This window comes from Ascidiella aspersa, chromosome 6 (assembly GCF_963924565.1).
Source record: "Ascidiella aspersa chromosome 6, kaAscAspe10.2, whole genome shotgun sequence".
NCBI lineage: Eukaryota > Metazoa > Chordata > Ascidiacea > Phlebobranchia > Ascidiidae > Ascidiella > Ascidiella aspersa.
The window spans coordinates 19,110,253-19,254,431 of record NC_139452.1 but is presented as its reverse complement, the minus strand read 5'-3'; the positions used below and the strand labels follow the sequence as shown (position 1 = coordinate 19,254,431).

At 35.5% G+C, this 144,179-nt stretch overlaps 3 protein-coding genes, 1 non-coding gene and 1 pseudogene across 5 annotated transcripts in view; 4 read left to right on the top strand and 1 right to left on the bottom strand.

Moving 5' to 3' along the window:
- The window catches only part of LOC146140620 (WD repeat-containing protein 90-like), a 58,395-nt gene extending 15,780 nt beyond the window's left edge, over nt 1-42,615 (top strand). Inside the window, exons 7-38 of the mRNA XM_083391171.1 lie at nt 2,528-2,698; nt 2,792-2,952; nt 5,454-5,635; nt 7,959-8,121; nt 11,166-11,332; nt 11,894-12,059; nt 13,606-13,705; nt 13,782-13,956; nt 14,349-14,519; nt 15,199-15,348; nt 17,799-17,898; nt 18,539-18,698; nt 21,569-21,725; nt 24,149-24,395; nt 25,276-25,416; nt 25,839-25,950; nt 26,029-26,257; nt 26,604-26,795; nt 26,966-27,362; nt 27,542-27,710; nt 29,738-29,877; nt 30,032-30,149; nt 30,523-30,615; nt 32,180-32,291; nt 32,984-33,222; nt 33,491-33,616; nt 33,730-33,837; nt 34,836-34,967; nt 38,998-39,195; nt 39,955-40,158; nt 40,674-40,796; nt 41,079-42,615. Coding sequence (XP_083247297.1) covers nt 2,528-2,698; nt 2,792-2,952; nt 5,454-5,635; nt 7,959-8,121; nt 11,166-11,332; nt 11,894-12,059; nt 13,606-13,705; nt 13,782-13,956; nt 14,349-14,519; nt 15,199-15,348; nt 17,799-17,898; nt 18,539-18,698; nt 21,569-21,725; nt 24,149-24,395; nt 25,276-25,416; nt 25,839-25,950; nt 26,029-26,257; nt 26,604-26,795; nt 26,966-27,362; nt 27,542-27,710; nt 29,738-29,877; nt 30,032-30,149; nt 30,523-30,615; nt 32,180-32,291; nt 32,984-33,222; nt 33,491-33,616; nt 33,730-33,837; nt 34,836-34,967; nt 38,998-39,195; nt 39,955-40,158; nt 40,674-40,796; nt 41,079-41,315 — 5,340 coding nt within the window. The 3' untranslated portion in view covers nt 41,316-42,615. The remainder of the gene's footprint in view (nt 1-2,527; nt 2,699-2,791; nt 2,953-5,453; nt 5,636-7,958; nt 8,122-11,165; nt 11,333-11,893; nt 12,060-13,605; nt 13,706-13,781; nt 13,957-14,348; nt 14,520-15,198; nt 15,349-17,798; nt 17,899-18,538; nt 18,699-21,568; nt 21,726-24,148; nt 24,396-25,275; nt 25,417-25,838; nt 25,951-26,028; nt 26,258-26,603; nt 26,796-26,965; nt 27,363-27,541; nt 27,711-29,737; nt 29,878-30,031; nt 30,150-30,522; nt 30,616-32,179; nt 32,292-32,983; nt 33,223-33,490; nt 33,617-33,729; nt 33,838-34,835; nt 34,968-38,997; nt 39,196-39,954; nt 40,159-40,673; nt 40,797-41,078) is intronic.
- Trnaa-ggc (transfer RNA alanine (anticodon GGC)) lies at nt 14,917-14,991 on the top strand. Its single transcript has one exon. It is a non-coding gene; the product is annotated as a tRNA-Ala (tRNA).
- Nucleotides 42,616-53,516: 10,901 nt separating the features above from the next.
- LOC146140619 (ammonium transporter Rh type A-like) lies at nt 53,517-64,972 on the bottom strand. Its single transcript, XM_083392664.1, has 9 exons — nt 64,836-64,972; nt 64,524-64,713; nt 60,721-60,871; nt 58,533-58,677; nt 58,250-58,413; nt 58,050-58,187; nt 57,487-57,617; nt 55,494-55,653; nt 53,517-53,600 (listed from the first exon to the last, which is right to left on the bottom strand). Exons 1-9 carry the CDS (start codon nt 64,954-64,956, stop codon nt 53,517-53,519), a joined length of 1,284 nt encoding a protein of 427 aa, XP_083248790.1. The 5' UTR covers nt 64,957-64,972.
- Nucleotides 64,973-86,259: 21,287 nt separating this feature from the next.
- On the top strand, nt 86,260-88,921 carry LOC146140618 (uncharacterized; annotated as a pseudogene).
- A 3,591-nt stretch (nt 88,922-92,512) lies between these two features.
- On the top strand, nt 92,513-127,964 carry LOC146140617 (molybdenum cofactor biosynthesis protein 1-like). 2 transcript variants are annotated; one of them, XM_083393149.1, is made up of 10 exons: nt 92,513-92,779; nt 95,547-95,718; nt 105,561-105,728; nt 115,732-115,988; nt 119,847-119,958; nt 121,263-121,375; nt 123,838-123,948; nt 124,357-124,477; nt 126,430-126,499; nt 127,937-127,964. In XM_083393149.1, the coding sequence occupies exons 1-9, from the start codon at nt 92,660-92,662 to the stop codon at nt 126,483-126,485; spliced, it is 1,230 nt and encodes a 409-aa protein (XP_083249275.1). In that variant the 5' UTR covers nt 92,513-92,659; the 3' UTR covers nt 126,486-126,499; nt 127,937-127,964. The 2 variants fall into 2 exon arrangements, with proteins under 2 accessions (XP_083249275.1, XP_083249274.1); XM_083393148.1 differs by lacking the exon at nt 127,937-127,964 and adding an exon at nt 127,789-127,928 and having other exon boundaries at nt 92,514-92,779.
- Nucleotides 127,965-144,179: the final 16,215 nt, after the last annotated feature.

Here is a 144,179-nt window from a genome sequence, read left to right as displayed (position 1 = left end):
TACTTGGATCTCAAAATTCGGTGTATCAGTAAGATGCAAAAATCTGTTGACAGTAACCAGTAATGCTGCTAACCGGTTCGCTGATCTCATAAAATTTCGTGGGACGGTTCTACAGAACCGGTGCGAACCGGCTGAATCCCACTACTGGAACTAGTGTTTTCTTTTATGACAAACGCGATTCATGATATATGTGTACTTATTCTAAACAAAATAAATCTACTTTGCTATTACAAACACTTTGTGATTACCACAGAACCTGTGTTTTGCATCAGGTAAACCCTACAATTTTATATTTGAATTCTTTAAAAAAGTTACAATCAAGATTATTTAAAACTCAAATCACAAAACAACTCTTAAAAAATTTACAACATTTAAATCCAATATAAGTATTTGACCGGTTAAATAAAGCGAATTTGACCGGTCAATTGACAGGCTTGCCAACCCTACAACAAATACTGTATAATGCATTTCGCAAAATTACAGATACAGTAATCTCCCGGTTAAGTCCGCAAACTGAATCTTATAGGCTTGTGTGGACTTACCCGGTAGGTGCGGACTTTTTTTTAGTAAGTTATTTTGTCGGGTGCACACAGTACAGTGGATAGTGCAAATAAACTATAGGCTACTTCTCAGCACAATAAACTCTTGTTAGTCATAATAATCATTAGTGCGTGTTTATACGTCTTTGAAAATTATAATTTAGGTTGTTCTAATGGTCATTTTAACACTTCATAGCTATTTATGTCAAACTTGACATTAATTAACTATTTAACAGTGTTATACGTAACGCTGCTTTAAGATGCATCCTAAAAAGGCGAGGAGAAGATTAATTACCAAACGCCAGATCACAAAAGCATAGCTTACAAGAAAGACTAATTTTGTTATGTGTTAGATCGCTATGAAAGTCGCAGTACGTCCTATAATATAACTTTTTAAAATGACTGTTTTGCGAAATTTTAAGTTATATTTGCGTTTTGTTTTCCGTGTTTTTATATAAACATAACCTGAAAAGTACAAACCTTTCAACTTGAAAGTGAATAAATCATAAAATATATTGCGCTTCTGGAAAGTACTGTTTTTACAGGATTTCACTGTGACTAAAGACTAACGCTCTTTCTCTGATGCAATTTGAGCAAAATTGATCTAGTTGAAAAACATTCCACGCTTATAAACACCTGAGTTTATTTGCGCACAAGGACGACAGGAGCAAGTTAATGGAGCTTATATCTTATTCACTGATGTGATGTCATCTTTAAACATTTTATGCCCTGACCAAATGTAAATCAATTATCCGCCCCTGGAACGCATGTAGCACTTTTTGTGGCCCACAAAGAATATGCAAGAAATATTGTGGCCTGCGATGCTGTTAACCTTGTACCACCCTGGTGTAAAATAAGCAACATATAAAACTGTAATTATTGCTTTAGGTTATTTGAAACTTTTCAAGCGAACATGCGCCAAATTGTAATAAATTAAGATCAGAGTTCCCCATTAAATCGTATAACGCATGACGTTAAGGTCCTACACGTTAGTAAGTTGAGTGACCCTGGTCATCCTATAGTTAGCGAAGTCTCGCAAATTACGATGTAGTTGAAAAATCTATTCAGGAGGTTGGGAAAATAGAGAAGCTATTTAAAAACGATCTGCGAAAATGATCGGATGTCAGAATAAAGTAAAAGAAAACAACTTAGAGCATCTGTTGGTCGATTTTCTGAGCTAACACATATGCTGTATCATTGAGTTAATAACATGCTCCAGCCCAGTCTATCGGTTCCATCTTTATTGGCGATTTTAAAAGCAAAATAAATTGCTAAACAGCTCTCAATATTCGATAATTACTGTGCAAAGATTGAAAAAAAACTTTTTAAAAACTTGAATCCCGATTTTTGGAGAATTTTTTGCGGACTTTACTGGGATGCGGACATAAATGGGTGCGGGAGATTACTTTACACAACTATCTGAAGCAATAATGAAGTTTGATCTGAATCTAAAGCTATAAGCCAGGCCTACATGGTTAAGTGATTAAGTCTGCTGGCCAGCGTATGCCGAATATCGCTCTAATGAAGATAAATACACTTCAAATGTTGTTGGACATAATTTAAAACTAAATTTTGATAAAATTTTAAACTCAAAGACGATATCAAAAAGCTAACTACAGTTTTTGTTAAATTTTAAAAGTTTTTGTGCATTTTGTAGACAAATTTTACTTAGAAACAAGTAAATTTTGACTTTTTTTGTCAGGTCAAAATATAATTCAAACTTAACTCGACATATATTTGGATACACTAAGACTAAAAAAGAAAACCAAATAATATATTTATAACAAGGGATTTAGACTGTCTAAAGCTTTTTATCTGGTCCCTGTTGGTTATTTACGTATTTTTTTGGTGCGATTAGGTGTCTTCTGTTGCTCTTACCACATATGCCTTACATGTAAAATTGGGAATGCCACCACATTGAATTCATGTTACTAATATATATCATATGAAATTGTATTTTTTTTATCATATGAATTGTATTTTTTCAGGATTGGGATGATTTTTATGACATTGTCTCTTTTCCTCTTGCTAAAAGTTCGCCAACATCTATTGCTCCTGTCCTTCCATTTGACTCATTCCAAAAATATGGAAATGAAAACCCATATGTTTCTATTGTGCAAGAAAAGCCTGGAGTTATAAGCAGTCCAATAAGGAAAACGGTAAGAAAAAGATTTACGTTGTTCAAACGTAACTGCATATTTTCAACTGGTGATTATAGCAATTAGTTTTAAATCAAACTTAAATTTATGCAGAAGCATGATGTACATTGTACCAGAAAGAGTGAACTCTTTTCATCAGATACCAATAGTTTGAGTGTTATAACATCTTTTGCTGAGAAACAAAGGAAGCCAAAATTGTTAGTTGCTAATGAATTACCTTCTGTAGCAGTTTCCTTAGACCAATCGACTCAAAGGTAAGCTATCTTTTTTAAGAATATCATCAAAACTTTGAATTATCCTTAATTATGCAATGTAGATGTAAAATTCATTCGAAATTTTCATTCATTCCAATTAAGAGACTGATGATGCCGTGATTGGCGAAATATATTTCTCTTTTATAAACTAGAACCTATAGTGACTGATTTTGACTGAGACAAGAAAGTCTATACTGTTTTGTAGATGTAAAAATTGATGATATTCATAAATTAACACCTAGCTTCTCATATGGCTCCTTTAAACATCAGTTTAGAATCCTGTTCACATGTCAACTAAATTGTGGCTTTAAAGGTTACCTAAACTGACCCGGGCTTCTGAGAAAAAAGCCTTATATGTGGAATTTGGTAAAGCATGTCAGTTTAACAGACAAGTCTGTGTATGTATACTAACCCAACCATTCTCAGAATTTACCTTATAAGTTAACAATCAGTATATTTCTGTTTCACTAAGCTTGAGCTTTGGCAAGCTGGTTCAGGATTTAAAAGTGCTTAAATCAGTTTTATTGTATCTACTTAAGGACAAAAAAGTGCCCATATTAGTTTTATTGGAGCTATGTAAGAATAAAAAAGTGTAAAAATTAGTTTTATCTGAGCTACATACAAACAAAGAAGTGACCGTATTATTTTTGTTTGAGGTACATACACCCCCCAAAAATGCCCTACTTAGTTTGCTTTGAGCTACGTGCGAAAAAATGTACTCAACTTATTGTTACATGAGCATGTTTCTTTTCGTGTATGTGTTTTTAGTTCATATTTTATCAAATAAAATATCAGCGTTACCCAGGTGACATAGTATTCACCAGTTTAATTAACTGGTAAAGGTTCGAGGACTCTTTTATATATTTTTTTTTATAAATAAATGAATGTGGTGATTACCATGTAACCTAAATGTGAAGGGCTAAATATTGCGGAATTATTTTAAACGTTTTTCCCCTTGCCTAAACAGTGTACTACACCGAGTGTTGCTCATCCAACAGTATTATTTAATCAATTGGCGTTTCAATGTCATATACAGAACATCTTCATCAAGATACTGACATATCATGTAAAACAGATTCCTTGTAAAGCGACAAATACAAACCGTGCGATAACAAACTCGCACCAACGCTCAGTGGTGTAAGAGCGTTCGATAACTTATCGGCATTAGAACATCTGTTTTTATGTTCATTGTGGCGGTGCGTGAATGTTGCGCTACATGGAAAGTAACACCTTATAACAGTGGTTCTAAACCGGGGAGGTGCTTCCCCAAAATAGAGTGCCAGCCAATTTTCAGGGGGCCTGAGTACTGCTACATCATATATATATTTGCAGTAATTTTGATGGTCATATGTTACGCTTGGTGTTTATTCTGCCATAACTCAGTGTCGTGTGCTTAGTTTAGTAACTGCGAAGTTGGTTCGTGAATTTGTGCTTGGCAAGTGTTTAAGTTACATATTTTGAATAGTTCTTGGTGTCTAGGCTCGTTTAACTCATATTTGCATCTTTTATGGCCGATTTGGGCTTAGTTTGTTGGAATAAGGTGGTACAGTTGACAGGGATCTAAGTTGTGCATAGTGGTTAGACACCAGGCCATGGTTCTCAGGAACTGGAATTTTTTTGCGTTTTGCCAAATCTTTTATTTTACAACTTTCTTTTGTCTTAATTTGTAGAAATATTTTAGCTCAAAGTCTTTGCATAGCATTGTATGTTATGTTTTTTATTATAGGAAAATACTTGCTTTATATGAAAAACCTTGCAAAATTATTTCAATTATCTGCGATAAACTTTTATTTTTGAAAATAACTATTTACTCTGTTTTTAAAGCTTAAAAAGTTAGGACTTTTCGAAGATAATGCGTTTAATCTTTGTTTTGTTAAAACAGTGTACAATGCAAAATTGTAGTATACCCAAAGAAAAGCAATGTTGTGTGTTGTGTCCTTTATGGGTAATGAGCAGCCTAAATTTTTGTCATTATAAACAGGAAATACAGGAGGACAACATCTCATACTAACGACACAAAATATTTTGAATAAAGAGACTCATTTTTAAGTCTGGGAGACAATTGTTTGCCTTAGGCATATAGAATTTACATGTTAGGTTAATTCCAAAGACGTTAAAGAAAAGACAAGATGCTCTGTTGCAGCCAAGTAGACAGTGATTAGGTGCCGCGATGCCTTGAGTGTAGCGTGAATATTCCCCGACTAAAAAAGTAAAGCTTTGAAAATAAAATAGGTCTTTACCGGCAGCTACTTTAGCACTTTGCGCACTAATTTTCTGCCTTGCTTAAAATTTTGGGCACCTGCACACTTAGTAAACAAATTAAAGGGAACACTGTTCCCAGTTATAGTGCAAGTTTCAATATTAAAACTTATCTCCATTCTCCACAATATAGCATGCAAGAAAAATTTTGATCTTAAATAATGTTATCCGTAAACAACCCATCATTAGTCTTTTTTTAATTGAAATATTTCATTGTAGCCAACGTTTTTAATTGTTTGCAGCAGTTGTGATCCATCAGCTTCAATAGTCCAGGCATCTAAAGGTGAAGTTCATGTATTTGCTGGCTCATCCAAACCCAATCAGAACATTGTAGTGCATCGCCACTTCAAAGGATCTGTCAAAAACAAGCTAAATGTTGCTTCTACCAATTTGATGACAAAGCAGACATTCATCAACAAAATGGGTGGATAATATTTTAATTAGTTAGCTCTGAACAGATGATTGCATTACTATTTTTTCTACTAGATTTAATTTAGACACCTTAAGTAGTATCTACACCTGAACATCCTTTCTTTTTTCTCTCCTTTCTTTATTCTCTTCCCCAGGTCTGAATTTTGGTGAACTAATTAATATGGCAGAAGGCCTTTCGTAACATGCATGGAATTAGGATAAATCAGATCAAATTACAAATTAAGTTAAAATAAATAAAACTGACATCCTCGCCCTACAGAAAACATACCATATTAACCAAGATCTTTTTCCAATTGGACTAAAACTATCCTATTTCAGTGACATTCAAACCCATGCTCAAATTATGGACATGGGCACCATTTTCGTAATAAACTCCAAAATAAAACAAATTTTAACATAAAACATGATATTGTAGAGCGTAGAATTTGTCTAAAATAGAGGCAGAGATTAAACAAGGTGACTCAAAAAGATAAACCTACAAAACAAAATTACATCAGACTAATTAGAAAAAAAAGAATATGCTACATTAAAAATGTAGGATAGTGGATCATATGTATTACGATTAGACATTATATCAATTTGGATTTCAAATATGAAGAGTAATTAAAAAATGATTTCGTCGTAACTGTCTAAAATAATTGGAACCCAACCAATGAAAACACTTAATTTGCATAAAATATAACGAAAGGTGCATATTGTTTTCATTTCTTCTTTGACCTGATGAAAACGGTTGTGCGAAACTTGTCAAAAATTAATACAATTTGTCTTTATATAGTGTTATTACCCTATTTGAATTAGACAAGTACGGCAATATCCAAAATTAAATTGTCCTGGGAGCAAAATAAATGTACATAACTAATAAAACACAAACTGAACTCGGTGGCTATAAAACAACTAGCCTGCAGTGCTGAAAAAAATAGCCTGCAGTGGGGTTCAAACTCATGACCTCCAGCCATACCGGGACCGTTGCTGTGTTAACTAAGCTACACGGCTTGGGGGAGTGAATTTTGAAATAACCAGGCGCCAATGATTGATACATTCTGTTATTAAAAGCAACTTCATTTTCAAGAGGTTCTATAGTACCATATTATTCAATGAAAGATACACACACATATGTATTCAGCAACTGTGATCCGGCGCTTCTCAAGCTGCTTGTTGCTTTTGGATTATTTCTTATTTATTTTCTTTTTGCATGCATTTTTCATTTTTATGATTTCCTTAACTATTTTTTCTTCTATGCTAACTACCATAGTTGGTCCAGCTTCTATTAGTTTTTTTGCACAATGTTTTCTATTTTCGTGATATAATTTGGTTTCTTTCCTACTTCATGGTGGTGGCTTTCTAAAAAAAAACATGATTTTAATACACTGGCCTGGCCAGAGAGCTTAAATGATGATACAGAAAATAAACAATAGAACTAAGGATATTGGTCCCTAGGACTTTTAGAATAATATCTAGGGATGTTAAAAGTAGAATATTGAATCCTTGGATTCAAATTCAAATGGGATTTGTATCCAATTATGCCGTTAAATTCGGGTAATTGGAACCCATATAATTTAATGTTTTACAGCCGATTGTTGCGCCTAATTGTACATACAAGTATTGGTTATGGCAATTTAGTAGCGTTGTATTCTTGGCAGTAGATTATTTGACTGCATAACCGATCACGTTAGTTAAAAAAACTAGAACTGACACAAAACAATGATTTGAAAAACAGGACCAAATTGCTAAAGAGCTGAACAGTGAACAGAGTTGGTTGTGTATGTTGCATCGTATTAACTAAATTGGCACAAAATCAAGTTTTGCCAACAACCTGAACATGTACTATAGTTTTTACAACTGTTTCAAATGACAGTTGTTTGGAATGTTAAACATTTAGGAGTTTATTTTTTTATTATAATTTACACATTTTAGGAAATTGTTTTGCTATTTATTGCTTTAAATGTGGGCCCTGTAGGATATATTAATACTAATCCCTCTCCCAAACAAAATCGCGGTTAAATAATTTAATAAAAATATACTAAGATTCTAAGCCTAGAGTTCTAGAATCCCTGGTATTCTACATTTAACATCCCTAGTAATGTCTGATAACTTTGCCTCTAAACATAGTTTAACTCTGGCCCTCCGTCTGTGGTGGCACTTGCTACCTAGTGGAACTGACTGCCAAGAGATTAGGCAATAAAGAAAAAATGAATATTGAAAAGAAAATTCAATCATTTTTATGTCTTCTAAAATATAAAATTTGTCAGGGGTTTCCAATTTTGTTATGCATGTTCAGCATTTTGTCAGAGTTGTTAATACTATGTTTTTTACAGACAAACCTCTAGCCTATGATCAGTCGGTTCTAGTTGGCGAGAAGATTAATCTCAGCAACAAGAAGGACTATACATCATTAGAACCTGATCCGATACTTAAACTAAAAAAAATCATTGGATTTGGAGGAGGCCTAAATCCTCATTCAGAAACTAAAGCCTACAGGTAAAATAACCATGTTAAATTGTTTTTTTTAGTTTGTTTCACAAGTGGTTGTGTTGAAAAGTTGTTTCCAGTGAGTGACGCCATTAAAATAGCACAATGACTTCTAAAAAACTTAATTTTGAACGAATTTGCATTCTAAAAATATTGCTTTTAAAATTTCTAAAATAAATGGTCATATATTTCGTGATATACATTCCTTATTATGAATAGCAAGAATAATAGAAAATATACACAGAAAAAACTAGACAGGGTGTGCGTTTTTTGTTTATTTTGACAGGGGGCTATAGGGCGGTTCTACTATATTATACCAGGGTATATAGTGTGGTTTAACTATATTATACCTTATAATGGGTATAAAACCACAATATTTTACCAGGCGGTTATTCTATAATATATTCTTTCAACGGGTCTTATTTGTCAGTGTCCGTATACTCCAAATGTTGTGGTATCCGTTTTGGTGCTTTTACAGGCAAAAGCGGATGTGGCCCGAAGTTGCGTGTTATAATTTGGACATGGTGCACTTTACAAGATAGGTTGCCAGTGGTCTTTGTCCAAATTTTGCTGCGAAGCAAACCTATAATTTGTTGTTATTATTAAAAAATATTCTACAATTTTTTCTTGTACCCCTATGCGCCTCTAGTTAGGGGACAAAAGTCGATAGAGTGACATAATTGTTTTAGTTCTTTACAGCTATCTACTCCTTTCTAGCAGGAAAAAAATTCAATACATAATACGTTCATATCACTTGTGTCCGGCTCATGAAGCGACTGGCAACCTGCTGTGCTTTAATCGCGGCGCACGTGCAACATTCATTGTGTGAAGTGGCATGCGACTTGCCATTTAGAAATAGGCTTCTCTTAGTAAAATAACTTATTGCTCTTACAAAATAACATATTTTACTGCCGCAAATTTAAATGCAAAATCTAGGTTAAGTGTACACCTCTCTGTTTGCAATTTTTATTCTATCAATAAAAGCACTTGAATTTCTATAATATTTTTTGTTAATTATTTTCCCCCATAGGTTAAATATTTTGAGTTGAAAGTAAAAAAATTGCTTTGCAAGCAAACCAATAATTTGCCTTTATAATTGAAATATATTTTTTAAAAATGTCTTTAATTTATTAGACACCTTAAAACACAAAAACGGCCGAATTTTAATTTTCGCCCCCTTAAAATATGCCCCTTTTGCCCAGAGGTAAAATTTTCAGATTTATATTGCCTTTGTTTGTATTGGTAATATATCATTGAAATTTTAGTGTTGAGTATTTCACCCCTCCCCCGGGATAAGTTAAAATTTTGTTATTTAGCTTTGTATATGACATGCATCCATCATTCATAAATATATCAGATATTTTTCACGATTTTTATCTTTGAAAAATGCTTAAAGCCGAAGCTACCAAAAAAACAACAGTTTTGCCCCCCTGAAAATCACCCCTTAGTTCTTGGGCACAAAAATTTTATATTAGAAACAACTTTGGAAGGGTATCTAACAGTTGTGAAAATTTCATGTTCCGACTATGTTGTTTTTCTTGTCAAAAGTGAGCCACAAAAAATTGACTGTAAAAAAAAATAATTTGGACAAAAACGACATGTGTCAAAAAAATGAAAAATTGTTTTTTTTCGGGCCACATAAATATAACACTTTATTCATAAAACATATTAAGAAGTAGTTTTTATCCCTTAATTGTAATTGACATGCATTAGAATAGGGTTGGGCATTTGACAGTCAAATAAAATACTTCAAAAATTTGTCAAAATACTATACATACTTAAATACAAAAATATACCTTGATTTTTACTTTAAATAAATATGTGAACGTTTTGGCACCAGTACAATGGTTTGTAAAACAAAAACAATTATTTTTTAAATATCAATAAGAATAGTTATGCAATATGGCCATATTTTCACCTTTTTATTTTGATCATGGATGATGCCCTGTAAACTCAAATTTGAAAAAATAACAAAAGCAATTTTTCAATGCTTTCTTGCTCCTAAATGGAATTGAACCAATTTTTAGTTACAAAAAAAGTCTTCCCTAGATTAACAGTTTTCATAATAAAATGGTTAACAAAGTTTTAACCAAACAATTGTCACATTCAGGGGGGTCCAAACCCCCTCTGTTTGTAAGTGAGAATATATTTTTTGTTCACTGTTGTCAAAGTTTAACTCACTGACCGAAGCGGCAATGTTTTATTGTAATTGGGTCATGCGTCTTAAGTGAATGCGAAACTAAAATCAAAAGCAAAACACCGAAGTTTGTCTGTCGGCATTTTTATTCACACTGCTCCCTCTCAAGCGAGAAGCGGGGGCGATGGGGTAAATAGAAAGAAAGTTATGTGCTCCCAGAAAGAAAAAAAAAAAACTAACCCTGCAGCGCATTTTGTTCAAGGCATGCACGTTTTATGAGGAAATGCTATTTTTGCAACTTCACGCAGTTAAGGAAATTGCAAACTCTGCACCTGGCATTACACAGTAGTCGTCGCCTAATAGCGCTTGATTGACACTTTTAGGCGAAGGTTATCGCAAGACGTGAAGTAATTGTTTGAGAAAAAAACGCTGACACTACATTATCATGTTACATTTAAAGCAAGCACTGTAAATGCGTCACCACAGCGGCAGACCCTATCTTAACTTGCTACTCGTGTATGTACAATTAGGCACACCTATGGTCGTAAAACTTTAAATTATACCAGTTCCAATTACCTGAAATAAGTGGAAGAATTAAATACAAATCCCATTTGGATTCGCTTGACCAGCTTAATGCTAATGAACGTACAACCTTCTTACTGATCCCCATTTGGGAACCACTGCTTTATTGTGTTTAAAGGGAAGCAATTTAAACATTTACCACAATTACGAAGAAAGATAACGCCAAAAACAATAGTCTAATGAATTTTTTTTGTATCCTATATTGCTAGGCAATATTAGAATGCTACCTTGCAAATTTTATCAATTTATTTAGTGAAAAAAAATCGTTCGCCTGAATCCTTATACAAACCAAATGTTGTCAAAGTATGCTGATTTTCGATTTATTGACAATTAGACACCTTGCTTACTGGCATCCATCATCATCGTTGAATGATGGCAATGACATCATAGTGTACGCTGTCCATGCAGTTGTGGTGGCAATGGAGACAGCAGATGGACATCAACGCTTTTTTGTTGGTCATACAGAAAATGTGACGTCAATAGCCCTTAATCACAACCCAGGTATGGTAAAGCATACAATTTTTGAGACTTTTGATAGCAAATGGCTGTTCATTGGCCATTTTCTTAACTGTTTAGTTTTAGTCTCTGGAACAATTTGTCATTTTTAAGTCAAGCGGTTAGGTGTTGCCTCATACAATCCAACACAATGGCGGCTGTTTCTCGATAGCTCCAAGCAGAGCCTCAAATTTGTTCTACACAATTACAACCTTTAAAGAGGAGTTCCCATTGGTCACTCTTTAGATATGAGAGAAATGTATAATGGCATAAAAGAGATCGGTCCCGGCTTGACCGGAGGTCGTGAGTTCAAACCTCACTGCAGGCTAGTTGTTTTTCTAGTCTGCTCTGCTTGCATCATAGATCAACAGATTCAGTGAGTCTGCGATGGCTTTCGGTGTACAGACATAAAAGAGGTTATTACCTTAGTTAACTATCACAAGCACAACTAGATCGTTTGTGTAAACCTCAAAATGGTCAGCTTTCCCAGGCCAATAGAGAGGTTTCACAAAGTATGCCTGCTATCTTTGTATTTTCGTAAAGATTAGTGCTGATCATTTCTCGCAGGTTCACCAGCTATTCTTGCCTCAGCACAAGGAGGCCCTGGTGGAATTGTTCGCTTGTGGCGTTTTCATTCACAAAAATGTGCCACGATCATAAGAAGCCAACACTCAAGTGGAATGAATGTGCTTGCTTTTTCCCAAACTGGTGCCATACTTTTCGGGGCAGGAAGGTCCGTTCCAATAGTATTATTTTTCTCTACTTTTGTTGCGGACTACATCATTCTAAAAGCTCTCGATTTTCCAATATCAACATTTAAAAAAATTTTTTTAAAAATGCTTTCAAAATGTAGGCCAATAGAGGTAAAAGAGACCACTCCTCTAACTAATTGCAACAATTTTTCTATTAATTAAAACAAGGTTGACATTTTATAATAGTCCTAAATAATTAGGATAGTCCAATTGTACATGTATGGTCGAATGCGCGGGGACCCACGATGATAGTGTTTGATTGAGGTTAGCATAAATTTATTATGGTGGGTAAATGTTGTTTCATCGGGGTACTTTGCAAGCTGTAAGGAATATTTGGCACTTGGCAGCACTATTACAATAGAAAAAATGTTTTGATGCTGAAACACAATGATTCATCAAATTGTTTAAGGTTCAAAACAAAGGCATGTTTGTCATTGTGTGATTACCAAGAATTTTGTACTGATTAGAAAAAAAATACTTGAAATTTTAAAATTTATTGATTATAATGTTAATATAATCACTTATTCTGTAAATCGAAGCCATAGAAAAACTTCTTTCTATAGGAACAGATAAGGCTGGCAGTGTTGGGGTAATTTACAAAATATCTGTCTTTCTGTATTAATCATTCAGGAAATATCAATCTTTTGCAGACTTTTATTGTGTTCTCTTTTATTGGTAAGTTTGCAATTTATTTCCCACCAGATTATCTTTTGTATTAGTCTTAATCAATGGTGTTTAACCTGCGGCAGTATGGCCGCATGCAGCCGTCGATGAATAGGCATACAGCATTAACACATATGTTAATAAGCATGTGTTGGCGGCCGTGCCCCTGCTGGCATGTTTTATTGTTTGATATGCTAAAGGCAGATTATATTTTTTGACGACTTATGCAAAAAGAAATCAGTGTACAAGATTAGTAAGATGTGTAGCAATCTGAATGGTTATGTCACAAAAAGATACAATAAGAATTGATGATACATAATTAACGGTTAAGCAGGTATGTGTTATGCAAGTTTTGAGTGGAATTATAGCAAAACTGTGGGACAGGTTGAGTGATAGTTGTAGAAAGTCTTTGTTTAAACGAATAAGTTTTTGGGGTATTTACAAAAAATCGTTGTTTCGTAAATAGGCAAATAAACAAAAAAGAATAAAGCATAAACCACAGACAGTAGGCCCGGGGTCCCAGGTCAAAAAATTTGGTACCACCGTGGAACTGCATGCGTGCCGTTTCGACAATTAGCCGCTCAGGTGCATCACATGTCACATTGAAAACCTCAAAATTAAACCCAAGGTTTGGTTGTCCCCAACGTTCTTTATCACATGCTTAGATTCAATAATAAACTGGCATTTGTAAACAAGTTATGTATTGTTATGTTGTAACATCACATCCTTAGGTGCAATAATGAATTAGTGTGTTTATCAAGTTTTGTGTTGTTAAATTGTAAAATATGTTTTGCCATAATGCCTTGTTAATAATATGTACAATTTTACAATGCTGTGTTAAAGAAGCATTTTGCACATTCCCAGGGATAACCATGGAAAAACATTGGTAATGGTCTGGAACACTAGTTCTACACTTCGCCATGGGTCAGTAAACATCATCGCTAAAGCTCATACTGAAGTTGAGGTACAACAAAAAAAGTGCTACTGACACTACATTTTCTCTTTGATTCAAAATAAAAAATGTAGTTGTATTATGCTAGATTTCTCGAATCCGTGTGTCTCCAGTGGAAGATACTCGTATGGTGACATGTGGAAAGGATAACTTACGCTTTTGGAGAGTGATATCCAATCAGCTACGTTCTTGTCCTGTAGCTTTACCAAACAAACACAAGGTTGAAGATATCACTGATGTCTCATTTGCCACAATGGGTTTGGGTTGGTTAACTGCAAATATTTTTTTATGGTTTCTTTATTATTATTATTATTATTTTTTATCATATACAAACTATGTATACTATGTGTTTTAATATTGTTGTGTGTTTTTGTCTGCATGTAAAAGGAGTTCAACAAATTGGTTTATATACTTATTTTCATTGCATGTTAAGAGAAACTGTAAAAACTCCTAGTTTGTTTAATTTAGGGAATATTATGGACCAGTGCTTTTTAAACACTTTAAGCCATGTCTTATTTTGACGAACTTTGTTACCTCAAAATTTACTAAATATCAATTTTACCTTTAACTTTTCATACAATGTATTACGTAAAGCAGTGCGATTATATTTTAAGTCTGTTTAATGGAACTGTTCTACCTTTTTGTTGATTTCTAGTGTCATCAAAGATCCCGCCGAAACAAAGTGAGAGTGGAGTGTTGTCGGTTTATGTGTGCACCAAAGCTGGTTATGTTATAGAAGTTGATTTTCAAAGGGTTGTGGTTCTTGGTGTGCACCGTCTTTATCACTCCAACAGTACAAATGCTAAAGATCATAGTCAAAACAATGGTGAATTTGAAACTATATGTTTTGTGATTTTCCGATTATTAGAATTATAATGCCGTAAAATTATAAGCTGTTATACTTCCAAGAGTAACTTTCTGGGAAACATGCGACTTTAAAAAAACATTGTTAGTCTGTATATTGTTTGGTGCGCTACCCCATGTACAAAGAGATTCATGGGTCAGTTAATACTTAATATATTCCAACTCGATATGTAAGCCGTAATCGTTGGTCAAAATGCAGCTTCAGAAGGGCTAGATTTCAGTTGTAACACAACATATGTTTGTTCATGTTTCATTGGATAACGATATGGTACTGTCAATCCCCTTCAATTGAAGTTGCTTATACTAACAGATTGAGCAAACATTGGCGTATGGTTGTTTCTCGACTCGTTCCCTTCTGAGCCTGCATAGCTCAGTTGGTAGAGCAACGGTCCCGGCTTGACCGGAGGTCGTGAGTTCGAACCTCACTGCAGGCTAGTTGTTTTTCTAGCCTGCCCTGCTTGCATCATTGATCAACAGATTCGGTGAAGAGTCTGCAATGACTTTCGGTATATACTAATGATATGTAAGCCGTAATCGTTGGTCAAAAAGCAGCTTCAGAAGGGCTAGATTTCAGTTGTAAACACACACACATATGTGCATTCATGTTTTATTGGATATATTCCAACTCTTTCTTTTAACAGTAATCTCACTAAACTGCATCAAGTTTTATTCATCATATGTTGCAACGGGTTCTGATGATGGTATGCTCAGACTTTGGCCTCTTGACCTATCATCTGCATTTCTAGAGGCTGAACATGAAAGTTCGGTCACAGATGTTGACATTACTCCAGGTAATATTTAAATTATCAATTAAAGATTGTTTGGGGAACAAAGACTTACATACACAGTAACATTGATAGATTTCTATTTTGTCATACCAGATTAAACATTTCCTTCATTCACTGTGTTTTGAAATATTTTTAGCGATGGCCAATAACCTTTACGACTTGCCATACATTTATACAATTTACCAGTATAAGCCGTAATCGTTGGACAAAAAGCAGCTTCAGAAGGGCTAGATCTCAGTTGTTAACACACATATGTGTGTGTATGTTTCATTGAAGAATTTACTGTTCTCTTTAGCAATCTCATAAAACATTCTGTACCAGAGGATAGAAAACAATAGTTAAATCCTGTAGCATGCTATGCAGAACTTGGAATCTCTGGCAATGTGAAATACCCTTGCCATTGGCTGCACGATCCATTGAGGCGTAGGGATTGGCCAACCAGTCGGAGATCTTTTCTTTACAACACGCAGCGGAAGGCTGCCAAGTGCGCAGTGGAAAAACTGAAAACGTATTCAAAATAATGGACATATATTTTTTAACATTTCTTTTATTTTCGGCAATATAATAAAAACTTGCAAGAAATTTAAAAGAAATGCTGGTATACCAAAAACAATCGTGCTCGCTTCACTCGCCACGTGTGCCTTGACTTAGAAAGGTTAACAAACACTGAGCTAGATTAACTTTAAATGTTATTGCGTTTCCTTAAAGTAGTTTTATTACACTTTTCATTAGTAGTATGGATGAAAAAGTGTGAGCTCGAATTCTCATAGTTATTCTAACATTTTAATAACACAAGTCTTGGTTATTATTTTGTGCGGGGATCTTTCTGAGTTTGGTTTTGGCCCGCGACTAGATAAAGGTTGCCGACCCCTGCTCTAAACTGCTCAAATACGTCAGGATTGCCTTACTGAGAAAACAAAAAAGTACCTGAAGAATTTCTTTTTAGAAAACTGTTGTTAGTTGACGGAAATTAGCCTTGCTAAAAAATACATTATTTAAAAAGTGCATATAATCACACAACTGTGAAGGGTTACATGCAGCTAGATTTAACATCACCAATTTTTTCCCCATAAAAAAATGCTTTTACTTAAGCTTCAACAGCTGACCTTGTATGATGGCTATATTTGTGTTAAAGGGTGCCGATCCTTTTAAACGAAATTAAGAACCCACAGACTGAAAATTCTGAGGTCCCTGGTTAAACCATGCTGAAAAGCTTTCTGTTAAACTCCTGTAATCCCATAAAAAACGCCAAGGCTTAACTATTTAGGTTCTTAATATTTGTGGGAACCCAAATTTGGAAACTGTCCAAACACCCTGAATTACCAACCCAGACAAAATGCCACTTAAACGACACAACAACAAAGTGTCGCATAAAATTAGCAGAGAATTAAATATATGACCCACTTGTGCATTTTGTAGGGATTAAGGTCATGTTTGTGACCGCGCAATAAAAGAAACTTAGCACCTCCAAAATACCTTTATTAAAAATTGTAAGCTTTTGATTTGCTATATTAGTACCAAGTTATTAGTGCTAAACTTAGATGAATGATATTTAAATGAAAACAATAAAGCTGTGGACGAAAATAACAGAGTGTGCACAACACATTTTGAAGTAATAATAAGGGACTGTACACTTTAGTCATAGGTGTTTTCTCACTTGTGTAAAATACCTGTACTGTTTATTAATTATATATGATGAACTAGTTATGCTTATCACTCAGTGCTTTTAACATTAATTTTGCTATCTCTGAAAAACACAAGCAAAAGAAGTATTTTCCGGTTATATTGTATAGATTCTTTTTTGTAACTGAATTTTGAGGCTAAATGACATATTGGGCAAAAATGATTAGCCTGTTACCCAATTTAGTGGAAAATTTAGGCTAACTTAAAATATTTTTTCAATAATTTGTAGGAGCATTGTGCCCACAGCTGGACGGAATTTTTGTTTAGTTAAAAGTCACAGGTCAAGTGAAACAGCATGTGCATGTCATGGAAAAGATACCACTTGTTCTAGTAAAAAACATAACAAAAGAATAGTTTATGCATCATTAATGCAAACCCTGACAATAAAAAATCACAAATATATGATTTACAAATTCCCCCCTTGAAACTTCAAAATTCCCCCTCTGGGTGAATTAACCTCTGGCATAGGGTATAACATCAGCAGCAACTTCCTGTTTTTAAATGTCAATGTTAGTGCTGTAATTGTTGACATGCACGATTTATTTCCAAAATGGTAACACAATTTACCCTAAATAAAATATCTAATTAAAAATGTTTTAAAATATTTTTTTTTTACGTTTTTAGATAAATGCAAACATTTTCTTGTAAAAACTTTTTTCTATAGGATAAATTATACTGTTTACATTAAAAACTGTTTTGATTTTCAACAGAAAAAAAAACAGCAAACAAAGTTTCATTTTAATAATTTTATTTGTTTTACCCGCCTTCAGATGGCAGGAAAGTATTAGCTGTGACTTCTGGTGCTACACTTGGCATTCTTGATGTGTACACAAGAAATTATACTACACTCATGAGATCACATACAGATGTGTAAGTAGAGGCTAAATTGAATCTAAAAAATGCTTTAAGTATTAAATATATTAAGTATTATGTTAAGCATGTTTAATAGTTTTGTTGCCAAACAAGATAGTAAAAACTATAAAATTGTTGTTAATAATATTTAAGTAAAGTTGTAACATGTACAGTTTGACAAGATCCTAAATTGCTTTCATGTACATTAATAATATTTTATGTCTACAACTTTTAAAAGCCACATACATAGAACTCATTGTTATTTTTTATAATGACAAAAAAATGCTGCAATAAACCTTTTAACACATTTTAGTCAAATTAATTTTCTTAACTCTGATTCACATTTTCATTATAAAAGTGGTCAATCTATATTATTCTATTTTTGTAGTTTTACGGTATAAGTGGCTATTATTATAAATTTTTTGGCCACCAACAATATTTAAATTTTTCCCTGAACCTAAAAGGTAGGGTTTATGTTATTTCTTCCCTGTCTGTTTTGTTATTTAAATTACCCAAAATGTAAAAAGTTCCTATCGAAAAAATTGGTTCGCTTTGGTTTTCAAATATTTGTACAAACCTAAATCATATTATAGTTGCCCCTGATAAAATAGATGACACTAATTCTTTTTTTGTTCATATTTAATAAAAAAACAACCAGGATTCATGATTCATGTATGGATGGGCTTCGTCGGATGATATGTACTTGTTCAGATGACAGGTCCATTAGATTATGGGATATTGATGGACTCCAACAGTTGTATGATTTTGCTACACCCAACGACACACCTGTTTCAGTCTCATGTCACCCTCTGCTTGAGGTACCTTTAGCTTGGATATAGTCATTTAATATTTATGCTAAAAATATGTACATTAAAAACAGTAACTAATATATATTTTTATTGTATTTAATGCTGGTTGGAATTTCTGTTGTACAGCTTAGCTTTTTGCTTATAATTCTTTATCAGGCAATATTGCAGGGCAGTATGAGGGCTAATCCAGTACCTGGTATTTTATTCCAACACCTATAATTTTGGCAAAAAATTCAGGGATACTAATTGACGTTATTACGCAATTTCTAGAATTCCACCATTTAAAATAGAAAACTCTGTTTAATTGCAAAAGGTAATCTACAAATAAATTAGGTACTGGATTAGCCCTCATACACCAAACTGCAGTGATTCTCAACCTGTTATGCTTCATGGCCCCTTTTGATAGGCTTTCATCCTCATGGCCCCCTGCGTATAAAAAATGCCTAGCATTGTATTTATGTGTTTTCACTTGTTTTACTTCTCCATGTTATTAACAAATACAGCCATTAACTTAAGTCCAACGAATAAATGAATTTACTTTCTACCAAGTCAACCAATCATTCATTTTACTTTTAAATTAACTTAATTAGTAGTCATTACAAAGCTTGTTTTTGTACTTAGTCAAGCTATTTTATAAATTTGGCTCAGTTGTGTATTGAGCCAAACGAATGTCATTACATACATCAAAACAGTTTCTGGATTTCGTTTTATTTAGGCCTATCATATGTCCTCTTTTCCCAAGAAAAGTGAATGGTCCTCCGAGGACACTCAAAAATGCCCAAATATCCTCTTTTTTGTAATACTTGTTAGTTGCTTATACTTTCAGAAAGACTTTTAGGCGAGACATTGTATTTATTTCAAAAAAAGTAAAACATGCTGAATTGCTGGTTTAAAAAAGGTTTTCCAACAATTGCCCTACCAGCCCTACCTTCTTGATTGTTATTGCAACCATTGCACCAGAAAAATTGCAACCGAACCTCACATGTAAAAAGGTCCAATAATAAAGCAAATGTGTGTGATTATTCACTTTGAAACGTTGGATTTAAAATTACCACACTTATAACTCTCTTAATCTTAGCCACTACCAGCAAAACCATCATTCTCAACATAAATGGATCAGTATTTCTGTCATCTACACCAAATTTCTTATCAAAAATGAATCCGAGAATCCCCAAACAACCAATAATCCAGAAAATCAGCATAAAACATCATTCAACTTTCCACTTTCGTTTTACTTGCCTGCAAAAAATGTCCCCTTTTTGTGTGCTGAAAATATGGTAGGCCCAGTTTTATTGCACAACACATGGGAAAATCTAGATTCAAAAAGATACGTAGTTGCGAATTAAACCAGCATTACGACAGCCTTCTAGCTGAGTAGTAAATATGAATCATGAATAGACCCAAAAAATTGGAGCCATCACTTTTGTTACCAAATGGCTGCTTCATTGCAGTCCTAAAATTGAAATTTTGTGTTTTATAATGCCTGCCTTTTCTGCCAAACGACGGTTTGTACTTTGCTGTGATATTCTACCCATAATACTACTAGCAATATTTTTCGAAAGTTGATGAGTAGAGTTCAGCAAAATAGAATCAAGTTGTATTCTAGAATATTACGTTTTAAATCTAGCGGTACAAATCCATAATATCAAATCCCAATAAGTTTTCAAATAATTGTTCAATTTTTATTAATCAGAAAATTAAATTACAAATGATAAACATTCTAATTAACTGCCACTTGAAGAAGTTGCTGAAATTAGAGTACATAACTGCAACAGAAACTAAACATGAATTAAAACATGATAGAAACAACATGTTGTTGCCAAAACATATATTTTTCCTATAATAGTGAGTGCAATGAAATCAATGTTGTGTTTTAATTATAATTCAATACAAATGTGATATTTTAATTAGACAGTTAAATAATATGCGGCAAAAAATATAAAGTTATTTTTGTCATTAATGCATTACAATTACTTGACTATTACGCTGTGTGTAGCCTTGCTAAATATTAGCATAAAGAAATTTATGTTTTGCAACTTAATGTCCTTCAGGAAAATTGTGAAATTTCTGCACTTAGCATTACATGTTAACTGCTCGCCCAAATATTATTCAAAGAACACTTAATTGTTAGGCAAAGGGTATCAACAGGTAATTGGTTGCCTGAAGAAATGCTAACGCCTCATATATGTGTACGTATGAAGCAGCACAGAAATTGTTTCACCACAGTAATAGGCAGTGTTAATCCAAACTTTCTAATAAACAAATAAATTATATCAGCCCTGACATAAAAAGGATTTTACTTTAATCCATAGGTTTCTTGAAAGCATGAAACTGGTCTATATAAAGTGTAAAAGAATGACAGGCAACAATCTTTTATTTTAGTTTTTTCAAATTGTCATTGTTGCAAAATTATTTAGTCATAAAGAATCTCGCACTGATCTTTTAAAGATAAATGCTTGGTGTATGTAGAGTAGGTATCGTCCACAGCTTCTGTCTTAAATGTCGCTTCACTTTTTTACCACAAGCTACCCAGCACACAAAACTTCAAAAAAAAATTATAATGGTAAAATATACATATAATTTGTGTTTTACCCCAACAATAAGAATGGTCTATATTTTCACAATTAAAAGTATTAATTTAATATGGATATTCTACCTGAAGATACTTTGTAGTGTTTATTTAATTAATAAGTCAAAGTTGTTTTGTAGTTCTATGTTTTAATTTTTCAGCTGTAAACCATTTTTGAGAATGGTTTATACATTTTTTTTATTGTTTTTTTTTTTTTGAAAGCAAAAAATATATTAGCCAATTTTGTTGGTTCTCTTTGCTGTGCTTTATTCTTATGTCCATTTACTTTTGTTATGTACTGTTTTCATAGATATTTGCTGGTGGTTTTGAGAGTGGGGCAATTCGTATATTTCATGTGGCAACGACAAGTGTTTTAAGTGAACATACCACGGTACACAAAGGGTCTACTGTCACCAGTCTTATATTCACACCTTCGGGTGAAAGACTCATCAGTTTATGTGAGAAAGGTAAAGTTTTTATTTCTGTAGCATTTGGCTGTTTTAATTTAATTTGAATGTACACTTTTAGTTTGGATTATTGATTGAATTTATTCACGATCATTTGCTTTTGACTTTTTTTCGAGGTTCCTTAAATCAGTGGTATCAGTAAGCTACTACCCTTTTACTTTTTACCTTCAATATTATCCCTGTTTCGCCTGGAGAAGATATTCTGCATGTTTAACATGCCTTTCTAAAAAGAATATATTATATTAGTTTTTTTTTCATTTGGTAGGCTTGTGCCATTTAAAGCCAAAATCATATGTATTTGAACGGGTGGTGACCAATTTTTTGTGAGCCTAAGCCGTTTTTATAAGATTTTGATGAGTCAAACAAAAAATAAACTGAATATTTTAAGTAATTGAAATGAAGCGGACCTTAACGAAACCTGAAAATGTCAAAACAAGTTTACTCCACATAAACCTAAATTTAGTTACATTTGCCACTCTAAACTGTTTAGTAGTTTTTATTTGAGCAATTTAAAAATTTTGAACTAGAGCGGATAACAATTTTATAGCTTCAGCTCTCAAAATAATAGAAATGGCTCCAGCTCCTACTCCACAAAAATAATAAAAATGGCACTCCAGCCCTGAACTCAACTACCATGTATGAATTTGGCCCGTTCAATTTTTATGACACAATTGTAAGGCAAAATGCACAGAATAACTTCATCAGTTATCTAGTTATTTAACATGCGATAAAGGTCTTTCAAGGTGTGAAGTCAACAGTACCTTTGATAACTGACAAAAACATGGTATATTGAGCAATATTTAATAGGGAAAACAATGCAACAAAGCTATACCTGTTCTTAAATAACATGGTTCATTTTTATTGTTCTGTGGTTTCAGTTAAAGGTTTATTTTCAGTTACCCATATCGAAACAGAACTGGAACTTTATTAACCACTTTTGAAACAAATTTAGTCATAGCAGCTAAAAAATATAGACTTCAATTTTATTATTTTCTTGTGTAAAATGTTTATAAAGAGTATAGGGACAGCACTTTAAATGAGCTGTGTAAACATAAAAAAAAATGCATTTTGGTCTGAATTACATAATTTTTTCAACAAAAGGTTTGAATTACATCAATTTATCAACATACAAAACTATGACCTTGGTTTTTAAATGAATTACTTTTCTTTATATATATATTTTTTATTTAAGGTGTAATGCATGGGTGTCCAACTCCATACAGGCGTGCAAATTTTTATTATCCAATTTTTTTATTTAAGTTCCTCCTTTGCCTAAGTTTCACAACCAATTCTTTCTACCCTTAAAAGCGTTTTTTTGAAAAAAAATGTTTATTTACACATGAAAAACATTCGTTTATTTATTCAAGCATTTACAATAAACCAAAATGCTTCTTTGCAAACGTTTGTTTTTAACAAAACTCTGAAGATAGATTGGCCTTAAGCTGTGTAGTAAAAATGCCCCTTACTTTATCTAAGTGTTCATCGGTGAGCTGACTTTGCTTCTTCACACCAAGCTATTTAATTATTTGAATGCTACCCTCCATGACAATATAATGTTCTAATATCAGAAGTACTGTAAATGTTAGTTGTGTTGATTGCCGCAATTGTTTTATATTGTGAATAAACAATGGCAATTAGCTGTATAACAAATTTAGTATTTTTTGTTAATTGGCTAAATAACAAATTTAATATTTTTGGGGGGCTTGCATCCCATTTTTCATTAGGTTGCATGCCACATTTTGCACTCATGCCGCATGTTGGACACCCCTGTGTTAATGGAAAGTTTATTCCAAATATTTTTTTTAAAAAGCACGGTGAATGAGGTTCATTATGTCATATAATATTTCAATAATTTATATTTATCATCAATTTATGGCTTCTGTAGGTGTTGTATTTTTTTATATGTTTAAATGAAAAGGTACTCTAAACTTCATTATCCAGTGATTGAAAAGTTTAGTGCTTGCAGTGTGGGATTGTTCACAAAGGGGGATTCAGTATGCCATAAACTAATAATTGTAAATAATGTTGGCATATTCTATTTGCTTAACTATCTAATGAAGATAAATTGTTGCTATTACAAAGAACAAACTTAATAGAAAGACAAAGATTATTTACTTCATAGCGTCATACAAAATAATAACAGTGGCCGTACGCATTATCTACTTAAATTGTATTTATCAAATATATTTTTTAACCAAAATGAAATTAATAATATTTAAAAGCAACCCTGGTAAGTAACGCAATTTATAACGGCCCACAAACCCAAAATCAAATAAATATTAAGCCCTGAAAATATACCCCCCCAGAAAAATATACAAGAACCCCCTAGTTTTATTTAGTGTTGTGCAAGCCACCACACATGTATACACTTTAAAATCTATAATCTAATGGGAATGTAAAACATTTCATATTTTTCATACCAGGAACTATGGCAGTTTTTGATACATCTGATATTGACCACGTGGGGGCGCCCTTACTTCGTTCCTTGCCAAATATTGCGGCTATGGGTAAATGGAATGTACCAAGTGTTAGTCCAGATGGTCGTAAGGTGGCTGTAGTTGGGCCAAACGAATTTGCTGTTACTGTGTTTCAAACATCAAGTCTTGATGAAATTCTCACAATTGATTTTTCTACTGGATTCAAGCTGGATCCTGATATATTGGGACAACGGTAACTTGATATATCAATTACTGAATATGATTTTTGGAACAGTCCTGAACAACCTTTTACTTTCAGGCTACGTTAAATATTGATTAATTAGAGTCATCTAAATTTTTGTGATAAATTTATTTAATGTCAATATTTTAAAACTGTAGTTCATCAGTAACACACGAACAAAATTTATTTATTTTGTTATTAATTGCATCCAATTTTTTTTTTTTTTTCTAAGTCTATATTGCAAGTGGAAAACAGAATTGCTGTTTTTGCACTTATCATTTTTGTAAAAAAATCTTCATAAGGATAAAGTTGAAACCCATAATAGCGGGAACATACACAACAGAACCTTGTCATCTGAAAGAAATCCTTGAAATTGCCTGTTTCTCCTTGACGTAAAAAATAGTATCATCGAAAAATACCGCTGATAAAATATAGTAGGACCATGCTGTGCTATACCCCCTGGCAAAGCATTACAGCAACCACACATCCTATCTAGTTTTTTATGTTTTTTCTCCATTTCAGTGTTTTTTGATGGAAATCTTTTGACAAGCGAGAAACTGGAGTTGGTACATAATATTAACACATATAGATCCTAAAGTGCTTTTACAAACTTTATTTTGTCCCCTATATTTGAGGGGTGATTCTTACAACAGAAGTTGTAAAAAAAATTGAAGAAAAATGAACAATCTTTTTGACAAATAAAGAATATCATAGGCTTGCTTAGAAACAAGATTTTGACCTTTGCTCCAAAAGTATTAATCTGATGAGAAATACCCAGAAAAGCTAAAACTCAACTAATGATATGTAACCTATGGCCACATCTGCTTTTGTCTGCTAAAGCACCAAAACCAAAGACAGAATCCCGTATTGATTTAACCTTGTCTCATCTTAGACCAAAGTTAGACCCACCATACCGCGCATGCTTCTCTTCCGGAGCTGTCAACCAACTAATGGTAGTAACTCGAGGCAACCGACTGATAAAGTTCGACTCCCGTTCAGGAAACTTGGTCAACATAACAGAAAATCTCCATAGGTATTTAATAACATTTGTTAATGAAACAATTGTAAATTTCCTTTGTCCTTCTTCACAAAATTATTGTGAGGATTGTTTTTTTTTTCTCCAGAAACATAATATATGTTTATTATTAAATGTGTAGTTTCCGCGTTTCAGTAAAATAAAAGACGAAAACCGTTATTTAAGTCATGCTATATAAAAAGTATTATGTGACAGAACAAAATTTATTTGGTTGCATTTTGTTTAGCTATATTTGCTGTAGTAGCGTAGACACAAATGTAACAACACATTTAACCTTTTCCATGACTTTTTACACTTTTGCAACCTCGGTTAGTTTCCCTTTTTTGTTTACCATTTTTTTGCAATTTCGACTAAAACAAGATAAGGCAAATGGCAAAGAACATATATGTATAGAGTACTTTACTTTACTCTAATTTAAGAGGGTCGACAACGTCAATATGTTCAAGTGATGATGGGCACCATCTAGTCACAGCAGGTGACAAACTGCTTAAGGTTTGGAATTACAACATGACAAAAGATGTTAACTTCCAAGTGAGATAAGTTTTATTTTTTCTTATTTTTTTCGTACCGCTTATATGTGTTTTTAACTGACCGAAATGTTTTATTTAGACCTTTATTGGTCACAGCTCTACCATTGCCCGTTTAATGTTTACTCCTGACCGTCTTACTCTCATATCTTGTGGTGAGGATGCAATTTTTTTCTGGGACTTTCTTGGACGTACGACTCGCAAGTTGGCCATTGGTGACCAGGACAATACAGATAAGAAGGAGACTTTACAAAAGGGTGAAAAGTTGGATTTTCTCCCGTCGTTAAACAAGGATGAATGTGAACAAAAAGGTAAATACCATAATTATCTTACTCTTGTAACTGAACTATAATAAGCTATGAGTTGCTTTGAGTGTTTTTGACGTTTTTTTAAAATAAGGTGTTACCTGTCAAAAAGTATATTTTCTAAGTTTATCACTTTACCTGGGATAACAATTTATTATGAGCAAATACAGAGTTAAGTCTCGGAATACTACATATCAGTTATGGCAATATATATGTTATCGTCTCTATACCTTTTACCAAGAGATAGCAATAAACGAGTATACATGGCCCAACCGACTGGTAAGTCACCCACTTCGGGTTTTAATTGTTTGTAAAATGTTAAACTGAACCATTTTATTTTTACATTGACAAGATTCAAGTGAAGATGGTGACTCACAGGAGGAATCTACCTGGGCCCCCCCTGAGATCCTTCGAACATCCGACCTCGATGCAAGCCCAGTGCCGGAGTTCACCGTGGATGAACAAATGATGTGTAACCTTGTAAAACATAACTACACAAAAGAAAACAATAAACAGCATCAGAAAGCAACTTTCCCGACCAAAGGTTGTTTGCCTAAATTTTAAGAAGTAAATCTACCATTTAAGAGTTGTAGGCGCCTTAGTCTTCGGTAACTATAGCTTTGGAATTCCAGTTAATTCAATTTAATGTTGTACTAAATAAGAAATAACAAGCAAAAGACTTGTTTAAATAAGCTTGTTAATATCTTTCTTTAGAATGCACAAATTTAAAAAATACACCTGATGAGCTCAACCTTGATCTTGACGATGACGAAAAAGAAATTAAACACACCTTAACCTCCAATTTAAAGACTTTAGGTCTACAATCTAAATCTTTGACTGCAAGCATTAATGGTTCAGTGCCTATCAAGGTAGCCTGGGAAACAAAAAATAACAAAGTGTTGGGAAGTACTGAATTGTTGTCAGACAATAACCAAAGTTTGGTTAAGTCGATTGCCCCCACACTTGAGTCAGTCGAACCAGACATGACATTTCAGGAGCGACCAAATGTGCTATCTCATTTCTCTAGTCACTTGAATACAAGTAAAGCGGCGCCAAGATACTACGCCGCTCCGCAAGGACATGAAGGATTGCAACTTCAAGCTGTTATTGGGTATTTGTTGTGATGCTTTTTCAAAGTTATTGTTTATAGCTTTAGTATTTTGTCGTAAACCCTGTTTCGTTTAAAGTTCGATATTATCGGTGGTGCAAAAAATGCGATCAATGTGCGACCCTCTTTATGTGCAAATGGCTTGTTTTGTCTATTTTATTTCTATTCACTTGTTGCTTTAGCTACAATGGAAACGGTCGACACAACCTTGCATGGAACGCTAACACAGGTCGTCTCGCTTTTAGCTGTGGATGTTTGATAAGGTTGGAGAACCTTGCGACTAACAACAAAATAATTTTAAAGGAACATACTGAGGAGGTGTCTTGTCTTACTATGCAACATGATGGACAGGTTAGCACATATTTCATATCAAAATGAATTAGTAACTGGCGCTGAAGTGAATAAACTAACTTTTATTATGTAAACTAAACCTGTCTCGCAAGCGTTTTGTCAATATTATACGTTTGTGTCTATCAGTATATCGGGTTTCATCCTTATTGCCTCCGAGGTTTTTCAAAAGCTTATTAGTAGCTATTGTATTTGCTAAGGCCAAATAACATACCTAATACTTGTTTACATGTGGTGAGCTAGACATTAGGGGCAGTTAATAAAGTTTTATGAACCCTTAGGTTTTTGGACTTCTCGCAGGAAAAATGGCATGGCTAAATCGAGCTCGGTATGTTGTTTTTAAATAGTTTATTCTTGTAAACGAGATTTTGTAGCCAGTTCTCGCAAATTTAGATAGTAAACTTCCTCTTCCAACAGGCCCATCATAGTTGTCCCTTTTCAAGCCGGTCATTGTTGTTTTTTTACTACGAGATAGATAAATTTGGAGACCTAAGATATTAATAGAATTCATCTGTGATCTGCCTTGTTATCCAAACCAAGTCTTCAAATATTGATAAACTCTTTACAGTGTCACGAGACATTATGTTATGCACTGTGCTGTAAAGCTTTACGCATTAGTTCACCCCACTGATCTTAGCCAATCTAAAGACCAACAACTGGAGGCTGATATCCTGGCCTATAACATAAAGAATCTGTGTACTTTTTGGCCAGTTTCAGAAGTCAAATTTACACCTAAAGTGGACAAAAAAGTTTCAATTCAAAACCCCCTGTCAACAATTGTTTTTTTTCAAGCATGTGCTTGACCGCACAATTTATTATCAACGGCCTCGTGTCCAAACGGCCTCCGGTTGTTCACCGCTGTCCTAAGGAAAATTAAAATAGCCCGTTAAAAAGTCAAAAAAAGCTTCACGGACGAACGGTTTACAAACCCGTTTTAGATAACTATAATATTTAACGTCACAAATACGGTTGTTCTATCCTGATGGCGGTTAACCAATTAACCGAGTTTTTAGATCCGGGTATAGTTTTGCTGGTCAACCAAATACCGTGAAAGTAACGTTGTCGGTGAATTGGAAAACCGTTTTAGTCCCGTTTGAACCAGGGAGTCTAACTGAATGAGTTTTGCAGTTCTCTAAACCAGTGGACCCCAACCTGTATATCGCCTGAAAATTTTGTGGGGTCGCCACAACTCATCATATTCCTGCTGTTTTAGAACGAATTGTGTATTTTGTTTTCTTAATGACGTCTCACTTTTAAACATGACTGAGTGCATCTTCTATATTAAATTGCTGTTTTAAGCTCGTAAGAGCCTCTAAAAGAACTAATTACGAAATAAATTATAGTGGAGGTCATACCACGAGGGTCAGTGGTATCTATTCTATCTACTCGCAAGTCAAGTGTAAACCTTAAAAAAGGGTCGTGTAAAATAAATCCTGAGTTTTAAAAACTTCAAAATTCAGGGTCGCTGAAACTCCGATACTATATTCAGTTTCAGTGTAGGTGTTAGACTCTTTGGTACAGAGCTTGACTGGGTTCAAGAATTGATGTGTTATGCATTATAATAAATGCCTTGCCGAAGCACAAAGTCCTATGTGTAAGCATTTATTGTAAACTGCGCCTTAGTTGGAAGATTTTGCCATTTTCTTTTTATAAAAATTAGAAAAGATTGATTGTTGAATAGTTATCGTTTGTTATCCGGTAAACCGGTTAATTTAAAATGTAAATATCCGGATGGTAAAAAATATAAATATTTGAACAAACCCTAGCCACAAATACATGGTTTACTTTACACGTAACGTTTGCCAAACAACAAGCAATATTACACACAACATGCCAAACAATACAAAATGTCATGTTCTATGCTTTTACTGGCAAACGTAAAGTCTCTTCAAATTTATAGTATTTTGCTGAAAGCAAATATATAAGATGTTGTGTGCATTGTAGTATAACGAGAGGTGTGCATTGTAGTATAACGAGAGTGAAAATGAATCATACAATAGCACTAAGGTATGGCCGCCATGTTTTTTTAGATCCTTGCTTCAGCCTCTGGTGCATGTGGAGCCAATTTCGGTGTTATATGTTTGTGGGATGTTCAAACTCATAAGTGCAAAGCAACGTTGAGAAAACATGAATATGATATTGTTGCCTTGGCTTATTCGAGAGACGATAGGTAATACTAAATTATGATTCAAAATAAATTTCTTCCATTGCTTTTACTTGGGTATTAGTAATGTTATACATTGCAATGTTTTACATTAAAATTCAAAAAATTATCATGCTACGTTTAAGAATGTGTAATAATCATATCTTATTGTTCATCTTAGGTTTCTAGTTTCAGTGGGTGACTACCGCGAGAATTTGGTAATTGTGTGGAGTGCCTTTGACGGGTTATGCGCTCCTGTTATGCTCACTTCAACGAAATCCATATCACCAATTAATCACGTAAACAATTTGCGATTATATTTTATTGATTGTTTTAAGGGGTTAGTAAGGGTAGTTCTTTTTATATATTTTATATAATTAAATTGTCTTTTGGAGATTAGTAGATTGAAAAATATTTGTACTAGTTTTGAGAAAAAACGTTTAATTTTTGTGTCAGTCTGATTCATGTCAATATGGAAAGTTGTCTGTTGCGGATTATGGCATAATTCATAATTTTTTTCTTGTAATGTACCTACGATGTACTGGATGAAAAATATGTATTTTAGTGACCAATTAAACTATTCTAGGTTGGGAAAAAAGTACATCACTGATATGTCGTTTGCGCGTTTTTTCAAATTTTGGAATTTGTTATTTATAAAATTCCCGTCAATAGGTGACATGGGATCCATTTACTGCGAACGAGTTTGTTACTGTTGGATCAGATGCGAGTATCTTGTTCTGGATGTTGGATGAAGAAGGGAAGGAGGTATAAATAAAACCAAAATAGAAAGAAAGCATTTACGTTTTGTCGCGTTGTTATTTGACACAACTGTTGCTACTACTATTAAACAAACCTATTTCTCCCCATTAACGCGATAATCGCAAACTGTAGACTGCTGTATGATATTGGTTTTTATTATGACGACATTTAACCCATGTATCTTTGCCAAATTCGTGGCGGTCTGTTTGTTATGCTTTCCAGTGAATTTGATGTATGTGGAATCTATTCATATTTTCAACACTTCTATTATATTATTAAACTTAGTCCTATTTTCCAGTGTGATGTCTTGGTTAAGACGTTCCCTGGCTACTTCTATAGCTAGGTTTGCAGGGACCGAGTATTCCGTTAGTTCTAGAAAAAAGATAAGGTTAAAGAGATGTTTGGCTTGGTTATAGGTGGGGTTCTAATAAATGGAACAATAGGCCTAAGTGGGGTTTAGGTTTGTGTATATAGGCCATAGAGGGATGGCGATATATTGTATACAGTGGCGATAATTTTTTACTACTGTTGTCTCCCAAAGCTTAAATATTTTCTCGCAGTTAATATATATTAGGGTTGTTCAAAAAAACACTTTTTTATCAAATTTCAGTGGGGACCCCCTGGAATTGTTAGGTTGCGTCTAAAAAACACACAAACCAAATCTGAGCACGTTTGGTTCAGTATTGACCGTGCTACGTAAATTTGAAAATTCAGATTTGGGCTAAAATTTTGAAAATAATTAATTGTCTTCCCCCTAAAAACATTTTTTTTCTTCTTTTTTTGCATTGCTTTGCAATTGAATAGCCATAAATAAACCTGTTTTGCAGTAAAAAGTGAGTAGTCATGGTACAAATGTCACATTTCAACAATATTTGTTAGGCTGTTATATATGAAAAATGGCTTAAAATTTTAAAATAAAGTAGATGCAGCAAACATGACATCAAATTAATATAATAGTGCATTTAGTAATTCACACAATTATATCAATTACTTATCTAAAGTTCAAAAAATGTGCTAAAAAGCCATTTTTCGTACAAAACTAGCGAAATGATTTTTTTCAAAATAATCTCCACACTGGTAAGGCGTTAAATAAAAACATTTGTAATTACGTACATGTTTTGTGCTCCCCCTCTTGCTCGACATGCTGGATAATGTTAATTGTGCTTATCAAATACTTTACAATAATTAGCAAATAGAAAGTTAAGATTGTATTATATCTTTGTTTTGTCACGATAAGCTAATGCGGAAGAAGTAAGTTCAGTTTAGCCAGGATCGCCCTTTTTGCCTCCTAAAGCGGATATACTGAATTACTAAGGGTTTTGTTCATGTTCTATTATAACAGTAAAGTGATTTAAATAAGTTATAATAATAACATAAACTTAAGAGAAAAGCTAAACACCGTGTTGTTTTAACAATTAAATCGTATAATAAATGCAATCAAAACTTTTAAAACCACTGCGTTCTCTAGTAAGTATTAAAAGGGTAAATTAAAACAAATCGTACACCTCCGACTTCTCGCTAATGGCAAATACAGTTGGGTGCATATATATATATATTACTTCGTCTACAGATTTCGTTGTGCGAGGCTGATGTACCCACAAACCTACGCATAGATGAGCTGCGTGAAAAAGTAGCCGATTTTACATGTTGTTGCTATGGCGAACAGCACGTCCTCTATATAGGTAAGTGCTAGCGAACTAAAACTTTTGAATAGTTTAACTTATAACATGTTCAACTCAAAATATGTTTGTTTTTCTAAACCAAATAAATTGTAAACAGGAAACATTACATTTTTGTTTGCCTCAGCAAACATTTGGTACAACTAATTATTAAAATATTGCTATAAATTTTGTTAGTGACTAAACAAAAATTACTAGACTTGGTTTAAACTGGTATTATTGCAGACGATGTAGTTATGGCAATACTTTGTTGTTCTTAGCACTAATTTTACTACCCACGGGAAAAAACAAGCAAGAAAAGTTTTTTACTGTTACTTTATATGGTTTCGGCTCATTTTTGTATTTGTAAAGTTGCATGACCAATTGAGAAAAAAAAAAGATTAGCCCGGTGCTCGATATAATGGATAATTTGGCCAAACATCAAAATTATTTTAAACAAGTTCAGCTGTGTAAAATTTAGTTTAGTTAAAATTCCCATCTAAAGTGAAACGGCACGTGAAATATTTTTAAGGATGAAAAAAAACTAGTTTTTACAAACATTGAAAAAAAAACATAAAAAAAAACGATTTCTCAGACAACTACCAAATTCGCTCTTTGAAGCTTCAACCCCCTCCACCTGAGGGGCATATAACTTTATAAGCTTAAAACATAAGGCGATAATAGAATTTGCGTAATTTGGTGAAACTTATGTACAGGTTCTAGTACAGGAGTTGTATCAGCTTGGGACACCACTAATAACTGCTGTTTCTTGCACTGGAAGGCTGACTCCGCTGAAATATGCGTAATGCAGTCAAGTGGCAACCGCTTAGTGGTCTGTGGCGTATCACGTGTGTCGCGCCTTTGGTCTTTGGCTGGAGTGAAAGAGTTAATGTACAAAGATGGAGGGAAACCTGCAAATTTTTATATGGAAGACGAACTGTCGCTGCATGCTGAGGTTGATGTTTGCTTTGACACTTATTGATTTTACTAATCGGATAACGTAAATTACACAAACTCGATTTACGGTAACCTTTCATCAATCTATATAAAGTGTTGTTGCCACTATTTGAAATTACGTAGAAGCAAGTGTAATAAAGCCAAACCGTCCGTAGACGTATAATCACCGTTTTTTTAGCATCCAATTCCCCCTTAGCCTGTTAATGTTGTATTGTACAAAAATGTGGTTGCAGCTTGACGTTTTTTTAAAGACTAGACCATTGCAGATAATTGCTGGTGTATTTGACGATGCATTGGAGATGGGAATAGTAGGGACTACTTGTGGAACGATTTGGTATCTTAATTGGAACGAACGTTCAACAATAATGATGGTTTCAGGCCATAAAGGACAGGTAGCTGAATTTTTCCAAAGTCGAATTTATAAAACAAACTTATCACGTATCTTTAATATGTTGCATGTTTTACAAATATACAATTTCTATTTCTATGCCCGTTTATGTACCAGATTAACGGGATTGCATTTGACGAATGCAATTACGCGGCCACTTGTAGTGAGGAGGGAACTGTTCGCTTGTGGTCTTTACGGACCATGGACATGGCCGTCCAGTTTCAGGTATATGCTTAGTTTTCTGGATCAAAGCTTATTCTATAGTACCCAATATTTTTTGTTCTTAATATTATCATGCTTAATTATGCATCTAGGGAAGGGGTTCCCAACCTGTGGTACGCGTACCACTAGTGGTACGCAAAGGTTTTTCAGGTGGTACGCGAGAAGCATCCGTTTTTTCACATAACCCTGGATTCACAACTTTATATTTTGTTTTCTGGTTTTATTTCAATAAAACAAAATTCCCCGAAGCCCATTCTTATTGTTACGTAACTATTCCTGTTGTTTCGAAACAACGCAATCTTCAAAATACAGGCCATGTCAATTGTTGACAAGGAGCACAGTTGCTTTGTAAAGTGTACAACGCTGTGAGACTGTGGGCGTTAATTATGCCAAATGATTGCTCTTGATAGATATAATCCACTGTTTTATAGCTTAAGCCTTAAGCTACAAATACCGTTGAATAATGCTAGTTGTAAGCTAAAAATAGCTAAAAATAGATAAAAATATGATTCAATTAAATTTTTTTTCTGCTGAAGTGGTACGCGTAACACTACAGAGCGTCCAAGTGGTACGAGATCGTAAAAAGGTTGGGAACCCCTGAATTCTAGGCTAACAATTGTCTTATGTCATGGACGAATTGTTTCTTGGAAAAAAAGTTTTATGTCGCTAAACAAGCCAAAACTTCTTATATTTTATTTTAAAAATGTCGCTCGATATCATATGATGTGTTTGCGTAGTTGCGAATAAATAAAACAGAACTTGTTTAATATCAATTAAAAAAATTTTCAGATGTATCAGCGCCCGAAGGGCACTCTAATTTGAAAATGTATTATAACCTTGTAATCTTAGTGTTATTGTTTGCCACTTAGAAATGAGTTCTACATATCAGCTTTTGTTAGCGCAATATGTTTCTTCATATGGCTTTTTAACCTTTCCTACATTCTATTATCGAAAAAATACTTGATTTCGTACAACGCAGCTTAAAAATGTTATTTTTCTAGGTAATAAACCAGTCTAGCAAATGTGTCGCCTTCAGTCATTATGCTGAAACTACTGACAGTAGTCTTGTCAAACCGAAGATGTTAGCTGCCGGATACACAGATGGGACGTCACGTGTATTTGATATTGACAAGGTATACTTAATATTTAAGTGAGAAATGGCAAATTAATTGCGTTTTTTTGTATTTTTGGGGGTGAGACACTTTCGTTGTGTATGTTTGTCAGTGGTTTTATGGGTGTGTTTACGGAGAATCCAATTATTTACAGACCTAAAAAAGAAGTACGTCATATAACTTTTTAAACAAGTGGATTACTGTACAAAATAATTGATTAGAATTAGCATTGTGATTTATTTTTATCACTGATCCATTTTTAAGTAAAACAATTTAATTTAGGGCCCGCAGAGCAAAAATATGTGGCCCACAACATTCTTTAGTGTTATAGGCCCGCGACATTAATACTAACTACGAGTAGTTTTGTGGTCATTTAAAAAATGTGTTTTTCCTAAATTTTATTTCTCAATATCGAGTCTAGAGAATTACCGGCATTAATAGAAGTAATTCTCGTTACTCGCTTACTTTTATGACCTCGCAAGTCTCGTGGCTGTTAAATGTACAATGTACATAGGTGAGAATTTTTATTCAAATTGGGATTCATACGTTCCCCAGTTATTATGAAAGATTTCAACCCCCTGGTGTATATCATTGCGCTATCACGTAATCTTTATTTAGAATAAGTTAATAGAAACCCAAGAAGCGCTTTTCGCTGTCTAGCTATGCCTATATTTAGTAGAATTGGCGACACACGTCAGTGGAGGATCCTAGTGGTGACCATGCCACCCCCTCAAAACGGTCATTTTTTTTATATATTACCTACATTAATGCAAAAAATAGCTCTTTGATCTCTGTTATATATTGTGAATGTCTTTACTTATTTTGTTTAAACCGTTTTCGCCCGAAGGCGTATTGACACTTGTTCAAAGTAAAACTTAAGCAAAATAAACGAACTGTTTGGTGCTGTAAGGTTATCTCTTTATGACGTCACGTTAAGATGTAACTTTTCGATTTCATCTCCTAAAACTCTTATGGACACCCCTGAACAAAACCTTAATCAGCGCCTGCACACGTACCATTCCAATGACTATCAAATAACATCAACTATGTGGAAAAAAACGTTGCCACTTTTTAAAAAATAAACCGTGACGAATAGCATTTGAGACGGAAAACGTCCTCACGATTTTACAATGATTGTTCATTCCCTTAAATAACCGCGAAATGGAAAAAGCGTAAACACGGTATTAATTTATTTCACTTTTCATTTACAGCAGTTAGAGGCTTCTTACTATAATTGTATCTTTTTGACGACAAAGAAGAAGCGGGAGCTACACACACTATAGATCAGTGGTTCCCAACCCGGGGTCCACGGAAAATATGTGAACTAAATGGCAAAAAAAGGCGAGAACAGTACAGCAGTCGAGTAGCATAATAGTCAATATTATGTTAATTGAGTTTCAGGCAAAATTTAGGTAGGGGTCAGCAGAACTAATAATTTGTCTAAAGGGGTCTGTGACAACAAAAAGGTTGGGAACCACTGCTATAGATTATAGAAACATATGAAACCGTATTTTCTACAGTTAAATTAATTATCTTACTGGACCAAATTTCGTACTCCACCGGTTTCGAAACGTTTTTTAAAACATGTGTTCGGACCCTTTTCAAGCAAACTGGCAAGTAATTGCATTGTTTGGGCAATGTGGTAAGGTTGCGTTTCAAAATTGCTTACTACGCCGAGCATTTCATTCAACTCTGTTCATGCAATTCGTAATTGTGACATCACAAACATAGTTGATAGCATTATAAATGCTGAATGAAATAGTTACATACGGTACCATGACATTTGACCTCTATTGATTTTACTACACCAACATAAGTTTATCTTAATATTTACCTAAAGTTTTATCTACATTGTGTAAAAATTAGTAAACGGTGTGCTCTGAGCAGTAAATATAGAGTATTACCCGCATAATTTAAAATAGTAAAGTACTAATGTAGTTGTAACGGCAATGTAAAATACTTGCACCTGCAATATTGCAATAATCACATTCATTTACGAATACCTGAATTTTGCGTGGCTAAACAAAATGAAGCAATCCATCATGCTATGCCTCGTTTTATGGCCCATTATTATAAAAAAATAAATGTGGCAATCAACATGTAAAAACTGCTTTCCCAATTGTTGTACTAGATGGCGCTACACGTTCCATGAATAGAAATTTCGAAATATGTGATTTGTTACTATGCGTTTCGCGGTGATTGGAAGGCCACTTGTAGAAAAAGAAAAATGCACTGGTAATCCCTATTTGGTTTGCCACTGATTGTGTTTGGTATCGATTAACTAAATTCTTCCCCACAATTAGAGTATCACCTTACGGCAGTGGCTCTTAACCTTTTTCTTTGCACCCCGTTCAAATCACCAACCGATTTTCGCACCCCTTCTAAAATTGCTTAAATAACAAAACCATTATAATTATATTTTTGTACAAGTAACTGATAAAACAGTAACACAATAGCAAAATGAGAGTTAGTTATACATTTAACTAAGCAAAGAAATAAATTCCAGTAATACATTTTCTGTGTCTGACTTAGCTTCCCCCCACCCCCTTAGAACCCCTTTTGGTAAGAAACCCTGCCTTACAACATGTGTGGAAGGGGCATTTATTTGAATAGGAGTTATAAATTATCGCATTTATCAGTTTTCCTGTAAGTGTCCGGCTGCCTAATGAAAGTGTGTTAAGTATACGGTCCGTGTGATAGCAGTATTTGTTCGACTTGGTAATACGTATTCTCGGTGCCAAATTGTCCTCAGGTATAGGTTCAATAAAGAGGCGCTAACGCAAAGAGCCTCACGTATGTTGTCCTACGGTAAATTTAAATTTACTATAATACCAGAGTAAGTTTGGGTTCGGACCCCACCCCCCCCCCCCCCCCCCTTTTCGTAAGTGACAATATCGTTTTTTGTTCGTTTTTGTCAGCGTTTAAACTCACCGTCCGAAGCTGCGTGTTTTTTAATGTAATTGGGTCACGCGTCTTAACCTAATGCGAAACCAAAATCAAACGCAAAACGCCGTTTTTCGTTTCTTGTTTGGTCGACCGTAAACGAAGGATATTTTTTCTCTCGCATTTCCTAATTCGTTTAGGTTGGCTGATTAGCAAGTGTGTGTTCGACAATTAACAACAATAAATCAAGCGGTCTCCGCCTTTTTCTCTCTTATAACGTCGAGTTAGGCAGTGCTGATGTTTCTCGCAGTTTTCCATTTCATATACTTTTCGACTATTTTAACTACGTAAGTGCGAAAATGTTTGCGCAGTGACTTTTATACGTCCGTTTTGTTTATATTTTAATGCTCTTTTTGAACAGCGTTGCTTTACCGTTTTGAACAGCGTTGCTTTACCGTTTCGCCGTGGAGGGCTGCTAAGTGCGTCGCGGACCAATGAAAAACGTATTCAAAAATATTGGTCATATTTTTTTATTTTTTAGTTTCGGCAATGTAATAAAACTTGCAATAAATTTGAAAGAAATGCCGTAATACCGGCATTTCTTAAAAAAAAAAAATCGCGCTCGCTTCGCTCGCCGGGTGTGCCCTCTCTTAAAAAGGTTAACAACACTGCTTTTAGAACTATTTACGTTTTTATGTTGTGCTAGTCGAATAACACCCGGGAAAACGATCTTCGTTTAGTATTGCAGGTGGCGAAAGACGTGCTTGTAATTTAGCGTGGTCCCGTACATGGATCTACCCAAATCAATCACATATATTTCACGGTCTTGTTTTCGATTTTCTTCTGAAATTAACGATTGCACACTAAGCGGTATTATTTATGACGTTATCACAATCGCTCTTTTATGACGTCATATACGTCACTATTTTATAACGTCATTAACGTCAGACGAAAAAGCGGGGAATTCCCCAAGTTGAAAATTCGGGATCCCCCTTTAAAAAATTCTGGATACGCCCCTGAGTTGTATTAACTTGAACACCATAATTATTTAGCTGGCATAAATTTTGAATTTAGTATACGTCTCACGAACCATTTGAAGCGTACTGACCAACTGTGACCGCAAATCCTAAGTAAGACTGCTGATCCCAATAACTGCTTTGTATTTCAGTTAATCCTAAAGCTAAAACTTCAGCCTCACGCCACATCAGTCACAGCTGTTCAATTCTCCTCTGACAACGACGTACTGCTTTCTGGTTCTGCTGACGGTACCGTGGCTGTTACTTCACTGTCTACAGGGGTTACCCTTCGTGTATTGCTTGATCATAAGGGGGCCCCCATCAATGACATTGTTGTATCGCTAAGAAAGGTTGGTTGTTTTTTTTAATAGTGTCTCATTGGCAACTTGATGTACAAACTTTTTTACCCTTCAATTTTGCTAATGTACCAATCCTATTCGTAAAAGAATCGCACAACACGCCTAGCCTATTTTTGTCAGAGAATTAGCAATTGGTATAGATAAAATAGTTGTGACCCTCAAATTATTACCAAATGCCAAAGTTAAAAAATATTTGTAATGATTATTTTGCAGCACAAAGTGATGGCAGCAGACAGCTTTAACGCGTGTTGTGCGATTCTTTAACGTGTTTTTTGTGCGGCAATACAGTTTTAGACCAATGACTATTTCAACACGAACATTTTACCATAGTAATCGGTTCGCGGAAATTTAATACTCGACTTCTGCGCTTTTTAGCGCACGTATACAATGCATATCAGATCTAGTACACGATAATATAAATAGTGTTTGGTTGTCATCAGTTTGACTTTTATTGACATGAGTACGGTCACTTAAGTAAGGTATTTTAAGAACAATGCCAAATTTTAAGGTCTTTTGATGCTAGCAATTGTCCTAGCAAACTTCTAATTTTCTACTTCTTATTAAGGCCTCCAATCAGAGTAGTACGAGGTTAACAAAGTAGGCGTCGCTTCAATACATTAAAAATGGTGTGGTGAATTCAGGTTATCCGCCATCAAGAGTCCAACTGTAATTTTTCCTGCGTGCCCATGGCTAAATGAAAATAAGACCGAATGTTTCAGCTATAACTTTTTGGTATTTATTTGTTGATAGGATCACCCAGGAATCTTAACGGAGGTGGACAGTGTTCCGAATGATGATTTGCAGACAAGCTTGATGCTAATATGTGGCAGTGATCGCCGTGTCAGTGTATGGGGTACAGAATGGCGGCATGATGTCTGTCAAATGATTGATTGGCTTACATTCCCTGCTCCTTGTTTCGCACCAGACGGATCCGAGCGACCACAACACTGCTTAGTATGTTGTTTTAAGAGTCATAGTTGAAAATGAAATAACGTTGCTTTTTTGAGGTACAGGTTTTGCACGAAGGTTAAGTTTTATTTGAAACGAGCGTAGTTTGGTTGATTCGCCCTCGAAGCGAGTAGTAATTCGAAGTGGTTGAGTATTCCCGCCTCAAACATAAGCTTAAGTAAAATGTTTGGCATTTAAATCTGAATCTATGACGCCCACAATGACCTCCTGTGAGTTTTAGTTGAACGTACCATTTTGGAACTTTCTGAGGTCTTCTATTGTTATTTTATAATCGTTTGCAGGGGGACAGCATCGAACCCAGTATTTTACACTTTTGATAACCTTTTTTTTCTAAAAGTTTTAGTGGGCTTTGTAATTAACATCCAGAAATTTTGCCACCCAATTAAAGTTTAAAGCTAAAGTACAATATTATACATCTGACATGTTTGCTGTTTGCTTCTTTTACTCTTTCCTAACATGGGCCCACCTGAAATAATTCATCTTTGTTTTTTTGTTTTCAGAGAACGCCAAGTATGCTACCCCCGAGCGTGTGCTTGTTTCATCCCACTGACCCCGACAAACTTCTGTACTGCGGGTATGGATTGACAAAGGGTGTTCAGATATACAGTCTTACTAAAAAGAAGGTTAGTATTCTTAGGAAAAAATACATTTTGTCAGTTAATAAAAATTGTTATTACAAGTGCATTGCTGCCTAAAACACAACAGTTGTTTTATAACTTTTACTCAAAGCAACTTTTTTTAATATATAAATAAGAATCAAAAGATAATTATAAATTATATCTATTTTTCATTCCGAGTGGTCACAGATAACATCCGATATCAATGAAAAAATCACCCACAAATAAAATATCGCTATAATATATAAAATAAATATAATACTATTTATAAACTTCTGTAAATTTCAGGTAATTTCTTCAGTTTCTTTAGCCAACTGGGCAAGCTGTATGGCAACTTTGTCACGGGGAGCTCTAATGGCAGTCGGAACCAAATCTCGCTTGATTGAACTAATCGATTTAAGGAAAGGTACCTTTCAAGATTTCATCGGTCATTGTTCAACTGTCAGCCATGTTTGTTTCTCCCCTAGAGGAGACCTTTTGTTATCAGCATCAGGAAGTGAATTGTTGCTGTGGAAAGTTGTTTAGTTTATTGACGCAACAAATGTAACCATGATTAATATTTACAGTTGCAAAGGTAAAATATGTGCCATATACTTTAATGAAACATGGGTACTTAAGCACATTCTTGAGAATTTTCTTTCTTTTTTTCAAATACTGTAAATACCCGTCAGTATTTCTAAGAAGTTGAGGGCGAGCCAAGTGTAATCTGCCTCACCCTAAGTTACCGTGTCTTATGTTTTTCCTCTTTAGGTTTCTGTTAGATCAGCAGGATTTTACTGGAAATATAGGCAACGCGTTAATAAAACTATTTCGTACATCAAAGGATCCATTCATTATCTACTTAGATTGTGTATGGTGAACACATATTGGTATACGAAGCTGCTACAAAAATAATTCGCAAAAAATATTCTATTTTTTACTCTTGTGCTCATTAACGAGTTTGTGTCTTGTTTGTACCTTTTTTACTCTTTCTTACAGCGGTTCATATTATTATCATTATTTTTGGAATAGTTCAAACACTGGTTCTTACCCTCTTTTCTACCGCGCTCACTTTTTCTTCAGTTACCTATCTACACATGTGTAATTTTTATGTAAAACATAGGACAGGATTAAAGCAGAAGTATATTCTCCGTGTATACTTTAATTGAATAAAGAGCATTTTTGCTTGAATGTCAATGATTTAAATTGCACTTTTGCTCGCAGTTGAACTGTAACAATATGCTTCTTTTACATGTTTTTATCGTCATAAATTAGTGCAGTTCTAAGCAAAAAAGGTCGACAATTAGTGTATCCAAAGGAATCAAAAGTCTTGACTTTTAGACTTCGAGGTCTTGGACAATTCACTAATTTGACTTATTTCATAAGAAGATTTAGTTTAATAATACTTCACCCACCCGAACCCAAACCAGCAGCCTAACTTAAATATTGTATGTTGATTTAATAATTACATAAACGCTTGAGGTCCAATACATCAATTTAAACACACGGGCAAGTACCTAAATTTAACGCCAAATTACCTAAATTACTTGGTTATACCCGCAGCCTGAATGTACTGTCACAAAAGGCAAGTATTGAGTGTTTTTTGGAAAATACTTGGACCAAATGTTGAAACAAAGTAGTTCAGAGTATTAGGACTGGACTAGTATTTCATTATAACACAACAAATCAACAGTCACTCTAAAAAGTGTCACATGTATACGCATGCAATTTAAAAATTATTTTCATACTATTTTGTAATGTGTGAAAAACTTTTTTTTTAAATATGTAGGTATACAGATCTAAAAAATAGATCTTATTTCTTTCTCGTCACCCTTTATTACGCAAAACTACAATAGATGCATTTAGTATTGTTTTTTTACAAAAATTTATAGTATTTTTTGCAATTATAAATAAAAATTGTTTAACACGAATTGGTACAACATTGCAGTGGAATAATTTCTATGAGGATGCTGGAGAAATCGACAGCAACTAAATTGAGAAAAAATTTTTTTTTTAAGAAATATGGTAATTTATGTTTTGTCAAGATTAGGTTATTTTGTTAAGGTTCAACTCACTTTCCAAAGAGCCAGTTTTTTTTACTGTAATTTGATCAAGAGTCTTAGCTAATGCGTAACCACAAAAAATACAAAATTTTTCATCTCTAATTAGCACCTGGAGAGGAGAGATAGTTTTCTCCGTCGCCTTTCCCTATTAGTTCAGGTTGGCTGATCTTAGAGACGAGGCCAGAGCACATAGGACAGTGGTTCCCAACCTTTTTGTTCTTAAGACGCCGTGTTCAGTTTTTACAATTTCAAGTCCATTACAAACAATGACTAAAGTGCAACACTGGCGTAGGATAAAACTTGCAGCATACCGGTACAAGTTATTTTTTTTTATTTGTTGTGCGAGTGCTACGTTCGTACGATTTTTTAAGAAAAGTTGAAAATTAACATATCTATAATGGAAATATTGGGTAGGTGCAGGCCCGACTCAAAGGAATGAACATGTAAAAAATATCACTGGTCAATAAAATTTCACTTTTTTATTAAACGAGAATGTAACATGACCCTTAGAAACGTACGACTTTTTTAAACACGTAACTCAGGTCATTACAATAGAATTTCTTTATTAAAATTTTCAATTATTCCGCCCTTCTAAAACCCTTGCTGACGGAATTTTATAGCTTAAAACGTCGTTTTTGTTCGTCACTAACTGAACCAATGGTTTCTGAAACGGAGTTTAATTAAGAGTGCAAAATGCATTTTGAGTGACATGCGTAGCATCTTGCTCCATATGACCTGGTCAAATCCCGGCTAATCGGCCATTCAGATGAAGCAGGCTGGCCGGTTGTGACGTCAACGTACGCCTGCCTGTGCGTGTAATTCAAACTGTCAGAAAATTGCTGGAAGCGTTTAGTCAATCGTCCGAAATTTCCTGTTTTCATTATTCGTGTTAAAGCGTGATGTCAAGAATTTAATTGCCGCCAGCTGGAATATTTTATATAAGCGAATTGCATTTATGCCAAAAGCAGCAGTCCAAACTGTTCACTGCTGGAGTCAGATCGCTACGTACCGTACACGGAGGTAATTTATTGTATGTATCGTGCCTGTGTAAGTGCTGATTGTCGTTTGTTTATTTGCAAAAAATATTCGTCCATTGTGCTTAAAACCCACACATGCATAACCCATCAACATGGAACCTAAGTAGATCATCAACACGTTCCGGAAAATAATGCAATTTACGTTTTCTAAAAAGTTAGCACACAGTCACTAAATGCCTGCCAAGCGCGTAATTTCACCTTTTTACAATTTGCATCTGTGGAATTTTACTAATATTTTAGCCCATCAAGATCTTTTTTCATTTTGCTTTGCCTAGTACGGTAGTGAAACTTTTTGTAGAGCAATGACAAATGTAAAACTTCACTTTGCAATTCCGCAAAAAGACATTTTTTCTATATGGCGTAACGTTTGTGATATCAGTTACTTACGAATCTCTCATAATTCCTTCTAAAGTAATTTATTTAGTTGCACGGTCTTTGTAGCAAAAAAGTCTGTGTCTACTGTACGTTTTAAAGCTTAAGTTTGAATTCCTAAATGCCTTTTTACAGGGGTCGTCAACCTTTCGTACCCAGTGTGCCAGTTTATGAATAACTAGACGAAATACCCGGCGTTGCCCAGGTTAAGTAGGGTATATACAGTAAGGCGTAGGTTTTGCCAGGCAGTCTTAGTGGAAAGCCTGAACCCCGCGTCAAGGGGCTGCCCCTATTTAAGCAAATACGTAACGCAGGTGCTAAACTGCGTCAAACGTGAGAAAAATCCTAATTGAAAAAAAAAATGCGTACTGTTAACTGCTGCAATAAAGCTTTTTTTCGCGAACTCTGCTAAGTGTTGCGTGGGTAAACACATTGTAAGAAGTCATTAGGCTTTGGCCTCAATCACTATAGCTAACAAACAGCTTAAAAATAAAAATTCAATTCTTCGTAAATTTGCGAACTCTACCTAAATTTTACGCGGTAACAGGCATCGATAAGTTCCTAAACATAATAGTCTTAGTTGGAAACATTAAAATTTTACTTTACTAACGAAATATACTTAGTTTTATTTTTTTACATCCCGGCAGGTAATTGCGCTTGAAAAAAGGTGTTGCGCGGATACGTTAAACTTGGACTATCTTTTACTTAAACTCTATTTCATTTCTAAATATACCTATATTAAATGCCACATGAAATTAGATTATTGCCTGATAAATGTTTAAAAACGTTTTACCCTTTTCGTCAAGAAGTTTTTAGAGAAGTCGCACGCGCGCCCCTTGGATCAGACATGCAACCAAACTGCAATGCTGTGTGATGTTTTTGAAATGGTACAACTAAATATTCGACTATAGCGAACAACATTTGGCTAAACATGTAATACATATTTTAAGTAACGAAAATCCGTGACATTTGTCAATTGAGAATAACTCCCAAACTTAAAACTTTAGGTTGCAGCAGCAATTGCGTAGACTTGCTTAATAGCGTCATATTTAAGCAAATGCGTAATCCCGGTGCCAAACTACGTCAAACGTGGGAAAAATCCTCATTGAAAAAAAAATGCTTACTGTTAACTGCTGCAATAATAAAGCTTTTTACCTGAACTCTGCTAAGTGTTGCGTGGGTAAAACATTATAAGAAGTCATTAGGCTTTGGCCTCAATCACTATCGCTAACAAACGGCTTAAAAATAAAAATTCAATTCTTCGTAAATTTGCGAACTCTACCTAAATTTTACGCGTAAACAGGTATCGATAAGTTCCTAAACATAATAGTCTTAGTTGGAAACATTAAAATTTTACTTAATGAAGGAAATGTACTTGATTTTGTTTTTTTATTTCCCGGCAGGTAAATTAAACTTGGACTATCTTTTACTTACTGCGACAACAAACGCGATATTTTGCGAACTCTCCCTACATTTTTATTACATGCTTAAACACAATCTTGGTAACGTTGTACACGTTGTAAATCGCATTGAGTGTGACGTAACACAAATATATTGTAAAATCACTGGGCGAACATGTTGCCACACACACACACACACACACACACACACACACACACACACACACACACACACACACACACACACACACACACACACACACACACACACACACACACACACATCTCTTAACCTTTACTTCTAAATATACCTTTATTAAATTAACTAACGCTGGGGCCTGGGATACGTGCTTAAACACAATCTTGTTAAGTGACAAATCACATTGTAACATTTTGTAAAAACATCTTGTAAATCGCATTGAGTGCGACGTAACATTTTTTACGCGGTAACAGGCATCAATAAGTCGGGTAGTTTTACCTGGTCTTACTCGAGTCCCGAGTATACTTCGATGCTTTTATGCCGATGCCTAGAAGGGTTATAACTATCGCTTTTTGTTGGTTTCTCAGTCGCACAAAAACACACCTGCTTACTTTTAATGTAGAACATTGGATCTTAACCTTTTTAGCTTACGGACCGGTAAAATTTTAAAACAATTTTCGCGGACCGGTGGAACTTTAAAAATTAAAATCTATTTAAAATGTAATAATGACAAAAGTATGCAACTTAAAAGCAAAGAACGAAAACTTCAATGTAATGAGAAATTTGCTGCTGTTTTTTTGATATCATACGTGTTATACGTGGTTCTATTGAAGTTTTTCACGTATAACTAGTCTTAAAGTTTAAGACTTAAACAAGTTGTAGCCTACATTTAAACAGTTGGGCACAACACTTGCAGCATTGTGACGTACGATAAAGTCTAAAGTAGACCATTAACTCTATGTTACGTCACAATGCTGCGAATTACGAAACTGGCTAAGTTATAAATTTGAGTTATAAATTTGTAATATATTTTGCGAACCGGCAGGAAAGTTGACGCGGAACGGCGGTTGGGAACCACTGATGTAGAATGCCCTGCTTTATTAACGTTGCAAACGTTACGCCAAATTTGGGGCATTTTGAGCCAAATTTGGGGCATTAGTGTTAGTAATGTAATAGTAAATGTTAATGATGTGGTAGTGATGTAATGGTTGCACTCTTTTAAGGTGAAATTACGTGCGCGTTAAATCAATTGGCGTGCCAGGCAAAATCATCGTGCGTGCCACAAGTGGCACGCGTGCCAGGGGTTGCCGACCCCTGTCTTATTATTATACATCAATCTCAAGCAAGTCGTTTCATTTAAATCCTAATAGAAGCTGTTCTGATTTTTCGTTTAAAAGAGACACCTCTAGTAAGGCTGTTTAATTCTGTCTAGAAAATAGAATGGGTTTTGAACTTTAGTTTTGTTCTTTTCAACTCCATTCACGAACATCTTTGACGTTATCAGGGAGAATTCAAGACTTCCATGAGGAGGAAATGCAATACGCATTGCCAATATGTTTTTAGGACATTTATAGGACGTCTCCTTATTAAATCAAATCTAACAGCTTAAGTAGACTACAATTGTCCAACTTATTGATAACTTCATTGTTTGTCTTTGGTAACACAAATTTAAAAAGGATAGTAACAATATATTACTGATTAAAATCTGGTATTGTCGAACATTTATTTATTTTGATTTTTTCTGCTGTAGTGCTACACTCTCTGCAGAGTAGCCTACTTTGTTGAAACAAATATTTTCACGCAGCTCGAAAGCTGTTTTTACACCTGGAAAAACTCTTTAATTACAAAAAGCGTTCTTAATTTTTATACTGCTTTTTCAGAGGTGTCTGTGAAACCATATAGAATAGTGTGTGAATCGTAGCAAACATGGATAATGTCACAGGGCGCAATGTGCCTATTAATAATACAGCACATTAAAAACAGTAAAAAAATTAAAAGCAAATATTTAAAAAAACCAATTTGAAAAAATGAGGGCATTTTCAGTATCACTCCTTAAAATTTGCTGTTAACCAGTATATGCGAAAATTATTGGCGCCTCCAACCTTAAATACGTAGTCTACGTTCTGCATAATAACAAAACAATTTTATTTCGTTTGCTTTGGGATATATAAATTACGGCAAAAAGTTTTGCAATATATGTTCATACTATGACTTGCTAAAAACTCGAGAATCCCTGGTTGCTCTTCTAGCGCGGCCGTTTAAACCTGGACGATGATCGAAATTAAGTGTTTGCTTGTTATGAGGTAGTTTTTCAGCCCAAAGGTACCGTTCTCACCATGATATATTTTCCGTTTTTAAAATAGAAACTCAACTTTTAAAGAATATTCAATTAACCATGTTATCCCGATTTATGATAAAAATTCTCTTTCCAAAACTATTTTTCTTTTAACTTTTCCATGTGACCAACTGACTAATGCAAAGTGAAATCAGGCTCTCTACAAAAAGCAATTTCTGCTAAATTAATATAGCCTAATAGCTAAAGCTTTTCGTTTTTGAAAATGTGTAACGATTTTGAAATGTGACAATTGTATACTAGTGCAGGGTTTCCCAAACTGTGGTTCGCGGACCACTGGGTCCGCAACGACTGCACAGGTGGTCCGTGATGATATGACAATTTTTTACACGTATACGTTGTGCAGTGCGTACCCTTTCAAAGATAAATCACACAACCTAAACATTTCAAAAGTTTTTGATATCCAGTATCGTAAATCTTACTTCTTGCACCTTCATTGTAGTCAAAAAGTTGTTTACGAAAAAATTCTTATAGTTCTCCTTTATGACGTAATAATATATTCTTGCGTGAGAGAGCATTTTCAGCTCTTACCAACATGAAGACAAAATACAGTCTAGAACTGAAGGCTTTCCGTGGACTCTGACTTTTGAGTTTGCCTTTCACAAATAACTCCGAGAATCGATGATTTATTCAGAAAGAAGCAATCGCATACGTCCCATTGATGTTGTCAGTTTTGTAAATAAATAAAACTCGGTTTTAATCTGTTTTTTCGCGGACCACAATACAAAGCAAGCATAAAACTCGGTTTTATTTATGCTTGCTTTGTATTGTGGTCCGCGAAAAAACAGATTTACAAATAGTGGTCCGCGATCAAAGGCTAATAAGGCTATAGCCTTAGGCCCTGGAAAAATTCGGCCCTCACTTTTTTAAGGTTAAACTTTTGTAAGACTGATAGTGATACAGATCCAGTACCCACAGGGTAGTACAGGCGCCGCTGATTTTGCATTGGAATTTTGGCCCTGTTTAGGATTATTGGTGGGTAATGGGTGGGGTTTGAAAATGGGTAAGGGTTAAAATTATTTTAGTGATGTACTTAGGGGTGAGGTTTGAGGTTAGGTAAAGTGGTGTCATAGACCTGATTCTGGCCCTTTTAGGTCTTATTCTGACGGGTTTTTGGCTTATTTCAATTTAGATTTTACACGGTACTACGACTATTATCTATTGGTCTTATTTTGGTATTATTCAGAAGTGTGTTTAATTGCGACGTTGATGTTGTTCTTATTTCGGTCTTATGGCTGGAGTCCCTTTTAAGCATAGATAGTTATGTTGTTAGAAGTTTAAATGTCGATGACATCATTTATAAGGTTGGTTTACACCAGACGCGTCTGGCGTTAACGTAAAACATTTTTAAAATTTCGGTTGCGGAAGTTGAAACAGTTCAACTTTGAGACGCTTTCGGTTGGGAACGAGGAAATTTGCCGTTTAAGCAGGCAACTCTTTAAATGTGAACTGAACGACGCTAGCGTTTTTTGCGCAAGACGATAACGCTATAAGCAAAACGCGTCTAGTGTGAACCAACCTACACGTATGCTAGCTGTAAGGCAAGGAAATTGTAATAGTGGTGATGTGGGACCAGTGGATCATAAGGACCAGTGACTCTGGAGCTTTTTTACTCTTTCCATGTAAAAAATATATTTGAAGATTTGAGACAATAAAACGATTTTTAAGGCAAAAAAGTAAAATTATGTCATTTAATAGAATTTGTATTTTTTTTCTCGAATCTAGAACAGGGTTTCTCAACCGTGGCCCAAGGCCCCCTTGGGGGGCCACGGAGAGCTCATTGGGGGCCCACGGGCATACCTTTCTAGATAGGGTCGCGAAACAATTACTGTGTTGCTTTATAGGCAGCCATATAGTGCGGCGTTAGAGTTTTTTTCGGGCAGCCAATTACTTCACCTCTAACTTGTAATGCGTGGTGCGAGTTTTCGCAATTTCCTTAAAGAGTTGCAAAAGAACATTCCATCGTGAAACGCGCAAGGTAGGCTACTGGGTTACTCAAGGTCAACTTTAAGGCCAATATTAATCTAGGTTATACACAGCGTATGTGGAAAGGAATGATGTAGGCGAAAGCAGTGACAAAACAAAGTCGAATACAAAAAATCCTTATGCGGAGTCTAAAAACAAGCTTTAAAATGACAAACTAAGTTAGTTTAATTTAAAATGACTGATTTGTAGGGCCCGCAAAAGTCAATAAAGTTAAAATTTTTTAAGGACCTCGTCTGTCCACGAAACAAAGAATAAAGTTGTTTTCAGCACCTAGGGGACTGTTACTAAGAAGTTTATAGGTTAAAATAAAGTTAAAATTTACAAAAAAGTTAAAATTTATTAATAAAGTCAAAATTTGTCAAATTATGGCTTTTGACAAAGTTTTCGTGTTTCTTGAGAGTAGTTTATGTAAATATCGTCGTGGAAGCATTGTAAATCAGGAACTGCGACACAATTAAACCATATTAACCCGTAAAAGCAGGCAAAATGTCAAAATGCCCACTTGGATCTGCAGTAACTTTTATCGCAAATTGTCCATTTTTTTATTTTTTTTTTTTTTATTATTGGTTGTTACAAAACACTTCCTCTTCATAAACGTGGTATTTTCGAAGATCAACAGTTTGAATTTTAGGAATAGCCTACTGACATTCTGTAATACAAAAATGCCTAAGCAAGCTTAATCTATCGCCAAAAAAACGATGCACTTTTCAAAATCCATAATTCACCTTGACTTTGCAACAAAATATCACGTTTGGGTCTGAAATCGACAAAATATTATGTTTGGGTAACTGGCATCAATTCAAGGAAGAACTGTGGCCTCATCAAACAAGCAATTTCGTTAGGTTAAAATAAAGTTAAAATTTGATAAAAATAAAGTTAAATTTTTTTTTTAGGTTAAAATAAAAATGGCCCTACTGATTTGTTAAATAATAGTAGCTGCATTTATTCCAAATGCACTTCTTACATTTTGAGTTAAATGCTGTGGTATGTTGAAGGGTAGATTAAACTTCACGTTACGACCTCTAAATCCTATTTTACAACGCAAATAAAACCTGCAGATATAAAACGTCAAAAGTGACCCACTGGTCCCACATCTTCCCTACACTATGAGTGTATGACACTTAATTACATTTATTACATGTTTTTATATTATTTTTGTGTTATTTTGCAGTAAATTTCAATTTTTTCGTGTATGTATTTTTACTACTTTTTGTAGCTTAGTTTGCAAATTAGGCCCTTCCCTGGTAAATAGCCTTAGGCCTACAGTACCCTTAATCCGGCCCTGCTGAGGGCCCATGCCCCCCCCCCCCAAAAAAAAAAAAATTATAAATATTTTACTCTTAATAATTTGTTTTGTAGCATTTATTAGCAGTACCACAACATTTGATCAGAGGCATACCGCACCTTTAATTGATGAAATAATAATAATATTATTACTATTTTTGTTAATTTTGGGATCTAAGCCTGCTCCAACATTGAAAGTGTGCTTTGTGTGGCAATTATGGAAAATATAAAACTTCTATGGTTAACTGTTCTAAACAGCTCTACACTCCACAAGGTTATATCAAACTCAAACGCAATCTAACGTGTTCTAACTACGGGATTTATGTCGCGACATGTAAATTATGTAAAAATCAGTATGTCGGCCAAACAAAAAATAAATTCTCTACAAGATGGACCGCACATAGAAACCATTGGAAAAAGTTCGACATTTCAGGCAATAATGACCAATCTGCCCTCTTACGACACTACGCCACACATCACAGTAATGAACTAGAAAGAAAACCCCCAATACACGAGTGTTACAATGTAACATTTGTTGCACAACCCGAAATGGTCCAGCTGGACTTTCATGAGGATATTTGGTTAAATAAAATAGGAGCTACCATCAATATTCAGAATATTATAACACCCACTAATAAATAATCCTTGTACCTTACGTTTTTTTCTCTTTTCTTGACCTACTTTTGCGCGACCTCAGAATTTCTTTGCGTTTTCTTGGCGGTGTTTTGCTTCAGGCATTGTGATTCCTTTTATTATAGTAGCTCTTTATTTTGCCATTTTAACGTCAGTATTGGTTTACAGCTCTACTGAACTGTATTGTAATACGTTATTGGCTTTTTAAACTTTTGAATAGTTTTATTTTTATTTTATTTATATATAATTTTGGTGTTTCGTTGTGTTTGTAGTATATTAGCAGAACTGACGATGCTTTTTGCGTAACTATAGTATTCTGCTTTTGTTGAATAAAGTTGTTTTTGGATCTCTTTTACAACCTTTGTGGTTTTGCTTGAATCGCACCTTTAATTGTCATGCATTGTTATGTCACAAACGATGTAGTTAATATAACATTTAGGTTATACATTAATGTACTTTTACTACTTTTAGACAGTTTTTGCTCATTGACTGTTTTTTTCGTATTGCGTTAACACTCGGTCAGTTGCTGCTCGAAACGGTTTGCTAGCATTGTTATTTGTGTTCGTTACGGCAGATAATACAATGACAAAAGCTAAACAAAAAATTCCAACTTTTTGGCCCCCCCAAAATAAATTTTCGGCTGGCTACGCCACTGACCTCTTGAAGTTTTTAGTTACCGGTACCGGTAAGATAAACGCTATCTGTATAGCCATACAGTCTCTCAAAACTTCTTTGTCATAATGTACTTTGTAAATGCCATTATATCGAACAAAGTGCTAAAATTTTTATGTTCCCAATTCCCCCTTTCAAATAAAATTTTGCAATTTGAATCAAATAAACACAATTATTTGGCTCGAGGCTATTTGAATTAAAATATACACGTGTTGTGTTGTTTTATATTTTAGTTTTAGAAATAATTAGGCATTTTGATTGATTTTAGCCATATTTGCTTTTAGGCTAAGCAAATTAATTTGGCATGCTACGCAGACTGTGTAACTATCAGTTAAACCGTTGCCGGAAATATCAAACGGCATGTTCCCACATTCAAAAAGCGTACCACGTACCAGTATTGTGACCGATTTCGTTTATAACTTATTCGGATTTTTGTACTTTGTACGTGAATAATTTGTCATCTTTAGTATAAAATTATAACTGGACTTTTGCACCACAGATGCCCTAAGCAAAACACTTCTCTTCCTAAATTTCATGAGAATAGTTTTTTTTTTCAGATTTACCTTTTGTGACGCTACTAGTAGGCCTAGACTTAAATTGGAAAGGGTGAAAAACATGACTACAAGAAATAATCCTAAAAAGATACATGACACTTTGGGCACAGAAAAGAGTCTGATATATTAAAGACTGGCAAAAACATAGTAGGCCTACAAATGGGAAAAACTTCTTGCAAATCTTAAAACTATTTTGGATTTACATTAAATATTTTCCTTTTGTATAGATTCTATTCTACAAGCACATTATTTTTTTTTAAATAGGTATTTTATTGGTATTTGCTACTATTATAAACAAGTGTTAGTTTCATACTGATCCAGCAAAACAAAAACAACATTACAGCATTACATATATACATTGCTATTGTCTTAGAAAGGCTCGATGATTTGATTTTTTTTTTCTTTTTTTTTTCTTAATTGTTTGCTTTGCTGCTTGTCGGGGATTCTGGCTCTTGGCAATGGGTGAGCGTATAATGACTGAATTCCGAATCTTCGCACTGTAAAACAACTTGACAGAGTTATCGAAGACATCAAAATCAAACAGATTTATCTAAATGGCGGTTAAGACAACTTATTCATAACAGTAAAACATGACCTAAATTCCATTATGTGAACAACATAGAACAGTGCAACGTGGGCAATACCGCCCTACTGTGAGTTGCAAGGGGCTTTGTGAGCAGGGGCGTATCCAGCAAATCAAAGGGGAATCCTGATTTTTTAACTTAGAAAGTTCCCGTATTTTCGGTCTGAAGTTAATTCATAATGACGTCTTAAAACAGTGAAGCATATGACGTCATGAAACAGTAATTGTATTGACGTCATAAAAAAATAATCCAACACAGGCAATTTACGTCAGACGCAAAGCGAACACGTGCGTCGACGCTAACGCATAGTGTGCAATCGTTAACTTCAGGCGAAAAACTGAACCAGGACCGTAAAATATGTGTGTTTGATTTTGGTAGAATCGTGTTTCGGCTATCAGCAACGCAATTTACTAAGTACAATTTAAGCGACCACGCTAAATTACAAGCACGTCTTTCGCCACCTGCAATACTAAACGAAGATCGTTTTTACCGGGTGTTATTATGCCAAAGTTCGCCCATCTGCGCCGAGCTATGTGCCAAGTCAGCAAAAATGCAAACTGCAGTTCAGTTGAGATAAAATAAGTTTTGTCACTAAATTTAAAACGTCCAAGGGGGTGCTAGTACAAAAAAGGTTTAGAAACACTGACGTAGAACGTATATCAAATAGAAACCAACTTAAAAACTTCTAATTAGGAGGAGGCGAGACGTTTCCGGCCAGAGTTCACCAATTTTTTTTATAAAAGGCTAGATAATTGTAATACCTGACATTTTTTATTATTTATTTGGGTGTTTCGCAAGCTAACAGAGCTTAAACCCTTGCTATGGGGCCTAATTGAAATTGATTGAAATTCATATTATTATTGCGTCCGTGGCAATTCCAGTAAACTTTTTCAAAAGTTTCGCAATCAAACAAAAAAAGGGTTTCGCAAATCATACAAAAGTTTTGGAGAAATGTTATATGAAATACTTCGGGCGGCTCAACCAAATCAACCGGCGACCCATGAGTTAACAAACACTGCTATACACGTATTACACATCCTGTAAAGGCGGATGCAGCCACCCTAAGCCCTATTTTAGTTAAATTGAATTGTTTCGTTCTTCGTGTGAAACTCACATGTCTTTCTTGAACGATTTTAAGCAGTTTTGGGGCAACACTCACTCACTCACTCACTCACTCACTCACTCACTCACTCACTCACTCACTCACTCACTCACTCACTCACTCACTCACTCACTCACTCACTCACTCACTCACTCAATTCAATTAATTTGTGTTTCGTTCGTGCCCCAAATTTATACCGCCAATGCGTCACTTCGACCTCAGTTGCAATTTTTGAGCATAAATCCTACGGAATATAAGATCTAAATAATCAGAATCAGGCCTATATAACCCTATACCTAACCCCAAACCCCACCCGTAGCACATCACTATCCACCTAATAAATTTAACCCTAACCTAATTTCTAACACCACCTACCACTAACCCCGAACAGGGGTAAACAATCCGGTGCCAAAACAGCGTCGCCCCCGACGTCGCCGTTTACAGAGCAATGTGCGCAAGATGCGCAAAAATAAATCAAATCTAAATCTAATTAAAACAATAAGAAATTGTTATTTGAACTCAGTCCCACGTTATTATTTACTGTTTTCCAAAAAAAACTATTTTGGTAAACGCTTTACTGGATCGTGAAAGATGACTAAATTATCAGTATACGAACTGCGTAAGTTATAAAACGTCAAATATATATTAAGAAATAACTGTTTGATATATTTTAGTGAAGCAAGACAATATCGGTAGAATATTACCTCCCAAAAAAGGTCATCTTCGAACATTTCCTTTTCAGTATTGATATTATCCCACATTGGCATTTTCAATACGAGTCCGGTTAGAGTTCCTCCTGCGACACTAAGACCTATGGCAACTCCCAAAGCTGCCATCTGAAACCCTGCCTGAACAATTCCAGTCCTGGGGGCAAATAACAAGCATTTGTTGTAATAATCAACATGAGTACGTTTTCCAGTTATTTTTTTGCCATTATAATTTGTATTGTGCCGCGCATACTCGGGCAATATTAAAATGCTTCTGTTAATATTCGCGGTTGACTCTAGGACTCACAAAAGATCTCTTCATATGCTTACTTTGCGATCACGGTTAATCAAATAGTACAAGTGCTTAAACTCATCCAATATAATGGGATCATTAGAAGGAAGGATTGCCAGCAAAGCGAAATACTTTGAAGAAAACAAATCATGCTATTTATAATATTTATAAGTTTAACTATTAATAACTCGCTAATGGCTCAATGAATGCCGAATATCACTAAATCAACACACACCTTAGGACTTCGGTAACGTCCATTTTTAGAGCACATTTTAAATAACTGTAAGTTGTGTTTATCATGTTTTCACAGGTGATCAACCAATGCAATGGCCATATGACAAATTCATTATAAATTCACGAAAGCCGCAAAAAAGTTTGATTCCACTTTTGTCACATCGAAAAAAATGTTTAAGAAATACTTCGGGGAAAAGGGACAACTTTTTTCGTTTATATATAAGTTCACAAAAATATTGGTTTGAATATAGGGCCGTTACTTTCGATATTATGTGTTTTCTCAATAGCCAGAAAACATATAATATGATGAGCTAAAATGTCCTCAAAACTAAAATTTAAAAATTCGGGCAAGACACGAGAAGTATTTGCAGTAACATTTGTAAAGTGCGCAATAAACAAAGTGCGAAATCTCTGCACAACTTAGATCTTCATGAACTTCACCAGATTGTTCTGAATAAATGTAGCTCAAGTCGGTCGTAAGATGAAGGAAATATCAACGAAAGGGGCTTAAGACACCGATGAACTATAAAAATTTAGTATTACATCTCCACGTTCACGTTATACCGATGTTGTTGTTTACTAGCTTATACGTATCAATAGCCCGACGTAATAATAGTTTTGGAATTAGCTATTTTGCTCACTTGTTATGTTTGCCGTTCATCTACTAAAAAAGGTTGAGAAGTTTTCTGTTATGTCTTTTGCTAAGTAACTAATTGTTGGAATTTTTGTTAAGCGAAACTTAGACAAATAAGCATACTGTGAAAAAACTGAATAATTGAATAGACCAGCTTGCAAAAATAATTGATGAGTTTAATTTCTGTGAATTCGTTTATGTTCGTTGTTTAGCAGTTGACTTCCTTGTTTTAGAAACCGTGCTTCATCCTATCGTTCTATCTTAGTGCTACATGAAAGTACTTCGTTGCCGTGTTACGTGGTTCACTGCTACTTGTGTGTACTGTGTAAATTTGGCATCACTTCACCAGCATTAGGAGACTGTCGTCATTGCACGTTAAGGCGAGATGCGTGTTTCAACGCAAGACTTAGCCTGTACGTCGGCCGTTCTGATTCTACATTTAGTATCTCGAAAACTTGCAAATCCTGATACATATTTTTAGTTACTTAAATATTTATATATTCTTGGCAGACAGTTTAAAGCAAAACTAACATTAAGCAAAGCGCGCAACGATTCTCGCGCCACTCTTAAGGAATTTTTACAGTCTGAAAAGCATAATATGCCATATTATGGTATGTTAAAAGGCATAAAAATTAGGACATATCCATATTTACCATTTACGTTCTTTTCAGAATAATTTGCGATTTACCCATACGAAGCTATTGCTATTTACACTGAAAATGACAGGGGGAAAATAAATACTTTTGGGGTGAGTGTTTGTTAGTCAATTGCCATTGTAATCCATTTCATAAAATTATGAAGTTTACTTATTTTGATATTCAGCAACTTACCTTCCGTTGGAAACAATAGTTGATAACATCCAAACAATTCCACTGGATACAGCTCCTAGTATTCCTGGCATTCCGTGTAAGTTCTGAACGCCACAAGTGTCGTGCAGTTGAAAGGTTCGTTGCAGGAACGGCTTTGAAATTATTTGCGTATATTGTAATATTTCATGTATTTAAATAGTACATTAAGATTAATTTGATTGGCCTCTCCCACATGGCGATCTACTATTCCCTGATTGATTCATTTTTTCATCAAACTTGATCTTTGTTTACATTTTAGAAATGCATTGCGTTATATAGCAAATAAACAAAATTTACTTAAATAGTACCGATGTTAAATAAAACTGCAGAGATAGCTTGACGTGGAAATACACGATAAAATCTATAAGCAACATTATACAACGAAATAACGTAAGTTGCGATAATATTAATATTAAAGACGGAACGCACAGTGAAAATACACCTACAATAGTACTGCGCTACGGAGAAAAGCTAATATTTTGACTGAATCCTGAGTTAGTTCATTTTAGAATTTTGTCAATTGCGAACTGCTATGTAAAACCTACCTGTAGATACTTGTAACCTAACGTTGTCAACAATCCTGCGAAAGTTCCAATCAGAAGTGCTCCGAAAGGATGGATCACAAGATTAGCACACGCTCCTACAGCAACACCTCCAGATAGGGTACTGTTTTGGATGTGGACCTTTACATAAAAGGTATATGGTAATAAATCCCCCACGAAAGTCAATTAACTATAAATTTTACCATATCCAATTTTCCATTTTTATTTAGTGCAGATGAAATAGCAAATGTAGTGATGGTGCTTGCCACTAAGCTAAGGATCGTGTTGACAATAGCGAGTTGGCGTGCTCCGCCCACTACCGCAGCCGAATTAAAACTCGGCCAGTACAACCATAAAAACAAAGTACCTAAATAGGGTTAAGTTTTAATAAAAAATAACTTTTGGAACTATTCAAGTTAGAGCAAAAAATTAGAATGATATTAAAGTTTTATTACATTTCCAGAGCTACTTTTAAAATAAGGTTACCAATCATGGCAAATAGGTCAGAGTGATAGGTTGATCCCTCCTTCTCATGGTCAATTTGTTCTTGTTTGTATAGCACCCGGGCAACTGCAAGTCCAAAAAAAGCCCCGAAAGTGTGGATGAAGATTGAGCCTCCAACATCAAGAGCCTACAGGATTTACAATCATTATCTTAAAAGGAAAACAACTTACGCTTCCGTCACGAGATGCAGCATTTTTGAGATCAATTATGCATGAAGTCACAAAACATGTAACTTAAAATAACCTTTGTAGGCAGTCAAATCCTCGCGTATAATGGCAATTTAATTAATACTTAAGGTTTTCCGAATGTTTACGAAAAATTAAAGCGTTGAACAATTCCACCGACAAAAATCGTCTTAAAGAATTCTATTTTTTTTCGTCTTCAAAAATTCTATTTATCTATTTTTTTAACAAATTGGTCAATGCAATAAACATATAGCTAAAAAAATATCTTGACAAAATTTACACTGCATAAAATAATTTCCCACGCTACTACTATGGAAACACACAATAAAACATTGAAAGCAACGATATGTGCATCGGAACTATCAATTTTCTAGTATTGAAAATAAAGTAAGAAAATAGAGTACTATCGTTAGGGACATAAGCTAGGGCCATTTTTATTTTAACCTAAAAAATTTTTTTTTGACTTTATTTTTATTAAATTTGACTTTATTTTAACCTAACGAAATTGCTTGTTTGTAGAGGCCACAGTTCTTTCTTTAATTGATGCCAGTTACCCAAACATAATATTTTGTCGATTTCAGACCCAATATTAATATTTTGTAGAAAAGTCAAGGTGTTTTATGGATTATAAAAAGTGCGTCGGGTTTTTAGGCGATAGATTTAGCTTGGTTAGACATTTTTGTGTCACAGAATGCCAGTAGGCTATTCCTAAAATCCAAACTGTTGATCTTCGAAAAGACCACGTTTATGAAGAAGTGTTTGTAAGAATTATTTAAATATGTAACAATATATAAAAAAAATGGAGAAATGCGATAAAAGTTACTGCTGATCCAAGTGGGCATTGCGACATATTTCGTGCTTTTATGGGTTAATATGATTTAATTGTGTCGCAGTTCCTGATTTACAATGCTTCCACGACGATTTTTACAAAAAATACTCTCAAGAAACACAAAAACTTTGTCAAAAGCCATAATTTGACAAATTTTGACTTTATTAGAAAATTTTAACTTTATTTTGACCTATAAACTTTTTAAAAACAGTACCCTAGTTGTTGAAAACAACTTTATTCTTTGGTTCGTGGACAGACGAGGTCTTTACATTTTTTTAACTTTATTGGCTTTTGATGGCCCCAGACATAACACATCCTACTAGCATACTTACTGAATACTAAACTAGCTTCTGTGCTAACAATTAACCGACCGCTGAACTAACTACACGATTTTGCGACATTACAATTACAATCGTATTGAACGCAAGATAATAAAAACGCTTATCAGGTACCATTTTTTATTAAATTGGCAAAACAGCCATTCAACAAGCTATTATCCATGTACACAACAACCTATCCATGTAAAGCAGTGATTCTCAACCTTTTTTAGTGCAAGAGCCGCATTTCAAACCTAAGGTTTGCAAGGAGCCGCATAAAAAACAAAAGTAGGCATATAATTAAAAAACATTAAGAAAGCAACTAGAAAACAACAAATATACATTACGTTAGCCTAGCCTAACTAATTAACAGTGTTTGCCATAGCTTGTCGATCAAGACTAAATATATTGTGACGTAACAAACCACAAAATTATTTTAAAGAGCCGGACGGAAGTACCCGGTAACATTAGTACTTCGTACTCGGGATCCTTGCTGATACAATTCATTAATTCTTGATTTCTCTTACTTACTTTGTTGCAATTCTGCTACTTATAACTAATTTTTCACTCGGTTAGAGAGCCACAAAATGTTCAGTTGAGAGCCGCGGTTGAGAATCACTGATGTAAAGTATGAACAAATTTAGGTGGCTAAAATTAGGACATTTTGGTCTAATCGGGACCCTGGGACACGGCCCTAAAATCGGGACTGTCCCGCGTAAAACGGGACATATGTTAAGTCTATAATCATGAATTCGATTATTTAAATATCTGACTCGTCTGTAAGTAAGTGCCAATGCTGTTACCAATTACTTAAAAAGTTTTGTACTGTACCAACATACCTGGAGTTTGACGATACCCACGTAAAGGTTGATGTTGTAAATAATAACTTCGATGGTGGCCATAATTGTTAGTTGAACTGGGCTGGCTATTCCAAGAATAGCACCGAACGAAATGAGCACAGTAGCCACGGCAAAATCACATTCCAAGAGACTAAATAATCCAAGTGACAAATTTATATTAAAAAATGAGTATAAAATTAAACTGTCGTCATAATTACGAGATGACTATATCAGAAAAATTATACACCAAACCGTACTTCAAGTTAGTAGCCTACAACAGCGCTTCTTAAACTTTTTTTTGTTCTCCCCCCTAGCATCTATCTCCAGATTTCATTCACCCTTGTCTTATGATAAGATAAAACTATCTTGTCTATATATAACAGCATAAAATTACTTAGGTTGTTTCGCAAGCTATCATCCATTTCTGGCGGTTCACCCTTATTCACCCCTTTCGGTTGGTTCACCCCTGCAAAAATTTTATTCACCTAATTAAGAAACACTGGCCTACACATTCTACCTAGGCGTGTTTAGTCAAGACGTGTGCATGAGCAAAGCGTACTTAGTAGTTTCACCAACTCAGCCTACTGTTGTCAGTTCCGTTAGCCAGTAACTAAATGCTAAAACAAAAAAGTTACCTGAAGTAACTTTTTTCCAAAGCTTATCTTATTGTTCGATGCGTTTATAATGAAACGTGAACACACAATAAAATCAACAAAGCAACAAAAGGCCTATATCTGAAGCGGAATACGCAGTAATATCCACGAAAGAATAAGATCTCAAGCAGACCTGGGCAATATACGGCCTGCGGGCCGAATCCGGCCCGCCAAGCGATTTAATCCGTCCCGCGGCCAATTTTTGCTAAAATGCATATAAGCAAAAACCAGGGCAAGTTTCTACACATCTGGTTGTACGGTATCTTAAACAGGCTTTCCCGCAAACCTATTTTTAGTCTGTTTTAAATACTTGAATGGAAATAAATTCCTTCTGTCTTTCTCGTAAGTGCCACGCGATTTTTTGGCATATTTACAGACAAAAAGCGTCCCCTGCATTATGGTGCTTTCCCCAACGAAAGTTTAACATTTATATATTTTTTGCGCTTCGGTCGAATGTATTCCGTCTTTAAATTATGAACTAAATACCAGCCATTTTCTAAACTCTGAAACATACCGATTTACATGCTGTCAACCTAATTTAGGTAATGAACCCGATTTATACCGTCTTTGCAATATGACCGTTGTACCGCAGGTACGTTACACATCGGTAACGTAAAGCCTCAAAAAGCAAAAAAAACATTGTAAGTATTTGGGAGAAAATTTTACGTATTTTAATCTTCGCTTTTGGGTCAACGGGCCCCACAACTTGATAAATGCCAATATATCAACAAGATATGTATAGTATATTTTTTATCTGTGCTCAATGCGTCACGTCCCCCTGTAAATCTAAATTAAAGATGGCATTTTAAAACAAATATAGTCGAAATTATTTCGCGCTTCGCGCGACGTCTTCTTTAAGTTAGACTTAAATTGCGAATTTGAGCACAATTACAAACGTAATAAGTTCGTTAAAGCGGCCCGCGGTAAAAAATAATTGCCCACCCCTGACCTAAAGTCATGTTAGTGAGACCTAAACCTTGTGGAATAAGTCCTAAATTCATCGGATTAACGCCCAATGGCCCGCGTTTCTTCGACATTTGGGTGCCCCATAGTTTGAACAGCGTCGTTGGGGCGGGTTAGGGGTGAAATTATTATGGGAGTCGGGGGTTAGTGATAAATTTAGGTGTTTGGTTTGGGGTTTGATAAAATGTTGTATAGGCCTTATTCTCGCCATTAAGGTCCTATTTCCGACGGAGTTAGGATCTTCCGATTTAAACGTTTTTACGAATATTAGCTATTAGTCGTAGACTTGTAGTTTGGTCTTATTCTGAAATGTGTTTTGTTCTTAAGTTGGTGTGTTTTCTGATTTTGGTCTTATGGCTAAAGTCAGATGAAACTAGCCTCATTGCAAGTAAAACCACATTTTAAGGGAAAATGAGTTAAACACAGAAAAGTGAAAATATTATTTTGTCTGTATCTAGTAAGCGTCCAATATTGTACGTCCTTTACTAGGAAACCTAATGCGATCAACAAACTTCGAGTTGGTGGTATTTTGAAGCTCATGGGCTATTGTGAGTTTTAAAATTTAGTTTGTCAGGAGTTATTCGTCATAACGGTTAATTAAACTGTAAAGTATATATAACACTTAGATTCATATAACATATAGTTTACCTTAAGATGTTTACTTATATTTTTATTTTAAATTTTATATATATTGTCCACAAGCTAATTTTTGTAAAGTACAGGTAGGCCTAAATTTTGCTTCTAAACCTAAGTTTGATTGTTGTTTTTATCGAAACATTTTTTAAATTTGTAATTCTTTAATATTGAAGCATATAAAAGCAACAAAAATGGCTAAACTTAAACTTTAAAAACCTGTAAATTCCCCCCCTTAGAGAATAAAGTTACATTTTACAACAATTTATGGGTTTACGTAGGACTTTCAGATTATTTTCCAGTAAAAAAAGTCGAGTTGAGTGTTCTTGCTTCTTTATTACAAAAAGTTTTTCACCTGTGTGGTATTTGTTTAAGCCAGTGGTTGTCAACCGGGGGTCCGCAAAACGCTTTTAGGGGGTCCACAAAAACTTATAATTATACCATTATTAATTTAATTAACGCTAGGAAATAGCTAACGCTTGATAACATGCTTAATCACAATCTTGGTAAGTGATAAACTCACAGTGTAACATGTTGTAAATCGCATCGAGTGTGACAGACACTTCCATTGTGATGTAACACAATAGATTGTAAAATGGAAGGCAGAGGAATTACAACAGTTCATATGTACTGGATTTTGATTTATGCTATCATTCTCAAAGAACGTCTAACATTGTCAAAAACACTACCACGCATTTTAAGACTTGCTTCGGCGATGCAGCAGCAGAAATCACTTAAACGTGTCATAAAGTAAATTGGTGTTGTGTGTTACTTTACTCAACACAAGGTGCACTAGACAAACACACTGATTTACTAAAAAGAACTAAACGCAGATATCACACCAGAAATATGTTAGGGGTCTGCGACCATTTGTAAGCATCAAAAAGGGGTCACCGGTACAAAAAGGTTGAGAACCACTGGTCTAAGCTATTTAGTTATCTTATTTACTACGTCGAAACATTTTTGTATGCATGGGTATGGTCGTTTTATAGCAAACCCATACCTCTATAAGGCTCGTGGCCGAGAAAGGATTTGTAGTCGACGTTCCGCTCGCGAGGCCACACATCCAAATGTGAAGTTTATTTTAGGTAATAAAAAGTTTCCTCTCATGACGATTTACTGACACTTTTAGGTCAAGAACTAGAGTGACGCGATTTTGATATTCAATTATCTTTATTTAAACATATATATGGTGCCTTGTTTTATTTACATTCAATTGTTTTTTTGTTTCAGCTGAATAAGTTTCGCGATGCACTTTTGTTTTGCCATAGGTGCGGATTTGGTACAGGGTGAACAGCTAGTGAAACAAAAGTTTTGTATATTTTTTCTAATGTTAATTAAACTTGTTTTACCCTTTCAAAGACAATTTGGATATGTTAGCTGAGTTGGTACAACTGAAGTTTGACAAGTAATGCCTATATGATTTCAGACGTTTTTGTCACCTGGTGGGGGGGGGGGGGATAAGGTAAAAAAATAGCTTGATAAATATATATGGTAAAATATGTAGTTTAGAATGCCAAAAACAAATAAAACAAAAGCAAGTTTTATATTCACCTTTTAGTCGAAATAAAAATCCTGCTGCTTTTTCCTATCATTGCAAACCAACCATTGACAAGCGTTCCCCACTCAATGACATAGGCGCACAGCAAAAAGTTGAAACCAACCGATCCGTAACCATGCCGTTCAAGAAAAGTCATAAGGAAGCCAAAACCGATCAACATCATAACGTGAACATCGAGGTAGACTAGATACGAAAAACTCGTGTTTAATGTGGTCTTTTGCGCTCATCATTATTTACCAATTAGAGTGATCGCAATAGAATAACAATATAAAATACACTATATTGAAATATTCAGTTGTACTAACATGGGTACAGCTGGGTGTTAAGTTTATGGTCTTGGTCGTTCGTTGTAGAGTTGACTAAAGCAGTCACGGATGGGTCATATTCGACGAAAAGTCCGAACAAAGCGATGCAAATCACTTGCATTATCAGCAAAATGGTTGTCTCTTTTCCACGAGTGTTGCTAAATTAATATAAAAAATGAAACACTTGCAGCTATGTTATGTCAACACAGAATATTTGAGTTTTTTGTTTATTTAGACTGCGTTATGTTAGAAGGCGATTTTTTCCAGCTCTATTCTATACGATGCACCACAGGGCTCCGAAATATATATAATATACTCAAAATTCAATCGCGGAAATCAGGTGGCACTGTTTAACGACACATTTTATTACATTATTGAAAAGCTTTACCACAACTTTGCTTTATCGGTTCAAAGAGTAAGTAAAAGCAATTAAAATACATACAAGTTGATACGAAGTAAATACACGAAGTAGAGTAGGGTCACAGGCGTGAGAACTCCTACTTTGACCAGATAAAGCACGGTTGTGTAAAAGCTTGTCAACATTGTCATACGATTCGTCGGGACAGTGCCAGCAGAATTCAACATTTTGGATTGCAAAATACGGCTATCAACCAGGCGCGGATCTAGGATTTCAGTTTGGGGAGGGCCATGATTTTTTTCAGATATGACGTCACAAAAGTATACCATTGCGTGACGTCATAATTCAGTTAAAATAACATCGGCTGGCCGAATAAACTAACTCCTTCAAAATAACGCGAAAAACAGACCTTTTGAAAGCACGAAAAAGTAATAAGGTTAGCCTCTACAGTGGGCCGGTTTCCTAGTTTGACCCGGTATGAAGAATATCGCTGAAAGACGCTACCATGTCTATTGTCTACACATCTTGCTTTTACCCGAAAAGGCGAGAGCAACCGCACATGCCACCGAAAAAGCGCCGAGGCCAAGTCGCAATAAAACCATAGCGTTGTCTGCTGCGGTCAGCTGTGGTTCTTTCACGACACTTTTCTCAATTTTTAAGTTACTGTAGTTGGTTTTTGCCAAATAAGGTTGCTGAAATGAGCAAAACTCTATGCAGAGTTAATCCTAACATTGGATAGGTTATTCAAATCCTTACACAAGGGTCGGCAACCTTTGTGTAGTAGTCGCAGGCCAAAACCAAACTCAGAAAGGTCTCTGCGGGCCGCACAACATATGTTAAATGAGATTTTGTGTTATTACAACTTTATAACAATTGTGAATCAGGGGGGCCTCGGATTTTTTTGCACTTTAAAAACGTGTTGGCCATATCAGCCCCCTAGATCCGCTCCTGGGCTATCAACAAAGACCAAAATTTAAAGTGTGCAATGATAAGCGCTGAATAAGCATGTTTAGAATAGACTCGATTTGTTCGAATTTAAATCCCTTGTATCGCGTAATTGAAACCGCTAAAATGTCTTCCAAAACGCCTCGTTTTAAGTCAGAAGGATACTTTCGTTTTGTATATGCCCAATTAGCAAATTCAGATAATTTCCTAGTAGTGAAACATTTATAGTACTTGCTTTAAATGTGTCCCATACAGAAGACGTCAGCGTTTTTTCGGGCGATATGTTTCTTGACGATAACATAATTTTCGAATGTTATTGGGCGAGCGGCGAACTCTGTATAGAAATTTGCAGGATTTGATGCAGCTATTTCAAAACATTTTAGGATAATCTGCTAATCTATTACGTCTTTGCAACTTTTTCTGTGCGACCATACATCTCTTAGGGCTAAGCAATGGAGCTCACGATTAATCGCCAAAATCATCCTGAATAATGCCATTCAATTGAGCATTCTATTTTACTTCTATCTTTAAAGTTTTCTCTCAATTTAGACGAAATAAACGCCATTTTCTCACGTCGCGCAAACCCTTTACCGCCAAGTGTTCGAATGACCGAATGTGGGTTAAAATTTTGGTACGCGACTAAAAAGTTTAAGAACCGCTAAATTACAAATTTTAATATATGTCTGCCACTGTATTTGTTGTCGTAAACCCAATCAAGATTTTTAGCGATTTTATTTAGACATATAGTGACTAACATTGAATAATCTTACACTTTTACGGTTTTATTTTGCTACGATAGACCTATATATATAGGTATAGTTAGGGTTACCATACCGTGCTTATTTCTAAGATTTGTGCTTATTTTTGGGCGCAGTGTCTTAGAAAACGCAAATGTGCTTATTTCTAAGAAACGTGCTTATTTTAGAGTTGTGTGCTTAGTTTGTCTTATTTTAGTTTCTAAAAGCGTTCTTTATCAATTTTTTATTTATATTTACCAAGTTATTTAACCCAGATTATAACAGTAATGCATTAAATTACATAATAACAATGGGGTGTGAAGTACATTGTAGCCTATAGAAGTGTGGTAAGTTGCTTTAGCAATCAAGTAAACTTTCGGCTTGACGTAAGGACTGGCTTTTTTATGTCAGTACAGACAAAATGCTAAATCAGCCCAGAGACTATGGAAAACACAATGTTACTACAAAAAAAATTGCCAGATGCATTACAGTACATCATTCAATGAATAAGTTTATTACAAGCATAACTCCGCCAAGTGAACCAAACTTAACTACCAGGCAGGGTCAGAATTAGGCGTTTCATGCTGCCATGCCTAAGGTTTACAAGATGTATAACTGGTGCACTCTGACGCGAAAAAATTGACAAAGCTTGCATTAAATAAGGGTGGTTAACTTGTCAATTTCAACCTAATAAACGCATTTTTTGCGCTTCGCGCGATTAAGCTACGTTTTGCGCATATAAAAATAGCTGTTTTTTTAAGTTTTTAAGATTTCATAACGTTATTTCTGAAACCTTGGATTTCACCCCCGGAGTCGTGGATCTGCCCCTGATCTTTAGTAGCGTGCTTATTTTTTTGGAGTAGCGTGCTTATTTTTTGGTCTGAGCAGATGGTATCCTGGGTATAGTGGTAAACAATTGAAAAGGCTTTTTGTTTAGCAAACAACGAATGGTAAACGTTTGATATTTACACTGTTTTTTATTAGGAAATATTTAAATGCTGTACTGTACATTGCTTTTCGCTGCTGTCGCTTAAAAACTGTTATATTGATCATACATCAATTCATTAGGATAATTCTCGGATATTTAACATTTCGATGAAATTGTCGATTGCTGTATAATGTTCAACGTGTGATATAGGAATTGTTCGGAGTTTGCAACAGACAATAGGCTCGACTTAAGGCTTAACAAAATTACAAGTTGAAAAATAGTAGAGCAATTGTTGATTTTAGTTGGGCGGCGTTTTACAGTCGCTAAAAAATTCCACCCTATAATAAATGACACGCGATTCATATATAACTAAATATAAGTTTAATTTGTGTTAGCGGTTCAACTAACTGCCAAATATGGCATAAAGGGCCAGAGAGAGATAGGCCTATACTGTGTCTCGCGGTGTTTAGATATTCCAGTAAGTTAGGTTGAAGGTGACTTACCCCATTTCGATGGAAGTGCAATCTTTTTTATATTTGATTCAGTTTGATAAACGTAAATTCAGCTTTTCAAAAGATAATTTTAAAATACAACTGTTTTAGGCTTGGTACTGAAAAAAAAAACCAGCTGTTTACAAAGTATACATTGTTATTGTTACAACCTGTAAGCTATAACAAATATAAAAACGAGTTATCTGCCTTGCAAAACATAAATGATTCACTTAAATGACGATTTAAAATTACAGAAAAGATCTATCCAGTATCCATGTGTTATAGTCGTGGTTAGGCGGATATTATATAAGTGACAAATTAATTTGATAAGCCACTTTGTTTCAACCGCTTCCTATTGTGATAAATTGAATTCGGAAGGTGCGCAATCAATCAAAACAGCTTGTTCCAGCTGACGGGTCACGAAACAGGAGGAAGGTTGAACTGGCAAATTTTGGTGGATAATATATCGAAGCACAGACAGAAGAGCCAATGCGCGCTCATTAAATCCCAAACTATGATGTTTGTTAAAATTTTGGGTTACGAATCGATCATCACAAATATTAGATCCAGTGTTTTCATGGATACGCTAATATGCTTTTATACATTAACCAATGAAATGATTTGAATCGTGAGGCGTTTCGAACAGACAGGCATTAAGGTACTGCATGACTGATGGCACAAACACCATTTCAAAAGACAAAATACTGCAAACAAACAAGCTGTTTGTTATAAACGTTTTAAAACCACAATTTTCAGGGATATTTTGAAGGAAGACGTCACGCTTATGGTGCATACATTTTTTTTGCACATAGTAAAGACGTATAAAAATAATCGGAACACCAGTATGTGTTAACCGCAACATTCACTTGCTTTCTAAAGTTTTCAACTTAAAGATAGATAGATAAATTATATTTTTTTGGAACCGAAACAACTAGAACGCAGTACAAAGTTACAAAGAAAACTACAGTTGTTTGTTCGAGGATGCAGTGAAAGACCGTAAGGTGCATCGAGTCAACTGCACCCTGTTTGTACAAATGTTCATTAGAAAACAAAAAAACATATACCCAACACAAAAAAATACTAATATTATAACAGAAGCTACTTGAAGCAAGCTCCTGTATTGTATATTTTTCAAAATGACTTGTTATATAAGACCAAAGAGATTATAACAATGAGAGCAAACTCCTACTATTGCCTTTTTCTTTTGCCTTTAAGCAATGCATTCTACTTTCGACAGCCGTCACGGTCTGATTCACAATAAGAAAAACATAATATTTTTGTTGAACCTGTCATAAAATATGTGCGCTTTTGGGACAATTTGTTGTTTAATGACCTTTAGTCTTAATTTATACCGCTTTTCATAAAAACTGAAGGTTGCGTGACACTTTTTTAGGACAGTTTATTTTTGCAAGGTATATTAACTATTAAAATGTACGCAATAGAGCTATGTGAGTACGGTATTACCTTATACGTTGAATTTATTCCACTTAGCTTGCTGTAAAACTACTTATTGAACTTAACTGTATCGCGGTGTTAATTGTTAGCTTTTTAATTTAAATAATATATGTATTTTACATTGGACAGAGCCATGGGCGCCCCCCACGGGGGGCAAGGGGGAGGGCACTTGCCCCCTTATGGAATTTTAAAATGCTATTATTATTATTGTTGTAAGTGTAGAATGTATATTAATATCATAGGTAATGAATTTAAATTATGTGTAGGTCAATATTCATATTGCTCCGCCCACACCCTGGAAAATTTTCTGCGGACATCTCTGGACAGAGCCTAGTGCAAATAAAACAACTTTTTTGTGAACCAAACAAATCAATGAATTAGCTTTGGTGTACAAATTTTAGTCCAAATTAGTAGAATTTCCATTGATAAGCCTACATCACTATTGGAATGCAAATGTTATCTATACCGGTACTAATTTAATACTACCTCTAAAATTGCCAAATTTTAAGATGGGGCGAAGTGGTTCAGTGCAGCTTGCGAACAATTTCTTGTTCAGTGCAGATTTGGTCGACCCGTGGGTGGTAATTCAGCTTAGAAATTAGTAATTTACCAGTTTTTCTGGCATAAAATTAGTAGGAATAATATTTGATTGTATTACAATTTGATTTTAAATAAACAAATTTGTTGTTCTTGGCAAATTGTGACAGTCATCACCCATTTAGGAAATGTTTTCCACACGAATACATACTTATCCTAAAGAATATTTTGTCAGATGTCTTTCAAACTTTTCTTTGGTATGCTGGTTCAGTACACACGTTTAAATTCATGCAGTACTGCTCTTAAAGTTTCACGCAAAATAGTTTTTTTTACCTCCCGGTACTTGTTTTCAGTGGTAGTAATTAAGACACATTAAAATTGATATCATAAACTGAAAATTGATACCACATTATTTGTGGAAATATCGTTCGAACGAAATATTTTTGCACCTCATTTGCTGTGTGTATTATTCAATCAGCAAATATTATTAATGGTGTTCGGTTTGTGCAAGTTCAGCAAGATATAAGGATTTGTATGGCAGTTACTAAATGAGGTGTTGCTAGCTGTCACTGAATTCAGTAAATACTTTTGCAAAATATATTATATTCGATTGCTCAGCATCGGAATGTGCTATATAACGATAAACTTATCCACTTGGTATATTTTTATAGAAATTCCTCGTATTTACTAGTTAAACTATATTAAGAAGAAAGCTAAACAACAAAAGTTTTTTGCTCAGACCCCACCTCCCTAATTTTTTGGCTGGCTACGCTACCGGTGGCTGTGCAAAAAATCGCCTTTTATACTTTCCCTGTTTCTTGTTTTCATTTTAGTAATAAACGTGAAAGCATGCCGTTATTTTTTATCTTTATTAGTACGATACCGTTTTTGTGATTGTTAAAGAAAAGCGTGGCTTGAAAAATTAGTGCCTCGCCATCTAGGAACGTCACCGTATGATACTGTTAAGAACAGATTCATTTATAACTGCGATTCTGCTATTCTGTAGTTATGTTGGACATAATCTCAACCTTAAACTGACGAAATCAAACAATAGTCCGTCTTATGAACAAAACTCACTACAGACTGTCCATAGGCGAAGGATAACTTAGTTCAGGACTATCCAAACTTATCAGTATGTGATTACTTTTATTATATTAAAACTTTCTGCCACCCCTAGGTTTAACAGATTAAAACATAACATTTCTCGATGTCTACTTTGGCGTGCAAGTAAAGTGCATTACATTTGCCATTGGCATACCAAAAAAAAGCGATTTTATAAATGTAGCACTTTTCTATAACAATTTATACGGACTTACTCACGAATCGTTACACTCTTTTGAGTAACCACCAAGTTCTGATCGCAGATTGAGCACATTATTTAAAGGGTAAAAGACGAGAATTTTTTTTTTTACCTCCATGCTGCATCACAAAACTTGGATTGTATTGCAGAGCTAAACTAAGTTATTTAGACTGATGCTGGTTTTGCTAACATCGACCGACTTCAATTGTTTAAAGGCTGTGTGTTTCAACAGCTTATCCCCGGCAATGTATTAAACGCATCTGTGTTTATTGAATAACATCAGAACGGCATTCAACTAACAGGAAAAGCTTAAGGTCCGTGGTACAGTACTAACAGTCCAGCATAATAACCTCTGTCCTTTGGCCTACATTATTTTAGTTGAGTGACTTTGAACCATTTGTCCAATTCAGGTTCCCGTTTCACTTACCATTCAATTCTGTTAGTTCAAACATTTGGCTTATCAGTTATCACCAATCCCTTTGTATACATCGGTTGGCCATAGAATCATTTAGCAGAGGCGTGTTAACGTGCAAAATCTCCGTGTTAATCGTTTTTTGGTCATTTGGTTAATAAAGTCTGGCAAACAAACTCAGTTTAAATAAGGGCAACAAATAGTAAAACGTCCACTACAGTAGCCTATAACTGCTTCTACGTTTTAGAATCCTGGTAGATTATGAGATTTCATATTATTATAAGGTATAAGATTCCGCAAAAGTATTTTATTTCTGTTAGGAGTGTCAATATTTTCCTACTTTATTGGTATACCTTATGTGCAAAGTCAGGCAAGGAAAACAAAATACGATAATGTTTATTTGCTTACGTACGTTGAAAACTAATTAAATCATAGTCTTATCAGAGGTTCTCTACCGCCGGTGCCGGTCCGCATCAACTTTCCTGTCGGTCCGCCAAAAATATTACAATTTTATATCTCATTTGCAAAATACAAGATGTTGAAGGGTTGTCCATCAAATTTAGGTCCGTAATTTGCAGCATTATGACGTAACATGGAGTTAATAGTCTCTACTTTGGACATAATCGTACGTCATAATGCTGCAAGTGTTGCCCTTAACTTTATAAAAATAGGCTAACTCGTTTTAAACTTTTTTTGGATTTTAAGCTACTTTTCATTTGTGAAGGTCCGCGAAATTTGTTTAAAAGAAAATTTGTTTTTGCCCGGTCCGCAAGCTAAAAAGGCTTGGAACCGCTGGTCTAAATAATGTTCCTTCTTGACACCAGATCCCACTTCAGTACCTTTATGTATTATTTTGTGCAGTAACACTTCAGTATATATTCTTTTGTGCAGTACCATGTATTGCATGTAAACAGTGCAACAGGGGAGACATGACCACCGTGCTATCTGAACTCAACTATATCGAAACCTAACAAACTGTCATTGCATTTCAAAGTGCATACTGTCAGGTCGCTTATAGATTTATTGTACATTCACATAATTCAGCATAGTTCGCTTTCAACAAAATGGCTTACAGTGCAGTAAAAACATGTATTGCCAGTAAGGAGTGCATCGTTGACTGTTTTTCAGTAGTATTCGGATACGACTAACGTTGCAGTAAAAGCGAATGCGTTGGGGATTAACTCGCCAGTTAACGAGCAGGATGCATGGGAAAGGAAATACGCAAGAACGTATACCCTTAGCACACGCACAACGAACACAGTAAATAACAAATACAGACGCTGAGTCCCACCAACATATTACAAATGTTTTTTTTTATATTACACTTTTTAAGTTTTTATTGCAATTGTTTTTTGCAGTGATTCATTTATTTATATTTGAGTGTGTTTTACAAAAAGTAAACGTTTTGTCATTAAATATGTTTATTACTTATTTATATGACTAATATATTTATAAATGTATACTACGTTGTCAAAAGATTTGTTGAGTTATTAGTTTATTCTGTATGAAGAAATTAACTTACAAAGCTGCGAAGTATACAAGTCGATATACTCTGGTGAATTCGTTTTTAAATAAAAAATATTAGAGTGGCTATATTTTTTCTCACATTTTTATATGCTATTTCTCTCTATAAAAATCACTAAACTCTATCCACTCAACTGGTCGGCTACCATACCTTGTGAATTGTGATGCTAATATTCCTTAACATAGGCCTACCATATGTTCTCTTTTAGGAGGTTTAGTCCTCTTTTAGGAGGATTTGTCCTCTTTTTTTAAGAAAACTGAATGGTCCTCCGAGGACTCAAAAATGCCCATATGTCCTCTTTTTTCGCATTTCGAGTTGGTTGCTTACTTTTAACAATACTTTTAGGTGAGACATTGTATTTATTTCCAAAAAAAACTGTAGCCTTGAAACATGCTAAATTGCTGGTTTAAAAAAGGTTTTCCAACAAATTGTACTACCAGCCCTACCGTTTTGATTAGTATTGCAAACATTCTTGTAAACATTGCGCAAAAAAATAGAAACAGAACCTCACATGTAAAAATGCCCATTAATAAAGGTGTGAGTTTTGTAGGCCTAGCCTACTATCAGTGTTACTCTGTATGGTGGGCTATGTTCTTATTTCTTACAGAAGCTTGTCTATAGCTAGTCTATAACAGCAGTTCTTAACCAGGGGGCGTGCCCCCTAGAAACGCCAAGCAATTCTTAGGGGGCGCGAGCTCTAAGTTAATATTTAATTTTTTTGCAATGATTCTAATGGTTTCGTTTGGGTTGTATACCTCTCCTACAGCGCTGTACAAACTCTGTTTTTGTCAACTTTAACGGCAAAAAAATTTCGCGCTCCGAGCGAATCTTATTTCTTCTACTTTTGTTAACTTTTTTAGCACTAAGTCTCAAGGTATAACGTCCCTATTTAATTACAATTTGGCTTACTTAAACGATGAAATTCATCCACCGTTCGAAACATCTTTTATCATATTTATATACGATAACAGGTTAGCAACTGGGGAATTCAAACTTTTTTGCGCGAATCGATAATGTTTTTGCAATACTACCGTTGTATTGTGTTTCGGCGCGGCTGAAAAAAGGTTAAAAACCGCTGATCTATAGCATACAAGTGGTTCTCAGTAGATGCTTGTATTTTCTTTATTATTCTTTAAATTTAGACAATCATATGGCAAAATAAGCTATAAATTATAATGCCGAAGAGGAAAACTCTGTTTACTGATTGCCAGAAGTATCCTTGTTTCAGAAAAGGACGTATTAATTTCGAAGCGAAATGCATTACTTGTGGATATGGCACGTTTTTCTTAAACAGAATAATTCTACTTTCGATCTACTCGCAGGCAAAAAATCTCCTCTTTTTGGGTGCTGAAAATGTGCTAGCCCTACTTAACACCAAGTCTCCTGAATAAACCAAAACATATTTATGAAGGCCTGTTTTATTAATATTGAAAAGTTCAATGGGTAAAAGGGTATATAAAGCTTTACCTGGATTGTTGCCCACGGCCAAAACTCCTGTCTTGATGTGCGTTTCTAGTGTTTAAATCTTTTAGAGCATTGGTTGGAAGTTCCAGAAAACAGCAAAAAAGTCAAAATAGATTTCCGCAAAGTTAATTTATTTTTTCGAGATCGTGCAAATCAAAAACATCTTTACAATATAAGACTCTTATAATATAGCAAGTACTTATTTAACTCAAAATGTTTCATCTATAGCTTTAACAAAATAATCTTAGTGTAAGCTTGTATTTAACGTTTTGTAGACATTAGCCATAAAGTCGTGAAATTAATGGCCCTGCTAAAACGCCATCTCCAGTGTATACTATTACAATGTATAGAATCCACTTAAAAATTTGCCAGGTGTTGCAAATATTTTGAAGTTACTAGTTTTATGGAGTTAAGCTTACGCCAGTGCGTTACATCACTATCAAGCGTGTATGGGCACACACCCTTTCCCAGTTAGACAATTGACGAATTGGATCAATAGTTCTTTCTGATATCCACCCAAAAGCGACGCAGTGCAATAGGTTATCTTAATTTATATAAAAGAGAAGATTTGTGAGATGTCTGTCTGTCTGTCTGTGTGTAATATGTTCGCCCGGCCGATCGCTGGCAGAGCAACGTCGTCGTCGAGTAACAAAAAGGAGCGGCGACTCCCCGTTGTGTGCTCGCCCCTCCCCGGGCGCGCTGGCGACATATCGTAAAACCCTTAACGTAACAACTTTTTTTAAGCGCAATTACCCGCGTGGAAATAAAAAATCAAATGAGGTATATTGCCCATATAAAAAATGATAAAAGAAAAGATTTGTGAGATGTGTGTGTGTGTGTGGCAAGATGTTCGCCCGGTCGGTCGCTGGCAGAACAACGGCGTTGTCGACTAATAGTCGCTGGCAGAGCAAGGGGTCGTCGGCTAACAAAAGGAGCGGCGACTCCCCGCCGTGTGCTCGCCTCTCTGCGGGCGCGCGAGCGACATAGCACATGTTATAATTTATGTTAACAAACGTTAGCAACTATCCAAGTAAAGACTTAAGTTCAACAGTGCCAAATTTAGGCGGAGTTCAAAAATATCGCGTTTGTTGTCGCAGTACGTAAAATATAGTACAAGTTTAATGTATCCGCGCAAAACTTTTTTTCAAGCGTAATTACCTGCCTGGACATAAAAAAATCAAATGAAGTATATTGGTTTAGTAAAATTATTTAACGTATCCGAGTAAAACTTTTTTTCAAGCGCAATTACCTGCCTGGAAATAAAAAAATAAAACTAAGCATATTTTTCTTAATCAATGCCAAATTTAGGCAGAGTTCGCAAAACATCGCGTTTGTCTCCGCGGTTTGAACAGTAAGCAATTATATTTTCAACAGATTAAGGGTTTGTCTGACGTTGCACGCAACTTACTTTGGCGTTTAGTGCAAAGGTTTAGCAATTTTCAATTTTTTTTAAACATTTTAAAAAACACAAATCGTTGCAATTTGGTTTGAAGTTAAATATATTTTTTTAAATTATCGGCTATAACATGCGGCTTCAGAAAAAAGATTATACCATAGAATACTAATTACATAGAAGGATCACTGGGTCTCGTCACGCATGAGTAACACTGACACAATATGTCCAAAACACGGGTTTCGGCGGCAATTATAGGTAGAGTATTCATGTCGTTTGTTGACCTGCGTATTATTTTCGCGTTTTCGCGTATTTTATTCAGCGTTTCAGTTAATGCACAAACTTTTCTAATTATATCCATGTTTATCTTGTCAGTTTAATATAATTTAACATGTCAAGTATTGGACTGACAAGTGAGGTAATAGCCGAACTGCTTAACGTTCCCCAAGAAGTGGAACTACAACCACTAATCAAGCCAACAGCAGAAGCAACCATCAGTTTAGTGTCTTGTGTTCTGCCAGGAGAGATTCAGCTTCCCTTATAGCCTATGAAGTAATTACGGATTGGTTGCAGTTATTTTTAAGAAAATATCAACCGGGTTGTATAATATCACAATATCCGAAATTTTGCTGTAATGCTGATAAGTTATTTTTAAATTTACCATAATTAGAAGCTGCAAAGCAACTTTTACATTTATTCAATGAAATTGTCTAAAACAAAGAAGAAGCTACAACTTTACAATCCTATTTCATAAATATAGCTGAAAGTGAAATGTTAGTATATATGTTGCTGGATACTGTATACACAAGGTCTCCAAAAACTTCAAAGACTTGCATCCAATTATTCAAATTTTATGTGCACCTGAAAATGAAAGAACATCGAATTCTGCATTTCTTTTCAGGTTGGAAAAATAAAATTGCCATCTAAAAATGCCTGCTAAGTGGTGCTCACATTTTTTGATTATATGTATTTTACTTTTAGCATAGAATGCAACAAAAAAGCTGATAAAATTAATTTTAATGAAGTAATAATTGACATACTTTCGTTCAATGAAACTCTGAGTGAAATGGCTAAATGTGATTATGAACAGAGCGAAACGGTGACTGTTTTTTATGGTTATGCTGTTTACAAGGGTTTTGGGATACAGTTTTAGTAAAAAGCTTTTTGAAAATGTTTTTAAAAAGGTTAATAAGAAATGTACAGGTTCACAAGAGATATGCCAACAAAATAAGAAAGAGGCAAAATAATATAAATAAAAAAAAAAATATTGAAATCTTTATTATAACAGTTTATTTGCACATAAATGTTATCTCAACTTGAAGTTGAACCCCTGTATTTTATTTATTTATGACATATGTCTTGATTGTTGTTTTATCGTTGATGCTTTATTAGCATTTGTTAGTTGGCCATTAGGGATCATTATAAAAGTTAAATTATTTAATTTCAGTCCATTAACAGCAATTCATTTTTTATTTGTTACATCAAGTAATAACAGAACACCAAATTATTATTCAATTTGCCTATTTTTTTTTTGAGGGGGGGGGGGGGGGGCAGGGGATCTTCACAGAGTATTATCCAGACATTTCTGATCTCTTATGTTGTATTACCGCCTTTGCTTTTTTTATTATTTTTCTTTCTATTAGGCCTACATGCTTTACACCATATGACACATGGTGAATATCCGGATTTCTTGCCCGGTAGCCAAGTTGCCTCTAAATGAAACACAATTTGACATTTGCCTTGTGGTGGATATACTTCTATGTGTAAGCACACATAATCCAGCTGTTTTAAAAGACGATTATTAAGCAGAATGAAATTTATTTTATTCTGATTAGTGGTGAACACTGATCCTTCCAATGTGGGCTTTTCCATGAGTCTTTTGTTTTCACCTTTGCAGTATTTTTCTATATTTTCCTTTAATTAAAAATAGCTGTTAGTGCCTGCTATAGATTTAAGCAAATTAATATAAACAACCTTCCAAGAAGCTAGTTCTTGAATAAAAACATTTTCTAACCATTCCAAATTTTCATCTGTCCCATCTTTTATTGGACACTTTACTCCACAATTTACAATATCAAACCATCTGTAAATATTATTCCATATAAAAGTTGGTATAATTTTGTTTACAAATTATTGTTATATATATATGTATATTTAAGTTATTTTGAAATTGTGGCAAAATAACTGCGCAAAACCAAAATTAGAATCGTTGGACTCCAGCCATAAAAGATCGAGATAAGAACAACACTAACGTCAAAATAAAATACAATTCGGAATATGGCCATAATAGGACTAATACCTCATGGTATTAGTACCGTCTAAATCGGAAAAAGACCTAAATGCTCATAATCAGGCATAAACAACACTTTAACCAACCCCACCCCTAAGTACATAACTAACTCCCCTAATAATTTCAACACTAACCCATTTTCTAATCCCACCCATTAAGAACACCGGCCCCCTGACTGAGCCGGTCTAACTAGGTCGTCCAAACGTAGTCACCAAAACGCCCTCTACTCACAGGTTCGGGTGTTATTTTGGCCATTAAGCCTTCTTTCGATGAATTTTGACTTATTCCGATGAATTCAGGCCTTCTTTTGATGAATTTAGGCCTTATTCCGACAGATTTAGGTCTTATTCAGACGATTTTGATATTATGCTGTAATGGATATTACTGCGTATTTGGCTTTATTATGTCGTTGGTCTTAATACTATGGTTTTATAGATTTTTCTGCTTTAAGGCCCGTTTACACTACAGCTGCACTGAGCTGCACTGGGCGTGAAATTGTTTTCACTTCAGCTGCAGTGAGCTGCGGGTATACGAATCTTTAGAGCCACGCAGATAAGTCACACAATTAAAGACGCCATTACATTAATGCCGCTTTCACACAGGCTATGGGGTGTTACTTCGATTGTGGGGAAGCATTAGGTTAACCTTTTATTAGACATGATTTGAAACACATCACAATCATCCCATGATTTGAAATTTATATTTAGTGACACGTAGTGCAAACGTTTAGGCATAAGCGAATTTGTTATGACATTACAAAAAATATGTTTGCATTATTTAAGCCTCTTACGAAGTTCTTACGCTATCCGTAACATAACCTTTTGGGTATATTCTGATTACCACATTTATCTTTCGTAATCATTGGGTATAACATGAGGCCAGCAGTAACAACGTAATGTGCAATAGTGATAAAGAGCCCACAGTATGATGGATTGTTTCATTTTGTCAAATCAGACAAAATTCAGGTATACTTCGTACATTATGATGATTATTGTGGTGTAATTCATTTTTAACCAGTTAAAATAACTGATAAATATTATTTTTAATCTGGACAACGCCGGTTATTTCGTCTAGTAAAAAATAAATTTTAATGTTTTCAACTTAAGATATGTTTGACGTGCTTAGCCGTTGGGTATTTAGTCCTTGCAGCGGTTTTAGTAGTAACCAATTTTCAGTTTCAAGCGAGATTTTACTTACGTTCGAAGAAGTATGGTACCGGGATTACGTAAAAAGCACATCACATGTTATAATTCATATTAACAAAAATATGCAACTATCCAAGTAAAGACTTAAGTTTAACCATGTTAAATTTAGGCAGAGTTCGCAAAATATCACGTTTGTTGTCGCAGTTTGAACAGTAAGCATTTTATATTTCCAACGGGGTACGGGTTTGTCTGACGTTGGACGCACCTTAATTTTGCGTTTAGTGCAAAAGGCTTAGCAATTTTCACTTTTATAAACACACTTTGAATCAACATCAAGACACCTATACACGGATATCGTACAACAAACCTTCCCAACAATATTGTGACAGTGATTGAGGCCAAAGCCTAATGGCTTCTTACAATGTGTTTATCCACGCAATACCTGAGTTCGCAAAGTATTGCGTTTTTTGCAGAGGTTTGACAGTAAGCAAATTTTTTCAATGGGGATTTTTCTCACGTTTGACGCAGTTTAGCACCGTGATATTTAAGCAAATGCGTAATTCCCTAAACTCACGTTTGACGCAGTTTAGGGATTACGCATTTGCTTAAATATCACGCTATCAAGCAGGTCTAAACGATTGCCTCTTACGAAGTTCTTACCTTATCCGTAACATCACTTTTTGGGTATATTCTGATTACCACGTTTATCTTCCATATTCATGGTATATAACATGAGGCCAGCAGTTTAACATGTAACAACGTAACGTACAATAGTGATAAAGAGCCTACAGTATGTTGGATTGTCTCATTTTGTTTAACCAGACAAAATTCAGGTAGACTTCGTACATTATGGGGATTGTTGTGGTGTATTTAACTTTTAACCAGTTAAACTAACTGGTAAATATTCTATTTAACCTGGGCAACGCCGGGTATTTCGTCTAGTACATGATAATTGATAAAAATCGACGCCATCTGTTATTCGCTCATTCATCACATTCTGCATGCCACTGATAGTTTCATCCGTTTACGGAATAATATTACACGGAAGGCCATCGGTTTTTAGAAACAAAAACCAGTCGTAAGCCTATTACAGTATTACTCTACCATCCAGACACGGCCGTAGGGTCTTTCTGAGGATTTAAAAAAAACATTTTGTCCTGAAAATATAGTAAAAAAGTTGCAATGCGGCTTGAAACTAAGTAAAGCGCCATTTGAGTGCGTAAAAGTTAGGCCTATGAAGTTGATTATATCGTTGCCCAAAAAGTGTATTCTCTACCACCACTTACTGCTATATACCATTCGTAAAGCATATGGATGTAGACAATGATTACCCCCAAAACGAAATTATTTTGTTGTAGGCCAGGGATGGCGAACCACTGTCCCGCGGGTCACAAATTGACCCACCACACATTTTTAATGACCCACTTGTTCTAGAAATACCGAAATGTTTTTAATCATTTTCATGAAAGGATAAATGTAAAAAAAACACTTCTTCGTTAGATAGCACTATACTGTTTATCAGGGTGGGCAAATCTGTGGGTCGTGCAAAAGTGTTTCAGGGTGACGAGTAGGCCTACATTAAAACCCTGGTTTAAACCAATAAACCATGCTGAAAAGTATACACTTTCTAATTTTCAGACATGACGTATAGTGGTATGTAGGAGCGTATAAGAGCTTTATGAGTCTGCACCCCCTTGGAGCGATTTTTACGCCCAGCGCAGCTCACTGCAGCTGAAGTGAAAACAATTTCACGCCCAGTGCAGCTCAGTGCAGCTGTAGTGTAAACGGGCCTTAAAGCAGAAAAATCTATAAAACCATAGTATTAAGACCAACGACATAATAAAGCCAAATACGCAGTAATATCCATTACAGCATAATATCAAAATCGTCACATTGCGGCCCGCCTGAAATTATTGTGCGGCCCGCTAGTCATTTTCACTCCCAAGTAGTAATAACTCTAAAGGCCAATACCCGTTATAACTCTAAAGGCCAATACTTAATCTTGAAACTTAATAGGTTCTGCGGCCCATTAAATTATTTCAAGTGTCAATGCGGCCCACTATAATAAAATGTTGTACATCCCTGTGCTAACGCATTAATCACGTGATTAAGTTAACCGCTCTGATAGGCCATTTGAGGAAAACATGGTGTGTGCCGCACGCACGCATGCGATTAAAAACGATATTTGTTAATACCAAAATTTGTTTAATTTTTCGTACTGTTTAATAAATAGCTCTAATATTCACAGAGAAAGAAAGTGCTAATACTCTTAATTGTTTCAAAATAATGTTCATTGTTGCGACACACACTATCAAGTTTATGGCTTTTTAATCACTTTGCTTTTGCTTTTGAAAAGAGTTTTTGCGTGTTGCGTTCTGTTTTATAAGGCTCAGTTAGAAACTTTTACCCAGCATTAGGGTTGTTTAGATTTAACTTTTTTTGAAAAATGATGCTTTCAGCTTGATTTCCTATTATGTGTCACATAAAAATCAGTTACATAAGTTTGCAAAACAATTGGACAACATTTAGGGGCTCCGCAGACATTCCAAAATTACAACTCTAAAATTGCTAAAATCTGGGACTTCCCCTAACACGATACTGTACGTTTTTCTTAAAAAACGCAGAAGCCTTGTAATTTTTATATGAAACAATGCCAAGAAAGCATTACTAATCTATTTTCTAGTTTTGTGTAACTTAAAATGTATTCTTAAAGCCCACAAATCTCTACTCCACCCCACTTTTAGAGCTTTTTGACGTCATTTTCGAGTGTTTTTAAGGTCCCTGATCAGGAATTGGCCACTGAAACCGCGGTAAATTTGTCAGAAATTCCGCGTTTCAAAATATGGCAACCCTAGGTTAGGCTCGGTCGAAAACAGTTACATCCTTCGTATTGATGCAATTCTGGAAATAAATTGCTGTTATGCTTTATGTTTTTTAAATTTGAAACAAGGTGGGGCGCGAGTTTGGTTAAAATTGTAAAAGGGGGGCGTGTCTCAAAAAGTTTAAGAACCACTGTTCTAACTAATATGAACGATTCGCTGATAGCAGGTAGTACAACATAATAGATGGGTTTATGATGTCACAAGAGACATAAAAAAACACGCTATATGATCGAATAATAAAGCGTTACTAAAACAATATTGATGACAGATAATGTTTAAAACATAAATTAATGTTTAAAAACATTTGCTAAAACCTAATGTTGAAATACAAGACTAATTCTCTTTGCGGACCCTTTAAACTGTTGTACGGACCCCAATTGGTCCGCGGACCCCAGTTAGGGAACCGCTGGTATGTCGGACCATTACAATGTACAAATTGGCCAAAAAACGCTAAAAACGACGATTTTTATTTTGGTCCCATAAGCGCCCATTGTAAATTAAGGCAATTTGGGAAACGTTTGAGCTCTCATGAACCTGAGTTGTGCAACTTGTAATTTATATATGGACTTGTGAAAAAGTATTTAAAAAGAATGGGCTATACTTGACGGATTTGGGCGGGCCACGTAAATAGGTACAGCGGAACGTGCTGTGGCCTGCGGGCCGGATGTTGAACGCCTCTGATTTACATCTTCTAAATAACAATAGCGGCTCATTTAAAAAAAAATATAAACCAGGGCGACTTTCTACAATTACATGCTTGGTTATAACATATACAGTATAAATACTCTTTCCAGGACGGATCTATGACTTTCAGTTTCACGCTTTTTTAGCGCCTTTTAGACAAAAGTCGTACTGTGACTCTTGTAAACGAAAGTTTATCAAATGTTTTTCATAAACGAAAATTAGCACAACGGCCGTTTTCCAACCTCTGAAACATACCGATTCACATTTTGTCAACTAAATTGGGTTAATGTCATGTTTTTGTCTTTCCGATTTATTCAGTTATTGCAATAGCCTATGTCCATTTGTATAGCAAACACATCGGCAACATAAGACTCAAAAGCCAAAAAAATGCATTTTACGTTTTTCGATGCAAAATTTTCACGTATTTTAACTTTGGGCTGCTGCATGAGACGCCCCTGACCACTTGGTTAATGCCAACATGTCAAAAATGTAGCCTCCATATATTTTATTTTATCTGTAATCAATGTGTGGCGTCCACTTCTAAATCTAAATTAAAGCGTCATATGACGCTATAAAAATACTATGACGCTATAAAACAAGTAAGATCAATGGGTGACGTCCACCTCCAAATCTAAATGAAAAGCTTTAAATTGACTAACAGATGTTGTACATTTGCGCACACCTCCAAACCTGATAACTTATTAGCTTTTAGCGTCATGGTAATGGCGTCATATTGCGTAAATTTGAGATCCTGTTTTAAACCTGGCCCGCCACAACATTTTATGTTTCACATGCGGCCCGCGGTAAAAAACAATTGTCCAACCCTGCCTAGATTGACCGGCGCCGTTAGAGCGCCGCTGATTTGGCACTGGATTTTTGTCCCGGGTTGAGGTTATTATTGGGTAATCGGTGAGGTTAGAAATCGGGTTACAGTGAAAATTGTTAGGTGAGTTAGTGATGTACTAAGGCAGGGATGTCCAACCTTTTAAGAAAATGGGCCGCAAATTGCCACTTTAGAAATTTCGATGGGCCGCAAAACCCATTAAATTAAAGGGGTGACGTCATAAGCTACGTCATTTCGTGACGTCATAAAATAACTCAACTTATAAACATCCGCTCTTTGCGAGTGAACTTGTGCGCAAATATGCAAGTGAATGTCAGAAAGCGCGACAAATTGAATTTACATGCCGTATCATGCCGCATGGTACGACACCTTTGGGCTGATATATTTCTTTAAATCGGTCCGCAAAAACACATTTAGAAAAACACACATCTTGCTTAACAATGATAGCTGCACAAGCGTTTAATGGCTGTTAAAATGCGGCATTAGACTCAATTATAGTCTCAGAAAAAATATGAGATTAGACTGCGCGTTCTACACGTTTTTTTGATAATCCAAACAATTTTTTTGAATAAAGGCTACTGAAAGTGAAAATAAGTAGTGGGCCGCACGTGAACATCAGGCGGGCCGCGGGTTGGACATCCCTGTACTAAGGGATACCAAAGGGAAGTTGGCAGCTCGAAATTATTTGCGTAATATCTCCGCAAGTAAACAAGATATCGATTAGAAATTTTACACATTACTCAAAGCAACCTAAGCTAGCCAGCAATCAGACTTTTAAAAAAAAAACTTTAAAATGTTAATATTCATATTTATGAATATTAATATTCAGTAATTTTCGGCCCTAAAATTAAAATGTGTCCTATAAGTGACTTACATATAGGGTGATAGCTACGAGTCTACTCTTTAAAAGGAGATATGACTCGACCTCCAATTATTCGGGGATAAGTTATTAATATTTCTTCAAAAATTCATAAACGTCGATAATTTGAAATCGGTCAAAAAAGCAAAAGTCCCATAACTCGAGAAATAAAGAAGATTTTTAGTCAAAATTTTTACACATTACTCAAAGCAACCTAACTTAGCCAGCAATCAGACTTTTAAAAAAAAGATAATAATTTTCATATTTACGAATATTAATATTCATATTTACGACCATTAATATTCAGTCATATTCGGTCCTAAAATTAAAATGTGCCCTAAGTGACTTACATAGGGTGATAGCTACGAATCTACTCTTTAAAATGAAATATGACTCGACCTCCAATTATTCGGAGATAAGTTATTAATATTTCTTCAAAAATTCATAAACGTCGATAATTTTAAATCGGACAAAAAAGCAAAAGTTCCATAACTCGAGAAATAAAGAAGATTTTCAATCAAAATTTTTACATATCACTCAAAGCAACCTAACTTAGACAGCAATCAGACTTTAAAAAAAAAGATATTAATTTTCATAATTACGAATATTAATATTCATATTTTGCTGCATCACTTAAGCAACCTGACCGATCCTTCAATCAGGCTTTATCAAAACCTTGACACGTTGTTATCAGGTTTAAGTTGGTTTTGCGCGGTCCGCCATGTAGCTGACATCACCGCGAATATATAGCGATGACAAAAAAACAAAAGTAGCTTTGTCTTTTATTGTTATCGATGGTGATAAGACAACCGGTCACTCGTTACGGTCACAATTTAATGCCACTTCTTTTAACTGTTTTCTTTTTACTTAAACCCTTTCGTGGAAGACGCCGACCACCGGTTAGTCGTTACATGCTGGTAACATGCGTAAAACAAGTTTGTTGGCTACTTACGGCACTTGAGACAGAGATGCGATCATTTTATACACAATGTGTGAGGTAGAGTTAGAGTTTAGCAAAAGAGTCAAAATTAGTTGAAGATCTGATGTAATTAGAGTTATAAAATTGGAGTTTGGAGAAAAATTAGAAGTCATGATTGGTGAAAGAGCTGAAGAAATAGTTGGATGAAGAGCATGGGGGACACTTTGTTGAAATATGAAGGAAGGGTTGTTAAAAAATGGTGGATGAAGAGCTTGTGGAAGAGTTGGAGGAACAGTTTAAGGCGGAGATAGAGGCGAGCAGTGTTCCCTCTTTAAGGTGCGCAACTGCGCAATTGCGCAGCCACACCAGACAAATTGCGCAGTAAAATTTGCTTTTGCGCACTTAAATTCTTAAATTAAAACTAAAATATCTTCACTTTTTGGCCACAACTGTTTAAGCATTTCGCATTGACCATTTTTTCGTTGATGTTTGTGGCTAATGTGACGTAATAAATTACTTTGTCTAATCGGTTTCCTATATCATCCATGCTGTGTATGTTTTTTTATCCACGTTTAATATTAGACCAACTTAAGGAAATCGAGCTTAAAGAAAAAAATAAAAGAGTTTAGAACAGTGCCGAAAACAGCAGTGGAGTGTTTGACAATAATTTTTTAAAAAGTTTAGAGAAGTAGAGTTAAAATGATGAAGATTAAGAAGAAACAGTTAAAAAAGTGGCATTAAATTGTGACCGTAACGAGTAACCGGTTGTCTTATTACCATCGATAAGAATAAAAGAGCGACTTTTAATTTTTTGTCATCGCTATATTCGCGGTGATGTCAGCTATAGGGCGGACCGCGCAAAATCAACTTAAACCTGATAACAATGTGTCAAGGTTTTGATAAAGCCTGATTGAAGGATCAGCCAGGTTGCTTAAGTGATGCAGCCTATATAGAAATATTAATAACTTATCCCCGAAGAATCGCAGTTATAGTGAAATTCATGTGCAATTGCGTTTTCCATAATTCCAAACGGTGGTGATGTCTTTATCGGCAACGCTTGTTTGTATTTAGTATTTCGAATTCCAAGCAAATGCTTTGCTGACGCTACGGAGCGTCTCTTCACGTATCTTTCGACGAAATCAATTCTTCCAACAGCTAGCTTCTTGCAGGTTTCAAGCATAATAGTTTTTAGGCGGTCGTTTGTAGGTGGTCCGTACAGATTAAGGCACATCTTTTCTTTGAGCTTCGATCGACAACTTTTCTTGGCCATAAGAATTAGAGTTCTTTCTTCCTCACTCGCGTGGCAACAATTTGAGGCATGTGTGTTTAATTGCAAGTCTCATTAAACTAATTTGCCTCGACCAATCAACCTCGCTATTAGCCTACTTCAAGGTAGTGTTGTAGTCTGATTACAAATCCACACAGTTTTTGTTGGCTGGTGTTGAGCTGGCCAGCCAGAAGCCGGCATTTATCATGTGTGAAACAGCCGAATGCTCTGTTCTCAGAATGACAGCAAGTGTTTGGTAAAAGGCGTGAAAAAGTGACAAATCATAAATCGTAACATATTTGATAAATACACAATACAATAAATTCCAAATTCTCCACTAATTATTACTTATAACGCTACAGGTTCAAGGATTATTTTGGAATCCGGTTCGGTCCCGGTTTCGAGCAATTTAAAAGTTCCGGTTGCGCTCCGGTTCGACTAAAATTATTTTCAAAATCGGTTTATAAAGTTCCGGTTCGGATACAATATTGGGTTGCGGTAAATCTAAAAATGTGGGTCAATAAATGTAAAGAATCAAGCAAGATTCACACCAGACGCGGTTGGCGGTAAGTGGCGCGTTTTTGCGTTCGACGGCAAGCGACGGGGTATTCACACCAGACGGCGTCATGCCGTGACGGCGTGATTTTTTCGCTTGATACGGCTGACGGCAAAGTTAAATCAGATTTAACTTTTCCGTCAGCCGCACTACTTGCAGACTTGAGCTGTGTGCAGAACCTGACAATTTCGTAGTTTTAAGTTAGTTTGCTTGAGGATAGAAGGTTTATGTAATATTTATTTATGGTAAGGGTACAGTTTGTCTTTCCCTAATATTTTTTTTAAAAAAGTGTCGCAAAAAGAATGAAAGACACGATGAAAGGTGCAATAATGTTGGTTTGATTTAATTATTTTGGTGTTGTGTTGTAGACTTTTGTTTAGATAAACTTTTAAGAGTTTGAGAGACCGCTTTGCTAAAGAAAAGAGGAAGAATAAAAATGCACAAAAAAGTGGTGCTGCTGCTGCAAATCTACCAGTGTGGGAGCACTATGAGGCTCTTAAATTTTTGCAAGAGCATTTGAGGCATAAAGTGTGAGTGAGTTTTTAAATTAATAGAATTTTTTTAAATGTGCTCTGTTAACAACTGTGGTTTCTCATAGGACTGTTAGTGTTGGCAACTTTCCCCAAACCTCCAGTCCAATTATTGATTTAACACAAGATGAAGCTACACCAGAAGATGGTATTTTTATATTTGTTTGGTTTCAATCAATTCAACTTAACATATACAACCATGGGAGAAATCAGAGGGGAAATCCGAGCAGCAAATACAGGGCAACAAAATGAGGAGTTCACTTTGGACAATTTGTGGCATCAAGCCTTAGAAAGTTGCCTGAAGAAAAAGCTTATGCTTCAATTGCCTTGCACTTTTTGTATGCTTATGTGCACTTTTGTACAGTCTAGTTGTTTTCAATTTCATATACTCCTGGTGTTTTGTTACCTCTTTGTATTTTCTCTTTTCTATCCTGTATCAAACATTTTTGTGCAATGTATAGTGTCTTGTATTTGTATTTGCTTTTTTTGTACTTTTTTATATTCCAAGTGTTAATTGTGTGTACTCATGGTGTTCTGTTACCTCATTATATTTTTTGTTCTGTATTATTAGCCAATGTTTATGCTGTTTCTGGCTTATCAAACATGAAAATGTGCAAAAGCTTTGTTTGTTTTATTGAATAAGTACAAAAACAAATTTAACAAAACAGTGAATGAAAAGAACTAGGTTCATATGTAGCAAAGGTAATGCAGAACAAGAAAAATATAACACAAACATTATGCATCATTTACATTCTGTGGATAACAGCATTTTGCCTTATGAGCCGTTACTTTTCGTGCCCTTTTGACTTTGGCAAAGCCTTTGTTCGGTACAAGATGATCCATTTCCTATCCCGCTGTGTTTGCAAGCACCCGATCCGTTTGAAATCAGTGCATTTCTAAGCAAAAAGGTCTACGACAATCAAGGGCATCCAATGGCAGAAAAAGACTTTTAGACCTTGAGGTCCTGGCAATACACTGATTTGGACCTTTAGGTAAACTCCCGGCGAAGATAAATTAAAAATATTCATTAAAAGTTCAGAAAAGATAACAAAAAATATGAGACAGGATTAATAACACTTGACCCACCTAAACCCTAACGCTAACCCGAATCCTAACCCAAATAATGTGCGTTATTTTAATAATTCTTTAAATGCTGGGTTAGCGTTTGGGTTTGGTTGGGTCAAGTATTGTTAAACTTAATCTTCTTATGCACATTTGTTAATGCAAATTAGTGCATTGTCCAAGACCTCAAAGTATAGAAGTCGGACTTTTTGATCCTTTGAATGCACTGATTGTCGTAGACCTTTTTGCTTAAAACTGCACTGATTTCTGACGGATGGGGTGTTGCAAGACAAAAACACTTCGTCGCCGCGTCGCCAAACGCACAGCTGGTGTGAACGCCGTTTTTGCGTCAAACGTTGCGCGGAAGAAACGCGATCAACCGTTGCCGCCGCTTATCGCCAGCCGTCACCGTCAACCGCGTCTGGTGTGCAGAGCCCTTAATATTGAATTGCAATTCGTATTAAATTTAAGTTACGTGACGTATTAAAAAACAAGCAGCTGAATATTGAAATATCTAAAAAATAAAAAAATTAACGTTTTATTTAATCAATATTCATTTTTTGTATAACATTTCGAACATGGCATAGCTTTACTCTGCAAAATACAAGTTGTGATGTAATGCTGGAGTGAACCGCTTTCCTTGACAGGGTTGCGTTCGCTTAAGGTTCAAGTTCTTTAAAAATTTGCGGTTCAGTTCCGGTTCAGCTCCTTAAAATCTTACAGAAAGCGGTGCAGGTTCGGTTACGGTTCGCGGAAAAATTTAGCTTAACACCGGTTCATAAAGTCCCAGTTCGGTTCCGGTTCGACTCCCTGGTTTAACTCCTAACTGTGTTTTATTCCGACGTTGATGTTGTTCTTATATCGGTTGCTAAAAAATATGACTTTTTATAACAGAACCCGCTGAGAAATCTAAATTTTGTGATAGAACCGGCTGACAATAAATTTGAATCCAACCACTGGATAGGACCGTATTTTTGCAAAAATAATATTTGGGAAAGAAATGTTTCTTGTTACTTTTGTACAGTGTGCACTGGTAGCCTATACTTTGTATTGTACATTTTGCGTCCTACACTTTGTTGTGCATATTTGGCGCTAGTAACTTCGGACGTGCAATATTTGATGCACATTTTCCACACGATTTGCACCGAACCGTGCCGTGCACATATTACGTACAGGCGTACTGCAGTGGTTCTGAAAAAAAAAAAATTACCCCAGCTGCAAATGCACCAGTAAAAAAAAATAAAACAGTAAATATGCAAAGACAAAGTCAATAGTTTGTCGAAATCGTTTACAAAAGTCATTTTAGGGTAACTTTTTTGGGCGCTCTTTCACTATCGTACGTAAAAAATAAAAAAATAAAAATTTTCTTCAAATGCCGCATACCACAACACATATTGTTTGGGTTAGGGTGCGGGTTAGCGTTTGGTTGAAGGTGGGTCAAGTTATTATTAATAATAAACATAATATTACTTGACCCACCCTCACCCAAACGCTAACCCGCACCCTAACCCAAACAATATGTGTTGTGGTAAGCGGTATTATTATTATTTTTTTTGCATAACTTTTCACGTACAATAGTGAAAGAGCGCCCTTTTTTGGTAGAGCAACAAAACCATTCGTCAAAATCGAAGAAATTTCAAACTGGGAGAATATAATAACACTTGACCAACCTGAGCCAAAATACTAACCTGAACGTACCCTAACCTAACCCAAATACTGTGCGTGACGTAATAATTGTTTAAATGCTGTGGCTTTGGGTAATAGCCCCGAACTACGTGGGCGAACTGAGTGCGCCGATACACCTATAGACAGGGTTACCATCTGCTCAGACCAAAAAATAAGCATGCTACTGAAGATCAGGGACATATCCAGGACTCCGGGGGTGAAATCCAAGGTTTCAGAAATAACGTTATAAAATCTTAAAAACTTGAAAAACAGCTATTTTTATATGCGCAAAACGTAGCTTAATCTCGCGAAGCGCAAAAAATGCGTTTATTAGGTTGAAATTGACAAGTTAACCACCCTTATTTAATGCAAGCTTTGTCAATTTTTTCGCGTCTGAGCGCACCAGTTATACACCTTTTAAACCGTGGCGCATGGCAGCATGAAACGCCTAATTCTGACCCTGCCTGGTAGTTAAGTTTGGTTCACTTGGCGGAGTTATGCTTGAAATAAACTTGTTCATTGAATGATTTACTGTAATGCATATAGCAATTTTTGGCGCTCGTCTAGAATCCTACCACAACGAACATTATTTGGGTTAGGGTGCCGGTTAGCGTTTGGGTTTGGGTGAATTCAGTAATAGTGTTAAACAATATTACTTGACCTACCCACACCCAAACACTAACCGACACCCTAACCCACATATTATGCATTGCTTAATAATCATTTCAACGTTGTGGTAGGATTCTAGACCAGCGCCCAATTTTTTTGTAGTAACATTGTGTTTTCCATAGCCTGTGGGCTGATTTAGCATTTTGTCTGTACTGACAGAAAAAAGCCAGTCCTCACGTCAAGCCGAAAGTTTACTTGATTGCTAAAGCAACTTACCACACTTTTATAGGCTACAATGTACTTCACAACCCATTGTTATTATGTAATTTAATGCATTACTGTTATAATCTGGGTTAAATAACTTGGTAAATATAAATAAAAAAATGATAAAGAACGCTTTTAGAAACTAAAATAAGACAAACTAAGTGCACAACTCTAAAATAAGCACGTTTCTTAGAAATAAGCACATCTGCATTTCTAAGACACTGCGCCCAAAAATAATCACAAATCTTAGAAATAAGCACGGTATGGTAACCTGCCTATAGAGCAATATCTACGAAAGTTTTGACGTCTAGAATCATACCACAACGAACATTATTTGGGTTAGGGTTAAGCAATATTATTAAATAATAATTATAATAATACTTGACCCACCCTCACTCAAATATTAACCAAAATCATGTGCAGAAGAAGGTACTTCTTGGTTGCAAACTAATTCTATAGCCGTTTATCGAACTTTAAATTTCAAACTTTGCGGACCGGCTCATTCTTCCACTTATGGAAACTGTATCGGTTACCGTACTTCAAAGTTCGGTAACAGGTTGTTTGGCAAATATCCTCTTCCTAAAATAATTTTTCATTTTAGTGTATTGATTTAAACTCTTTTATTAGTTATTTGCTTGTTCTTTCAGTAATATTTTATTTCAAATATATACTTGTACCACAGTATTTTATACTGTTATTTGTCATGATATTTCAAACAAATTCTGGTGGGTTGCTCAAGAAGTCAAGATTTATCAATTATCTACTACAGGCGCGCTTTACTCACATTAAACCAGTTACTTTTGGTGAATCAAAACATCTTCCCGTAAGTTTTAAATTTTGAATAGATAGGAATGTTCAAAGTAGATTATCAGCATCTAAAGATCACAATCAGAAGGCATTACAATTCAAATTTGCTATTTATATTAGCTAACTAGAAACACTATACCTTCTCTTAAACGCTGTAAATGACTCTGTATTTTGACAAGAGTGGAAAGTGTGCCTAAGTGTTAATATGCTATGGTAAAATGAATAGTTTTTGCTTTAAAAGTGGTTATGTAGCATGATGTTTTTTTTAAACAAATCTCTTGCCGATTGCTATAACATTAATTTAATGGTTATCAAGCGCCAATCAAATGTTATTTGGTTAACGACTACTTAAGGTGTAGAGATTTTACAATTGTCTTAAATGCTTTTTGTTGTAAAGTAACATTCGTTTGCCAAGCATGTTGGCTTTCAAAATATACTACGATATTATTCAAGGTCAACTTGCCCCAATATACAGCATGCTCTAAATATAATTTTAGAATAAACACAACTAAACCCTGAAATTCTACTTTGAACATCCCTAGTCATAAATATAGAAAGTAAGTTACCTCTTTATGATAGCCATATTTTATTATGTTAAATAAAAAGTTTCCATTCCAGTGTATGCTAAAGTTATATGACCTTCTATCCTCATCACAAGGAACCACCAAACTTTCATATCCTAAATCTGGCAAATAAATTTGCCTTGTTGTTAATAAGAAATATTTTGAGATAAATTTTTTAAACATAAAACTCAAATTGTACTCTTTTTATAGACCTAAGTAAATTTGTTTTGCTCATATGCTCACTTTTGTTACATGTTTTCAACACCAATTGTCGTTGGGAGACCAAACATCAATATGTTGGATATTTAAATATATTATCTTCAGTACAGAATGTTCATTTGCTAAAGTTGAAAATATGTGTCCAAAGGCCCCCTTTTACACACTTTAACGTTTGATATTTTTGGCTATTGTAACTGAGATTATTTTTCAGTAATAAAATGCAGATAAGCAGTTATTGAGTCATCTGAAGAATAAAAATGCTATATTTTAAAATGAATAAAAATGCTATATTATATTTTATATTTATTGAATATGCAGTGTTTTGTCACCTTTAATTTTGCAGTAACCAGAAGTACTGTTAGATAATGTATAGCCTATATTGCAGTGGTTCATGCACAGAGTTTCAAGAAAGCTAAGTTGTTTTAATAGAGTTTTATTCTGCCAATTATCATGCAATGTTTGTGGAACAAGTATTATTAAATTGAGGTTCTATTGTTGTCAAGCAAACCATAATTTTGGATCAATTTTTGTCAAGAGCAGAAAATTCATATTAACATTACTATTTTTATGGCAGTTTTGGTTTTTCACCCTAAAAACTTTTGGTTCAGTTGTACTTCAAATAAAGCAGCCTTGTTAAGTCCCATCAAAGTCAACAACCTATTTAACACACATGTTTCTAAAATTTCTCAAACTAGTAGAGTTTTTAACCCGATCACAATAAACTGTAATTTTCATATAGGTTCTAAAATATAAAAAGTGATAGAAAAATAAAAAATCGTGCATTTGTCAAACCAATTTGTACTTTTTTATTCAATAACAATCAACAGAATAGCTATTTTAACTTCCAAGTTTGCCTGATAATTTTGCTATGCGTGGCCTTTGTCTTGCTCAGATCCCATATTTTGAATGAATTGCAATATTGTTGAATTTTTTTAAATGATATAGATCATGAAAAATTTATAGTTCTGTGGTTTTGTGTTAGTTCAAATTGTTTACTCTTGCACATAGATACAAAAGTACTCATAACAGTATTTAATGATATTTATTGAAAGAATTTATGCTTGCGGGATTATAGAAATCAAGGATTCTGACAGTTATTAACTAACCATCGTTGGCATATTTTATTTATTTAAATAAATTTGAAAAAGATAAACTGTTGCTGTTACATAAAGCAAACTTGTTAGAAAAAAAATAATAAAGAAAATTTGCCTTTATTACCATTTAATACATTAGGTAGGGTCATTCCGTTTTTATTAAAAATTTAAAAAATTGTTCACCCATGTTTGCACTTTTTTTATACTTGAAACAACAGAAGATCTCAATAAAAAAATAAGATTGCAAACAATTGTTTTGAATAAATTTGATAATTTGTTACACTTGTGTAAGAACAAATGTAAGTATATTATTTTATTATATAAACAGGTTTGCCATATATAAACAAAAGTATGATTTTGCGCTATGTGCAATCGTTTTACAAGATTTCACTTTTTGGTGCAGCCATTCAGTTGTGGAGTCAATAGTGCTTATTTTTCATAGGCCCATTTGCCAACGAATGTTTTGCTTTAGTTGCATAATTGCACACCAGTTCGATCGAGAACAACATGCTTCTTGAGATAAGTAAACTGTGATATAACTTGATCTCTTGTTAACGTCATCTAAAAACATTATGCTACCCAAAATGAAAATCATGGATTGTAATATGCCCAAACAATAAATACCAATAAAGGTAATATTTTTGCTGATTAGGCAAATAATTTAGCGTTTAGAACATCACTTATCTGCAGTTACTATTTTTTTTTAAATTTGCCTTTTAGGGTAAATTATGATTGAAATTCTTATATTCAATTGTTATCAGATTAATGGATGAATACCCATTCTACCACTACTCTGGTACCATCTCCGGTCTGATATTATCGGACATCTCTACTAGCAGCCAGCTGTTAATTCGGCCATCAATACCTAAAAGAATGTGCACCCAGACTTTAGTGTTTACTGTTTTAGGTCAAAATCGATGAACTTCCTGCCTCAAAATCAAAGCACTTTCAACGTCTTGCAGAGTTTCGACAACTGATGAATGAAAGTTCAAAAACTTTCTCACATTTTCTTGTGGACAACTTTCAACGACAACATACTTACCTAAGAATATCTCTTACTGAAAAGTGCAACCTCAGATGTAAGTTCAGAAATTTATTTTGACTTGTTTTGTTAACTTTGGACAGTTGGATAGGCTGGCAGAATCTTGCCAGCTTTCCATTATTTTTTGGTCAAATTATTTTGTTTTATGTTCGGCCCTATAAAGTTAAATGCTGCGTTCGACTAACGAATGTATAAACCATTTAGGCAATAAACAAGGCCCTTAACAAGGAAAATAGTACTTTTAAGATATTTTTTGTTGCAATACCAAATACAAATAGGAATGTGAAAGTATAAGTTGCCGGTGCAGATTTCTGTTTTTCTAACTCTGGCACTGTCACGCAGTGCTTCAATTGCTCTGGCTCCAGCTCCGGAGCTCTCTTTTATCATAGGTTAGCTCCAGCTCCAGCTCCGGAGCTTATTGATACCACTGCTCCGGCTCCGGCTCCATTACGTCAAAAACTGAGGTTTAGGGATGAACGCTTAATTTGCAAAATAGAGCATTTCAAAATAATCACAAAAAAACACCACAATGGTTAGTTAGATTAATTTTGTTAGGGTTGCTGTTAAATTATGTGAATTCAGCCATTAGTAGTAACGTAGCATCTTATGAAATACATCGGAGCCGGAGCTATTTTTAAACAACTGGCTCCAGCTCTATTTGAATTTCATGTAGAGCTCCAGCTCCGGCTCCACAGCCCTCCGGTCACGTAGATAAGCAGTTTTTATAAGAAAACCAGTGTGCAAACATGCTGCTCAGTTCACTTGCGTGAAGATGCATTAGGCCAGTGGTTCACAACCTTTTATGGTTTGTGGCCCCCTTTGAAAGGCTGTCGACCCTCGTGGCCCCCCTGCTTAAAAAAATACCTGAAATTGTGTTTAACTGTTTTACTTGTTTTACTGATTTCTTCACGTTAATAACAAATATGGCTATTGATCAACGAATAAATCCACTTAGTTTCTAAAGATTTCTAAATATTTTTCTAAAAAATGACAAATCAGTCATTTTAATTTAAATTAATATAGTAGTCATTACAAAGCTTGATCTTACTAAGGTATTTTTGTATATTCTGCTCTCTTTTGTACTGAACCAAGTGAACGTTACTAGATTCGATTTTCGTTTTATTAATGCGTTACTATTACTTGATAAATACGCTGTGCATAACCTCGCTTAATGTTGGCCTAACCCTGCGCCATACTATCGTTTTACGAGTTTCTGTTACAAGTTAACGCCCTTTAAGAAAATTGCGAATTTCTGCACCTGACATTAAGCTACACCAGGGTGTTCGACAATTTATTTTTTATCGTGGCGAAAAGTACGCTTTTCAGGGGCCCACTACGTAAAACCACTACGAAAACAGTGGATATGGTACATAAAGGATTCTAAATTTGCTCGAAATAATTTATGGTATGATTCAACAGAGATTGAACTTTTCAGTTATAAGTCATACAATTCAAGAAATCACCAAATATAATGATACTATAAAACAAAGAAAAAAGGCTACGCGCGAAGCGCAAAAACAATTTTGCGTTCACAAATTTAAATTTGGCAAAAAAATATAGTTTTTACCAGGGAGCCGAACTGTTTGACTTCTCTGGTTCAGGTTCGGTTCAGGTTCAAAGATTTTGTCGAAATCCGGTTCAGTTTCGGTTTCGAGCAATTTAAAAGTTCCGGTTTAGCTCCGGTTCGACCATAGATATTTCAAAACCGGTTCTAAAAGTTTCGGTTCGGATACAATATAAGTTGCGTTAAATCTGTAAAATGTGGGTTAATACATGTAGAGATTAATCTTTGAATTGTAAGTCATTTAATCTAAGTTAAGTGACGTATTCAAAAAACAGCAACTCATTATTAAAATATCTACAAAATAGAAATTTATAAACATTGTTTTAATCAATATTTATAATTTTTGTCATAAAATTTCGAAGATGTCGTAACTTAAATCTGTAAAAAGAGGTTGTGACATCATGCTGAAGTGAACCGCTTTTGTTGACGGGTTCGGTTAAGGTTCATGTTCTTTCAAATTATTAGGTTCAGTTCTGGTTCGGGTCCTTAAAATCTTACAAAAAAGGTTCAGGTTCGGTTCGGATGAAATTGACCCAAAACCGATTCATAAAGTTCTGGCCTGGTTCCGGTTCGACCAGTGTTCCCCCTAAGCGCATTTTTTTAATTTTGGGCACTGGCGCACTTTTTTTCAAGGAAGTGCGCAAGCCAAAAAAAAAAATTAAAAGTTGTTTTTTTACTTAAATTCGATCTCCAGGTGTCTCCTTAGCCCTCATTATCACTATTTTGCAAAGATTATTACATATAATACCTTTTGCACCCTATTTTTGCTTCACGAAAGTTTCGAAAAACTGCCCAAATTAGTTTTATCTGAGCTACGTACAAACAAAAAAGTGCCCAAATTAGTTTTATTCTAGCTACGTACGGAACAAAAAGTGACCAAATCAGTTTTATTTAAGCTACCTACGGACAAAAAAGTGCCCAAATTAGTTTTATTTGAGCTACTTACGGACAAAAAAGTGCCCAAATCAGTTTTATTTTAGCTACGTACGGACATAAAAATACCCAAATTAGTTTTATCCGAGCTATACGTACGGACAAAAAAGTGCCCAAATCAGTTCTATTCAAGCTACGTATGAACAAAAAAGTGCCCAAATTAGTTTTATCCGAGCTACGCACGGACAACAAAGTACCCAAATTAGTTTTATTCGAGCTACGTACGGACAAAAAAGTGCCTAAATCAGTTTTATTTAAGCTACGTACGGACATAAAAGTGTCCTAATTAGTTTGCTTTGAGATATTTGTGCGAAAAAAGTGGTTCTTAACTAGGAAAGCCCTCTAAATAGCAGAGCTGGGGAGCCACCGTAAAATAGCATTAGCTCCGGCTCCAGCTCCGGAGCCATCGGGCAATTATTAAATGGCTCCGGCTCCAGCTCCGGAGTCGTAAAACTCAATCCTTTGGCTCCGGCTCCAGCTCCGGAGTAGTAAAACTCAAATCCTTTGGCTCCGGCTCCAGCTCCTGAGCCATCAAACACACACCAATGACTCCGGCTCCAGCTCCGGTGCCACCAGTCAATTATTCAATGGCAAGTTTTAAAAATTGCTTTTGGCTAACTAACGTTGGAGATGGAACAAAATATAATTTCTTAGCTTTAGCACCACAAACTGAAAAATGGCCCCAGCTCCACAAAAATAATAAAAAGGGCTCCGGCTCCACAAAAGTAATAAAAATGGCTCCGGCTCCGGCTCCAGCTCCACAAAAATAATAAAAATGGCTCCGGCTCCGGCTCCAGCTCCACAAAAATAATAACAATGGCTCCGGCTCCGGCTCTGGCTCCAGAGAAAATGCTTAGCTCCGGGCTCCAGCTCCGGCTCCCCAGCCCTGCTAAATAGAGCGCCGGCAAATTCTTAGGGCGTCGCAAGTTTTGCTATAAATATTTTATATTTTGTGCAGGAATTTTTATGGTTACATTTTACGCCTGGTGTGATTTCTGCCTATATTCGGTGTCTTATGCTTTACTTTAAAATTACACGCATGTGTAGTTTTAGCCCATCTGTCAGAAATTAGTGCAGTTTTATGCAAAAAGGTCTACGACAATTAGGGCATCCAAAGGCAGGAGAGTCTGACTTTTAGACCTTAAGGTAGCGGCAATTTGCACTAATTGGATCTTTAGGTAAACTTCCGGGAGATATCAATAAAATATTTTGGCTGAAAACTCACAAAAAACTATGAGATAGATTTAATAATACTTGACCAACCCAAACCCAAACGATAACCAGTTCCCTAACTCAAATAATGTGCGTTAATTTAATAATTATTTAACCGCTGGGAAAAAGCCCAAACTCAGGTGGGCATAAGATAATTTCTCGTCCAGGTTATATAGGATTGTTACGTCACACATTGATGTATTCGGACCAAAAGTGTTTATGTTATTACTAAATCAATATGCACATTATTTGGGTTAGGGTGCTCTTTAGCATTTGGGCTCGGCTGGCAGGTATTATTAAATTAAATCTTCTTAGGCAGATTTGTTGTCCCCAGACTTCAAAGTCTAAAAGTCAGACTTTTGCCGTATACCTTTTTTTAGAACTGTAAAATTTGGTTCGTGATTTTGTGATTGGCAAGTTTTTGAACTTCTAATTTTGATTAGTTCTCGGTGTCTCTAATAGGCTCACTTAACTAATATTTAAATCGTTTGCGATGGAGTTGGCCTTAGTTTGTCTAAACAAGGTGCATAGAGGTTAGATGGTTCTCAGTAACTGGAATTTTTTTGCGATACAAGCGAATCTTTCGTTTTACAACTTTTATTTTATTCCTAATTTGGAGATATTTTTACCTCAAAGTATCTGTGTTTTGCACGGTATGTTTTGTTATAGGAAAGTACTTGCTTAATAGCTTCAAACTTTTTTAAACAAAATTATTACAATTACCTGCGATAGGCTTTTAATTGCAAAAAAGAACTTTTCATGCTGTTTTTTAATGCTTAAAAGGTTAGGACTTTCCGAAGATAAAACTTTTAGGCACATTTTTTTGGTAAAACAGTGTACAATGCAAATTACAATATACCCAAAAAAAGCAAAGTAGTGTGGTGTGTCAACTAAAGGAGTAGGTTAAATTTTTGTCAAGATGAACAGGAAAGACGTGAAGGACAGTGCTACGCTTGACTAAGTCCGCCACACAAACTACTAAACGAAATCGCGTCTCAAGCTTGCGCAATTCTTCAAATAAAGATACTCATTTATATGTCTGGAAGAAATTAATTAAGATTATTGCCAAGCCTCTCGTGCTCTATTGCTCATCTCCATTGCAACAAAAGCATCCGTCCGACAAAGCAAGCAAAATATAATTACAGATTATAATTTATGAATGAACTAATTATTATTAAGGACTTGCAAGTTCGGTAAATTGGCAATATTAACAGATTGAAAATAGTGAAGACCACAAAAAGGTCTCCCGCGTATCCAATTTGTGCACTTTTTTGTTGAAAGCTTTGGGCCCTTTGCGCACTTATTTTTGGCTTGTGCGCAAAATTTTAGGCACCTGCGCACATGGTAAAAAATTACCGGGAACACTGGGTTCGACTCCCTGGTTTCTACAGGCACTCTCAGAGCCACATTTGGTACGCGGACGTAAACCGCTTTGAGACAATATAAAAAATACTTAGCCACCCCAACATTTAAAATACAATCCAATGAATGTACGGCTATCATGCCACTAAATATTACTCTGCGACCTTCAGTTTGCCGATCGCTGGGCTATAAGTTAGTTGCTCGCCCAACAGCATTTGACGCACACTTAATGATTAGGCGAGGGCTATCGGCAAGTAATAAGCCGCCTGAAAATACGCTGGCTCCGCACTACTTGTCTACGTATAAAGCAGCAAAGTAATTGTTTAGCCATAGCGACAGGATTTTATCCAAACTTGCCAATGGCAAACGTTTGTTTAAGCGCAACTTTCCGTTATAAAACGAACCCAATATTATGCTTTAAACATGCCTACTGACGCGTCAAAGAACGTGTCAGAAAAACTTGTTGTGAAATGTTACAAGAAAGTTTTACAGTCATAATAAAAATCCAAAATTTAAATTAACTTGCAAATTTCGAACATTACTTTAGTTTTGCAATACCTATAGCTACAGAGTTATGCCCGTGGCCGCCCCATTACCGCTCCGTGACCCCCCAAGGGGGCCGAGGGGCATGGTTGAGACACCCTGCATTAGGCACAAAAAAGAGATGGGCATATTGCTTGCATCCATCGTCTAATTTAACTGAGATTTTAAAGAGTTTATACATGTTTGTTCTCCTGGAAAAGTCCCTGTGTGTGACAAAACAGACAACAAAGTTAATTTACTCCATGTTACTATTTATTAAACACCTGAAATCATTTAGTCATTGTCATAATTATGTGTGCACAATACCCAATTAAGTTCAAAATTATTTAAAATAGAAGTACTTTGGATCGATAGATTTTTATTTTTGGAACTGTAACAATGTAGTACAAAGTTTACATAGAAAAGTTTAGTTGTTTATTCGAGGGTGCAGCGAAAGACCGCCAAAGACCGTTAGTAAACCTAAAAAAGCTGCATTAAAAGGTTGCGCTGCATGCTTGCCCGCATGTTGTGCCGGTCTGTACTAAGCCGTTTCTTATTATTGCAACCTAAAGACCAGCACTTTTTTTAAAAAGCCTTCTTCCAAAAATCAAAGGTTGTCATCCACACGAATCATTTCAAAAATAACTCTCATATTTTGTTTTATGGACAGATGTTTGCAAATAAAAACAAGGAAACAAATCTTTGCATTGTAATAGTGGTCGACCAATATATTGGTTAACCAAAATATCAGCCAATTTTTCGCTCACTTAGATATATCAAAATCGGTGATTTTCAGCCGAAATTTTCTCGAACATTTTAATCAAAATTTTAACTTAAAAACATATCTTTTAAGTTTTGTTTTATTGCCAATTTGTGATTTACTTTACGTTTGTAAAACAATTAGCTGTATCCTGGTATGGGTAAGTTAGCTGTATCAGTACACCGAAAAGCCATCGCAGACTCGCCGAATCTGTCGATCTATGATGCAAGCAGAGCAAGCCAGAAAAACAACTGGCCTGCAGTGAGGTTCGAACTCACGACCTCCGGTCAAGCCGGGACCGTCGCTCTACCAACTGAGCTATGCAGGCTCAGAGAGGAGCGAGTCGAGAAACAACCATGCGCCAATACTTGCACATTTTGTTAGTACAAGCAACTTCACACTGGGGGATCATCAGTCCGTATCAATCAATGAAAGACACACACAAACATATGTGTACTATTGATACGGAAGCCGTAATCGTTGGTCATAAAGCAACTTCCGAGGGGCTAGATCACAGATGTTATTAAACACATATGTTTGTGTGTGTCTTTCATTAGCTGTATCAGGTATGGGTAAGCAAAAATACAAACATCAGATTTTGTTATCTGTTTAGAAAATTCATTGCTTGATCTCTAAACTAAAATTTGTGATGATAGCAGTAACTGAATATGACAATTCAGAATTATTTGTAAATAATGATCTTGTTGCTTGTAGAGATAATAAAATATAAGTGCCAGAATAACACATAATTGTTCAGTGGTAATACAAAGGAGGAAATCAACATTGTACAGATTATAAGTTCACACCTTTAAATATGACACAACTTCAAATGAACTTTGAAGGCCCTAGTTTAAGAACTCTTGTTCTAGAATCAGAGACAATTTTCAGAATTCTCATTATTCTTCAATAACATAAAAACAAACATTTTAGATGTGTTCTAGCTTTTATACCTTTTTATGTAGACTTACATAAACTGTGTAAAGCAAGTGTATAGCCAAGAAGACATGAGTCATAATAAGTTTGTCATAAAGCAGTTTTCATTGCTGTCAAAAAATCCCACGAAATGTGTAGGTAAATTATTATACATAGTCAGTGGCGTATCCAGGGGAGTTGGGGGGTTCGGTCCCCCCTTTTCGTAAGTGACAATATCATTTTTTGTTCGTTTTTGTCAACGTTTAAACTCACCGTCCAAAGCTGCGTGTTTTTTTAATGTAATTGTCACCCGTCTAAAGCTAATGCGAAACCAAAATCGAGCGCTAAACGCCGTTTTTCGTTTCTTGTTTGGTCGACCGTAAACGCAGGATATTTTTTCTTTTTCGCCTTTCGTTATTTGTTTGGGTTGGCTGAGCAAGTGTGTGTTCGACAATTACCAACAATAAATCAAGCGGTCGCTGAAAACTTCAAGTTAGGCGGTGCTGATGTTTCTCGATGTTTACTTCATATCAGATGTTGGTGTAAAACAGGGGTCAGCAACCTACGGCGCAGTGTAATTTATCGGGCACGCTGCCTCTTAACTATATACAAGTCCATTACATATACTTTTGGATTATTTTAGCTACGTAAGTGCGAAAATATGTTGGCGCTTAGCGCCAATGATTTTTCTACCTACGTTTTGTTTACATAATTTTAATTCTGTCATTTGAACTAGATCAACGCTTCTTTACCATTGCGCCGTTGAGGGCTGCCAAGTGCGTCGCAGGCAAACGGAAACGTTGGACATATATATATATATATATATTTTATTTTTTAGGTTCGGCAATGTAATAAAACCTTGCAATAAATATAAAAGAAATGCCGTTATACCAAACAAAAATTTCGCTCGCTTTGCTCGCCAGGTGTGTCTTCACTTAAAAAGGTTAAAAATACTGAATTAGATTACCTTAAAGTGGCGTTTTTATGATATGCTAGTCGAATAATACCCGGAAAAAAAGATTTTCGTTTAGTATTGCAGGTGGCGAAAGACGTGCTTGTAATTTAGCGTGGTCCCTTACATGGATCTACCCAAATCAATCACATATATTTCACGGTCTTGTTTTCATTTTTTCTTTATACTAAGCGATTTCGCAGTGGGCGCCTGGCAGGAATGTGGACAACGCATGTGTACGCTTTGCGCCTAAAGGTTCGCTTTTGCTGGATGTAATCGACTGTTTCTGATGATTTTTTTTATTTATGACATCATTACAATCGCTATTTTATGACGTCATATTCGTCACTATTTTATGACGTTATTAACGTTGTTAGACGGAAAAACGGGGAATTCCCCCAGTTGAAAATTCGGGACCCCTTTTTGAATTTCTGGATACACCCCTGTACATAATATCTTCATTAAAATAAAATGATACTGACTTTGTCAGACATTGCCACCATACTCAGCATATGGTATTTTGTTGTTGTTGAGTGCTCAGCAGCGCGCTGCAATGCCCATCATAATTAGTTTTCTTGTCAAATGGTGTTTTAAGTAGGGATGTTCAAAGTAGAATCCCAAGGTATTCTAGAATAATAGGTTTCAAATCTAGAATAACGAATCCAGAATAGCGAATCCTAGTATATTTTTATTAAATTATTTAACCTTGATTTTGTTTGGGGAAGGGATGAATCTTAATCTACCCCACACGGCCTACAATCACAGCAATAAATTGCCCAAACAATTTTCTAACATTCGTATATGATAATAAAAAAATCTCCCATATGTTTAACATTCTTAACAAGTGTCATTTGAAGCAGTTCTGTAAACTGTAATATGTTAACTGTCGAGGTTGTTGTCAAAACTTATATTTTTGCCAATAGTGAGTACAATGAAACACTGTCCATAGAACTCTTTAGCAATTCGGTCCTGTTTTTTAAAGTATTGTTGGGTCTTAGTGCTTTTTTGACTAACTTGATCTGTTATGCAGTCAAATAATGTACTGCAAAGAATACAAAGTTATTATTGACATAACGAATTCTTGACAATTACGTTGTGCATAACTGCATAACTTCCCTGAATATTGGCCTAAAGTTAAACTTCAGTAACCCTATAGCGCATTTTGTGGACTGTCAGCACGTTTTACAACGTAATATTACTTTTGCAACTTAACCATTGCGAACTCCACACCAGACATTACACGTTAGTCGCTCGCCCAATAACGCTTGATTGACATCTAATTATTAGACGAACGTTATCGCGAGACGCGGTAATTAGTCGCCCGAAAAAACGCTGACACTGCACTACATCGTTACATTTAAAGCAAGCGCCATAAATTGGTTGCCGCAACAACAGGCCAACTTACCACACGCGTTTGTACAATTAGGCGCAACAATCGGCGGTAAAACATTAAATTATATCGGTTCCAATTACCCGAAATAAACGGCAGAATTGGATTCGAATCCCATCTGGATTCGAATCCAGGGATTCGATATTCTACTTTGAGCATCCCTAGTTTTAAGTTGTTGTTTTAGCGAACAGATAGATTAAAAACAACAGGAAAACTGAGTGAAGAAATGATAACATCTAAAAAAAAGTTTTATACAAACAAATTGTATTCAGGTAAATACTGTATGCCGGCAGAAGGAATACAATTGACACCACAACAACACCTGTTAACAACTGATGAAATTATCAAATTAACCAAATTGTTTGTTAAAGAAGGAATCACAAAAATTCGATTGACTGGTGGAGAGCCTCTTGTGAGAAAAGACCTTTGTCATATCATAAGTAAGATTTATTACTTTCTAAATGTTTTTTTGCATGAAAAAAAAAATGAACAAATTTTATCCAAATACTTTTTTGGTTATAATGAACAAAATTTATCAAGCAAAACCCAGAAGTAAAAGCCGATATACTGACATGACTTGTTTAAAGGTTGGTCAGCCCACGTTGAAAAAACTTATGGTTTGTCCCTAATTTATCGATTGGCCACCTACTAATTATATTTTTCTTAATAATATTCACCTTAATATATTGTAATGGCTAAATAAATATTTGCTAAAATACAAAAAAATGCTCTAGTAATTTAATTAGGTCTGTTATTTTCCGGATCAGTGTTCCCGCTAAGCACGTTTTTTGCAATTAAAAGCTGTTTTTTTACAATATTAAATTTCATGTTGTCTCCTCTAGCTAACTTTATCAGTATTTGGAAAGGATTATTCAATATATTACCTTAACTATGTACCCTATGTATAGACCTAAAAGGGCCCAAGTGAGTTTTATTTGAACTACATGTTTTAAAAATACGCCCAAATTACTTTATTTGACCTACTTACAAACAAAAAAGTACCCAAATCACTTTTATTCAAAATACGACCAAAAAAGGGCCCAAATTAATTTTTAAAAAAGGTCTGCAGCAAGCAAAAAAACAATTCCACAGACCGCATATTGAAGTTGAATGACAATTTTAGGGATATTGTTACACAGTTACGTCATTACACCATACAACAATTAATAATACAAATACCTGTTGATTTTTCAGCAAACTTTTGCACAAATATGTAGCTTAAGATTCAGTCTACAAAAATTGCGTTTATTTGGTTTAAAGGGGCGTATTAGGCACATAAACAAATTTTTTATATTGCTCAAAACAACAGATTGTAGTCTGCTTTAACAGTAATTGCACCTTGCATGAACAAAAACATGGTAAAAACTGAAAAAGTAAAAAAAAAACACTTGTATTCACAGAGTTGGCAAAAATATAGTTCAGGAGAACTTGGCCTGGTAATCCCCTCCTTCTAGATCCACCACTGTCTGTAGCTTACAAACTCACTGCGTTGTAGTAGCCACAACAGACTACTTCACATACTCTGTTGTGTAAAAATTATCTACACGATTTAGACTCTCTGACATGACTCATTGTTTAACTACTGATTCCAAATGCTCGCTGATTCAAAATGTAATCAATTAACAAAAAATGTTATTACATCAATGGTCTCATGCTGGCTGCATTAAAGGGTTGCATGGGCTGTACGTTGTACAGGCTTGATTTACACCTTGATTTTCGCCTGATTTGCATCCAACCTTTTTCGGAGAAGGGCTAAAATTGCTTTTAAAAAATGTTTGCAAGCCTATACTTAGTAACATAGATAGAGTATTTAATTACAAATCCGAGCTTCAGTTTTAATTAGCATCATTGCAAAGTTTACTTTGTGTATCAGGAACAAGTCTTAAAACACTTGGCTGTAATGGCATTATACTGACACACAGGTTTCTTTAGTTGAGATTAAATGTCATTTATTTAGAACAAAACTTAATCACAAAATACTGGCTTTCATATAGTAATTTTATAAATGCGTGCTTTACTGTTAAAAGGAAAATTTTCTTAACTGTTGGAATTATCCCTTAGTTGGATTCATACTGAAAGACCGCTATACATTTGCAAATTTGGATTATTATATAGGGGCATTAACTACTCAAAAAATTTTTTTTAAGTCACCAAATTTGTTTCTGAATTGGTGTATCAGTTATAAAATGTGTTTGAAAGGTATATCAAGATGAAGCCTAACCAAATAGCAAAATGAGGCACACAAATGAGGCTTCTTCTATTGCATGTTTATCGGTAGATTTTAAGGGGACCATGGTAGCTAGTTTAAACTTATTATTTTTTGCGGAAGACAAGAAATGGTTAGATTAATTTTTTGTATATTGGTAAACCCTGGCCATATAAGTTGCAGTAAATATAGCCTAATTTTGTTATTGAACTACAAAACTTCTGAAGGGAAATCATTTTGCTTTACATCTTTAGCCACAGTTCTCAGATATTGTGTATAATCTACGCATATTCGCTTGTGTTACTTTGTTCCAGCATTATTTGAAATATTTTATTTGTATCTGAAAACAAATGTGGTCGCAATATAATTTCTGATTTTATTTTTTTTAAATTGGGGTCGCCTACTAAAAAGGTTGGGTTAATGCACTGCCTCACAACCTTTGTTTACTTGTGGCACACCAACAGCTAAAAAAATCCATGGCACACCAACAAATGTATTACAATCGACAATAGACAACAAAAGCAAATATCCTACGCTGCCCAGAGAAAAAAAACAGCTGATTGGGATAAAATGCACTGAAGGTGCCCAAAATATAGCTTTTACATTATTTTATATTCCAATTTTGCAGTTTACATTCATCCTAAAATATCTTGAAGACAAAGGGATTCCAGCCATAAGACTGAAATTAGAACAACATTAATGTCGGATAAAACACAGTTCGGAATAATACCAAAATAGGGCTAAAACTTAATAGCCGTAATAACATCTAATTCGGATTAAGCCCTAAAAAATAAATCCCCTCAATAAGACCAAAGGCCTGTACAACCTTTTACCTAACCTCAAACCCCACCCCTAAATTTATCACTAACTCCCCTTATATTCCAACCCTAACTTAATTTCTATCAAAGCACATTACCCAACACTAATCCAAACTGAGGCAAACAACCCAATGCCAAAACCGCAGCCCCAACAATTAGAGTCGACACCAAAAACATCCGATGTCAGACCGATGACCCCAGATTGTCTCATACCCTCACCCAGGGTTTTTTTTAAGGTTTGGTTTGGGTGACCGCTAAGTAGTTTTAAGAGACTGCAAGTGTTTTATTTAAATACCAAAAAATAGTCATAGCCTATTCTAAATTTTTTTTAACAAATTTTGGGAAACCGCTGGAGAAATTTGGGGGACCGTTTCGGTCTCCCAAAACACCTTACAAAAAAACACTGCCCTCACCCTACAGTCAGGCATTATGTTGTTGGTCTTGGTACTATGGCACTGTAGATTATTCTGCTCTAAATATTGTTGCTTTGTAGGTCTGTGCATTTCCCGACCAAAGTTCTGTAAATTGCACCAGCAGCCAAATATTTAGCAGCATCCAAGATTAATTTCACCAAACAAATAATGCCAATAGTACATACAGGGTTGCCACAAAGTCTTTGAGTCTTTGAATTCTTTGAATTGATTTGTGTATTGAAAAGTCTTTAAAAAACACTTTTTTTTTTAAAAGTCTTTGAAAAGTTTTTGAATTTATTTTTTATGAAACTTTGCTGCAATAACTCACTGTTTGTGTGTATTTCATGAGATAACTCACTGTTTGTATGTATTTCATAGCATCTAGGGATGTTCAAAGTAGAATCCCAAGGTATTCTAGAATAATAGGTTTTGAATCTAGAATAACAAATCCAGAATAGCGAATCCTAGTATATTTTTATTAAATTATTTAACCTCGATTTTGTTTGGGGAAGGGATTAATCTTAATCTTCCCTACAGGGCCCACAATCACAGCAATAAATCGCCCAAACAATTTTCTAACATGTGTATATGATAATAAAAAAACTCTCTCATATGTTTAACATTCTTAACAACTGTCATCTGAAGCCGTTCTGTAAACTGGAATATGTCAACTGTCCAGGTTGTTGCCAAAACTTATATTTTTGCCAATAGTGAGTACAATGCAACACTGCACACAGAAGTCTTAAGCAATTCGGTCCTTTTTTTAAAGCATTGTTAAGACTTATTGCTTCTTTTTTGACTAACATGATCTGTTATGCAGTAAAATGATACTGCAAAGAATACAAAGTTATTATTGACATAACGAATTCTTGAAAATTACGTTGTGCATAACTGCATAACTTCCCTGAATATTGGCCTAAAGTTGACCTTCAGTAACCCCATAGCGCATTTTGTGGACGGCCAGCACGTTTTGCAACGCTATGTTACTTTTGCAACTTAACGCATTTAGGGAAATTGCGAACTCCGCACCAGACATTACACGTTAGTCGCTCGCCCAATAACGCTTGATTGACACTTAATTATTAGACGAACGTTATCACGAGACGCGGTAATTGGTCGCCCGAAAAAACACTGACACTGCACTACGAGGTTACATTTAAAGCAAGCACAAATTGGTCGCCGTGGCGACAGGCCAACTTACCACATGCGTTTGTGCAATTAGGCGCAACAATCCGCGGTAAAACATTAAATTATATCGGTTCCAATTACCCGAAATAAACGGCAGAATTGGATTCGATATTCTACTTTGAGCATCCCTAATAGCATCAAAGGAAAACAACTGGACTGTTTGCAGTGACTGTTGGTAGAAAGCTAATGTTTCTAATGTAGCATAATGTTTTAGTTTTAAAGTCATGGATTGTGTGTTGTGATTTTTATTTTACTCTGATTTAAAATAGTTTTTAATATAACTTAAAATATAACCTAATACAATCACAACCTGGATTTATGTTGTGCCGAAACTTAAATTTCATACTGAGTTTTGTTGTTATTGGGATTTTTGGAATTTTTGACAAAACCATGTAGCCAGGTGTATGTGAAACGAGGAGATAGCCAGTGGTGTAAAATTTTGTACAACTTAATTTGTATAGAGTTTTTTATGTTAACTTGTGCAGTATTATGATTTCCAACTATTTAACTATTGGTTATATTCAGTGCAGTGGCGTATCCAGGGGGGGGGGGGGGTTGGGGGTTTGGACCCCCCCCCCCCCCCTTTTCGTAAGTGACATTATTGTTTTTTGTTCGTTTTTGCAAGACTTTTACTCACCGTCCGAAGCTGCGTGTTTTTAAATGTAATTGGGTCCACTTCTTAAGGTGATGCGAAACCAAAATCAAACGCAAAATGCTGTTTTTCGTCTTTTGTTTGGTCGACCGTAAACGCTAGATAGTTTTTCTCTTTCGCCTTTAGTTATTCGTTCAGGTTGGCTAATCAGCAAGTGTGTGTTCGACAACTAATAATATAAATCAAGCGGTTTCCGCTTTTTTCTCCCTGAAAACGTTGAGTTAGAGTAGATGGTGCTGATGTTTCTCGCTGTTTGTTGTCTGCGTTAATATCAAATGTTGGTGCAAGACTGGGGTCGGCAACCGACATTTCGGCAATGTAATAAAAACTTGCAAGAAATTTAAAAGAAATGCTGTTAAAAAAATCGCAAACTTAAAACGGTTATCAAACGCTGAACTAGATTAACTAACTATTAAAGCTATACCGTTTCTTCGAAGTAGTTTTATATGTTGCGCTAATCGCAAAACATATTGCAGGGTGCGACAGAAGTGCTTGTAATTTAGCTAGTCCCGTACGTGGATCAAAAATCAATCACAGATATGTCACGGTCTTGGTTTAGTTTTTCACCTGAAGTTACCGATTGCACACTAAGCGGTTTCGCAGTTGGCGCCTGGCAGGATTGTCGACAACGCACGTGTTCGCTTTGCGTCTAAAAATGTTCGCTTTTGCTGGACGTTAATTGGCTTTTTGGGATGATTTTTTTTTCTTGTTTATGACGTCATTACCATCGCTATTTTATCACGTCATATCCGTCGCTATTTTATGACGTCATTAACGCCACACGAAAAAATAACGGGGAATTCCCTAAGTTGAAAATTCAGACCCCCCCTTTTCGAATTTCTGGATACGCCCCTGATTCAGTGGTGGGATTCAAATTTTTTTGTCAGCGGTTTCGGACCCCCCCTTTACAGAAGTGACATTAACGTTTTTTGTTCGTTTTTGTCAGGATTTACCTCACCGTCCGAAGCTGCGTGTTTTTTCTCAGTGTAATTGGGTCACACGTCTTGCTAATGCGAAACCAAAATCAAACGCAAAACGCTTTTTTCGTTTCTTGTTTGGTCGACCGTAAACGCAGGATATTTTTTCTCTTTCGCCTTTCGTTATTCGTTCGGGTTGGCTGATCAACAAGTTTGTGATCGACAATTAATAACAATCAATCAAGCGGTCTCTGTAATTCATCGGGCCCGCTGCCCCTTCGACAAACTATGCATGAGTCCATTTGAAATACTTTTTGACTATTTTAACAACGTAAGCGCGAAAAATTTGAATGTTTTTTTTACGTTATGATGCTGTCTATTGAAGAACTAGATTAGCGCTTATCTATCGTTGCGCCGTGGAAGGTTGCCAAGTGCGTCGCCGGACAAACGGAAAAGTATTCAAAAATATTGGACATATATTTTTCAACATTTCTTTTATTTTTATTTTCAGCAATGTAATAAAAACTTGCAAGAAATTTTTAAAAATGCTGTTTTCCCCACGAAAAAATCTCGCTCGCTTCGCTCGCCAGGTGTGCACTCACTTGAGAAGGTTAAAAACACTGAACTAGATTAACTATTGAAGTGGCTTTTTTGCATATGTTGCGCTAATCAAATAGCTCCGGGAAAAAGCAATCTTCGTTTAGTATTGCAGGTGGCGAAAAGACGTGCCAAAATCAATCACATATATTTTCACGGACTTGTTTTCATTTTTCTCCTGAAGTTAACGATTGCACACTAAGCGGTTTCGCAGCTGGCGCCTGGCAGGAGTGTCGGCGATGCACATGTCACGATGTGTTTGGGTCTAAAAGTTTGCTTTTGCTGGATGGGTTCTGATGACTTTTTTATTATTTATGACGTCATTACAATCGCTGTTTTATGACGTCATATCTGTCACTATTTTATGACGTCATTAACGTCAGACGGAAAAACGGGGAATTCATGAAGTTAAAAATTCGGGACCACCCCATTTTTGGATTTCTGGATACGCCCCTGGTTATATCCAAGGTATTTAACAAATACGAGTTAGCAAGGGTTAGTTTAAATGTATATGATGTTAGTAACATCATGTTACTCATTTATACTGTTTTGATTTTCAAAAGACCTTAAACTTATGCAGAGTGTTTAAATTTTCGGTCTTTAAATATCTAAAAAATGTCTTTGAATGTCTTTAAATTTAATTCTTAGAACTATGTGGCAACCCTGTACATATAATCTCCTCTTCCACTTTAGTGTAAGGTTACAAAATAATTGCTGTATATTTATACTCCTGACACCTCCGGGAATATTGCAGCACACTGGGTTGGAGTAAACATATGTTTCCTAAAAATTTTTCTGTTGCCTAAATCTTGGTAAGTTAAAACAAGTGCTTGGACTAATGGTGTTGTCTCTGCGATCTAAATGAATTTCAACCAGAAGAAGCGCTATAACTTGGGAAATCTATCTAAATTTTAAGTGTTAATACAAAATGAAACAATTTCGCATGCTGTGTTCTCTTTATTATTATTGCACATTATTTTGTAACATGTCCATTGCGTTTTTCTAGCCAAACCAGGTTAGCCAAAACATTTTTATGTTTAAGTATTGTACATGCTTAAAACATCAATATTGTTGGATGAAAATGCAACATTTCACCTCAATGACTAACTGATTTCCGATTGTCACATGATTACAATTTGAGCATGAAAACTTTGGAATTGCGGTGTCACTGTTACACTTCGCTGTCAGTGAAATAAACGATGCTTAAATGAATTGCTGATTGTAGGGAGCGTAACTGTACAATTGCCTGTTTCTAGAGATATACTTTAAGATTATATACCAAAAAAAAATGTACAGCTAAAAATGCATTGTATATCTCAACAAAATGAAACAAAAAGTGCTTTAGAGTTTATTATTAGCATGGGTTAAACTTTACTAAATTTTCGCTATTTTGCACGCATTAAGTACAGTAGGTCATGTGTATCTATCCACTTTGTCATGCTTATTGGCGTGTTCATATAAAGAGGCTTAAATGGTAAATTTGTTGGTGCTAATATTTCCAGGAAGACAACGCGATTTTTTTTGTTAAATCTGTTGATGTCAGACAAAACTTACAAATGCTTACGTAAGCAGCTTGTATTCACTTTTGGTAATATTTTTTAAATTCATTTTTTCCCTTTTTTTTAAATAAGTAATGAGCCAAAAAATTTCAGTTATTTTTCCCTAGCTTCCCCACAACTCAGGTAGCGTGACTATTTCAAAGGGAGTGTCCTGAAATTTCAACTTAGGGAATTCCCCTATTTTCTGTCTTACGATAATAAATAATGACATCATAAAATGGTGATTTTAATGACGTCTTAAAAAAAACTAACCAGAAACAATTAACGTCCAGCAAACGCAAAAACGTGCGTCGTTGACACTAATGCCAGGCGCCAGCTGCAAAACTGCTTAGTGTGCAATTGCTAGCTTCAGGCGAAAAACTAAACGAATGAAATATGTGTGAATGATTTTATATGCTGGACTACGCTAAATTACAAGCACCCCTTTCGCCACCTGCAAAACTAAACAAAGATATTTTTCCCGGGTGTTATTATGCCACGATTAGCACAACATCTGCGCCGAGCAGTGTGCCAAGTCAGCAAAATACTAGTATTTGTTGAGGGAAAATAAGTTCCGTCAATTGTACCCTAAACACGTGGCCTTTAAATATGCTTACAGAGAAAAATTTGCGGTAATAATCCTAACATAAAAGTGGCGACTTTGAAATGCGCAAGACAGTCACAGTTCATCTTTTAGGAAACTGCTTCAGTTAGAAACATGCAGTTGTTACACCAACATCGGATTTATCGCAGACAGCGAACAGCGAGGACCATTAGCTACCTAACTCAACGTTTTTAGCAAGAAAAAAAGAAAGAAGGTTTGTCTTAGCGTTGTCAATTATCGAATACACACTTGCTGATCTAACCTTACCGAATAGCAAAAGATAAACTGCGTTTACGGTCGACCCAACAAAAGAAGAAAAACGGCGTTTTATTTTGGTTTCGCATTAGCTTAAGACAAGTGACCTAATTACATTAAAAACATTGCCGCTTTCGGACAGTTTGTATAGATTATTATGAGCTTATAACTGTTTAAAATTGTCTGTAAGACGCCAAAAAAACGCAACACCTTGTTGACTCATATACGTCCGAATGTCACATGATTTTAATTGTGGGCCAAAAACTATGGAATTGTTGTGTCAGAACAGGCTACGTGATGTATCAATCCCAAACTTTTGCACTTTGTTGTCAGCAAAATTAACGATGCTTATCAACAAATTTGGTGATTTGTAGTTTTATTTCGCCGATTGTATGAAGTGTGCAATGACCCCGCCTGTTAGCAGTACGACGGCCGAGCACTCTTTTTCGAGATTGAAGCTAATGAAAACGTTCAATAGAGCGACCTGCTTGACCAGCTTAATGCTAATGAATTCACACCGGGATATTAACTACTCTGTGGATGATATTATACAGGGTTCATATAAAAAATCGAGAAGAATAAATTAATTTTGTTTAAAATACACGTATTGTTGTAGCTTACACGCCTGTTTTCTCTATGTCGTTAAGAGGTCTGTTTGTTTTACCAATAAAATATATATTCGTTCACAGGCCTGCTTGAAATTAGTTAAGTCGGTGATAGGAGAAATGCCAAATGAAACAACAGTAACGAGCGTTGATAAGCACCGACATGTTTTCAATGCCAGGTGCAATGTTTCTGATGTAACATCGCACCAATCACGGTTTTAGTTTTGTGATCATTGTATACTGAGATTTCAAAGGGGAGTGTCATGACTCCTAGTAACCCCCCACGCTACGCCCCTGCCACGTTCCAGTACCTAATGGGTATTGAACTGCATTCTCCTGTTTATTTATGTTTGAAAAACAAACAATGGTGTTTTAAAGCAAACAGAAAAACATTTTTAAGATAATTTTAAGTATTTGTCTTCTATATTTTGTTACATTCTGTTTTGTTGTGAAATTCAAGCTAGCATAAAAGCGAAAAAAAACGGCTATAATCATTAGGACTGCTGATTTATATTTTGTCAGGAGGTAATATGTGTTTGCGCTCACACAAATTTACCATCCACCAAATGTTCCATGAGAAGGATAATTTTCTGTTCATCAATCGATTTACAATATAAATTTCAAGTCTATAATGTTTTATTTTATTTTAGGAGAGATAAGCAAATTAAAGGCTCCGCCATTTGGTGAAACCATTGGTAGCTCACTGCAAACCATTGGTATTACTACAAATGGTGTGACTTTACCACGAAAACTCCAGGAACTCAAGGAATCAGGTTTAGACTCTATTAATATCAGTCTGGATACATTAATTCCACAACGTTTTGATCTCATCACACGAATGAAGGGCTGGGACCGTGTCATGCAAGGAATTAACATGGCGATTGAAATGGGGTTTCATCCTGTTAAGGTAATTGAATCGCTTGTATGAAACATAATGTGATTTTATAATTAAGATTTGTTTAGTAAAAAATAAACCATGTTTGTTATTATCAAAACTTAAGCACCAGCAGGAATGTAAGGAAAACTAGGTTATATTGAAACTATGTAGTTTGTTATGCTACATGGCTTAACTGGAAGTTAGATTCATTGGTAATGGTAATAAAATAGTTAACCGACATAAACTTACTAATTGTATTTTCTGCTTTGTGAGTGAAGGAAGACATAAAACTTGCGAAGGTAATAGACATAACTTTAAAATACCACAGCAACACTGATTAACACACTAAGGAAAGGATTATAGACATTTGGGACACAATTGTTGTAGAATATTTATGCTCATGATTTTGTGATTACACTATCTTTGCAAACCAACAGTTAAGAGTATCGAAGTCACTAGATGGAGTAGAATTATTATAGTCATTAGGTGGTAATGTTTTAGGACAAGAAAAATTGTATCACACTTAGAGCTTCTGGCCAGTTGACTGTCTGTTTAACAGCTTGGATAAAGTGGTTAAACTTGTGAGTGAAAGCCTTGCATTTTTGTATAAACAAATGCCAGCAAACCCTAAAAAGTTTAAACAGTATATCAACTAAAGACATTATTGCTAACTTTGGAAAAAAGAGGCACATTGTTGTTCAAAGAAAAACTATTTTTATCAAAAATTGCTAACCAGAGTGTTGGAATTACAAGAGCTATTGCCAGTTTTTTAAAGAATGGAAGACCATTAGCGGTACATTAACAAATTGTATGGGTTGTGAAATTGGCTCAAGAAAGGTGTCACATGATTGCCGAGTACAAAAATTTGTTAAAACAATATATATTGTTTGCTTAAAATCCGTTTACGGTAGGGGTTTACAAATGTGGCATGCGGCGACAGCGGCATAATAAAAAATGGAATGCAAGTACTTATTTTTTGAAACTACATATTATATATAATATAACCTTGTATGAAAGATCAATATCTTGGGTTTGTTGGAAAGTCAAGGAGAGAGTTAGCAAGAAAACTAGAGCTCTCTTTTCACACTTTAGAATACAGTCAAAAAGGCTGGCAATCAAAATAAAAAGTTTGTAAGTGCATCATAGGTCAATGAAAAAAAAATTGCCTGTTCTGCACAACCTTCAACAAAATTATTGCTGAAGATTTATCAGGGCAACTACAGTTGAAAACAGTTAAATTTAATGGTTTTCTATTGCCTTTGATGACTGGAACTGCACAAATATTAGTGTTTTTCATGGTGTATTGAAATATATGACTGTCCACGAGAATCTTGGATCGTTTCTATTTGTATTACTATGCAAAGTGTAGATGTCAAAGAAGCCATGCTTTAACTGCTCCAATAGAGTTGTGTAACATGACATTTCTAAAGAGGAGTGTCACGGGATGACCAACATACATAGGATGTCTGGAGATGTTTAATGTAAACCCCCAGTGGAACAAAACTTTTACGTTTCCAGTATTTTCGCTGCTAAAAACGCCAATTATTAGGAAGGGGTGACTCTTTCAAAATCGACTGTTTGACATTAAAAAAGGAACATTTCACCTATTTTCTGGACATTAACTTTAGATTGTCACATAAATTGCAAGTGCAAATACATCACTGTGAAGTCCTGGCCTATGTTATGTATCTAAAGCTTATGTTATGTATCAATCCCCTTTATAAATCAGTAAACTCTTGCCCTTGAATGTTGGCAAACTTAATAATGCTTCAACGATTCTGGATGTCTTTTCAGTTTGCTTTTGCTGATTGTATGGATGTGATTTTTAAATCGCTCATTTTTGACTATCCTTTATGATGTGACTGCAAAAATTCATATACTGTTAAAGATGAATGGAATATCTCAACAAAATCCCGAATTTTCAACTTATGAATTCCCCGTTTTTCCGTCTGACGTTAATGACGTCATAAAATAGTGACAGATATGACGTCATAAAACAGCGATTGTAATGACGTCATAAATAATAAAAAAATCATCAGAAACAGCCAACTAACGTCCAGCAAAAGCAAACTTTTAGACGCAAAACACACAAGTGCGTCGCCGACAATCCTGCCAGGCGTCAGCTGCGAAACCGCTCAGTGTGCAATCGTTAACTTCAGGAGAAATATATGTGATCGATTTTGGTAAATCCATTTACGGGACTACGCTAAATTAAAAGCACGTCTTTCGCTACCTGCAATAATAAACGAAGATCGCTTTTCCCCGGTGTTAGTTGATTAGCGCAACATCTGGAAAAACGCCACTTCAAAAGTTAATCAAGTTCAGTGTTTTTAGCCTTTTTAACTGAGTGTACACCTGGCGAGCGAAGCGAGTGCAATTTTTTTTTGGGGAAAACAACATTTTTTAAAATTTCTTGAAGTTTTTATTACATTGCCGAAAATCAAAATAAAAGAAATGTTAAAAAATATGTGTCCAATATTTTTGAATACGTTTTCCGTTTGTCCGCGACGCACTTGGCAGCCTTCCACGGCGCAACGATAGAGAAGCGCTAATCTAGTTCAATAGACAGCATAAAAATGTAAAAAGAAAATTCGCGCGAAACGCGAAAATTTTTCGCACTTAAGTAGTTAAAATACTCTAAAAGTATTTAAACTGGACTCGTGTATAGTTTGTCGAAGAGGCAGCGGGCCCGATGAATTACAGAGACCGCTTGATTAACTGTTATTAATTGTCGAACACACACTTGTTGATCAGCCAACCCGAACGAATAACGAAAGAGAAAAAATATCCTGCGTTTACGGTCGAACAAACAAGAAACGAAAAAGGCATTTTGCGTTTGATTTGGTTTCGCATTAGCAAGACGTGTGACTCAATTACACTGAAAAAAAAACACGCAGCTTCCACGGTGAGGTAAACCCTGACAAAAACGAACAAAAAATGTTAATGTCACTTCCGAAAAGGTCCGAACCCTCACCCCCCCCTGGATATGCCACTGGTCATGTATCCATCCGCTTTTCTGCGCTAAATATTTATAATTTAGTAAACATCTCTATGAAAGGTTTGCTTAACCCTTTTTAAGATCCAAATAACCAAGAATAATATATACCATTGTTTTAGTTAAAGTGGAAGAAGCTACGTTGAACCTTTAGAGCTGAAGTCAAATGAAGTTATGAGAGGCATATAAACTATAGAATTATTTTACTTGCTGTGAGGAAGACCTGTCCAATTCTCTTTGCTCATTTTTTAAATACCCAGTTTGAAAGCACATACTCAAGCAAGGTTTTTTTGTCATGAAACTTAAGTCGGAAATTGGGCAGTCGACTCACCGATTGGCAGTTAAATGCAGTGCCAAATTTGACGAAACTCAGATTTGGATATATTGTCAAAACTGCAACAACACAAAAATAATTCAATTTACCAAATAACCAACAAGTACATATACAAATGCCAAGAATAAAAAATAGAAAATAATTTGTATTTGTCAAACTTGAGCCAGCTTATAATAAAGGAACATAAGACACATATTTTAATATACTGTACAAGAAATTGGTGTGGAGGATGTACATGTATTTTGTAGCCAGTCAATAAGTTTGGTAATTTTGGAGGCTGCAGAATAGTTCGCGATAAGTTTGATCGATTTGCACTCGTGTTGGCGAGCGGTTCAAGTTTATACTAAATCAGTAAAAAACTTTTATTTAGCCTTGTGAAATCAAGGTATTTCTCTCGAAGGAATATAATTCCAAGTTTGCAAGTGGAGAAGAACAAATGTACCTATAATATTGAAAAGGTGGTCTTATTTTTTTCAGTTCATTTTTTAAACATTTATATACTAGTAACTTCATACACATTTTATTTAATTTTAAACTAATTGTTATTCCTGTTTTTTAGATTAACTGTGTTGTTATGAATGGGGTAAATGAAGACGAGATTTGTGACTTTGTCAATTTGACAAAGAATATTGATGTTGACGTTCGCTTCATCGAATATATGCCCTTTGATGGTTAGTAATTATTAGGGCCATTTTTATTCTAACCTAAAAAAACAATTTTTTAACTTTAACCTAACGGAATTGCTCGTTTGTAGAGGCCACAGTTCTTCCTTGAATTGATGCCAGTTACCCAAACATAATATTTTGTCGATTTCAGACCCAAACGTGATATTTTGTCGCAAAGTCAAGGTGTTTTATGGATTATAAAAACTGCATCGGGTTTTTTTGGCGATAGTTTTAGCTTGCTTAGGAATTTTTGTATTACAGAAGTAGGCTATTTCTAAAATCCAAATTGTTGATCTTCGAAAAGACCACGTTTATGAAGATAAAGTGTTTTATAAAAAAAATTTAAATACGTGACAATAAAAAAAAAATGGACAATTTGCGATAAAAGTTACTGCTGATCCAAGTGGGCATTGTGCCATATTTCCTGCTTTTATGGGTTAATATGGTTTAATTGTGTCGCAGTTCCTGATTTTTAATGCTTCCACGACGATTTTTACAAAAACTACTCTCAAGAAACACAAAAACTTTGTCAAAGGCTATAATTTGACAAATTTTGACTTTATTAATAAATTTTAACTTTATTGTAAATTTTAACTTTATTTTAACCTATAAACTTCTTAGAAACAGCACCCTAGGTGCTAAAAACGACTTTATTATTTGATTCCTGGACAGACAAGCTCCTTAAAAAATTTTAACTTTATTGACTTTTGCGGGCCCTAGTAATTATATCTGATAATAATGTTTGAGGTCCCTGATTATGAAAATGCTCTTATTTTTTAAGTTGGCTCATAAATCAGATTACTGTGTCCACATTTGTGCATATTTTAAACAATGCAAAGGTAATTCCATAAATAAAGTTAAAAAATTGATTTTTTGACTAAAGTATCCACAAAATGTAATGTTTAGTAAATCTAGGATGCACATTTAAAAATTCATAATTAAAATCAAAATCCACTATTTGTATTAGTACTCCTGTGCTTTTTTTAAACTTTCTTCAAAAATGTTGCACATTTAGTTCGTAAGTTCAGTGCTCTCAGGATTGTGATTATATTAATACATTTTTATTTCAGATTGTTTATCACTTAGTGTGGCATTTAGCCTAATGTTCCCGTTTTTTGGACACCACTATCTGGGGAGTTTCTAACCTTTGTCAAAAGTGTTATAAATATTTTATTGTGTCGAAGGGTATAACAAAGTGATACAATTTCAGTTAATATAAAACCTATGTATGCAGTTATCCCAACCAGAACTTAAAAATAACCCTCATTAAACAAGAAATTGTTCAAAAAATCGTTTTTTTTACTGTTTAGGAAACCGATGGAACGATCGTAAGATGGTGACATATAAAAACATGCTTGATAAAATTCACTTGCAATACCCAGATGTTGTTCGCCTAAATGACTCTGATAACGACACTTCAAAGGTAAGGAACTTTTCAACAAACAGTGGTCATTTATCTATTCATGTGCCTACTAAAATAAATTCTTATTAGTGCTTTTCTCTTTTTCTAATATAAGCTAGTATAACTGTTTATTATTCAATACTTTTACCATTATTTAATACATCTTGTTGATTTTCGTAAGTTCTGGCTTTGCTTTCTCAGTTGCTTCTGCTAAACTAAAGATCTTGTCTATTCTGCATAATAACATCAAACAGATATATAAATTTATATTTTTTAACGGGCAACCAAACTTTTCAAATTAAAGGGCATAAAACTTCAATATAAAAAATGATATTATACTGCTGTTCAGTGTCACTAACACCTAATATCAATCATTTACCATAAGCCAAATCTCTGAAGTTTTATCGTTATTAAGTTATTTACTGGATAGGTGAATAGGGTCTTAGGTAAGTGCATTCTAGCCTTCGCATATCAAAGCTTTTTTACGGTTACATAATGTATTATTTGATGATGCAATCAGGGATGTATCGAAAAAATCAAAAAGGTGGGGTCCTGAATTTTCAACTTAGGGAATTTCACTATTTTTCCGTGTGACGTGAAAGGTATGACGCCATATAATAGTAATTGTAATCAGGTCAAAATAATCAGAAACAATTAACGTCCAGCAAAAGCGAACCTTTAGAGCAGTGTTATCTAAACCTAGGCCCGCGGGATGGTGGCGAAAGGCGTGATCGTAATTTAGCATAGTCCCGTGCATGAAACTTAGCAAACTGCGCGGCTGATCGTGGAATTATGAATGTACGAAAACTATGAAATGTACGCAATATTAATCACACATATTTCTCGGGTGTTGGTTTAGGTTTTCAACTAAAGTTAATGATTGCATACGAAGCAGTTTTGCAGCTGGCGTCTGCCAGGATGGTCGACGACCACGTGTTCGCTTTGCGTCTTTTGGTTTGTTTTTCGCTGGACGTTAATTGGTTGTTGCCGATGAGATTTTTTTCCTATTTATGACGTCATTACAATCACTATTTTTTTAAATGGGGAAATTCCCTTACTTGAAAGTTCGCCCCCCCCCTCCTTTTTAGTTTTCTGGATACGCCCCTGACCCTGGGTATGTGACAGTTCCTCAGAACATGCTAAGGAATCTTGCAGCAGGACCAGCATAACGCTATATGAGTAAGGGGTGCCAAACAGTCTTTAGTTGTTAACGGCCGCATTGACAGTCTTTATTAATTTCCTGGCCGCCAGTAGAATTTTTTTAGAGATGACGTCAGAAATTTAAGTCTTAAATTGACGTCATACAACATTTATGCTTCAAAAGATACTTGTTCTTTAACGATCCTCGTTCTAAAACATGTAAACGGAATGCAGTCCAATCGCGCAAGCCGCAAAGCGCGAAAAAAGGGTTTATTGAGTTTAAATAAGCAAAACTTTTAATTCATACGAAATGGGCTTGGCCTAAGGCACATGAAACAATAGCATATTGTAAAAAATGCCGGGAGTTCCAATTTAACAGAAATTTTACTTTATAGAGTGTGCCGCATATTTCCGGCGCAATATGCTATAATATACATAGCGCCTTTGACATGAACGGATTTACTTGAACATTTTTTTGTGGGGGAAGGTGGCCCCCTAGATCCCCCCTTCTCAAAGTCATGTTCTTGTAGCCAATCTGATCAGCAATAATTTAAGAATGATGTCTGCCTGGTCCATAACATAAAAACCCTGCCTATTTTTAGACTTGTTTTCAAATTCCAATTTGCGAATTAGGTGGAAACAATTTTGTATTCACGTATACGGCCGCCAACGCTTGTATTTTCCTAAACACGTGCACGGCCGCAAAACGTTTAGTAAACGGCCGCATGCGGCCGCACGGCTGCAGGTTATGCAGTGCACCCCTGACTTAGTACTACCGATATTTAAAGGAGACCCAGCTCAGTTTGTGCAGACCACAACAGGAGCACAGGAAACTTTTATCTAGAATTTAAAAGTCCCGCAATGACGAGATGGTTACCTGTGACCAATCGCGCTTTCCATGTATTTCTTTTAACCATCGTAACTTGTAGCTTTGGTGTTTCCTCAGAAGTTTGAGTTGCTTCTTTTTTCCGTTGCTCAATATCATATGACTTGTGTTCAAGCTCCAATATTTTTAGCATGAGATATGTGCGAATGGGTCTAGATAACCTTAAAAATGATTGTCTTTAGACTTGTTGTGACGTGCACCTCGTCCTGACTCTCTTTATATTAACAATTGAATATATATAGGATGTAAAGGATGTTTAACAATTTTGTTGTTGCCTAATTTATAACCATATTAAACACTTTGTAAATTAAACTGCAATTTTGTCACGTTTTCTTCTAAAAAATAAATTCTCAAAAGCCCTTTTAAAGAGCGAGGGGTTAAAATATTTTTTACAGGTTTCGTCTTTGTTGGGCGGACCTCTACATTTTTTATGCCTTTTATTTTTGTTGAATTGTAGGGATACAAGGTGAGAGGCCACGCTGGTCAATTTGGTTTTATTACTTCAATGTCGGATCACTTTTGTGGAACGTGTAACAGGTTACGCATAACAGCTGATGGAAACTTGAAAGTAGGTGCACTCACTATACTATAAACTAACTACACTATACTTAGTATAGTTTATTCGTGCATGCGAAAAGGTGCTTAACAATATGCTATTTTTTATCAGGCAACATGATCCATAAGTATGGCTACTATTCACCCCTCTTTCCACATAAACAAGGCTAGCTTGTTTTTGTGTAGAGTTACTGGGATGCAGTATGTCAGGTTGTAGTAATTGACGGGGTATGTCCTACTTTAATTTATAATTTCCAGGGGCTACTTAAGATTCGAAACCTTGACTTACGTAATTGTTTACATGTAATAAGTAATTGGTTTAGTGCATTTTTCTTTCTGTTTTCAAATGTTTGTTGAATATATATTTCGTACTGACTTAATAAAAAATAAATTGCTGTTGTTTTAATATTACATGTTTTAGGTCTGTTTGTTTGGCAACAGCGAGGTATCATTGCGTGATCAGCTAAGGTCGGGAAAGAGTGATACAGACATGTTGGAAATCATCGGAGAGGCTGTAAAAAGAAAGAAAAAACAGCATGCAGGTTTAACTACATAAGTTTAGATCAGTGCATGTAAGAGACGATTTTGTGCTCAAATAGGGTGGGTGGGGGTAGCACATCTCCAAAGCCCCCTTTTGGTTGGGGTTTATTATCATATGAAGGGGGGGGGGGGGGCGCCAACTTTTCGATTAGCTTTTAGGAAATCTTCTTCAGGGCAATATAGTTGCAACTATAGGCGAAATAATATCTATATACAAGACTAGAGCTTGTCAATTTTTTTTGGAAATAGTACACACTTTTACGTTTACTGAAGAACTTTAACCTCGCAATGTACTTAACTTATAAAAATATACAAACACAATGCTTTATCAGCCAGTTCTTTAAAGCGAGGCATAGTAGCCTTGTTTAGAGTGCCCCTGTAAGAACTATGAAGTACCTTACAATAACGATTATCAAGAGAAATATTTTGTTATTATGTCTTAAATAGAATATCGTATCTTACAAGTTACGTACGCTCAAGTACATGTTGTTGTGCCATATATTGTACACTCCAGTCAGTCTGGTTAAAAACCTGATAATTTTTTGTGATACCTGATAATAGGCTTTGTAATGCGGCAACAATTTTGGTACACCCTGGGGCCTGTGTGTACAATAGAGCCGGTTGAAAAGCACTGTACTAAACCAGCAATAAAAGAAAAACAAACAATGGACCACGTTCTAAGTCTAAACGCGCCTCTGGTTTAGACTTTGCATGTGCTCCATTGTTGTTTTTCTTTTATTGTTTGTCTAGTCTAGTATATATACACTTTTTCGCCTATAGTTGCAATCTTATTGCCCTAAGGAAGTATGTCCGAATAGGTAATCGAAATGTTGGCACTTTAATAAAATTTTGCCTAAAAAACAATTTTACAACTATAACAATGCCTGGCAGCAACAGCATATTCATTGAAAACAAAATATCGGCCTTACGCAGGAGCCTTCCTCCTTTATTAAAGGCTCGCCAACCTCTGGGTGGTGGGGCTACCATATTGCTAAACCCTCCGTTGGTTCGGGCTTATAATTTTGTATTTTTATTTGCGCATTTGGTCGTTTTTCCCCAATATAAAATAAAAGCACAGGAAGTGGGCGGTGGTTTCGCCAGTTCTTCTCGTCGCTTTCATCTCCGCAATCATTTTCACCATCGCACCGAAACTCCAGCGCCACACAATGGCCGTTATTGCAAACTTTTGTTACGCTAACGTTTTTACTAAAGTACTTCATTTTCAGCAGTGCAAATATTACAAATAACGTTATTACAGCCTCACAAATTAAAAAAAAATAACTCTCCCCCGCGCAAAATCCTTTTCCAATCTGGCATATAACCATTATATTTTATTAAACCAGCTTTAAAGTTAAAATTTCCGGCCGTTATTTCGAATGGGCTTTTTAATTCTACTGGCAGACATTCAAAATTACACGGACAACTTGTTGAAAGCGATAGCAAAACGGCGGCTTAAAAAGCAGAGTGATTGGTTTAGGGTACAATAAAATACATATCGGCGAATTAAAAAAGGTTGTAGGGTAGAGAGATAGGTGAACTTAAATCTATACTTTTAACATGGGTAGGATTGTTTAGATTCGGTTGTAATGGTGAAAGTGTTGGGCGTCGGATTAATATCGGGTGCGGCAAAGAAGGAAGCTGGGGTCGGGTCAATGAAAAAAAGTATGTGGTAGTTTTTTTTACGGGGATGATGTTTTTAGTTATTTTATGATTGAAGGTTATCAGGTAAGTGGGAAAGCATGGAGTGTTGTACTCGAGTTCACTTTAGAGGTGTGGGGGAGGGGTTGTAGTTTAGGTTATGGTTGGAAGTCGCTTGCTTCAGGGTGAATGCAAAAGTTCTTATAAAATAAATGTATCGCTAAACCTCAACATTACGCTTTGCTTTTATTTTTGGGGATTTTAATATTTTTGTATAATTTATTGGTATGTGTAAAATATCTCCTAATATCTTCAGGTATGTTGAACTTGGCTGCAATGAAGAATCGCCCAATGATATTGATTGGTGGGTGACCATTGCATTCAAAGTTAGTATTTTCGCTTTGTAATTTGTGATTATTATCATCAACAATTATACTAAACAAGTTGTGTTAAATATACTTTTACTAATATCATTCAACCAAGTTTTTATTTTATTTTTTTATCTCTAAAAATGACCGAACACTTTGTCGTCGTAAAGACTCAGCTTCGGTGACTCATTTCTTGCCTTGGCCGAAATCTATTTCTTGCATTTGCGAGAATTTACTTATTTGCTAAGTCTTAGGAATAAGGCGTTTGCCCGTGGCGTCAGGCCTTGCCAAGCCGCCATATTTTAGGCCTCGCTTACAACAGCCAAGGTACGTTTTTAGTAACGGGGTTAGCTTATCGCCTTATTAGTGTAACACTGTAACTAGTAGCATATGTTGACAACATACATTGAATCAATATTGAATTGCCACTTCGGCGTACATGCGACCGACAAATATTTCCTTAAACACCTGGTCTAAATCAAGCCCACTCTAGTCTAAATCAAGCCCTCAAAAAAACTGATGACCTAAACTTTGTGCAACAGATATTTGGAGGGAAATCATAAGTTAAATTAGGAAATTTATCTGTTTATCAACAAATACCTAATATGTGGTTCGCAGTTACTAGGAAAATTTAACACAAGATGATAACTGACTTACAAAAACTTGCCAGGGGCACAGCGATAGCTCAAACTAATCCAAACATAATTTTAGTTTTACTATATTCCTTATCGTTAGGCCGATTGTACTACACCAAAATCCCATTTTTACTTGTTTACGCTATTACCGTTTTGTTAAGCGAGTCCGTCAATAGTTAATCAGAGAGCATTGTGCGTGATTTGTGACGTTATTGCAAACGCCCTTTAAATGTGTCGTGAGCAACAGCTCTTTAACTTTTGAAACGAGATAAACGCAATATGTGCATCCAAAAAGCTGATTAGTCAATGGGTCTTAAATTTTTTTACGATAAAAGAACCAGGACACTTAAGCTATTTTGTAAAGCATTAAAGTGTGCCAAATGCAGTTAAAACGATCGGGTTGGTAAACTTTGGTTTTGACAGGTGCAGTGGCGAAATACATACTTTTGATTTTACCCGCCTGATTCTGTCCGTGGATTTCGGCGTAATACTTATTCGCGTCGAGTCTACCTATTTTGGGGGGACTGTTGTCAATTTTGCTGTGAAATTGTCAACGTTAGTGTAGTTTTATACAAAAAATGTGTGCAGCAAACCAACGTCACTTTATTTTGTATATATATTTATCTGTGTAGAATTGAGCTATTTTATCATGAATTAAATTCTCTTGTAAAGATTGCACCAAATCAGATGTTGCTGGCCACTTCTTTGAAAAGAGTTCTCTTCTGTACTGTCGCTTACCGCAATCCAATATTCGTCTTATGAATTTAACCACGCTTCCATGCACCTCTTCGCTTTCGCTTGTTCCATCGACGTTTTGCAGCTCCCGTGTTGCGTTTCATACTTCATCGCACAACCACCACAAAACGCTAAGCCACGTAGACGAAGAAGGCCGCTCCTCCATGGTGGACATTTCAAACAAGCCGATCTCAGTTCGACGTGCTGTGGCTACTGGTCGAGTGCAGTTGAGTGAAGCTGCATTCGATGCAGTAAAGCGTAACGCCATCGTAAAGGGAGATGTACTTGGTGTTGCCAAGATAGCAGGGGTGATGGCGGCCAAGCAGTGCTCAAAATTAATCCCGCTTTGTCACGATGTCACCCTTACAAAAATTAAAATAAGCGTCCAATTAAACGCCAGTATGCAAAGTGTTATGATTGAAGCGTGTTGTGGTACATCTGGTCGTACTGGAGTGGAAATGGAGGCACTTACGGCGGTAACCGTGGCGGCGCTCACCGTCTACGACATGTGTAAAGCAATAGATCGTCAAACTGTCATCTGTGACGTTAAGCTTATTCATAAAGAAGGCGGACAAAGTAAAAAATATACCACAGATTGAAAACGTCATTGCACACCAATTAGATTCATTCATATTTCCATTTGTATTTAATAATGCAACAAGTAAAAAAAAGAGTTTTAAATATATAGACGCCGCGTTTTTGTCAAGCTTAAGTTGGTAGATCCCGTCGATTACTATGACCTTGGTACGAAGTGTAGTTCATGGCTCAAAATGTTTGATGGAAACCACGTGGATCGGCGATATGTAAGTGTTGCTTTAACAAAGTTGTGTTATCGCAAACATTGTTTAATTAAATATTAAAAGATATAAATTTTGCTTGTCTGACCATAAAAATTATTGTTAGTCAAGAAAAGTTTGCGTCAAATTGACGCAGTCGTTTTTTCACTTTTTTTCGTTCTAATTTTTTTTATTTTGCCGCTTTAAAAGGAATAGTTTTAACTGTTGTTTTTAATGTACTTGATTTTAATTTTTTGTGGTTTCGTTTCTGCTTCAAAGAGCATTACGTACATGGCGCGTTAGAGATTACTACTGCATCGGCCATTAAAAATGCAAAGCACTGTTGGGCGCACTGCATCATAATTGTATTATAACTTTTACTTTGCGGAATCATTGCACCTACAGCTGTGCAATGCGCCTAGATATAATAAGCATGTTTGTGCTTCAAACTGGTCGTTTCAAAAAAGTAATATGTTTATGTAATTGAACCGCTTTAATGTTCCAACTTCAACTTCTAAACATGTTATTGTGCGTTTTGTTACCTGTAGGGTAAAAGCTAGCTTTGGAGATAACTGTTTGGTGGCACACATATTTGCTTATTTTATACGTGTTTAAAATGAGTTTCTAAAAATATTGAGTTAGTTTTGCTATTTGATGTATTTTATTGCATCCAGGCGTAAATTTGGTGGCGCGGTGCTAAGGGTCCACTCCGGCCCGAGTTTACAAACTCCGTCGCAAATATGCCCGTTTGACTTATTAACCATTCGATAAATTTGAATAATAAACCCTTTTCCGCAACGCTAATATGCACGAAAAGCGAAATCAACGCGATATAGCAATTTTTCGAATGCTTGCGAAAACCAGTGGATTATATAAATCAATTTTTTTACCAGTTGAAGTCATTTGAGATCCCGGGTATTTTTGTAGGTAACAACAGACGAAGCATTTGACAAATACTATTTCTAAAAAACTAAATATAATATTTTATGAAGACAGGCGACTGCCCATATTTGCTATTCGATTATTATAAGTGTACGGTATCAATAAATAAAAATATCGCTTATGCCTTAAACGCCAGGTAAAATTTATTCTCACTTTTTACTAAAGCATGCAATTAACTTCCAGCAAGATAGAAGGTAACTACAATAATATTTTGAGTTATCTGATGGATAAGCGTGTATGCTTGGCTGCATGCCTTTTTCGTAATATTAGAAGTTCTGCGTCACACATAGAATACTTCGAGGCACACACTATGAGATTCACTGCAATAGCGATAAAACTGCAGATTCTTTTTTGAAAGCACCGGTGTTGTATTTCAATAAAGTACATCAAATATAAATGTATAAACAAAGCCTTTAAATTTCTCGAACTTAAGGTATTCTGTGCGTGACAAGTATTTTCCGTTTTAACATGAAGATTCCTTCTGTGTGGTGGTGTTTATGGCTCTCTAAGTTAGAAAGCTCTCTTTTCAGCAAGAAAGTCCATTTGTTGTGGTGGCTAGTATTTTTTTGTTTCGTTGTACGTTCATTGGACCCCTGGTTGTGTTTGTATGCAAAAAAGTTGTTTTAGCATTTAAGACATTGTGAGCAAGAATTCTTAGTTTTGACAATTCTTTTATTTCCTAACCAATTTTTTTTCCTCTAATTATGAACCCCAGTCGTTTTCTTTTTATCGTTATTATTTTGCTGTGTCTTGTTGTGGTGTTTAACTCTGTACATTTTACATGTATAAATGTCTTGTTTCTAACCGATGATGCAAATAATTAAGCTCTATCACTTGAATGAGAATCAAGTACATGACTTGCTCTTTACATGATAAATAGCAGGTAGAGGTAAATCACAGTATTTTTGCATTGTATCTGACAATTCACGAAATAAAATATATGACGTTGTGTTGTTTATGCACACGCGATCTTTATTTAAATTTGTATGTAGCCAAAGTAAATATGTTCTTCGAGTAGTGTTTTTGGAAGAGCAAATAATACGTTGGTCAACAAACAATCAATGAACGTCGAAAAATGGATGGAGAGCGGTCATAGCTAAAATGTTTATTTAATTTAATATGGCCAATTTTATTTTGTAATATTGATGCAACTTTTTTTAATTTTATTAATGTTAGCCATAGAAATCAAATTTAAAAATTTCTTACTAGTTTGAACTAGATTTTTTTGGCAGCGCAGGAATAAACCTAATCCGGTAAAAACTCGGTTTAATCCGGTAAAACTCGGTATTATTTTTCATAACCGATCGCGGATTGCTTATTGAAGATAGTTTCCATATTGCACTTATGTCCATATAACAACAACAAAAGCAAACATACTTCTAAATTTGGATTATTTTTATTTGTTTACTTTTTTACCAATTTAAAAGTTTATAAAAAAGGATCTTACCAGAAATGCGTTCATCGTTTGTTGTTTTAATATTGTTTGCAAAACCATAGTTCAGCGTTACTTTCGATTGATCCTTGAGACCATTCTTTACAATTGCTGCATTATATTAAAAAGCGCGCTATTATCTATTATCTGCTAATTTAAAATTACAGTAAATGCTAGTGTGTAGTGTATAGCTAAAGGTTTTCTTGGTAAACCTGGCCTATTCCTATGCATAAAAAATGACGCACCAGTTCGATTAAACCCTATTCTCTTAATTATTACCTGCTCTGGTTTGATGTCCGATAGTAGCGCAACTGCGAAAGCTATTGCAAAAGGACCACAATTGGAACTTTACTTATGTTGACATAGCCTAGCAAATTCGAATTAAATGTCTTTAAAGTAGACAAGTTCGGACAACTTGAATAGATCGTTCGAATTATGTTCGTTATATTAAAAAAAAAATGTTCGTCGCCGTCACACAATGTTTTGTATAAACATTTATAATTTGAACAAACTTTCCGACTGGAGAATGTACTGAAGAAAAATGAAACGGAGTTTCATAAGAATAAATGCTTTGTAACCCTCCAATTTTGGTAAATTGTGTTGCCATAATATGTATTATTAAATCAATATGCCTGTCGCTTAGCCACGTGTCTTTGACAATTACTGAAAGTGATCATTTTGAACCAGGCCTGCCACTCTGATTTTCAATTTATCCCAAGGTTTCATGTCTAAAAATCCCAAGATTAAAAAAGCTGAAATATAAGAGACTGTGGCGAACCTTGTGGTGTGCATCCATGTGTATTGAAGCTCTAATTACACAGGTTTTGGCAACCTTTTTTCTAGTCGCGGACCAATATCAAACTGATAAAGGTCTCTGCGGGCCGCACACAAAGTTAACGAGAAGCGTGGTATTAAAATGTTAGAGTTAGAACACTTGTGAATCACACGGGCCTCGATTTTTTTTGCACTTGAAGACGTGTTTGATTACATTCAAGGAGGCATACCGGTATTTTTTATAACTTTCTTGTAAGTTTTTTTATTACATTGCCCAAAATGCTAAAATGTTGATATTTTTGAATCCGTTTTCCGTTTGTCCGCTGTGTTCTATAGTTTAAAAGACAGCATCAAAGGCATAAACAAACTGAAGGCACAAAGATCATTCGCGCGAAGCGCGACATTTTTTGCACTTTCGTATAGTTAAAATAGTCAAAAAGTAAAATTCACTCGTGTCTATAGTTTGTCAAATAGGCGACGGGACGGATGAATTACATTTGCGGGCCGGATCCGGCGGTAGGTTGCCGACCCATAATCCATTCTCTAATAGCTCTCATTATCATCGTCGATTTGGTCTGGAGTATGAACGCCGTCACACAAGCAGTTTCGTCTAACAAGCAAGTACCAGCACGGGGGATGGGGGGGCACTTGCCGAGTTATACGCAGCATGTTCCTCGCTGTTCGGTCTCTGCACTAATATCCGATGTTGGTGTAACATCGACATTTTTTTAACTGAATCAGATTCTTAAAAAGGGGTATAATGGTGACCAAAGTCTCCATTTTTAAGTAATGATGGTTAACGCAAAATTATGCTCTTTAAGCATACTGTACTCTAAGACCACGTGCTAAGTGTGCAATGGACACAACTTATTTCCCCTCAACCACAGCTTGTAATTTAGCTGACTTTGCACACAGCTCGGCGCAGATGTTACGCTAATCGTGGCATAATAACACCCGAAAAAAAGTATTACAGGTGGTAAAAGACGTGCTTGTAATTTAGCGCTCGTTCCGTACATGGAACTTGAAAACTGCGCTGCTGATAGTCGAAATATGTGTGATTCTACCACAATTAATAACACATATTTCACGGTCTTGGTTTGTTTTTTCGCCTGAAGTTAACGATTGCACACCGTGATTTCACAGCTGGCGCCTGACAGGATTGTCGACGACGCACGTGGCCGGTTTTGCTGGACGTATTTGGCTGTTTCTGATTAGTTTTTTTTATCACGTCTTGCAATCACCATTCTATGACGTCATGCTGTCACTGTTTTACGAGGTCATTATTCATAAACGTCAGACGAAAAATAGGGGAATTCCCTTAGTTGAAAATTCAGGACCCCCTTTTTGATTTTCTAGTTACGCCCCTGATTGCCCCCCCCCCCTGGAAAATTTTCTGCGGGCGCCCCTGGTCGTGGCCCCCTATCATTTACACTAAATACTCTGTGCCCCCCCCAAAAAATACAATTAAAAATGCACATAAATCGTTTACAAAATTAAAAAAACTATCAGCTTTTTATAATTGACGTTATGTTAAAATGTTATTAAAAAAAGTACGCGAGCTTTCAGAATTATCCACCTTGTCCAAGTTTTTGCATTATGCCGTACAGTTGTTTATTTCTGATTTGGACAAATGTATTGAACAGTATTTGCTGTCTGTTTTCTCTTGACAACATTTTCTAAAAGAACCAGCGTCTTTGTTTTCTTCCGCAATTTATGGTTATTTGACTTTTTTAAATGACAAAAATATCAACTAAGGATTTCAATAATTTTGCATAAACCCGAAAAAATAGCTGAGTTTTGCTCGACCGATAGTCAGTGAAGCATCAAAAACGAGTTTTTCGCCATTCGGATTTTGTTATTCAAAAGAAAATACTGATTTTTGCCGATTTGAGTAAAAAAGTACTTGAGCATTCAATCCTTGTTAAATTCGCGACACTCCTTCTCAAACTTAAGTTTCTGGGCAAATCCATGGGAAACTATCTATGTAAATTCTAAATATAATTTCAACCCAAAACAAAGAATCTGAAAACACAAAGAAAACAAAGAGCCAAAGAATAACTAGCAATCTTTATAAATTGACCTACTTGTAGTAAGCAAGTAGTGGGGGATTGTGGCAGAATGTTGCCGCGGGCCACATTATCATGTAACACCAGAAACTATCTGCGGGCCGCTCAAAATCTCGTCGCTGGCCGGCCCGCCCCTGAACTAGAATGTTGTTGTTTTTTGCCTTTCTTTTGATGAAAAAATGTTTTAAGAACGATTACACATACATAACTTTATTGGCATGGTAAAGAAAGAGGAATAAAATGCCAATGAAGGAGGTTATTGTCGAATCTTAACAAATACAAAAAGAAGAAATCTGTCTGATCAAACCTCTGTCTGATTTAGAGTCCCGTTAAATTTTCTACAACCCGTTACACATAAGCTGATAGGGACCTGTCGTCAGATGCTTAATCATTAGAAGACGGTTCACTTGTTGCATACACTCCGAAACAAATTAAGTCCCAAGTCGCGCAACACTTTGTCAGGAATTCTCAATCTATACATGTCGACCAGTGCCTCTGCCACGGTTTCAGCCGTTTATATTTCTCAGCGCTTTCGCCACCGGCTATCACGTCGCGTAATCCACCAACGTAAGTATGTGTCTGTGTCCCTATTCACTGGGAGGATGCATCGGGCCAATGAGATCCACAGCAACTCGCTGGATGCAGAGAGACCCTCATCACACTGTTTTTTTCCACCGTCCTCTGACAAATGTAAGACCGACAAAATCGCTTTACGTCGTCACGCATGCCAGACCAAAAGAAGTTCCTCCAGATACTATCGAGTGTTTTTTTAATACCCATATGCCCGGTCATAATGAAATCATGGGCAACCTTAATAACGCTTTCTTTTAGATTATACTTGGCACAACAAGTTGTTTCATCCATTCTCCTCTGCTGTGTTTCGGTTATTGAAATATTCGTATATCAGTCCGTCTTCTTCTACAAATTTGGTTGCTTGTTCCCTCTTAATCACTACGCCCGCTGCCTCCTTTAGTTTACCAATTGAAGTGTCTTCTCTCTGTGCCCTTTCGAAATCGGCCTTGTCGGTCACAGGCCATTCATCACATTTTGGCACCACTAGCGGTTTCTCTTTATCTTTCTTAAGTCTCTATTAAAAAGGCGTTTGGACAGCATTCGCTTCTTCCCACAATGGATCGGGGTCTTCCGCTCCTCTAGCGCCCTGAATGTTTCCGATTTACAGATCATGCGGATCGGGTAGACATAGAGCTTCTACCTCGCCCGTCCAATATGGTGTATTGACATTTATCTTTGCCACCTCGGCAGACACGACAGAGCTGTTGGCCAGCTTGATGAGGGCTGGCCTGTCAATAATTTGGTCATCTCGTGGTCTCTTGATACCGTCACCATTTTATCGCCAACTACACCTTTCGACAGAGGCAAGTTATATCCGTGATCCGCCTGTGTAACATTCCTCGGTGCGCATGCGGTCGAGTTTAAGATTCTCGTCGGCCTCGGCGGCATTGCGCTCGAATTGCAATCCTTGGCTAGATTCCCTATCTTATCGCATATAAAGCACCTTCTCGTGGGTCAGTATTATACCTTTGACAATTTTCACACTGACACACGTCCTGGGCCAACTCACAGTTGTGTGCCGCCTGGAACTGCTTAGCAACACTGGGTATAAACTATAGAGATCCAAGGACTTCGGTGGCTGTTCCTTTCGGTAAGTCGACAACTCTTTAGGACACGACTTTAGAAATTGCTCTTTGACGAATATAGCTCACTCACATCGACCCAGTCGAAAGTTGCGCCCGATAGCTTTACCCACTTCTGCAGGTAATTTTGAGACGTAACGCAAACTGGGAAGGACTTTCACCCTTTTCGGGTTTTGAACTGCGAAACTTACTACGGTTACTTCTTCGTTTAAATCGTAACAGTTCAGTAAAGCTTGCTTGAGCTGATCGCAGTCCACAACGTCAGCGTCTGGAATTCTTGAGTATACAACCAATGCTCGACCTTGCAGAAGGGCGCTTAGCGTAGTCGCCCACTCTCATCCCACTTGCAGGTTACAGCAAAACGCTCGAAGCGTAGCAGATAGCCAACCAACTCGTCCTGTTATTCCCTGTCTCGCGCCTCGGGTTTCCTTTGCCTTTCTTTTATGAACTTCGCTAAATCGGCTCCAGTCAAGCACAGTTGCTTGCCAACTTCAGCAATCTTTTCCATCTCGTTTTCTTGCTTCACCACCATATAAAACTAGGTAAACAGCCAACACATTTCAATGGAACAGATCCCGGACGAGCCCCCAACTGTAACAAACTTTTAGGTCAGATATCCTAAAGTTACTTTTCTGTGATGACAAACCTAAAACTGGTACAGCAAAAACTGCAGATGTTTTCCTTAGCTTGTTTATGTAAAATCCTACGCCACGCCTTGCCACAAATTCACGTCAAAATAACAGGTTACTACTACAGATCAGCAGGTCGCACCATAAAATATCACAATAGAAATATCACGTCACAATGGTCAATAACACAAGGCAGAGTAACGCAATGTTTGGGATTGTAAAGTAGTTTTTTGTGACAATTACTATGCGGTTATTGATAACTTCAGATAAACTTATGCATTATATGTATAATACTAGATAGTTATCGGAATGTACACAGGGAGTTGAACCGGAACTTTATGAACCGGTTTTGGGTCAATTTTTTCCGAACCTGAACCGGTTTTTATAAGATTTTAAGGAGCCGAACCGGAACTGAACCGAATAATTTGAAAGTACCTGAAGCTTAACCGAACCCGAACCTGTAAACAAAAGCGGTTCGCTCCAGCATGACGTCACAACTTGTATTTTAGAGAGTCAAGTTACGCCATGTTCGAAATTTTATGAAAAAAATATGAATATTGAATGAAAAAATTGTTGATTGTTTATTTTTTAGATATTTCAATAATGAGTTGCTGTTTTTTTTAATAAGTCACGTAACTTAGATTAAATGACTTACAATTCAAAGATTATTCACTACATTTATCGACCCACATTTTGAGATTTAACGCAAATTATATTGTATCTGAACCGGAACTTTATAAACCGGTTTTGAAATAACGATGGTTGAACCGGAGCTGAACCGGAACTTTTAAATTCCTCCGAACCGAAACTGAACCGGATTTCGAAAAAATCCTTGAACCCGAACCGAACCTAAACCGGAAAAGTCAAACGGTTCGACTCCCTGAATGTACATGATATTTATTTGACGGTCTCTTGCGTTTGATTCCTTTATTTAACGCTATCAAATATAAATTTAGCGCCATCTATCGGCATTTATGAGAAGGTACATGTTCTACATTTGACCGGGTCTTAAATGCATTTGCACCAAAACCTCAATTAAGACTTACCATTCCTGTTACAGTTTTCACCCAGTTTCATTAATGTACTCGAAATGATATTCAAACGTGACATGGTGACCCCATAAAGGGTGGTCTTATATGGGTTTTTCACCATTTCCCGCACTTAAGATCGGCCATTTATCGACCACTGATATGTGGCGCAACATTTAAGATAGGTTTGCTCGATGTACTCATGATATTTAAACCGAAATTTTTTTTTTTGGTTTATTTTTTAACAGCCCCCCTTTCTAAACGCACCAAATTCATAACTTAAGACCGGCCTTTTGGGGGTCCATGTGGGGCCCTTATATGCTCTAAATCAGGGGCGTGCAACTGTTTATCGCAGCGGGCTATAATGTATAACTATGATGGTGGTGCGGGCCGGCCAATCGAACAGCAGATTTATTTTTTTAAACAAATTTTTTTATTGGAAAACTGCGCAGAATCAAGTTACTCATTAAGCGATTAATGAAATGTGTGATATCTTCTCTCACCAGAGATCTTGTTAGTTTTGGCAGAAGTGCCAACTCGAAGATCACTTAACAAGTGCTCATCTGTGAGCTGATTCCTGAATTTTGTCTTGAACAGGCTTTCCTTTTTCGGCAATTGCTATCGATAACTTATAGCCCAGTTTTGTAACAAGCTCAACGTCTTTCTTATAACAATGAAATACCTCTTGTTGTTTGCTCAAAGACTTTTTCAAATGCAACATTTTATCAATCCGCAATTGACCTACAACGCTATCATAATTAGCAGAGCGTTTTTAACTATAGTGTCCCTTAGAAATTATACTCTTTTATTACCGATATAACGTTTTGACAAAGCAGGCAAACTACATCTTGCTTGAATTTCCACCTTTAATAATCAACCTTTCTTTTTTGCAGCAAAACAAGGCAGTTTACTACAATGCACACTATGACGCAATAATGGAGGTTCGGACAGTGTGACGTAATACAAATTGATAAATGCCAATGATTCCGTTACAAATAACTTCTCAAACAGTGAAAAATTTAAAAAAACAATGGGCTACTAGACGTAGTCTGTGCGGGCCACGTAAATAGGTCTCGCGGGCCGTGCTGTGGCCCGCGGGCCGTATGTTGCACGCCTCTGCTATAAATAGTCAAACCTTTTGTACTCGACATGCTATTTAAATCTCTGCTAGCTCCCCGACTATAAGATTTAAAGTTAAAATATAGGAATTGATATCTAACATATTTGCGCCTCCTAGTGACCTATAATTCAACATTTGCAATAAGTTTGTTTCTTTTTACTCGTTCTCAGCTCAAGCCCCAGATAAACTGAAATAATTTGTTTTTAGTTTACGAACAAAAGTATTAGGCAAGGTAATTGGTATGACACACTAACGTTATAAATCAGCAGTGTTGTAAACAAGTTGTTTTGAAATGACTTATTTCCCAGTCAAGTCATTCGTACAATAACTTAAGTCCAAGTCAAGCCTTTTTGAATAAATAACAAGTCAAGTCCCAGTCCAAGTCATCGGTTGCCCAAGTCAAGTCCCAGTCAAGTCATAGTTAGAGCAAGTCAACTTCAAGTCCAGCCTTGGTCAAAAATAAAACTTTAAATTATGAAAACCGGCAACCTCCTCCGATTATTATGAGCAACTCAAGTAAAAATAACATAAAATAGGGCTACCATATTTTGAGCACCCAAAAAGAAGACATTTTTTTGCCTGCGAGTAGATCGAAAGTAGAATTATTCTGTTTAAGAAAAACGTGCGATATCCAGTAATACATTTCGATTGGAAATTAATACTAATACCTTTCGTTTCGAAATTAATACGTCCTTTTCTGAGACAAGGATACTTCTGGCGTAGCTCATCAGTAAACAGAGTTTTCCTCTTAGGCATTATAATTTATAGCTTATTTTGTAATATGGTTGTCGAAATTTAAAGAATAATAAGGAAAATACAAGCATCTACTGAGAACCACCTGTATGCTATATAGATCAGTGGTTTTTAACCTTTTTTCAGCCGCGCCCCCCTTTGGTAATTTCCTATGCCCTGCGTCCCCCCTACGAAAAGCAATTCGGCATTTTCAATTAAATATCACTAAGACAACTTGAAAATAGTGATGATTGTTGTTGGTCGGGCGAAGCGCGAAAAAAAAAGTAAGTTTAATTGGTTGAATTGGCGCTAAACTGTAAATTCAGGAAGTTTTTCGCATTGGTCACACAACAAATTTTGACAAACATGTTGTAAGGGCATTTACTCCACAGATATAAGGTTGTGATGTCGAGCGCAAATAAAAATGTCAAGCGCAAAAATTAAACATTGCGTTATCGTGTTTCGAAAGATGTCACGAAACACAATAGGCCTACAACGGAAATATTGCAAAAACATTATCGATTCGCGCAAAAAAGTTTGAGGCCCCCTGTTGCTAACCTGTTATCATCTATAAATATGATAAAAAATAGTTCGAACGGTGGATAAATTTCATCGTTTACCTGTAAGTTAGCAAAATTGCAATTAAATAGGGACGTTATACCTTGAGACTTTGTGCTAAGAAAGTTAACAAAAGTAGATAAAATAAGATTCGAGCGGAGCGCGAAAATTGTTTGCCGTTAAAGTTGGCAAAAACATAGTTTGTACAGTGCTGTAGGAGAGGTATACAATCCAAACAAAACCATTAGAATCATTGCAAAAAAATTAAATATTAACTTAGAGCTCGCGCCCCCTAAGAATTTCTTGGCGTCCCTAGGGGGCACGCCCCCTGGTTAAGAACTGCTGTTATAGACTAACTATAGACAAGCTTCTGTAAGAAATAACAACATAGCCTACCATACAGTAACCCTGATAGAAGGCTAGGCCTACAAAACTCACACCTTTGCTTTATTAATGGGCATTTTTACATATGAGGATCTGTTGCTATTTTTTGGCGCAATGTTTACAAGAATGTTTGCAATACAAAATGGTAGGGACAAGTAAATTGTTTTATGTGCAACGATTGGGATAAATAACGCAATTTTATAAATAATTGCTTAATTAAAACAATTTATTTTAACCCAAGTCATTTGTCCAAATGACTTAAGTCAGGTCAACTCATTTGCCCAAAAGACTCAAGTCAAGTTAAGTCATTTAAAAACAGTGACTTAGTTGACTTAAGACATTACAACACTGGGATTCAAGCCGCACCTTAATATATACAAGCGGGTTGCGCCTAAATTTTAACTCACTAGCATTCAAGTCAAGGCTAGTTGTTTTGGTTTTTATTATGCACTACAGCGGAACGTTGTCGAAAGTAGAACAATAGGTTACGTAACAGTTAGTCCTCATGGTTACAATCTCTTTGCTTTAACCGATGATACTATATTACCGTTTATATTAGTATCATTGGTTTAACGCACAACATGTACGGTACTACGACCTTAAAGCTGTACTACGAGTCTAATCGGGTGGAGTCTACGACCTTAAAGCGTTCGTTGTTTCTTTTATATTCATCAGAGCGTGACCGACAAGCAAACAAATTCACCGTTTTTCTTAACTTTCCACATCTCGTAAAACATTGTTGTTTATTTTTATTTTTATTTCAATAGAGTCGAATAGTACCGTGGCCAGTGTATCCCCTGTTGAAATATACGATTTCTATACACAGGGAGAAAATTCAAAACTCAATGTAAAATCACTAATGGGTGTATGTGTAAAATGATCGAGTCCGGCAAATAGCCACTTCCTTTTTTGCTCAGTCTTCGAAATTTTCACTTCTGTCTACATTTATAAAATACAATAATTGTATAAGCATAAGCCGTGGAGAGGGGTAACACTAATTTACGGAATGATGAATGGTCGGAATGGTCGGAACGCTCGCAGTATTATTATTAAATATAATAACACTTGACCCACCTTCACCCAAACGCTAACCCCCACCCTAACTCAAATATTGTGCGTTGGTTTAATAATTGTTTTAACGGGGTAACCCTTAAATTAGTGAGCGTTCCGACCATTCATCATTCCGTAAATTAGTATTACCCGTGGAGAGTTATGCTAAAAGTAAAGTTTGGGACATAAATAAGCAGAAAAATAGCCCCATCCTAACCAATAGCATTTTAGATTGTGATGAGCCTGTTACTTAGTACTTATAAATTATTATATACACACCCAAACTCGCACTCTAACCCAAATACTTGGTACTTATAAACATTCAAAAACTGGCACATATTAAATTGTCTATTTTTTGTTTTTGCGAACCAAATGAATTGGCTCATGTTAAGGAGTAACTTGAAGTTTAATTTATGTTAGTCTATGTGATCATATCGAGGCAAGCGCAATGCGTCACACACCCCTCAAATTGACTCTGTAAATTTTGTAATATGTTAGTATTAAAATGAGTCACATGCGACTCATAGACTGTACTCAGGTTGGCTTAGTAAAAAGTGACCTGGCTCTGGTCTAAAATTCTACCACAACTATTAAATCAACGCACAATATTTGGGTTAGGGTGCGAGTTTGGGTGTGGGTGAGTCAAGTGTTATTATTTAACAATAATACTTAAACCACCTTAACCAAAAACGCTAACCCTAACCCAAATAATGTGCGATTTGGTAGGATTTTAGATTTGCGCCAGTGACCTAAATCAGAATGAATGTGTAACTAAATTAAAAAAAGCCAGTTCACACAGAGCAAAGCACCTAAACGTAAAGTGACTTAACAGAAAAAGCAAGGCAAAAGAAAATGTTACCTACATTTGCATACGCTTTTTAAGTTCACACTATTAGGCCTCTATGAAATCTGTCAGGTACAGTCTGTATTTCCAGTGGGTGCATACGTCTGTTTTTTTACATTGTCAGTTACATGTTTTTGAGAAAACTTGTTTGCAAAAATATGTGGGACCTGGTCTAGAATCTTACCACATTGGTCAAGTAATATTATAATATTTCTTTTTGAGATTCGCAGATTGCTCAAATTAATACATTCGCAGTCCAATTTAATAAAACTGGCTTGTCAAGGTTACGGCTCACACAGCACATCTTACCATAGTATGCATAGTGCACTTGGGCTAAACAAATTTGCGAAACACACATATATATCAAAACTGGTATAAATTTTTGCATTTACATAATAAAACAGACAAAAAATATAGTTTATGGTCGTGATTCTCTAACTTTTTCATCCCATGGACCATAGTAAATTCCCCTCTTAGAAAACAGCACCTGCAAATATGTCAATAAGAAGACAATATAGCCTTTTCTAAATTTAAGCTTTGGTAAGTCAGGCTGGCAGAAATCTTGCCAGCATTCTGGTGACAAGCATTTAGGCCCAAATTCTTTGGGATTTCGGTCTCATTGTTAAATGTTGTGTTCGCCTCACAAATGTATAAACGTTCCATGTTTAAGCAAAAACAAGGTAATTAATATAGATCCAACAGTTGCGTTTTTTTAGATAAGCTGTTTTTAAGTGAACTTGTGTGCAAACAAGCTTAAAATAATGGCATTTATGGTCCAACTCCAATCTAGTAGAAATTGTTTGCCAAAGTTCTAAGTCACACAGTGTAGCACAGGGGTCAGCAACTACTGGCATGCATGCCAAAAGTAGCATGTGAGATGAATTTTTAGGGCACGCCAAATGATTCGTTCGTGCCTCAATTAAGTGTCTTAACTGTTGTATTTACCATGCTTTTTTTCATCGTTAAAGTTGTTGTTTATGGTTAACCGTTTGTATTACGTCACAATGCCCTAAAATTGGCATGTTGTTTACTCTGTGCATTAGAGCAGGGCTTTCTACATTAAAAGTAAGCGAGTGTATTTTTGTGCGACTGAAAAAACAAGCTAAAAGCGAAACTGATAGTTAACACTTCTAGGTATTGGCTGAAAAGCATTGAAGTATATTCCAAAATAGCAGGCACAGTATTGTGTTCGTGGTGACAGTTTGTTTTTTCAGCAGGGTTAGGGTTTCTTTACAGAATTTAACTTTAATGGTGTCTTCCAAGATGAGTAAATTATATGTCAGATCATTCGCAAAATATATGTCAGATGACAGCAGGGCTGCGGAGTCAGACTCGGGACTCGAGTAAGATAACCTGATTCCTACATGTGCGCTACCCAGTACCAAATTTCGAAACTGATAAGGCGGCAAACTGTAGAGCGTTAGGGTGGAATAGTATATGGTGACATATTTTTCATGACCACTATTAGATTGCTGAATATAAATCTTATTCAAGTTATGTAAATGGGTGAAATCCAGGCTGTAGAGTCTGAGCCGGAGTCGGACTCTGGTTGTTTTAGAGCAGTTTACGCTTAAAACAATGTTTTTTAACTGAAAGAAATAACTGACGCTAAGTAATACTTTGATTAGTAGTGGTGCTTAAACACAAGTTGTCCTACAGCAACTAATTAAATTTATCGCCGAAGCCACTCGCCAGTCGAGCAAGTGGGTGTCAATCAGCACCTGCCCGGAACGATTTGCACTCGCATTGGTGAGTTAATCCAAACCCTGCCTACTAAAATGAGATTGGCCTTATCAAGCACTCAATCACTAATTTTAAAGTTAGCCAAGCTGTTGCAAAGTCATCCACTGCATTAAAAGTTGTGAAATTCAGCAGATTTTTGAAATTAATTGTTATTGAATTGAATTTTTAGGCTAATTTTTATATCTATAGAAAAAAACAGTAGGAAGGGGGTCGCAGGCTGTATTAAACACCTAAAAAAGCAAATTTCCTAAACATTTGCGGGAAGGCGAGTGCAAAATCTCATTTTTGGATTGCACAATTCCAAAGCAGTGCTTGACAGTTTAATATTGCATTCCCTAAATAAAATTATTTTCTTGCTAGTACAAGTAACAAGGGTGTTTTACATGTATGCCCTATTACAAAAAACACTTTTACTTGGTGAGGGTTATGTATGATACCACTTATAAAAGGGTGAGAACCACTTGATTGGTTGATAATATTGTATATACCATCAAGACTTTGGCACAAGAACGGAAAATCAGTTTACAAAGTTCCCAAATAAGCTCCGCTGAACACCTTTTTTGGTCCTCACTTTTAGAGATAGACCGATATATCG

Bases quoted from the DNA above. Each gene is read 5' to 3' on its own strand.
- LOC146140619 (XM_083392664.1), bottom strand. From the start codon at position 64,956: ATGCAAGTGATTTGCATCGCTTTGTTCGGACTTTTCGTCGAATATGAC. The intron at 60,872-64,523 runs GTGAATATAAAA...TGGATTATTTAG, and splicing joins ATTTTTATTTCGACTAAAAG to TCTCTTGGAATGTGATTTTG. The intron at 58,188-58,249 runs GTAAAATTTATA...TTTTATGTAAAG, and splicing joins AAAATGGAAAATTGGATATG to GTCCACATCCAAAACAGTAC.
- LOC146140617 (XM_083393149.1), top strand. From the start codon at position 92,660: ATGATATTTCAAACAAATTCTGGTGGGTTGCTCAAGAAGTCAAGATTT. The intron at 92,780-95,546 runs GTAAGTTTTAAA...TTACTGTTTTAG, and splicing joins GTGAATCAAAACATCTTCCC to GTCAAAATCGATGAACTTCC. The intron at 105,729-115,731 runs GTAAGATTTATT...ATTTTATTTTAG, and splicing joins AGACCTTTGTCATATCATAA to GAGAGATAAGCAAATTAAAG.